General features: G+C 31.7%; 4 protein-coding genes and 1 long non-coding RNA gene across 51 annotated transcripts; 3 read left to right on the top strand and 2 right to left on the bottom strand.

Annotated features, from left to right (window-relative positions):
* The first annotated feature begins 5,354 nt into the window (after positions 1-5,354).
* LOC139503786 (uncharacterized protein KIAA2012 homolog) lies at positions 5,355-102,990 on the top strand. Of its 47 annotated transcripts, none has more exons than XM_071293669.1 (33): positions 5,362-5,734; positions 8,328-8,666; positions 9,536-9,710; positions 11,827-12,012; positions 12,562-12,743; positions 15,190-15,285; positions 37,935-38,061; positions 42,734-42,772; positions 46,473-46,691; positions 48,594-48,707; positions 53,879-53,989; positions 54,929-55,081; positions 59,403-59,555; positions 60,053-60,094; positions 61,617-61,715; positions 62,497-62,634; positions 64,420-64,566; positions 66,841-67,824; positions 69,939-70,075; positions 71,551-71,634; positions 72,628-72,724; positions 73,963-74,181; positions 77,483-77,832; positions 79,059-79,230; positions 80,040-80,123; positions 81,022-81,051; positions 84,605-84,688; positions 88,033-88,232; positions 91,480-91,644; positions 98,807-99,015; positions 100,062-100,234; positions 101,386-101,536; positions 102,596-102,990. In XM_071293669.1, the coding sequence occupies exons 1-33, from the start codon at positions 5,630-5,632 to the stop codon at positions 102,840-102,842; spliced, it is 5,811 nt and encodes a 1,936-aa protein (XP_071149770.1). In that variant the 5' UTR covers positions 5,362-5,629; the 3' UTR covers positions 102,843-102,990. The 47 variants fall into 47 exon arrangements, with proteins under 47 accessions (XP_071149815.1, XP_071149814.1, XP_071149779.1 ...); XM_071293667.1 differs by lacking the exon at positions 60,053-60,094 and adding an exon at positions 60,501-60,575; XM_071293682.1 differs by lacking the exon at positions 60,053-60,094 and adding an exon at positions 60,501-60,575 and having other exon boundaries at positions 77,720-77,832.
* Positions 50,199-51,043, bottom strand: LOC139503795 (uncharacterized). The gene is made up of 2 exons (XR_011659193.1): positions 50,921-51,043; positions 50,199-50,349 (listed from the first exon to the last, which is right to left on the bottom strand). It is a non-coding gene; the product is annotated as an uncharacterized lncRNA (long non-coding RNA).
* A 13,124-nt stretch (positions 102,991-116,114) lies between the features above and the next one.
* Positions 116,115-122,282, top strand: LOC139503913 (THAP domain-containing protein 3-like). Its single transcript, XM_071293925.1, has 2 exons — positions 116,115-116,465; positions 119,631-122,282. The coding sequence occupies exons 1-2, from the start codon at positions 116,151-116,153 to the stop codon at positions 120,180-120,182; spliced, it is 867 nt and encodes a 288-aa protein (XP_071150026.1). The 5' UTR covers positions 116,115-116,150; the 3' UTR covers positions 120,183-122,282.
* Positions 122,283-131,733: 9,451 nt separating this feature from the next.
* On the bottom strand, positions 131,734-137,206 carry LOC139503521 (uncharacterized). The gene is made up of 3 exons (XM_071293315.1): positions 137,002-137,206; positions 135,332-135,470; positions 131,734-131,917 (listed from the first exon to the last, which is right to left on the bottom strand). The coding sequence occupies exons 1-3, from the start codon at positions 137,138-137,140 to the stop codon at positions 131,776-131,778; spliced, it is 420 nt and encodes a 139-aa protein (XP_071149416.1). The 5' UTR covers positions 137,141-137,206; the 3' UTR covers positions 131,734-131,775.
* Positions 137,207-139,142: 1,936 nt separating this feature from the next.
* Positions 139,143-139,958, top strand: LOC139504424 (uncharacterized). Its single transcript, XM_071294507.1, has one exon. The coding sequence runs from the start codon at positions 139,143-139,145 to the stop codon at positions 139,956-139,958; it is 816 nt and encodes a 271-aa protein (XP_071150608.1).
* The last annotated feature ends 4,221 nt before the right edge of the window (positions 139,959-144,179 follow it).

A 144,179-nucleotide genomic window follows, 5' to 3' on the forward strand; every position in this document is an offset into this window, starting at 1 on the left:
CCTCCCTTTATTTTGGACGATCGGGGCATTTGAGTGGGGAAATATAGTTGAAACCCCCCTTTGTCCTGGGTTGGGACCCCCCTTTTTTATAAAATAGCTGGATCTGCCCCTGCGCGTTATGGCTAGTGTAAATCTATTGTACAACTGTCCAATTATTACGAGAAGTAGATACTTTGGAGAAAAGAGGGGAGGGGTAGGGGGTATAATATTCTGCTCAACATATGTGGTGTTCAAAGCTTATAATATTACCTGCCTTTTAATGTGAAGAAAGAGGAACTTAAAATCCTTATAAAATCAATTAAATAGGATGACAAAAACACTCGTTCTTTGGAACTCAAATTTTAGAAACTTAAGCATTTGTCAGTTAAAGTTCCAAAGATCTTTTAGAGTACATACAATCTAACTCTCTTTCGTCTTGCAATAGTATTAAAACTTTTTGTTTTTTCTACACTTTACACAAGTATTCCACATTCCAAACTAAAAGACAAATTGAAAGAGTTGGTATTGCTTTGTTTCATAAAAAAGAATGTCCAACGTAGATACAAGTATCTTGTGTTAGGGAGGGATAAATCCTACTCTGTAAAGGATCGTTCTGATTCAAACAAAAAAATCTCTGAAACTGACATTATCAAGATGCTTCATACAGGAACGTCTTAGGAAGAAAGATAAGAAGTTAGCAATATCCTTTAACTCTAATTTCCCCTATAAAGATGACGTTCTTTCACTAAATAATTCAAAATTTGGTGACTATGTTGAACGCATCTATTCCATCGAACTAGAGATAAAGGATACAACAGATACAGTCAAGTCGGCCTCATATCTTGACTTACAATGAGGGTCGATTGAAAACAAAACTTAATTTACGACAAAAGAGATGATTTCAGCTTTCCAATTGTGAACTTTTCATTTCTAAGTAGCAACATTCCAGCAGCACCTGCATACGGGGTATATATCTCCCAATTGATACGATATTCCCGTGCTTGTATTTCCTATCATGAATTTCTTGATAGACGGTTGCTGCTCACAAAGAGGCTATTAAACCAAGAGTTCCAAATGGTGAAGTTGAAATCATCCCTTCGTAAAATTTTACGGACGGCATCACGAGTTGGTTGACCGTTATGGAATAACCGTTTCACAAATAATATTGGATATGTTCCTTACGTCGTAACTACAATCTCCTTCCCTTTTATAAATGTGACCTACCGAATTAGACTATTTACCGGATTTGTAATAACATAAGCAACACAACGGGGGACACATGTGGAGCAGAATCTGCTTACCCTTCCGAAGCACCTGAGATCACCCCTAGTTTTTGGTGGAGTTCGTGTTGCTTATTCTTTAGTTTTCTATGTTGTGTCATGTGTGTTCTATTGTTTGTCAGTTTGTCTTCTTTCTTTTTTAGCCAGGCGTTGTCAGTTTATTTTCGATTTATGAGTTTGACTATCCCTCTGGTATCTTTCGTGACGTCCCTCTTTTAAAGCAATAGTTTAAGCTTTTAATCATTTGGATTGATTTCCTAGCTATATAATAGTATCTTTCGTCCCTCTTTTATATGATATTCTCCATAAGAAATAATTAGTATTTGTCACTTGTAAAACACGACTGAAAAATCAAATTTAATATATATTGAAAGAGAAAAAAATACATTATACGAAAAAAGGCGGAGCTCTACCGTGATGTAGCTAGCTACCATATTACAACAACAACAACAACACAAAAAATATTTTATTGCTAATCACAGTGCAGATAAAGAGCAAAACAATCAACATTAATTTCATACTAATGAATACAAGTGGTTCAATATGATTAAGACATAATGCCAGTTATAAAGTATATTTATTGATACAAGCAGAAGAATTAATACAACAGGTACTGTAGTTATAGTTTTTGTTAATAATTTAACTAGGTATAGAAGGGGGTGTCGTGGGTCACTGGGCATTCAGTACTACAACTATTTATCATTTAAGGAAACTTTCCTATGAGAGGATAAGTTTTTACAATAATTCTTCAAGTTTCTGGTGTATGAAAATATTCAGTAAATATATGAAATATATATAGAAGACAAGCCAAATAAATTGTGATTTAATATCTAAATTTTTCAAAAGTAAAATTTTAAAACCATTGTTTTATTTCATTTAAAAGTTTAAGACACATATTTGAAAGATTGTGGCACTGAAGAAGAAAAAAGAAATTCATCCTCAACCTCAGTACCACACACTTTGCAGATACGTTCTGGTACTGTCAGATTTTTGTACCTTCCACTCTCAATCTCCAAATCGTGAGCACTGATACGGGGAATTTCGTTAAGAAATTTCTATATTTAAAATTTTCTCGCAAAAGATAGTTTTCTAAGCAAAATCTGCTTGTAAAAAGTCTAAAAGCCAAAGTTCTAAGCTTGTTCCTATAATGTTTATTGCCTCTGAAATCGTTATTAAGCTCAGTTTCCTATATCAAATCATATTTTGATTGCATCTTTTTGCATAAATAGTTTATTTAACTTTTCCTTTAAATCATTGATGATCATTGATGCTCAGCTTACTCCAAGTATAAATTTACACACACATTATGGATGATTAATTTATGACCAACTTGATATAACCAGTGACAAATAAATGCTGAAAAACGAATCCATGACAAATCGCCCCACTGGCAAATCGCCCCACCCCTAATCGCCCCACTTTTTCACAAACTCGCCCCACTTTCTAAAAAAATCGCCCCACTCTTGTTAACCAACTCGCTCCACTTATGAAAAAGGATAAAAAGGTTTCCTTTTATTTTAAAGTGTTATACAAATAACTAAGCTTACAAGTATAAAGTTATTCTCCAATAATGATCCGAACACATTTTTGCGATTATATTATAAGAATGTGAAACATTTAATTTAAAAAATAATGGTTAAATAAAGAGGTAGGGCCAATATGCCGAGGATTTTTTTCACAGAAGGGCCAATTTCAAAAAGTGCCAACAGAGTAAACTTTCCTATAAAAACCAAAAATAAAAATGCTTTTTGATCAATATCTCGATTTACATATAGTATGATATGTGTGATCAATAGTTAATTTAACCCTAAAAAAGGATGAAAGTCCAATATCCGGATTTTCGGGTGTTTTTATGTGGAAAAAACAGGGAATCCCCCAAGAAGGACATTTCAAACCAAAGAAAAGTTATGCTTTTTATGACTGTTGTTATTCATACTACTTTTTACTTCAAAAATGAAATTGGTTTAGTGTGTCCTTATTACATAAAAAACAACTTTTTAAAGAAAAAATTGTAACATCGATAAATTGTACCAATATAGTTTCTAAATAAGAGTCATAATGATAAGAATCGCCGTAGCTCCACCAGTAGAGCACAGAACTACTAATAAATGACGGTTTTGAAGAAAGGGCTCGAACCTCGCTCAGAACTTTTGCATTTTTTTGTGTTGTTATATTAAATTTTAAAGTTTCTATCATATTTTTTCGGTTGTTTGCTTGATTCATAGAGTTATTTTGGTTCATTTTGACTATTCAGTTAGTGTACTAGTAAATAATTTTACGTGTATCAAAGAAAAAACAATGTATCTCTTATTGTGTGCAATCCTATGACTGTCCATACTCTTGAATTACTTTCTATTCATGTGTTTACGTTATTACATATATCCAAGGGACAACTGCCGTCAAACTGATGTAGGTGCCTGTACATAACCAATAACACGAGAATTAATTCTATAGAAATTAAGCCTACATGTTGCGGGTGTAATATACACATAACTTAAAATAAGGCCATTGTATACAATTTTCATAACAACAAAACACATTTCGTCGAAACCTTTTTTGAACATGGTATTATATGTAACAAATGCAGTCAACAACAATTTTGTCGCCAAATCACAAACTGTAAAGATACTAGTACTGAAATTTTTACCACCGTCTATACACGGGTACATAACTCATCAGAAAAATAAAACAACATAACAGAACAAATCAATTACACTACAAATCGTGATTGTAGGTAAAACATCAAGAAGCTGTTGCATCTGTATCACAACGAAGGGCCAATTTGTTAAAATTACAGAAAAGGCAATACAACATGAAGTAGTAACACAGGGTGATCTATGACCAACTGGTGTAAGATGTTCTGCGGTTAAAATATATACATGCACATGTATTTTCTTGTCTAATCTTATAGACGATAAAACCTTAAAAGACCAGGACAAATACTGTGTAACAGATATACATATTCAGAATGAGAAAATCACGATTTGAATTAGTTCGATATCATTTGGCTCCTTGAGAAGTTACATGGTATGGCACCTTGCATAAAGGATGTTAATAATAAAATAAAATCAATATTAAAAAATCAATAGTCATGGCCTTGTTTTTGTAGGAATACCTGTTCAAGGTATGAAAATAAATGATGTGACGTATTTTTATGTACTATAAATAGCATCTATCGGGCTATTTAAAACATTATTTACCTATCTTATCGAATGAAACAAATTGCCGACAAATTGTCCCTACCTCTTTCATTTTTTTTTTTTTTTTTTGGTGTTCTGTGTAGATAAGTTTCCATTTAAGCGGGGCTAATTGATCCTAGTTGGTAGACCTGAAAATTATACATTGAAGTACGTAGATTTTACCTTTTTTCAATAAGTGGGGCGAGTTCACAGGGGGGGGGGGGGGGGGCGATTTTTTAAAAAGTGGGGCGAGTTGGTTAACCTGTTTGGGGCGAATTTTTTTTAAAGTGGGGCAACTTGGTGAAAAAGTGGGGCGATTTGGTGTGGGGCGTTTTGCCAGTGGGGCGATTTGTCCTACTTCCGCTTAGAATAACAAAAAGGTTTATCGGTCAATCCCTCACGCCATATTGTGAATGCGGAGAAGAAGAAACATCAGAACACTTCCTGCTATACTGCCCAAGATACCAACAAGAAAGAGAGGACATGCGAAGACAAATGGAACTACTTAACATCGATCCAACAAATATACAGTCAATATTAGCACCACCAAAAAGAGAAACCTACGAAGCAACATCGCAAATTGTAGGGGAATATATTACAAAATCAGGGAGATTCCAAGAACTTGCAATCCCTGATTCCCGATCCTGCGCCTAAACAAGTATACCAAAGTACCGCGAGATATTACCTCGAGCAACGGTGTACCATAAGAGGAGGAAGATAGCACACAGAGAACAGTAGTGTCAATTATTGACCTTAGGATCAGGATCAGGATTTATATACCGATTACATGTGTTTTGTTTAAACAGACACATATATGACATTTCAGTCTGGTTTTAAATATATTTTTAAAAGGATGTGTCGAAAAAAAAAATCGCGGGAAATAAGCACGCATCAATTAAATTCCAAAGGAAGTGACGTAACGCGCACTAGCAACGACAAACAATATGGCGGAAAAGGTGAAAATCGCCTTCAAAAAAGTAAAAGTGTGACTATGTTTACTTTATAAAAATCAAACAGAAGCTTCAATTTGTCACACCTATCGGGTGAATACATCCATACAGTGATTACCGCAATAATAAGGTGTCACTACACGTTTTCTAATTATCTTTATATTCTCCAGGGATTTTAAATCGATCAGTAAATTGTATATTTTGTACAGATGATTGACGTCCTATTACAAAAGTAAACAAGATGGCAAGCTCCGGTGGTGCACTCAATTTATCCTTATTGAGTCGAGGAATTGGCGAAATAAGTAAAAACGGTCACGAGAAAATAGATGTTGTATTTGAACCACAGGTAAGAACACAAAGGTGTAAATTACTAATAAGTAATTATGTAAACAATATACTCAGAGGTATAACATATAATAAATTACTAATTATGTTATTAACACATATATACATACAGATCATTGGTAATTACAGAAAGGTACAAGCATATTGTTGATTTTAACATATTTATTTAACATGTTTAAAGTGGAAACAAGTAATTGCAACTTATATATTAATCCCTTTGACTTTCCACTTTGTGGGTGCTAGTGCTGCCTTGTAGCAGCATCCGCCTACTTAGTCCTATAACATATGACTTCGCATTCTTATTCAATTTTTAACGTTTATATACTGATATTTTCATTTTGGCACATTGATAGTAAAAAAAATATCAGAACAGTAAATAGAAATAGTAAATAATGCCCCCGAGGTCATATGTTATAGGACTACCGCCTACTCTTTTTTCGAAATCTACAAGGAACTTTCTTTATAGGAGTCAGCAATTTATCGTCCCCTTTGGACGGACTAATAATCTATCATCATTTCTCAAAACCATACTAGCAAATGTTGATACATGATGATGGTATCGATAAATAATTTATATTAACTGTCATGTCTGCCCTGGTCTTGCCCTCATGACATTGCTCCAGGATCATTTGATTTTAGACTGCTTGAAGAAATCTTTATCCATCTTTAAAAAAAGACAACTTATAGACTGTCAAATATGAGTTTGGACAACCACACAAATTAAATTCCTGAAGTAAAATCATACATGGTTTTTGTATTTTATTTATTAAAGTTAAAATGACATATTTGAAATGTTGTCTTCATAATTATCATTAAAAGCAGTACAACATACATCATCATGACCATATATCAGTATATCATTTATATATAAAATTGAGTTTTCGCAGTTAATATCAATCAGTTTTTAGGTTCATATTAACTTTTAGGGATCATTGTATTTAATACTGACAAGTTACAACTGAGACACACTGCTGATGATGACAATGTTATTGAATGTAGGCTTTCTATAAACATTATAAAGTAAATTCTAACGCATAAATGCTGGTTAAATTTTTTTTGGTTGAAGGCATAATGAAAATGAATATTATAATATTGACATTTTATTATAGACATGATAGAATAACCAATATTTTCCCATGTATCTGTGTGTCATTTTGACGTGATTAAAAGGAGTTTAAATGAATCATTATATTTGATAATGAATGCACAGTTTGAAGAGATTGAAGTGCATTGTGCATGGAAATTACATGCCATTTATAAATAAATTTTCTACATACATGTACGTCATGCATGAGTAACATGACATAGAACATGTACATTTAGTAAATACATTGTTCACAAACATATACATCATACAATGTATTTTTCACTTTGGGAACACAGCACTTATTGTTTTGTCAGTAATTTATAATTTAATTTTAAGATTTTATATACATGTATATGTAAAAGTTACAGTAAATAGAAGTTCCAACATGTATCTTTATTTAAACATGTTATTTTAAGGCATTAAGGTCAACTTCCTAATTTTGTTAAATCTATACTTTAAATTTAAAAGTATAGATTTAACAATAGTGTTATTGTTTTGTAGTTAAAATTGCAAAAATTACTAACCTATGTAATTAAATTTTGTGACTGAACAGCGCAATATCTGCAGGTTAAATATATTTTTGAAAAGAACAGTGAATAAGAACTTTGATATATATATAATACAAATACATGTGCATGCCCATACGTTTGAAAACAGTTTTATTTCTGTAAAATCATAGCAACTCAATGACTGCTTGAAATTAATTGATAATTGGCAGCTGCGGCCATTTTCTGCAACATCTGTAGGATAAGGGATAGCTATAGGAAACAATAGGTTTCATAAATTTGTCTAATGACTATACACCTGCCATTGTTTTTGCTTTTATGTTATATGTATTAAATATATCTTAGAATTTTACATGTACCAGTAGATAGAAAGTTCTACTTCAATTGTTTAAGATAGGAAATAGCAGTATTATGCAAGATTTAACTTTTTTTTTGAATTTCGGGCTAGAATAGGATAGGAATATAAATAAAAAAAGGATCAGCAAAAGAGATTTTATGTTATGAATTATATATTCTATTCTTTAATGTTAGACTCACTCACTCAGTGTCCCATTGCTGAAGATAACTATAGCCATACAAGTAAGAGACATATATATGTATATACCCTTAGGGCCTTTATTTTGGAACAAATTTCACATATTTTATTGTATTTAAATTAAATTCTTGCTGAGATATATATACATGTACTAAGTTATGATAAAGAATTGGCAAATTAATATGAATAATTATAATAAACCCGTGCATTTATTATCATTCGTTGGGTACAAATTTTAATGAATTCGCAAAAATTATATACATGTACCAATTTCATTATCACTGAACTAGTATACAGCTGAAGGACGCCTCCGGGTGCGGGAATTTCTTGCTACATTGAAGACCTGTTGGTGACCTTCTGCTGTTGTTTTTTTATTTGGTCGGGTTGTTGTCTCTTTGACACATTCCCCATTTCCATTCTCAATTTCACAATGTATATATGCTTCATATCATCTGATTTTTTGCAGGATTACTTTAACTTTGTTGGAAACTCAAGTAGGATATACTTGCCACCAATACCCAAGTATGACTTTGACGGATTACCAAGCTCAACAAAATCCAGTCATTTTAAATCCCAGTCATCACAGGAAATACCAAAAACTTTCACCACACGAAAAGGAGCGCTACTATTGTACTCCGAAGACCAGGCCCATAAGGTGCTTTCGTCACACCATGATTTTAAGAAAGCCAGACATCGGAGGCCTCATCCAACGGAGGAAACACTAGAACTCTCTAAAAGCGCTGATGAACTTGAACTGAAAACTGTTGATGATTTGGCAAAGTCTATTTTATCATTTGGAAAAAGGGTAAGTGCATGTGAAACCCCTAAATTCAGAAATTATCAAGATGTTTTTATAATTGGGAATAAATTAATATAAAGGGACTGGGTGAGTATAGTAGTAATAAGACCTCATATTCTGATATTTGATACTCATACATGTACAATGGACGCTGTCATGGCTGCGTGTATGCAGATTTTCTGAAATTGCAATAATTAATAAATCTCACATTTTTGTCCCTTCTTAGAAAATCACAATAGCATACATGTAGCATTAATAAGAGCTTAGTGCATTCTGATATCTGTATGCAGATTTTGTGGAAATTGTAATAATTATAGTCTCACATTTTCTTCAAAAATCAGTTCACATAAGGCCAATTAAAATTAATTGGTAGATTTTCATCCCCGCCCGCCCCTCTGAAATCGTCCTGCCCCAATTTTTGTTATTTTGAAAAATTTTCGATTTCTGGATTTGTTCATCTCCGTTTCCGGTAACCGTCAAAAATTGTGTTTCCTTCCAAACTTCCTGTTTCAAATTTGGAAATAAAAATTAAAAAATAAAATCCTCCCACCCGCCCCATTTTTTTCAAAAATTTGGATGAAAATCTACTAATTAATTTTAGTTGGCCTATATAATAGTAAATGCATCCATAATTTCTGAATTTTCTAAGATGTTTATATTACAAGCATTAACAAAATTGAATCATTGAAGATAGGTCTCTGCATCTGCATTTAAAATTTGATACTTGAAAGTTGCATGTAGTATTACCAGCCTGAATATATGCAATTTGGATGGAGAGTTGTCTCATTGGCACTGTCATACCACATCCTATATCTGTGTAGTATTTGCCACTAGACAGACATTGTTTATCAATCAATATTTTTGTTTATTTTCAGGAGCCTACTAATGATGATACAGATGTATATCTTGGATTCATACACAACACATATGGTAGAAGGAAGAAAGATTTATTTGAAAGACAAATCAGACCAGGGTTCTCTGCTAAACGTTACTTGTCACTGTGGACCAAAAGTTGGGATGATAATGTTCTTGGAAAAGTTATCAGCAAAGGTACACATAAAGACTGTTATGAATACATGTACATGTATATGTAAATAGTCTATAGATACAAGAGGATGTTATATGAGTGCCTTTAGGACAACTCTCCATCCAAGTCACAATTTGTAAAAGTAAACCATAATATACATGTACACTTGTAGGTCAAAATACAGTCTTCAACACAGAACCTTGGCTCACACTGAACAGCAAGCTATAAAGGGCCCCCAAAAATGACTAGTGTAACACCTGTTAAACAAGAAAATCAACTATCTAATTTATATAAAAAATTATAAAGAAAAACACTTAATATGAACCACATCAACAAACGACAACCACTGAACATTAGGTTTCTGACTTAGGACAAACAAATGCAACAGGTTTAAATGTTTTAATGTGTGTACCAACCTTCACCCTTACCTGAAACAATAGCGTAATGCATTGTTTAAGAATAATGAATCTAGTGCATTCTTGGTAATATCTAATAAAAGATATAGTACACCTTAACATGGGCAAATTGTCCTCTTTATATAAACAAAATTCTAAACAAAAGAAACTTGAACAAATGATTACATACATGTATCTATTCGTTTCAGGGTTGGCAAAAACCCGGGTTTTATGAGTATTGCCCAGCCCAGTGGGAAATACTGGGAAAACCCGGGTTTTACTGGGTTTTAGTGGGAAATACTGGGCAATACTGGGTAATTTAAATATTTGTCTGAATTTTAAAGAGGATTCAGTGATAAACACAAATGCAATACATTTAATAAGATATTTATACCCTATTTTGTTTGTTTAGCAATTTGTCTAGATTGGCAAACTGTAAATAGAAAGCAAATAATTTTTTTTTTCAAATGAATATAGCTCCTATTAAGAATTAACAATTACATGTATTAAAGAAACATCACATTTAAATAATATATATGTACTGTCACTAATTAATAAGTAGTTATTCAGATTAGAACACAGATTTGTTTATGTAAAAATAATCAGTCTTTTCAATTTTATAAGTGTTAATGGCATGACCGTGTAGGGTGTTTATTTAGCAATATGAATGTATAACAATTAAAATTAACAATTCACTTAAACACTGCAATAAAATGCATTTTTTAAAGTTTAGATTATTGAAACAATACTTGGTAATTAAAAGGTATCTTTAAATGTGCAAATCTTGTATTCTGCCTACATATAAAATTAATAGAAAAGAGAATGAAATTGAATTTTCTAGAAATGACTGTCAATAGTTCATTATTTATCTGTATAAAAATTATATATTTAGCTGTTATACTATGAAACTATAACAAGTCTTTACTATTTTGTGTTAAAATAAGCTTAAAAAATCATATTGCCCAGTAATGCCCACTATTACCCATTTCTGGGAGTATTGCCCAGCCTGGGAAAACCCGGGTGGGTAATACTTTGCCAACCCTGATTCGTTTTATGTCATTTGGGATAGAAACAATGAAAAACCAATAATCCTACAGATTCTGAAATGACAAATACGGTATAAATGAGACAGGGATTCCCTCAAGATAAATATATAACTGTAAACCAACTGATTTTCATGAGTTATTTATTTTTGTTGACATTTGAGAATAATTTAATTTTCGATGTAACGCGTCTTCTGATTGGCTGACATTATTTTGTTATGAGCCCATAGACATAATTTAGTCATGTGACCCTGACGTCGTCAACGTTTTTTCATGGTTTTCTACGGTTTAAAAAAGAATTTAGAATTAAATTATAAGAAATGAGTGTAATATTTTTTCTGTCTATTCGAAATAACATAAAAAATGTGTTGCACACTGTTGAATAACCCGCTACACGCGTTATTCAGTGTGCACCAAATTTTTTATGTTATTTTTTCATAGACAGAAAAAATATTACAGTCATTCCTTAAATAAAAAAATAACAAGAAGTTCATGTATATGTAAACCTTGGATTTCAAACCAATTTGAAAATCACAAATTTAAATTGCTGTGAAATGGGCTAGTAAGAGCTTTAAAAAAGCAAATTAAAGTATCTGAGATGGTTAACAGTAATCCTGACTAGACTGTTGTTACATGAGTTATGATTGATTTTGTTTGTGTATACAACTTTTATGACAAAAAAATCTTGTTTGTTTTTGCAGGATACTTGACAGAAAAGTCATTGTTTTATTACAACCCGTTAAATCCACATCTGCAGCGACGTCTGAACGATGACATGTCACATTTCCCAGCTCCCTACAAACTAATGAGGAGCATGTTGATGTCACCTGGTTCCCTGTCGGGCTACACATTCTACAGAGTACGACCGGAATCAGCTGAAACTGTGGGTAAGTTATAACCTGGTTGTCAATATGTTGGTAAAGCAATAAGCTGTATGAAAAAAAGAAGATGTGGTATGATTGCCAATGAGACAACTGTCCACAAGAGACCAAAATGACACAGACATTAACAACTATAAGTCACTGTACTGCCTTCAACAATGAGCAAAGCCCATACCACATTGTTTTTACCTGCATCACCAAAGGCAAAAGCAGGTCAAGTAACAGCTATTCTCAATCGCCATTCTGTCCATCTATATAAGTCAAAGAAAAAAATATCTAATAAAATAAGATTGAGAGATTGAGAATGTGTCAAAAAAACCAACAACCAAAACAGAGAGAAGAAGCAGCCTAAGACCACCAATGGGTCTTCATAGTGTTGGGTTTTGCCGCCAAAGTCTGCATATACAGTATATACAAGCCTAATTTTTTTTTTCACCTAGTCAACCATTTTAATTTCTCTTTTAGCTTAACCCACATTATGCAAGACATTAGTATCTAACCAAAAAAAAATATACAGTCTTTTTCATTTCATTCCGTTTTTTTTTTTTATTACAGTAACACCAGAACAACAGCCTGAGCGAACCCCTTCACAGATGGGGTCCATTAAAGTTATAAGTACTAAAGATGGTGTCCAAAAAGAGGTCTCGTACTCCACACTAGATAAAGTTGCTCAAGAGGAGGTCCTCACAGATTTGTTGGTTAAAAGTGCCGTACATTATGCCATGAAGAAGCAGCAGGTAGGAAAATAGTAAAATCACAAAAATACTGAACTCCAAGGAAAATTCATGAGGGGGGTAGGAGGGGTACTGATCCCAAAATCTCGGGCATGAAAAACATGAAAACATGAAATCCTGAGGTCCCAAATTTAAATAAATTTAAATTTATATCCTGACATCCAGAAATTCGAAAAAAAGAATTACCGGATCCCGAAAGTGTCAATCTCAAAATCCTGAGCTTCAAAACACCTGATTCCTGATACTCTGTCCTGTCTTAAAAATACAAAGAAGTAAAATCAACTTTTCAATCAGTACATTTTGGGTAGGAAAATTGACAGTTTTATATATGTTTCCTTCAAATACAAAATAATTGATAAACAGTAAACTTTACCCATCATGCCCATTAATTGCACTGATTATATGTTTGATTTTACTTATTTTTGGAATAAACATTTGAATGGCACCGTAATTCAAGTATTTTTCAGGACCAATTTATTTTTCACCAGAAGGAAGATAAAGCCAAAAGAAAATCATCTAGAAAATTTGGGTCACTTTTATATGAAAAAATCTAGGATTAAAATTGTGTGGGAGTTGACTGGAAATATTAAAGTTATATGGAATAATAAATTGGTTTTACATGATTTGGTAGTAACATAATCTTACTTTCAGTTTTTCAAGAGATTTGTTTCATCATTATCATTGTTAATACATGATGGTCTGGATGGGGGGAGGGGGGGGGGGGGTCTGTTATTCTGTAAACATTTAATTTTCACCCCTTTATTCTCTAATGTTTTAAAAAAAAAACCTTGTTTCTCTAATCTTCAAAAAATTAACCCCTTTTTTCTCTAATCTTCTTTTTTTTTTGCCTGTTATTCTCTAATCTTCATTTTTTTAAGGGCATTATTCTTTAATCATTTAACCCCATCCAAACCGTCATACATTCAGCTTACAATGCAAAATTAAATATGTTCTATTAAGATAATAATAATTTATATTCCAAGTTGCATGTTTTTCTTAATCATTCAGTTTGATGGCCTTAACTTCCATGCGTAGTTCTAATAAAAAGGAAAAGTTATTTCAAATCTGTTTATTTGTATTTAAGTTTTTATTGCTTTATTTGCAATAATATCTTTGAAGATTTGGAGTCAGTAATTGAACAGTTATTTGTGAAATAATCAAAAGTAGAAATCTTGGATTAATACTTTGCAAATTATGGCATTTCTTAATCATGTTTATATATCTCACACTTAAGAATTTCTGATGAAAGAATTAAGTTAGCTGCTTATATTTTGGATACAAAATTTTTGGGGCTTAGCTAGCATTCAGAAATTCCTGGTAAGAGTAGAATTTAAACAATTTGCGACTTCTTTGAAATAAATGTAGTCCATCATTTCTTTGGTTCTAAACGTCCTTGACTTTAAGGTTCTTGATGAAACTTTAAATTGCAGGAAAAAACACTTCTGACGAATACTAATTATAAAGTGCATGTGTTGTTAGAATTTTATGAAAGCTTTATTTTCATGAGTACAATGTTCATTATTTCACATTTATATGTTTTATTCTAATATTTTACTGTGCCTTAAATTTGTTACCTGAGATTTTTTTCTTGACAGGAAACAATTAAGTATAAAATATTCATTTTCAGGTTGTACATAAAAACTGAAATCAATTGACTTGTTTGGAAAGAACAAACTGTATTTAAAAAAAAAAAACACTAAAAAAATAGTTTACATAAACATAGTCAATACATTGATGGCTTGTTTATTTAATTTAAATGATGTTTAATCTGTATTATGTTTCATTTTTATTGAATTAAATCCAATTTTATGAACGTGATATAAGTATTTTGTTACAATTTAATTCAGGGGTCAAAACCATTTGCACAATATTGTTCATGCTATATGTTGTAAATAAATAAAAATGTCAAAGACTACATCTAAATAAAATGTTTACTATGTTTGGGTATTTAAATAATGACATAAGAATTTCATCTGAAATTCCACTCCTAGTAAAAGAGTATTTTGACAAAAAATAAAAAACTCCTTTAATTAGATTAGAAATTCAAATATTTCTTAATAGAATTTAAATATTCAAACATATGTTATCAAATTAAATTGATAAAGTATTTGCTACATATTTTGTCTAACAGCAAACTTTAACTATGTTTTATGTTGAGTAAATTAAGAAAATTTTGCAAATTATGTTTTAAATATTATTAAAAATTGCTATTGAATTGAAATAAATATCTCAATAATAAGAAGAGGCTCCTGACTGATGCTTGGGACGAATGATGTCCTTATACCAATGATAAAATGTAGTAAATGTTTGACTTAAGTTTGTGATATCGAAAACCCTGGTGTAATAATTTGACAGTAATACATAAATTTCTCTCGTTAAAATCTAAAATGTTGTTACATTCACGAGCTAATCGTACATGTTGAGATATATAATCTTTTTGTATCAACAGGAATTGATGGAAGGAAATCAGAGAGAAGAAGCCATACAGGAAGTAGATGAAAACCGATCATCCGTGCAACAATTTGATATGAGGGATGCAGTAGAGGTAAGTCAGGAGGAGGGGTGATATACAGGAAGGAGAATTAGTAGAGGTAGGTAGAAAGGAACAGATTTACAGGAAGTAGAATTAGTTGAGGTAATATGAGATATGGAGTAGAGGTACGTCAGGTGGAGGGGTGATAATAAGTAGAGGTAAGTTAAAGGAAGTCTTACAGGAAGAAGAATTAGTAGAGTTAAGTTAAAGGAATAGTCTTACAGGAAGTAGAATTTGAAGACAGTAAGGCAGATCCAGAAGAAGAAAGGTTCTAGGCTTAACAAGAAATAAGTTCAGTAGAATTGTCAGAACACATATATATTGGCTAAAAATTTAAGCGGTGAGCTACCATTGCCATCTTCTTAACTTCAATCCTTGATAACGTTACAACATCTATATATTTATTTTTTGCTTCTTTAATATGTAGGGATGCTGTCTCATTTAATATTCTCCGTAGAAAAAAATGGGGCAAATATTTTATTATGGTTTCTTTGTAAAATAAAAATGAAATATTTGCCATTATCTTTATGCTAATCTTATAGATATGCTTATAAAAAGTAGAGCATTTCTGATATGAGTTCAAAATATTGCATCTTGACTGATATCGCATTTTAAACATGTCATATGTTAAAAGTTTGGTACACCAGAGTTTTGAGTGAGACGCTATTTGCAAAATAGCTTTAACAAGCTGACATGAATTGATGTTGGGTTATGATAATTAAAGATTTTATATGATCAAGATGCATTCGTTTTACTTGCAAAAGAGGAAGGTGCTAATGAAATATTGATTAACAAAATAATAACATATTTGTCGAACTTTAATCAAAGAGTCTTAAATAATCAAGCAGAAATATTACATATCTATTAAATTTATAATTAGAATTTATTCAATTAACTAGATTAAATATAAATCATCCATAGTACTTATATGATGTGAAGGAATTTAATAGTAAAGAAATATCCGATTGATTTGTTACGGATGAGTAACCACAATGAATATCTCCCTACCTCCTACATTGTAAGGTAATTAATAGATGGTGGAAATTAATTAATTGATTATTGATCTGACAAGGGGGCGATAATTTATTATATGTTCCTTGAGAAAAGAATCCAAATTGTGTAAATTTCTGTTGAAGTTTAAAGGTAGTTTAAGATTGCTCTAGTGAAATTTTTGCCGGGGGAGAATTTGGTGGTCTAGAATCCAAGATGAACCTCTTTGTTTTTTTAGATACATGTATTTATATTGATCTGACAGATCGGTGATAAACTTAAATGATTATTTCCTTGAGAAAAAAATCGGAATTGTTTAAAATTCTTTCCTCTGTGTTCAGAAAACTGTACTTTAACCTCATAGTATAATGATTTACTTTTACAAATTATGACTTGGATGGAGAGTTGTCTTAAAAGGACACTCATACCACATCTTCTTATATCTATTTTATTGTTAATATGATAATAAATTTCATGATGATGAAATAACGAATCCACAGTTTATGAGCGTGTTTACAAAAAAAAGAAAAAATGGGCAAAAAATATAATTTCTTCAGTGTAGCGTGCGTATGGCCCCAGACATCTACGGGCATCACAGACTAGTTATTGCTCAATATTAAAAGAATAGTGAAAAATGAACCAAAAAAATGAAGAATACTGAAAAATGAATGAAACAGAAAAAGAATAGAGAATAATGACAGAATATTGAAAAATGAACCACAAAAAAAAAGAATAGAGTATTATTAAATGGCCTAAAATGTTAAAGGGAATACAACAAAAAAGGACCCCTATACACATACATGTATCCTCATATTTGTTACAGATAGTTCATAAATAGGTTTTGATTGTGAAAAATAATATCACTTTACAGGTTCTCATCCTGAAAATGCATTTAATTTGCTACTTGACATTGAGGCATCCATCCATCCATGAGTAATATGTAACTTCAAACATTTGTAATGTTAATAATTAAAAAGAAACATAAGATGGAAAATTTCAAACATTTGTAAGGTTAATAATTAATAAGAAACATAAAATGGAAAATTTAATACATGATATTAAATCAACAATGAGAAAATCAATTTTCATAATTTTAAAAATCTCACTTGGGACTTAACAGTTATTTAAACATAGACAGTTTTCAATTTCATATCAATGGAAATACATGATGTACAATTTAAAGCCTCATGAATATTAAATCTCTGTATAAAGGGAAATAACTCTTTATCACTTGAGTTTCAATAAACTTTAAGATACTTGATAATGAGTCATTTGTTAAACAAATAAACAATTGTTAAAGTCACTTATTTTGATGGTTGAATGCTTAGTTCTTATACATTTGTACTATCATACTTAAGCAATGAATTCCTATACTTAAGGAATGATTAAAAGAAAGATTTCATTTCATAATTGTTTGATCCATGTTTTTACCTTTTAGGGCTATTAATTGGCACATACTTAAGGAATGAGAAGAAAAAAAAAATCATTATTTATGCTTTTTTTGTAGTACATGTACAAAAAGAAAATTAAAAATTGTACTTGTGGCATATAATCTACATGCAGTTAAAAATATTATAACACATGAAATTACTATAATACATAGATCTAACATGCTGTAAGTAATTTAAAATTTGATGCACTGAAAAGTAACATGCTTTAAGTGTCCATGTTAATTTTGCCTTTCACTGTGCTGATTAATAATGAAATTTTCTTCACAATTGGTGTATTGAAAAAACGGAACAATAAATGCCCAAATCAATACAGTGAATTCTATGGTATAACTATTTCTTTGTAAGATTTTATCAGTTTTGATAAATTGTCATTATTAAATGTCTAAAAAGGTTTAAAGTGGTTTAAAATTTGTGACATTATCAGGTTTGATTATCTTATTCCTGATAATTAGGTTATTAGAAGGATTAGGCGAACGTGACCATAAATTTGTACAAACAGTATTTATTGTTTCACACTGAGAATGAAATATTTTCTGATATAGTTGGATTTTTTTGTTGGTTTAAGGTGCAGCTATAGCTGGTAAAATGTTAACTACCTTCCCTAAAAAAAAAAAAAGAAAAAGAAAAAAAGAAGCCTTTCCCTATTAAATGTACTTTCCTATGTTGCAAAATTTTGCATCAATTTAGGACAAAAATAGAAACCCGGTTTATAGAATGTTTACTACCCTTCTACCTTTACCCCTTCATTCCCCCTCCCAAAAAAAAAAAATAGAAAAAAGAAACCATTCCCACTTTCATGTACATGTCTAAAGATTTGGAACCGTATATGTTTATGAGAAATTACTGCAAGATTAAACTGTCAACAGGGCTTTTTTTCATGGATTTCAAATTTAATGAATTATTAGAAATCAATGATAAAATAAGTTTACTGTACTCATTTATGTTTAGTAAGGATAAAGAAAGGGATTAAGGATTGATTTATTAGTTTCAAGAATATCCCCATTAAAGATTACTTTATTTTTATGCCCCACCTACGATAGTAGAGGGGCATTATGTTTTCTGGTCTGTGCGTTTGTTCGTCCGTTCGTTCGTCCGTCCGTTCGTTCGTCCGTCCGTCCATTCGTTCGTCCGTCCGTTCGTTCGTCCGTCTGTCCCGCTTCAGGTTAAAGTTTTTGGTCAAGGTAGTTTTTGATGAAGTTGAAGTCCAATCCACTTCAAACTTAGTATACATGTTCCCTATGATATGATCTTTTTAATTTTAATGCCAAATCAGAGGGTTTACCCCAATTTCACGGTCCACTGAACATAGAAAATGATAGTGCGAATGGGGCATTCATGTACTGGGGACACATTCTTGTTTATCTCTAGGTGAATCTCAGTCTGGTGTATTAGGGTACTGGTACAATGTACCTACATTTTATTTTTATTTATTGTTCTTATAGTACATCTTTATATAGCTTATATACTTACAGATATTTGTAATTTGAATTTTTCATCCCCAATCAGACATCTTTAAACTGATGTAATTCCACTCATCTTTCTTTAAATTTTATAAATAAGGTACCAAAAGAAAGAAGAAGGATTAATCTTTCAAATTGTGATAATTTCATTAAGTCATAATTATTACATAATTAATTGTTATGTAATCAGTTGCCATATTGTGATGTCCATACTTGAATGAATTTAGCTTCTTTGTTATTCATAGCATCCCAAAATATTTTATAGATTCTTGCACAATACAGTTTGACCTCCAAAACTTTGTCTCAGATTTTTCCTATTGTATTTCATTCTCTCATAAATCTACAATGAAATTTGTAACATCAATTCATAAGAGATCACTAAATGCAATTGGGTATAAAATTTGTTCTATTGATGTTTTTGGAAATCTGAAACACAGTTTTGGAGGTCAAGCTGTGTTGTACAAGAATCTATAAAATATTTTGGGATGCCATGAAGAACAAAGACCTAAATTCATTCAAGTGTGGACATCACAGTATAGCAACTAATTACATAATAATTAATTATGTAATAATTATTTCATAATGAAATTATCCCAATTTGAAAGATTAATCTTTCTTCTTTCTTTTGGTACCTTATTTATAAAATATAAAGAAGGATGAAATGAATTACATCAGTTTAAAGTTGTCTGATTGGGAGTGAACAAATCTTTTTATTGTGCTACCTTAATTCCTGATGTTTCATTATTGACTTATTCTTTTTTCCATATTTTACTGAAAAATTTGTGAAGTTGATATTTACATACAGTTTGGGATTGGAATTTTAGACATAAAACATATAAATATTTGTTTAACCTTTGGAATGAAACAATGAAATATGGACTTGCGGTAAATCATGTGTTCTGCAATCCTACATTGTAAAAAACAAGGGAAAGCAATCTCTCTAGGTCTTGATCAATTTTAATGTTTCAATTTTGACAGAAACAATGTGTGTAGTATAAAAGATTTGCAGTCTAGACACAGACAGGGACTAGGGATGATACTGTGAAACCCTATAAACTATTCTATTTTCAAATTTAGGCCAATATATAGCAGAATTACCATACAAGGGTTGGACATTTGTGTCTTTTATATATATATAGACGAATTTGGTTGATATTTTATTTTATTTTTAAAACATAAGTCCATTTGACATGAACATCTAAAGATTACAGAATATTTGTATAAATAATCAATCTCCGTCAAAATTATGTCCATTTAAACACTTGAATGAACTTGATGTAGGGTGAGAAATCAGATTAAATCGTAAGAATGTTATCGTCTTTTTCATTCAGAAACAATCTTGTAATTCTTAAGACAATACACAATATTAAATTGGTGCTCCGTTATATATATCACCTGGGTAAACGTCTATGATACGAGAACTCAGGTGCCAAAGTAGCAAATGGATTTTTGAAAAAAAAATATCACAGTGTATTGCGAAAGACTAATAGCCAATTTATCATGTATGATATCTGTTCTAAATGTTTTAAAAACTATGGACTTGTTAATTCACAGTTGAAAGTTATATATACATATATATATTAGGTTTATCTCGATATAGTGAGAAGTGAAATGTATTAGATAATTTGTTTCGCTGTCATATCAGTAACAGTTTTTTTAAAGCTATAATAATCAAGAAAGTGAAAATCCATGTATGGTATCTTAATTTGCAATGTAGATTCAATTAGAGCCATGCATTTATTCTCTTAGATCAATTAGAAGTTCAGACTGTGTATCCTAAATGTGTTTTCGTAGAGGATTTTGTTCAACGTACAAAATTGATATTGTGTTGATGAAATGTTCGAAATATGAAAACTTTGGAGGGAAAAAAATCTGTGTATGGTATCTCAATCTGTAATGTAAATCAATTAGTGAGCCATGCATATATTCTCTTTGATTAATTATAAGTTCAGAATGTGTATCATAAATATAATTTCTTAGAGGATTTATTGTTTAACTTACAAAATTGAAATTGTGTGGATGAAATGTTCGAAATATGACAACTTTGGAGGGAAAAAAATGTAACCTTTATAAAAGTGATGAACTGTGTTGCATTTGGAAGACTAAATGTATAAGCATGCGAAATCTGATTAGACAAATTTAATAGATTTTAAAATCGACACTTTTAATAACAATTTCTTTGGAGGTTGATGTAGTCATATATATTTCCATAAATATTAAATGGTAACATCTATATTCGTTTTAACCGATAGTTGGATTTAAATATTATCGTAACGGATTACTGTATCTTTTCTTAAGGAAAATGAAACCTGATTTAACAAAGTCATAATTGAGTTTCTTTATTTGTATACTAACGAAAACATTTGTTGAATGGAAAGAAACATACAAATCTATTTAAAATTAGTGGTGAACTCTATTGAGAGTGTATGTTTAAACAAATCTTTTTTGTTATTGAGAGTTGTATGTTTTTTCAACAGTTAACAGTGTCTCGGTATTGCACATTTTCCCAGGGAATGAAGAAGCTTGGTGGAAATAAATCAATTTTGATGAACATGCATTTTGATTAGCTGTTGTCTAAGTTTTTAACATCTTTCAACTTTTATTTCCTTTGGATACATACAAAATCTGTGCCGTTCGCCTTTTATTCCTATTGGAACCATACAAAATCCGTTCCATTCCTTTTGGATTCTTACAAAATCGGTTCACATTTTATTCCCATTGGAAACTTACAAAATCTGTTCATCCTTTATTCGTATTGGACTCTTATTAATTCCGTTCATCTTTGATTCTAATTGGAAATACTAACACTGGAAGTAAATATTTTATGGAATTCTTTGAGATTTGGTGTGAACAAAAATGAATTCTGAAAATAGTGAAAAACTGTGATATTTCATTATTTCATATTTTTTCGAAAAATCCTGTTGGATTTTAGCTGGATATATTAATATAGTGTTTGGCAATGGTTACAAAATTGAATTGAAGATCGAGAATTTCAGGAAATTATATATTAGAACGTGAATCATCTACAGAACTATAAATGAATACTTAATTTAAAACCTTAACATGCTTAATAAGCTTTTCAGGTAATTTTCTATATATCTAGCAGATAACACTTATTGCAAAAAAATGGACATAATTATGTTGCAACACACATAAATGTCAAATTTGATTACAATCTGCAAAAAAAACTTACTTAATTGAATTAATAATTTACACTTAATTCAAGAAATTTGCCTGATTGAACTAAATCATTTTTTTTATGTCTTGACACCCTCAAAATCAATAATAGTTATGTAACATATTTGTAAGATAAAGAAAAAACAATAATTACAGTGAGATAAAAGGATAAAGTTAAAGAAAAAACAATAATTACAGTGAGATAAAAGGATAATTAGATAAGTATTAGAAAGGTGATTCGGTAAAAGTAATTTTTCTAAATTAATATATAGGCCGGAGGTAGAAATATTTATTTCTAATTAATACCAGTGACTAAATGTTTAAGTATAAGACTGTAGCTGATTGGTTGATAAATTTGTGAGAAATAATGTAAATTAGTTGTTCAGTGGTTGTCATTTGTTGCTGTTGTTTATACAAAATTGTTTTGTTATATATAATATCATTTAGACATTAAGTGTTTTTCCTGTTTGACTTATTTTACACTAGTCATGTTTGGGGCCCTTTATAGCTTGCTGTTTGGTGTGAGGCAAGGCTCAGTGTTGAAGGCTGTTCTCTGACCTACAATTGTTTACTTTATACACATGCATTGTGACTTGGATGGCAAGTTGTCCTATTGAAACTTATACCACATCTTCTTTTTCAGCATTCATAAAGAATGTACTGACTTCAGCCACAGTAAACTGTATAGTCACAATTGTTTTTCTTTTTATATGTTTAAGAGTTACTTCCCTTTTGGAGGTTTTAAGAGTTACTTCCCTTTTGGAGATTTTAAGAGTTACTTCCCTTTTGGAGGTTTTAAGAGTTACTTCCCCTTTTTGTTGTTTTAAGAGTTACTTCCCTTTTGGTGGATTTAAGAGTTACTTCCCCTTTTTGTGGTTTTAAGAGCTGTCTTTCTTGTAGGACAACCAGCCTCAAGCATGATAATTTGATAACAAAAAATTGGGATTGAATAAGATTATTACTAAGCAAATGTGTATACTGAAATAGAAATTAGAAAAAAATCTAGTACATGTTCAAAGGGACATTACTCTTTACAAGATGTAAATTAACAGATGTGAATCCTGTCTTGCTGTCATTCTATAGATATAAGAAGAAACCGTATGTCTGAGTCTGTCACAAGAAGACGACTCTCCATCCAAGTCACAATTTGTAAAAGTAAACCATTTTTATAAGGTCAAAGTACAGCCTTCAACAAGGAGTCTTGGCTGACACCAAACAGCAAGCTTAAATAAAGGACCCCAAAAATGACTTGTGTAATACCATTCATGAGGGTAGTAATGGGGGTACCTTTATGACAAATAACAGTAAAAATGATTGCCAAATGACGCTTAAAGTAATTTTTGATGCATGACGATAAAATGTGCACTTTCATTTAAACAATAAAAACTGATTTTGACACATCAAATTAATTTTTTTCAAAAATTGATGGTAATGATAACTATTTGAGACCTCTGACTATTCCAAATAAGGGTATTTTGATGAATCATGGTCAAATTTAAACCTATTTGACTCTAGCGGTAGCTTGAAATGACCCTTTGAAGCCTGGTGTGACTGTAAAGGTCATTCATAAACTACCCTTATTATACAGGCAAACCAACGGTCTAATCTATATATAAAAAACAAGAAACACTTATTGAACCACATCAACAATAGACAACTAGAAGCAATATCAATACCTTAATTAATTAAACATGTTAGCTGGTTAATTTAAACCTAATCAATTGGAAAAATGAGTATAATTTTGAAAGCTTATCCATTCGAAAAGAACCTCCAGTTGATGTATAGCTTGTTTCTAAACAGTAAAAAATGTAATTAGGTCATTTATCAGTTAACTAATTAGTTCAAATCAATAATTAGACAATGTACATTTCTATCAATTCATTTCATGATTTGTTTGATGTCAGCCTTAATCATGTTAATGAGAGGTAATTTTTGCCATTTTTAGAAAAAAATCTATTTCAAATAGAATTACGAGACATTTTTTGCTCTGATTCTGTAAGCTATCTGATTAGACTGGAAATATCTATTTCTTTGATTAAATGATAAGTCAGTTCGTTATTTCAATGAAAAACTCAGCTACAATTATAAAAAATTTAGAAGACTTGACAAGTAAATTTAGAAGACTTGACAAGAAAATTTAGAAGACTTGACAAGAAAATTTAGAAGACTTGACAAGAAAATTTAGAAGACTTGACAAGTAAATTTAGATAAATTGTTTGAAGGAAATATGGCATTTTTTTCAAGTGGTCTTATAACTTATAGGCTGATGAATTTAAATAAAAATAAATGGAAATGGTGAATGTGTCAAAGAGACAACAATTAAGCCACTGCTTTTAAGAAATAAAAGTCACTAAGCTATAAAGGTGCTAATTCTCTTACTCAAATGTTAACCATTTATCTTTGTGTACATTCATATAAAATTGTTTACCTTGATATGTCAAGATTTTTTGGAAGCTAATCTTTTCTCACTTAAAAATTTGCCCTGCAAATAGAAACCTAAGCACTTCAATATTTGGAGATAGATTTTTAACACAATCAGACCTAACAACGATCAGATCTTAACAAAATGAACTGAAGAGGGCTTACTTGTTTCAAGTGTCTGGTTTAACCTTGAAATGTATGAATTCTGTCAACTTTGACAAAATAAGAGACATTTTAAATCTTTTTTATCAACATTTGATTTTAATTTTGTCATTAAGGTGGTACCTAACACCTGAACTAAAATTAATTTGGCTCGTTTAATTTTCTTAAAATTTTGACAAAGTATTTACTTTGACCCTTTTACAAAAATGTAAAAATTTCAAAAAATTTGAACCAACCGTTTTATCAGAAAAATTACACTGGTTATATAGCAGTTTGACAAACACTTATTTTGATCATTGAGAAGCTTAATATTCCCATATGAACACAATGTCATTAAAACGTTCTGCTGATTTTACAGAGTTATCTCCCTGTAGTGTTAGGTACCACCTTAAGTCAGTTCAATTTGACCCCTTTCTAAATTTTGACTTAATTATTTTTTTAGGTATAAAATTAATTGGGATTTACGTTTGACTAAAAAAAAAATCTTTAATAAGTTAAAGACGACAGCTGTATAGATATAAAGACAAAATACTTGTCGAACTTTTCTAAAATGATATTATTTTAAATTTCACCTTTTGTTTTAAGAAATTTGTTAAGATCCCTTTTCCAAAAAAAAGTAAAATCACAAGAATACTGAACTCAGAGGAAATTCAAAAAGGATTTAGTCCCTAATCATGGCAAAATGAAATGACAAAACACATGAAAAACGAATGGACAACAACTTTCATATTCCTGACTTGGTACAGGCATTTTCAAATGTAGAAAATGGTGGATTGAACCTGGTTTTATAGCGCTAAACCTCTCACTTGTACAACAGTTGCATCAAATTAAATAATATTGATAATGATGCGTGAACAAAACAAACAGACACAATAGGTAAAAATGTCACAAATAAAGTAAAAAGTCTAATTCGGTAGGTCACATTCGTGAAAAGGGATAAGGATTGTAGTTAAGACATAGTTGAGAACATCCCGATATCCGATATCAAATATTTTATAACGGTCAACCAACTCGTGATGGTGTCCGTAAAATTGTGTCTTGAAAGATCTGTAATATAAATTTTTAAGTTTTTAAGTCCCATTGGAAGGTAGGAAAAAATAAGACAAAAGTTCCTTGTTGGTTGAATAGATATAGGAATATGTGGTGTGAGTGCCAATGAAACAACTCTCCATCCAAATAATAACAATTTATAAAAGTAAACCATTATAGGTCAATGTACGGCCTTCAACACGGAGCATTCACTCACCAGGCTCACACCGAACAATAAGCTATAAATGGCCCCAAAATTACTAGTGTAAAACCAATCAAAAGAGAAAACCAACGGTCTAATCTATATAAAAAATGAGAAACGAGAAACAATGAAGTATTTATATATAAGGTTCAACAATATTCTATAAAACTTTGAACATGATAAATGGCAATAAAAAAGTTTACAAAAGGAATTTTATTTCACTTTTTTCCAAACAAACGTATTTCCAATTTGTATTCAATTTTTAAAGCATTAAAATGAAACATGAAACATTTTTAATTAAATTTTTATTTCATATTAAATGTCTGCTTCATTTTGCTATCATGAAAGCATTTGTGATATAAATTATATAACAAGCAGCCATTGATTTATGATAAATTGCTACATTTTTCGTTATTTTATGATTTATTTATGAGTGATAAAAGAGTCCTTACTTACAATAAAAAAGTATATTTTGTGTATTGTATACTGTATAGATTTCATTGTAAAAAAGTACACAGACTCTAATGATCCTAAATTAAGGCTTATCATGTTTATTTAGTGAGTAAAACTTTTATTAAAACCTTTGAATTTAATTTTTATTGAACTGAGGTTAATTTTAAGACAACATATTTATCAGAGAAATAATTTGCATTAAATATAAGTTAATCATAAAATGAAAATATTAAAAACTTTTTTCCAAATATTTTTTACCGAATACATCATGGTGTCTTTGTATTTGTGTTAAGGAAAATTTGTATGCTTTCTTTTTTGGGGGATTGTTTTAAAAAAAAATTATTTCATTTTTATAACAGCTGCAGTACTGAGGTATGAAAATAAAAAAAAACCCAACATTTTGGTAATTTATTTGTGTACGGTGTATATATATATATATTTCCATGCATGTATTATAATTTTATTTAGTCACTGGAGGAGACATATGTCCAATTTGCAATCATACCTCATCTTCTTAACTTCATATTAAAGATTATTTTTACAAAATAATTGCTGTTAAATTCTAATTCACATAAAATAATGAAACAAAAGAGAGACAACTCTTACATATATTGCACTTTTAGAATTACAAAAACTTTGATTATTTTGAAATGAAGTACCATTAGGACGTATTGTAATATATTTGTATGCATAATTGTAAGTTTTACAATTGTATACTTCTTATGTAAATAAATGTAAATGAAAGGAAAATGAAGGCAAACATATCATGAATAGTATTCAATAGTAAAACTCAATTTAAAAAAGATGGAGTTTATATCATACCAAAGATTCAATACATCGACATCCTCTGTATAAATTTATTTTATTCATCAGATTTGTAAAAGAATTGGTATATTGTATATTGATACACTTTTAAAAAGGACCTTTTAGGTCCATTAAATTGGATATGTAAATAAAAAAAACAGGATTTAAGTAAATACAACAAATTGTAGATATTTAATATCTTTAATTCTTTCAAATGCTGTGTGTCTAATATATGTTTTATGTTTGTCTGTATTTAAAAAAAATTCAAGGAAAAGTGCATAAAATGCTAAAAAAGCAGAAACCATAAGAAGCAAAAGGTCTTTAAATGGAATTTTTAAATGTACATGTAGCTTTTCATGCACATGATGGTGCATGCCGTATAGAGAAATAAAAAATGGAATTGTGAGTAAAGAAATTGAATTTAGTTTGGATGATACTGTGCTTGCGGTGGAATACAACATCATGTTAATTTTATAAAAATATGACGTTAAACAAACTATTCAAAAATTCCAACTGTGTAAATCTCAGGAACCGTACAAAAAATGGTTGTGTTTTAAAATTTTTGGGATTATAAATCAAGTTTTGCTGATATATATATATGTAACATGGGAGTTACTACAAAATATTTATTCATTTGTTATAGTGTTGAAAAAAGCAGTCTATTGCATGAGTATACATCATAAAATTAACATTTGGATTTTTTATTGGTAGATAAAGTCACATGTGCAATTTCAAAGTAATCATTTAGTTGCATGATGGTGCATTTTGATTTGAATCGACCAAAGATCATGTAATTCATTACATAACACGTTTTGATTAAAAAGATGACAAGGATAGTAATTGTAATTTTTTCCCAGATTTTATTTGGTGCAAAATCATAAAAACTTTTGATATATGTGTATCAATAAACATTTGATTTTCTAACCTTGGGAATTTAAAAGGACAATTAAGTGATTAAAACTTTTGTAACATAAGAAGAACATAAGAAAAATACCAATTAGTGATTGTGGAAAAAGGAAATTGTTGTAATTTAGGAAAAGTTTGGTTACAGTATGGAGAATTATTTTGATTTTTTCAAAGAGTTGAATTATCTGTAAATTTTCATCCATTCTAAAAAAAATCACAATGATAAATTGACTGTTGATAAGGGGAAAGGAAGTTTGCTGTCACTGAGATGCATTCTATTGACAGAGGCTTAAGCTGAGGGCAGTAGTGGAGTTTGGGCATAGTCAATTATATGGTCATTTTTATAAATTGCCCGTTACAAAACTTTGAATTTTTTTCAAAAACTGAGCATTTTCTTATCCCAGGCATAGATTTACTAACTCGTATTTGGCACAACTTTTTGGAATTTTGGGTTCTCAAAATTATGCTCTTCAACTTTGTACTTGTTTGGATTTATAATTGGTGAGACGAAATGCATGTCTGGTGTATTAAATTATAATCCTCAGGTACCTTAAAACTATGTATCCAATAAAGACAAATGTTGATTTTTTTCCTTTCACATTAAATGTAAATAAGAGTTCATTGCAGTAAATAAAAAGATATTTAAGATCCAAATCAATAACGGCTTTTTAAAATAAACTTACGGATTTTTTTACATGACGTAATATTCCATTATTTTCTATGATTGACAAGGGGATTTGTTTTTCAAAAAGATTTGCAAATTAAAAGAAGTATTATTGATTTAAGCATCACAGAAAGTAAATCTATCCAGAAATCTGACAAAAAATTATACAGATTATTAAAATTACCAGGAAATTGTTAGACATTTTATGTGCCGTAAAAAGGACAAGCTCTCCTAACTCTGGGAAAAAGTATTGGTTTGTTTTGTTCAGCCTATAATATGTTTCTGGTTAATTAATTGTAAATGGTTTGTTCTTAAGGTGGTACCTAACACTACAGGGAGATAACTCTGTAAAGTCAGCTTAACGTTTTAATTATGTTGTGTTGTAAAGGGAATATTAAGCTTCTCAATGATCAAAATTGGTGTTTGTCAAATTGCTATATAACCAGTGTAATTTTTCTGACAAAACGGTTGGTTCAAAATTTTTGAAATTTTTATAGTTTTGTTAAAGGGTCAAAGTAAATACTTTGTCAAAATTTTATGAAAATTAAACGAGACAAATAAATTTTAGTTAAAGTGTTGGGTACCACTTTAAAAGACACTTTTCAATATTCTAAAGTAGAATGAAATCTTATTTTGTCGGAATTCCATTTCTGGCAAATAATTCAGTTTTAATTTGAATTTAGGTGGTAGATTGAAATCAGGTTACCGAAGAAGAAAAGCTTCCGATGGAGTATAGAGATTTGCAAATATTTTTTTGAAACAACACGTAGAAAGTTTAATGAAGAAAATTGAATTATGAAAAAATTAACATGGTGTATTATGAACGAATATTTTGTGTTAATATTATGACATAAAAATTATCAGTGAATAATTTATGCAAATTCAAGGAATTCAGTGGAAGATACATGTATATGAATAATTCGTGAGAAAAAGTATTACAAAGGACATGACAGTTTATTTTAGTGTGTTTTGTGATAAAATTGTATGAAAACACAATGATTAAGTGGATGAACACACAATATCTATTTGAAAAAAGTTTTTTCCACATTGGAATTGAGAAAAGGATTGAAGACCTTATCAACATAAGATGATGGCATTATTTAATTTTGCATTTTGCCAAGGTTTTTATGATAATTCAGGATTTAACACAAAGATAATATTTGTACTACAAGTATAACCACTATGACCTCAGGGTAGATAAATTCTTGATGCTAAAATACTATATTGCATCCTTTAACTTAATGTGTTCAAAAACTGTTCTGTAATCATTTAAAGTGCAAAAGTGTATTCATTTGAGGAGGTATTACAAAAGAGTTCAAAACATTGTGCAAGTGAATTATAGATAACTTCTATGTGTTAGAAAACCTTCTCTTGTATGAAAATGAATAGACAGAAAACATACTGTTTATAGTAAATTACAAAATAAACAAAATGGTGTCCGCATACCTTTTACCACCTCTGCCTAGCAGACCAACAAAAGTTGTAGCAGTTCCACGATATCATCCGAAACGTCTACGTCAGTCACCTACATTACCCATAATTCCAGTGATTAGACATGAACGTCAGAGAAAACGTAAACTTGGATGTGGACTCCTGCCACCAATTGTCGTGGACAGTAGATTGTTAGCTTTCAGAAGTAGGACACGGACGAGATTGAATCTGGTAAATACAATCCTACCCCAAAAATAGAAATGCAATTGTCTAATGTTGCCTTACCTACTCACGATCACCTAAAAAGCATCCTACCCCCCAAAATATTATAGTACAAATAGGTTCAAATTGTTTTAGAAGGTTTTTTCCGCTTTTAACATTGTTTTCTATCTACCCTCCCAAACCACAAGGCATGGGTTAAAGGCAACATCAAACAAATAATTTTTTAAGGGTGGCCCTAAGAATATTCTTTTATTTATTATACCTACGAGGAGGGAGAGTTATTGTTTAAAGGTTATTTTCCATCCATTTCATAATGTTTTGGTTGCATTTTTTTCCCGCAAACATAATGCAAAGTATTGTCTATCAGTTCATAGACATAATTTTCTCATGTGATGTAATTTACATTTATTTTTATGATTAAAACTGCTAAAAATTGAAATTTAGAATTAAATTATAAGGAATAACCTATATAACCACTCTCTTAAGGGGGTAGACCTTGGTTCAGGGAGATAACTCTGTAAATCAGTTATGTGTTTGTAAAAGTCAAGTTCATCAATGTATTTTAAGCATTTACCTGAAACAGATTGAAAATAATCTATGTAACCTAGAAGCTTAGAATATATTTTTGAAAATGGTTGACACAAACGTACTGATGATTTTAAGAGTTATTTCCCTTAACCTAGGTCTACCTCCTTAAATATCCCGCTATGTGGGTTGAATTCAGGTAAAATTTTTCATGGATTTTCTTCATAGACAGAAAATATACAGTCATTCCTTAAATAGAGATTTTTTTTTGCTTTTTGATCTATGAACATTAAAGTTATAAATTTCAATAATTATCTCGTTTTTTAAGAGCATTATGTATTTCTTTTCTTAAACTGTTTGGAAAATTGTAAAACATTTAAACAATAATCATAAAATGTTTACCTTACAATTGACATATTTGGTGCAATAAACGCTGCACAATTGACATATTGGTGTAATAAACGCTGCACAATTGACATATTTTTTTAATAAAAGCTGCACAATTGATCATAATGATATATCGCTGAGATCAAACATGCAGAAATATGCTACATTGATTTTTCTCATAATTAACAAATGGTTACATAAAAAATTAACAAACCGTTTGAAATTGATCAAACAGCCAACTATGTTATATAGTTTAGTCTGGCGTAGAATACGATAAATGTTTATTAATGGAATTACAAAAGATTTTTAAAAATGATTGTTTGTTTGGGGGAGAAGGATCAATATTTGTCAGATCGTCAGGATAAACTTTGTACTTTTATGTTCAGGGTTTATTTATGACTACAGAAACAGATTTAGCAGGGTGTTTTTTTGGTTTCTAATTATTGTGAGATTGTCAGGATAAACTTTGTACTTTTATGTTGGAATTTATTTATTACTTCTATAGCAGAGACAGTTTCAGCTGGTTTTTGTTTTTATGCCCCCCACCTACTATAGTAGAGGGGCATTATGTTTTCTGGTCTGTGGCTCCATATGTTCGTTCGTTCGTTAGTTTGTTTGTCCGTCCTTCCATTCAGGTTAAAGTTTTTCAAGGTCAAGGTAGTTTTTGATGAAGCTGAAGTCCAATCAACTTGAAACTTAATACACTTGTTGCTTATGATATGATCTTTCTAATTTTATAGCCAAATTAGGCTTTTGACCCCAATTTCACGGTTCACTAAACATAGAAAATGAAAGTAGGAGTTTCAGGTTAAAGTTTTTGGTCAAGGTAGTTTTTCATGAAATTGAAGTCCAATCAACTTGAAACTTAGTACATATGTTCCCTATTATATAATCTTTCTAATTTAATGCCAAATTAGATAATTACCCAATTTCACGGTCCATGGAACATGGAAAAGGATAGTGCAAGTGGGGCATCCGTGTACTTTGGACATATTCTTGTTTTTTTGTCATCCAGTCTTTTTTCTTTCCATCTTTTTTTTGGAGGGGAACTTGTGAATTATCATTATTTGTAGGCTAGATCCATGAAATGATGAATTATATCAAGTTTTTCATTTGTGTTCCAATGCAGACATTATTTGTTATAATGTTGCAATGGGAAGCATGCATAGTCAAGAATGTTGGTTTTTAACCCTTTCCTCCATAATGACGACTTTTGACGCCACCCCCTTTACTCTATAATGACGCCTGTGTAGTACCTCAGTTGAAACGCTTTGACTACAAAATTTCTGCATCAGACTTAAAAAAAATTGTTTCCAATATGAAAAGGAGATTCATAAGAATATCTGACTTGAATTTCATTGAGGAAATATTTGTTTTCCCAATGCAATAATACTTTAAACCTGAAGATTTTTTTTTTATTGAAAAAATCCTATGCAAATCAAGTATGTGAGAAAAAAAAAATCCATGGAGGAAAGGGACATGAAATATGATATTGTTGTCTTATGCCAATCAAAACATCGTATAAATTCTACATGATGAGTTCATCAATTGAAGAAATTAAGTTCATTTTTATTTCATCATTTACACAATTTCAGCTCTGGATATAAGTTTTCATGAAAATATCACCAAATAAAATCCCCCTCCCCCCAAAAAAATCAACTGAAAAACACTAATAAATATCTACTTTCAGCTGGAATATATATAAGATTAAGGTCCATTACGCCATTATTGTTAAAGGTGTTGAAATTTCTGTAGGTGAATATTTTGTTTAAAATTGATTAAATTCTTGGAAAAAAGTTCACATAAAAAGGCAGTTGTCCCCTCTTGGTTTGCATAACTGGCTCTAATGTTATATTCTCTGGTTTACAAATTTTGTCCAGTATTTTAATCTACCGCCTTGCTATGATGTAAGATTTTAAAATCAGTATTAATAATGAGACACTCGGATGAGTAAAGTTCCGGTCAATTACATTTTATTTATGTCTTAAATTGGTGAAAATGACCATTGGGGGACATGATGACTGGATAAGCCATAATAACTCAGTTACGACAATTTTATCGAACCTTTCTCCTTAGGTAATAAAAGATGTATAAGCATGTTTTAATTACAATTTAATTTTAAAATTAAAAGTCTTAAATCATTTATTTTATTTTGAAAATAGAAATAAAATGGTTTAATTGTCACTTTTAACACTGAAAGTTTAATATGAAAAGATCAAAGAGATTTTTGATTGGGTTTTACCAGGTAGGGGTGAGACAGGTGACAAAATTTCTTTTCATGAGAGACGAAGTTGAAAATATAACTTTTCTCAAATTTGGATAAATATTTCACAGATATAGTTATACATTATGTATTGTTCATTTTCATGTTTTTTGCTGAAATCCCATTTTTCAATTTGAGGACCAGGAGTGACAATAAAATACTTATGTAAAATATTTCGGCTGGAATTTGACTAAGGAAATGATTTGGATTCATCTGGATGTATGAATTTCTTCTGTATATAAAAGAAAACTTGGAAAAATCTGTGAACTGTCCAAAATTCATTAATTTAGAAACCAAAAAAAAATGATGAAAGTGATGCAGTTTTAAACAAAAGAAATTATCATGTGACTTGTAAATTTCGTTTGAGCAGAAATTGTAAAAAAGTGATACTTGTTGTAAAAAGTTGAAATTTGTAATAATTGCACATGTTGGAATATAAAGGAGAAAAGTGAATATTAGCATGCAATGGTGAAATTTAGTGTTAAAATAAAGTATTAAGGTGAAAAGTGAATAAAGTGGTAATATAAATAAACTTGTGTTTGGAAATCAGGAAATCCTAACTGTAAACACTTGACTTTTAAAAGCCATAGTCTCAGAAGCAACTTCTGTTGGGATTAAGTCTAATAATTGATGTCCAAATTTTAATTAATATATATAATTATAGTGATAAAAACTTTGGAAGATGTTGTTTTAATTCAGGATAGAGTAAAAATAATGTGATCGGTGGCATTAGAGAGGAGTTATTAGTGGTATTTTTCTTGACCTTTGACCCTGAAATTTGTAAAAGGGATGTGTCCAGTAGCAGTAAATTAAGGCAATTACATTTTGAAAGAAAGTAGGACCAATTTGTCAGTGAAGTATATTTATTCACCTTTGTCCTGAAAATGGCTGAAAGTGTTCCTAATTCATTTTAACAAGTTGCAAAAGTTATGTGATTTGTAATTCATTTTAACAAGTTGCAAAGTTATGTGATCCGTAGAAGTTAATTAGGCACAAAAAGCAGGAAAATCATGAAATAGTTGCTAGTGGAATATTTATTGACCTTTGACCTGAATTTTATGGGGAAAAAAAATAATTATGTATATCACATTTTGGGAGTACCATTTTGGAGACAGAAAATTGATACATGGAGCAACACAACTAATACAGCATGCTAGATATTATAAAGCAGTCAAACCAAGATGTCCATTGAAAGTAGGTAGTATATTGTAATACCATAAAGAGCACAGTATTATATGTTTGTTAGAAATACAAACTAATTATTTACCTCCTATAGTAGATATATAGTAGAGGGGCTTTTTATGCCCCACCTACGATAGTAGAGGGGCATTATGTTTTCTGGTCTGTGCCTCCGTTCGTTCGTTCGTTCGTCTGTGCTTCCGTCTGTGCGTCCGTTCGCCTCAGGTTAAAGTTTTTGGTCAAGGTAGTTTTTGAAGAAGTTGAAGTTCAATCAACTTGAAACTTAGTACACATGTTCCCTATGATATGATCTTTCTAATTTTAATTCTAAATTTAAGTTTTGACCCCAATTTCACAGTCCACTGAACATAGAAAATGATTGTGCGAGTGGGGCATCTGTGTACTATGGACACATTCTTGTTATTTAATGGTATGTACGTCAGTTAGTTTGTTTCGTTTGTCCCTCCATTCGTCTGTCCCACTTCAGGTTAAGGTTTCTGGTCTAGGTTGTTATTGATGAAGTTGAAGTCTAATCAACTGGAAACCTAGAACACATGTTCTCTATGATATGATCTTTCTAATTTAAATGCCAATTAGATTTTTGACCCTAATTCCAAGGTCCACTGAACATAGAAAAGGAAATTGCAAGTGGTGCATCCATGTACTATAGACACATTCATGTTGTTTTCTGACTGGGTAAAAAACATTGATCACATATTGAAAGCTTCATGTAATATTGGTGTTGAAATTTCAAATGTAAGTTTACATTATAGAAATGAAACATTGGAAAAAATTCAGCATTTTGAAAGCGAAAACAGTATTTCTTTAAAAAAAAGAGTATTTAATTGACGTGTAACATCAGAAGGTTCTCTTGAATCAAAATTCTTTTTCCACGATTAAAAGGAGCTGCTTAAGAGGGAATCATGGATGTGTAACAGGTGCATGCCTCCTTGTTAGGATTTGGTGCCCCCTCCCCTGTTTATGAAAATCGTTAGGATTCGGTGCCCCCCCCGTTTATGAAAATCTCTGGATCTGCCGCTGATTCGGGTAGGTAAAGTAACATTTAGTTTTACTCTTAGGATATAGATTTAGAGATATAGAAAGGGGCAGACTGGAAATTTGGTAGGTATATGCATACTTAATATGAAAAATAAGAAACAATTCAATTGAGAAAACTTTAACAGCCTATTTATTCATAACAAAACAATTTTACGAAAAATGATGTCTAGCTCTAAATTTAACATTCGTAATTAAATTTGTGATGAACAGAATATAAAACTTAGGTCAATACAAAGGATTCTGAGAAGTGCATGAGACATTAATCTTGTATGTGAACACTAAACTTAGCTCCAAGTCATTTAGAAATAAAATTCTAAAGTCTCAAAGGGAGACAATTCAAGTATAGTTATTTTGTTCTATGGGCTTATTTATGGAGTCTTCCTCTATATACAATCATTTTTGTCGAGCCTGCAACTTTTGTTGCAGAAAGCTCGACATAGGGATAGTGATCCGGCGGCGGCGGCGGTGTTAGCTCACTTTTTAAAAGCTTTATATTTCAGAAGGTGGAAGACCTGGATGCTTCATACTTTGTATATAGATGCTTCATGTTACGAAGTTTCCGTCCGTCACATGTCCAATGTCCTTGACCTCATTTTCATGGTTCAGTGACCACTTGAAAAAAAAGTTCAATTTTTTTGTAATGTTGAATTCTCTCTTATTATAAGTAATAGGATAACTATATTTGGTATGTGCGTACCTTGCAAGGTCCTCATATCTGTCAGACAGTTTTCACTTGACCTCGACCTCATTTCATGGATCAGTGATCAAGGTTAAGTTTTGGTGGTCAAGTCCATATCTCAGATACTATAAGCAATAGGGCTAGTATATTCGGTGTATGGAAGGACTGTAAGGTGTACATGTCCAACTGGCAGGTGTCATCTGACCTTGACCTCATTTTCATGGTTCAGTGGTTATAGTTAAATTTTTGTGTTTTGGTCTGTTTTTCTCATACTATATGCAATAGGTCTACTATATTTGGTGTATGGAATGATGGTAAGGTGTACATGTCTAGCGGGCAGATGTCATGTGACCTTGACCTCATTTTCATGGTTCAGTGGTCAAAGTTAAGTTTTTGAGTTTTGGTCTTTTTATCTAATACTGTATGCCATAGGTCAACTATATTTGGTGTATGGAAATATTTTATGATCTTTATGTCAGTCGCGCAGGTTTTATTTGACGGTGACCTCATTTTCACGGTTCATTGCACAGTGTTAAGTTTTTGTGTTTTGGTCTATTTTTCTTAAACTATAAGTAATGGGTCAACTATATATGTTGCATAGAAGCATTGTTAGCTGTACAAGTCTGCCTTGCATGGTTCATCTGACCTTGACCTCATTTTCAAGGTTCATTGGTCTTTGTTTAGTTATCTTGGTTAATGTTAAGTTTATGAGACAGTTGTAATAAAACTAAGCTTTATACTTAGGACTATCAATATAATATCAATGATTAGTATAGAAGGCGAGACATTTCAGTGTGTGCACTCTTGTTTTCATAAGAAGAAAAAACAAAAAATTGCCTGTTCACCATGTTATTTAGAAATGTTTATGTTGAATTACCTCCCCTTTATCCTCAATAGAATCAAAGGGAGACATTTAAATGTAATAGCTTATCTAGTATTTAATTATTTCCATAGTCCTTAGAATTGAAGGAAAACAATTTATTATCTTCTGTAATTATGAATTACCTCCCCTAGTCTTTAGAATCAAAAGGTAGCCTGGGATCCGGCCCAATCTAGCTGCGCGTCTGACAAGATTAGCCAGGACCCCAGGCTAATCAAAAGGAGACTAATGAATTATCTCCCCTATATATAGCTCTGATATTTTGTTATGACTCGTGTTTTTAGACAAATCTATTTTAATATTTTTATATTTTTCAGTCTCTGCTAGATTCACAGAAATCAAAGGGAGTTTTAAATACAGATTTCCCAGAAGACAAATCTGAAGCATCTAGTCGATCCGGATCGATCAAAGGAAAAACACTCAAACGAAGGAGTAAAGATAAAGGTAGGATTGTGCAATTAATGGAAGCTTTTTCGAGGGGTATCTATTACCCTCTCAGCTATTTGTTATTTAATCTAATATACTGAATGTCCTATCATAAAATTATCATATTAGCCAATCAAAATATGGCATTTTAATGAAGTATAATAAATTTAATTACACCATTATATTTTTCTAAAAGACCATACATCTTTAAAACACAGAGGACTTTACAGAGTAACTAGAGTTATCTCTCTTGGTACATTAATTTAAAGGTGAACAATAACAAAGGGTTTTTGAAACAGCTAGATAAGTAAAGGAAGTTAGCTCAGATAATTTGATATTATAAAGGATTAACATTCTTTGTATTGTAGCATTTTACCTAAATGAAGGAAACGCAAACATAAAAGAATTTGCATATGGTTAAAAAAAAAAAAAAAAGGATATCTTCCTAACTGAAATAGTCATAAAGAATTGTTTTTAAAATAAAAAGGTTAAAGTTAAACACTCTAAAAATTTTAATAGGGTTGGTGGGTGGGGGATTTTTCCAAATGGTTGAAAAGAGAAGGATAAAAAAACACACACTCTTGCTATAAATAGTTTAAAAGATATTTTGATAGGGTTGGTGGGTGGGGGATTTTTCCAAATGGTTGAAAAGAGAAGGATAAAAACACACACACTCTTGCTATAAATAGTTTAAAAGATATTTTAATAGGGTTGGTGGGTGGGGGATTTTTCCAAATGGTTGAAAAGAGAAGGATAAAAACACACACACTCTTGCTATAAATAGTTTAAAAGATATTTTAATAGGGTTGGTGGGTGGGGGATTTTTCTAAATGGTTGAAAAGAGAAGGATAAAAACACACACACTCTTGCTATAAATAGTTTAAAAGATATTTTAATAGGGTTGGTGGGTGGGGGATTTTCCAAATGGTTGAAAAGAGAAGGATAAAAACACACACACTCTTGCTATAAATAGTTTAAAAGATATTTTAATAGGGTTGGTGGGTGGGGGATTTTCCAAATGGTTGAAAAGAGAAGGATAAAAACACACACACTCTTGCTATAAATAGTTTAAAAGATATTTTAATAGGGTTGGTGGGTGGGGGATTTTTCCAAATGGTTGAAAAGAGAAGGATAAAAACACACACACTCTTGCTATAAATAGTTTAAAAGATATTTTAATAGGGTTGGTGGGTGGGGGATTTTCCAAATGGTTGAAAAGAGAAGGATAAAAACACACACACTCTTGCTATAAATAGTTTAAAAGATATTTTAATAGGGTTGGTGGGTGGGGGATTTTTCCAAATGGTTGAAAAGAGAAGGATAAAACACACACACTCTTGCTATAAATAGTTTAAAAGATATTTTAATAGGGTTGGTGGGTGGGGGATTTTTCCAAATGGTTGAAAAGAGAAGGATAAAAACACACACACTCTTGCTATAAATAGTTTAAAAGATATTTTAATAGGGTTGGTGGGTGGGGGATTTTCCAAATGGTTGAAAAGAGAAGGATAAAAACACACACACTCTTGCTATAAATAGTTTAAAAGATATTTTAATAGGGTTGGTGGGTGGGGGATTTTTCCAAATGGTTGAAAAGAGAAGGATAAAACACACACACTCTTGCTATAAATAGTTTAAAAGATATTTTAATAGGGTTGGTGGGTGGGGGATTTTTCCAAATGGTTGAAAAGAGAAGGATAAAAACACACACACTCTTGCTATAAATAGTTTAAAAGATATTTTAATAGGGTTGGTGGGTGGGGGATTTTCCAAATGGTTGAAAAGAGAAGGATAAAAACACACACACTCTTGCTATAAATAGTTTAAAAGATATTTTAATAGGGTTGGTGGGTGGGGGATTTTCCAAATGGTTGAAAAGAGAAGGATAAAAACACACACACTCTTGCTATAAATAGTTTAAAAGATATTTTAATAGGGTTGGTGGGTGGGGGATTTTTCCAAATGGTTGAAAAGAGAAGGATAAAACACACACACTCTTGCTATAAATAGTTTAAAAGATATTTTAATAGGGTTGGTGGGTGGGGGATTTTTCCAAATGGTTGAAAAGAGAAGGATAAAAACACACACACTCTTGCTATAAATAGTTTAAAAGATATTTTAATAGGGTTGGTGGGTGGGGGATTTTCCAAATGGTTGAAAAGAGAAGGATAAAAACACACACACTCTTGTTATAAATAGTTTAAAAGATATTTTAATAGGGTTGGTGGGTGGGGGATTTTCCAAATGGTTGAAAAGAGAAGGATAAAAACACACACACTCTTGCTATAAATAGTTTAAAAGATATTTTAATAGGGTTGGTGGGTGGGGGATTTTTCCAAATGGTTGAAAAGAGAAGGAAAAAACACACACACTCTTGCTATAAATAGTTTAAAAGATATTTTAATAGGGTTGGTGGGTGGGGGATTTTCCAAATGGTTGAAAAGAGAAGGATAAAAACACACACACTCTTGCTATAAATAGTTTAAAAGATATTTTAATAGGGTTGGTGGGTGGGGGATTTTCCAAATGGTTGAAAAGAGAAGGATAAAAACACACACACTCTTGCTATAAATAGTTTAAAAGATATTTTAATAGGGTTGGTGGGTGGGGGATTTTCCAAATGGTTGAAAAGAGAAGGATAAAACACACACACTCTTGCTATAAATAGTTTAAAAGATATTTTAATAGGGTTGGTGGGTGGGGGATTTTTCCAAATGGTTGAAAAGAGAAGGATAAAAACACACACACTCTTGCTATAAATAGTTTAAAAGATATTTTAATAGGGTTGGTGGGTGGGGGATTTTCCAAATGGTTGAAAAGAGAAGGATAAAAACACACACACTCTTGCTATAAATAGTTTAAAAGATATTTTAATAGGGTTGGTGGGTGGGGGATTTTCCAAATGGTTGAAAAGAGAAGGATAAAAACACACACACTCTTGCTATAAATAGTTTAAAAGATATTTTAATAGGGTTGGTGGGTGGGGGATTTTTCCAAATGGTTGAAAAGAGAAGGAAAAAACACACACACTCTTGCTATAAATAGTTTAAAAGATATTTTAATAGGGTTGGTGGGTGGGGGATTTTCCGAATGGTTGAAAAGAGAAGGATAAAAACACACACACTCTTGCTATAAATAGTTTAAAAGATATTTTAATAGGGTTGGTGGGTGGGGGATTTTCCAAATGGTTGAAAAGAGAAGGATAAAAACACACACACTCTTGCTATAAATAGTTTAAAAGATATTTTAATAGGGTTGGTGGGTGGGGGATTTTCCAAATGGTTGAAAAGAGAAGGATAAAAACACACACACTCTTGCTATAAATAGTTTAAAAGATATTTTAATAGGGTTGGTGGGTGGGGGATTTTTCCAAATGGTTGAAAAGAGAAGGATAAAAACACACACACTCTTGCTATAAATAGTTTAAAAGATATTTTAATAGGGTTGGTGGGTGGGGGATTTTCCAAATGGTTGAAAAGAGGAGGATAAAAACACACACACTCTTGCTATAAATAGTTTAAAAGATATTTTAATAGGGTTACTGGGTGGGGGATTTTCCAAATGGTTGAAAAGAGAAGGATAAAAACACACACACTCTTGCTATAAATAGTTTAAAAGATATTTTAATAGGGTTGGTGGGTGGGGGATTTTTCCAAATGGTTGAAAAGAGAAGGAAAAAACACACACACTCTTGCTATAAATAGTTTAAAAGATATTTTAATAGGGTTGGTGGGTGGGGGATTTTCCAAATGGTTGAAAAGAGAAGGATAAAAACACACACACTCTTGCTATAAATAGTTTAAAAGATATTTTAATAGGGTTGGTGGGTGGGGGATTTTCCAAATGGTTGAAAAGAGAAGGATAAAAACACACACACTCTTGCTATAAATAGTTTAAAAGATATTTTAATAGGGTTGGTGGGTGGGGGATTTTCCAAATGGTTGAAAAGAGAAGGATAAAAACACACACACTCTTGCTATAAATAGTTTAAAAGATATTTTAATAGGGTTGGTTGGTTGGGGATTTTTCCAAATGGTTGAAAAGAGAAGGATAAAACACACACACTCTTGCTATAAATAGTTTAAAAGATATTTTAATAGGGTTGGTGGGTGGGGGATTTTTCCAAATGGTTGAAAAGAGAAGGATAAAAACACACACACTCTTGCTATAAATAGTTTAAAAGATATTTTAATAGGGTTGGTGGGTGGGGGATTTTCCAAATGGTTGAAAAGAGAAGGATAAAAACACACACACTCTTGCTATAAATAGTTTAAAAGATATTTTAATAGGGTTGGTGGGTGGGGGATTTTCCAAATGGTTGAAAAGAGAAGGATAAAAACACACACACTCTTGCTATAAATAGTTTAAAAGATATTTTAATAGGGTTGGTGGGTGGGGGATTTTTCCAAATGGTTGAAAAGAGAAGGAAAAAACACACACACTCTTGCTATAAATAGTTTAAAAGATATTTTAATAGGGTTGGTGGGTGGGGGATTTTTCCAAATGGTTGAAAAGAGAAGGATAAAAACACACACACTCTTGCTATAAATAGTTTAAAAGATATTTTAATAGGGTTGGTGGGTGGGGGATTTTTCCAAATGGTTGAAAAGAGAAGGATAAAAACACACACACTCTTGCTATATATAGTTTAAAAGATCATAAATGATACAATTTTTATTTCCATATACAGATGTGACCTTCAGTGCTGTGGTATCAATATTAAAATTTGGTAATTTAGTAACATCGTTGTGTTTTATTCTGCTATACGCTTTTTAAAGAGTTGCCAATTTCATCAGTATTGTCAATTTCGTATTGTTTTCATAGAACTGTATAAGGCACAAAAAGTATTGCATTACAGTTATACCAAAGTAGATTATTTGTAACCATTCAGTTGTTTTTTTTAGCATGAGGAAAAGTTACAAAATGCATGTAGAATCATATTCACAATATCTAAATTTTTAAAAATTTAATTATATGAAAAAAAAGGTTCAAGTTTTAATCCCATTAAATAAAAGTCATATACATGTATTTGAAAGATATAACTGTGGATTGACTATATTTCAACAGATGCCATTGTATTCAGGATTTCATTTTTATAAAGCACAAATTTTGGCAAAACCTAAAAATGAAGAATCCAACAAATTACAATTTATGTCCATTCTAAAAAAAGTTGTACTCATGAATATATCGTATAGCAGGTTATTTTTCAAGGGTGTAAAATTTCGCGACTTTTATTTAATATGGTTAACAGCTTTACATGTATACTCTAAAAATTGACAGAATTTATTTTGGCGATTTTCTTCTATCTGCAAAAATAAGCAAAAATTTACATCCTGCGAAAATAACCCGTTATACAGTATTTGAAGGTTATTTTTTACCTGTACTTTATCCAAACCATTGATTAAATTAAAGTTCATTAAAACCATGTAATAGTTAGACATTGTAATTTTTATAGAGCATTATTGCAGACAAATCCATATTGTTTTTTTTATTCTTTTAATTGTCTAGTTATTTTGCTAGATTAGGAAGTTTTTATGTGTATTAGAATATTCCAGAAGAACAGTATTCAATTTTTATTAAATTTATACAGTGTCAAAACTTATCATGGCTTATAGGATTAATTTCGTTGAGACAGCAAAAATTATAAAACTTTATTTTAACTTGTGTGTCTTCGTTAGATTCAGAGTCATCAAGAGGTAATGCTAGAATTCCATATTTTCAATTTACACAGTTACTTCCCTTTCGTTGAAATTATCTCCCCTTTTTAGCAGCATATTTGAATATACAGTTTTGGGTATAAACAACTATAGATAATGATTTTATTGAGTCAAAAGCTGAAATGTCAATGTATTAAAAAAACAAAGGCTAATTAGTAGCAATATTTTGCTACAAGGGGAAGTAAATCTTCATACTTTGGAAGTCATTGTGCAAATTGATGCAGGAATTGTTAAAAAAACATGTATATGAAGCTTGAACTGTCTTACACATTTTTCTATTTCTTAAATATTATAATTGCATGTCACATTTGAATTCTCCAATTAACACAAACTGTCTGATCTTCTTGATCTCTCTCGATCTTGATATATATCTGCAAATATTTCTGTTTGAAAAAATATCAATTGTTTCATACATATATACTATATTTCAAATATGTTCTTTTTTTTTACAGAATGACTCAATGTCATGATACATTTTTGCTTGGCTTTGTTACTAAAAACAAACCTTTCCCTTTTTTTAACACATATTTGAAGTCTATACAAACTATACATAATTTCGTGTTTGCATCACAGCTGAAGATTGACCAATCAGATAATTAGATTGTGTTTATCTATTTGAATATTGGAGTTGAAGCAGTTACAAATCCTTGGGTTTTACCATATATAGGTACACAAACTTAAAACTCAATTTATTTTTTGTTGAATCATTAAAATTAAATTTGAGATCGTTTTTTCAAATCTCCTTATCATATTAGACATGTGTTTTAAAAATCTTTGTGATATCTTTTACCGTTTGCTTTTAAATTGGAATTAAAAATTGTATTTTCCCATAGAGTTTGAGGTAAAATCCCGAGAATTTCACCTCCTAGAAATTTAAAGTGCCAGGATGTTCGAAAATATGTATTGAAACTATTGTCTTCTCTATTTTCAAAATATTCTGCTGGACTTTGTTACCTTCAAATATATAATCAGAACAATAATATAGTGCTTTATTAATATATAAAGATAAGATGTGGTATGATTCCCAATGAGACAACTATCAACAACAGACCAAAATGGCACAGAAATTAACAACTATAGGTCACCGTACAGCCTTCAACAATGAGCAAAGCCCAAACATCAATTTATACAGTCTGATTATGATACAGATCATGTGACCATCAGGTGACCCTGCTTTGCTTACAAGGATCTGACAACACTCCATTTAGGAGATTATAAACTGCATTGTATTTTAAGCTCCAACGGCATCAATTGGTGTTTAATCGCAAATTAGGGACACTGGCATTTTAAGCATTAGCTCAAAATACAATATTGTTATCTTCATTCTAATGAAACTGACAGAAAACAACGTTAAATCATACATTTTAAATCTGTCATTTGTCATCTACGCTTGCGCACATATTTTTCATGACATATCAATTGTGAATTGATGCCATAAAAATTGTTGACTTTATCCAATCTAAATCAACATTACAAACGATGTTGCTTTAGAATTTACTTTCTGTTTAAAAGACCTTTCAGAATCCTTGGATTTTGTCAGTATGATATATACACACCATTAAAAATTTAAAGGCTGAAATTTCTCTACAAGTACAGAAAGTAGACAGCAGGTTTCAGTATTGTGAAATCTCTCTAAACTGGATTTTTATCATCAGCTCAGTAAATATAAAAAAAGAAGATGCGGTATGATTGTTTAAATGAGACAACTCTCCACAAGAGACCAAAATGACACAGAAATTAACAACTAACAGGCTATTATTTGAACTTGGAATTATTTTTAATTATGGAATTTGCTTGATTTCTTGTTATTGAAATTTTCAATAAATTCCACGTTTATTCTGTACTGAAATGTTCTGTGCTGCGCACAACACTTTCTATTACAAAGAAAATAGTATTTTTCAATAGAATGTACTGTGCCGCGCACAACACTATCTAACCAAAATACATTGTATGGAAAGTGTTATTTACCGCTCAAAAGATCATAATACCACATATTACATGGAATTTATCAAAAATTTTAAACACAAGAAATTATGCAAATTCCATAATTAAAAATAATTCCAAGTTCATTATAGCCTGTTCACTATAGGTCACTGCGGCCTTCAACAATGAGCAAAGCCCATACCGCACAGTCAGCACAGTAAGTCAGTACTTCGGTACTGACATAATTTGCATGTAATATATAATTTTCTAAAATTGTCTGTTTATGAATTTATAGATTATTAAAAAACTATGGTTTCATCTCCCTCCAGCAAAGTAAAGTTTAGGTTGATTTGACTATTTCTAGGTCCTTTTTGGTCATTATAGCTCTTTAAATGTTTTGATGTTTTTTCATACTTGGCTGTCAAATATTTGACTTTGAGCATTCCTGTGATAGGTTAATATCCTGATATGCACTTCAGACACAGATTTTTTTCTCAACAGTCTTACAGTAAAATACAGAGGCAGATTTAGGGGGGACCCGGGCTCCCTCTTTTTGGGAAAAAATTTGGTTGCTTATATAGGGAATCACTGAAGCGTGACTAAAGTGGGGCCCCACTTATGAAAATTTCTAGATCCGCCACTGAAATACTGAAACAATACAATTATTTAGACACTCATGCAGCACATCAAGATATTTGTTACTTAATAAATGAACAGGAATTTATTAAATAATGTGTGATTTTTGTCAGATTCCTGTAAACTTAAACTCACTTGCCATTGTCTTTTTAGCTACTTCTCCCTTGCCATTCGATAATGCTGAAAGTGAAAAAGAATATGTCGGCAGTGTTCCAGTGGCCAGTGTCCGTGGTGACCAGTCAAGTGTGCCACAATTGCCTCATATTAGTGGTGCGATGCCACTCACTCCTATTGGAGAGGCCAGTCGTGAGGGGACAAGAATGACTATTCCTGTTTCTCTGCCACCTATTGGACAAGATCAGGGTATTGATGGTGAGAAAAGTCAATTATCATGTGTTTTCATATATGTTTCAATTAATTGTATTTTTTTATCATTTGTTTTTACAGGTTTTATAAAAGTGTCACATGTAATCACATGTTTTATTAAATTTTCACACATATTTGACTGAATGGTCATGTGTTTTCACATTTGTTTTTGCTTAATTGTCATGTGTTTTAACATGTGTTTCAATTCATTGTCATGTGTTTCACTGATGTTTCACTGAATTGTTTTATGTTTTCACATGTGTCAATTAATTGTCATGACTGTTTTCACCTATGTTTGACTGAACTGCCATATGTTTTTACATGTTTCACTGAATTGCTGTGTGTTTTCACCTTTTTTCATATAATTGACATGTGTTTTCACATTTGTTACACGACCTGTCGCATGTTTCAACATTTATTACACTATATTCTCGTATGAATTTACAGTTACTTCAGTGAGCTGTCATGTGTTTACATTTGTTTCACACTTCATGTATATTAAGGTGGTACCCAACACTTTCACTAAAATTAATTTGGCTTGTTTAATTTTCATAAAATTTTGTCAAAGTATTTACTTTGAGACTTTAATAAAAATATGAAAATTAATTTTTTTTTTAACCTACCGTTTTGTCAAAAAAATTACACTGGTTATATAGCAATTTGACAAACACCAATTTTGATCATTGAGAAGCTTAATATTCCCTTAATAATACAGTTTATTTAAAACGTTCTGCCGACTTTACAGAGTTATCTCCCTGTAGTGTTAGGTACCACCTTAATTTGGCCTTATGCTACTTGTTCTCATGAATTGGTGAAAGTATGATTTCTTGTTTAATATTTAATAATTCTGTCATATTTTTTGCCTGATTAAAAGCTTCATTTTCAATTTTAAATTTCTGCTTAATATATAGATAAGTGGATGTGGTAATTGATTGCCAAAGAGATAACTATCCCTTAATGTTCAAATGAAGTGGATCTAAGGTATTAAGGGCAACTGTATGGTATGGCCTTCAACAATGAAGAATTCCCATACTGTATAGTTGGCTATAAAGGATCCTGACATGAAAAATATAAATTGATCTTGATTTTAAAAGAATGAAAAATATAAATTGATCTTGATTTTAAAAGAATGAAAAATATAAATTGATCTTGATTTTAAAAGAATGAAAAATATAAATTGATCTTGATTTAAAAAAATGAAAAATATGACAGAATATAACTATGAGAGCTTTGAATGTTTTTATTTGCAAATGTTTATGTAAATTGTTATAATATATGCCAATATATGCTATGTTTGATGGACTAAATATTGTAGAGAGATAATTCACTTATATTGTTAGATGAAATCCTTTTTGACAATTTCTTGTAAAACAATTAGTAACATTACTATGACATTGAAAAAATTGTCAACTTTTTGAAAACAAATATCGACCTACATACACTTAGGAGATATTTAGTGTATTGTATTGTATTTTAAGCTCTGACGGCATCAATTAGTGAATTGATGGTCACAAATTAAGTAAACGGGTATGTGCCACCATCAAATTACCAATTGATGCCATCAGAGCTTATAATCCATATCATTATCTCAGTTCAAATGAAAGTAACAAGAACAACGTCAGATCATATATTAAAAATCTTTCACAGTCATTTGCGCTTACATGTATATTTTCATAGTATCAAATGTGAATTGATGTCATGAAAATTGGTGACGTTAACCAATCAAAATGAATATTACAAACGTTGTTGCATTAGAATGAGGAATTTATAGAAGTTCTTTTGAATTAGGAATTATAAGATTTATGCTCAATTTTGCTGTCCATCAAACATCGTGTACATGTTGTAATCATTACCTGTAGTTTGCACTTTGTTTTACCTGTCTGTGCTTTACCTGTGTTTTACCTACAGGTGTTCCCATGTTAACTGTAATACCTCCAACCCCTCAACATTCTAGCTTAACTGCTTCTCCTACTAAGATGGTGAAAGATTCCCAGCTCCTTCCTCAAGATGAAGGCAATGAAGGTTGGTTGGTGATCACATGACTTGACACATGACTTGTCACATGACTTGTCACATGACTTGTCACATTATTGAGTTACTTCTCTTGTTTGATAGAAAAGTTTGAAATACATTTACTGTAAGTTCTGAAATTATTTTGTGCATTTTTGATTATTCACAAAAAATTAGAAAAACAGGATATCAGAATGCAAGTTCTTTCTATTTTGAAGCTCACCTGTTCATATTATTTACAATAGTTAAAACCTCCAATATTTAATTAAATTACAGTATATCAGTTTTAAGCAGGATACTCTTTTTAAAGTAAAAACTTTTTTTACCAAAGATTTTTTAAATAGTCGTTGCTTTTTCCCACATCATAATGTTTATGACTGGCCTGAATAATTCAATCCCTCCCTAAAACCAATCTCTCCTTCTTGCGAGCCCCTGGATTCCTTTCCCAGCGGGCACAAAACGTTGTATCAACGTTGATCCAAAGTCAGTCTTAAACGTTGTTACAACGTTGAAATTTGGGTTAGTTTTGAAAGTTGTAATGACGTTGAAATTCTGACGTTGAATCAACGTTGCAGTTTCAACGTTGTATTGACGTTGATAACATGTTGAAATCGGGTCCAGTGACGTTGAAATCAGGTTGGGTTTAGGTTGAAATCAGGTCGAGTTTGGTTGAAATCAAGTCTGGTTTAGGTTGAAATCAGGTCGAGTTAGGTTGTAGTTGGGTCATTTGTAGGTTGGTTGAAGTGATGGTTTTGGGGTGTACATTAATCCTAATTGGCACGTGTTCAAATACAATAACAAAATACCTGAATTATGAAATGAAAAAGCCACTTTCAAGTTTTTTTTCAATTTAGTGTCCATCAACAGTTCCTTTCTCATTAAGGGACTCCAGAAGAGAATAGTAGACAATAACAATCAGAAACAAAGAAAGAGACCGTTACAATATCAAAATTTTATTTGAAACCAAATTTATCAATATTAACAAAGCTTACTTTTCTAGCACATCAAATTTCTCAAAGCAAAGGAAAAAAGAAAAACTTACTACAGCACACTGGTTTGATTCTGGTTGATCAAGTTTTCCAACTTATAAAAAAAATAGGTAAATGCAGCAAGTTTGACACAGTGACACAAAATGCCTCCTTTGTTTTATGTGAATACATAGCAGGACCATTAAAAAAAAATGTTCTCATTTTAAGTTTTTGTAATCCGATATTTCATGTATTTACTTCTTTTTTATTGTCTTTTTTTTCATTTTTATTGATACTTGTTGATCTGAAATTTGACTTTTTGAGGGTATACCGTATGTTTTTTTTTATAATTTATCTTGAAGGCATTTGGAACAAACCATACCATCACCAAGCTGTTTACTCATTCAATCATTTTCTATACACCCGATACAACTGAGTAAACCGGAGAAAAAAAGATGCACCAAATAACGTATTTCTAAATGTCACTGCCTTTTTTTCCTGGCACTAAATTAACTATAGAAATTAAAAAAAGAGGTTTTTAAAATGAAAAATTTCTTTTCTTTTAATGATTTATTCTTTTTGCCTAGAAACTCCTTCTGCTCTCTGTGGGGCACTCTTCAAATGTCCTGATCACTGCTCGGATATTTTGGATTCTGGTGTCTCTCTGTGGCAAACTAGAACAGCATCTGAAAGCATGGAAAAGAAATAACATAAATTTGAATTACATAAATAAAGTTGTGTACTTTTACAAGCTGGAAATGTTATCAAATTCTACCAATTTTAAAACAATTATTTCAAATCATAGAAAACAACATGTTCATTTGAAACAATTGTACCAGCTTGCATAATAACAAGACAAAGCATGAATCCTTTAAACCAGATCTGTGTTTTGCAATAACCATAATGTTCATATACAGATCAAACTATCAAAGATGAGAGATATTTAACGAAAAAATATAAAAGACCAAAACAGTGTTTAAGAGCAGACCATTTCTATATGTGTCAAACACACCATATCGAGTTGTATTGGAACGAATGGCTAGTGTTCAATGACACCCCTCCCCCTTTTTCTGATATTACTGACTCTGTGCATGGATATATGCAATTATGTTTCGACATGAAACTGAATTAGATTCAGTAAGATAAGATCTTCTCATAATTTCTGTGAAGGTAAACATGCAGATAATCTGATAAATAATTTGAATGTGTTTGTTTATATTATGATTCTTCGTTAATTTAACTGTAAAATAGACTTACGCTAATATCAAGAGGTTTATACAGAAAAGTCTTCTATCTTCTTTGTATTCCTTAGACGCAGTTGTTCACTATTTGTTCATCAGTCTGGTGCGATAATTTCTCGAGGATGTTTTTCAAAATTTTCTAAACGGATGTTAGAAAGAGGTGCGCGTGCTTGTGTGCGCATCCAAATATAAATATTCGGAACTCCAGTTGAAAAACCGCGAAAATTTAAAAACTTCTCAATTATTATGATTACATTGTACATCGATGATATTTTAAGTCAAGGATTTGTACTAAACAAATCCTTGTTTAAGTTTATATTTTAAATATCAATCGGTAAAAATAATTAATTAAATATACCGAATAATTTCACCTATTTATTTAATTGAATAAAAGCAATTAAAAAAATCGATTTGATTAAAAAAAAAATATAAACTAAGAATATATCATATTTATACAGATATACCTATAATTAAAATAGCATGAACAGGTTTTGAGATCTCCCAAAATATAGATAATTAATAAACCAAAATTAGATTGGTTAGAATTGATTTTTTTAAAGACACTTAAAAAATAAACACAAAACAAAATTAATTTGAAAAAGCCGATTTGTTATTGGTGATGTCTCCAGAGTCCTGACCACTTGTTCTTGTCCAAAACTCCTTTCCATGCATAAACAATGCAATTCGTTCTACCCCCTTTTTTATGGGAAAATGATTGATTATATAGGGATCATGGAAGCATGACAGGAGGAAACCCCCTCACACTTATGGCAGTCAGTGGACCCCCTTATAAGTATTATAAATTCTAGATTAGAGACTTATTATCCAATCGTTTATAATACATGCTGCACTGCTCCTTGTTCGATCTGCTCATCCAATATATCTGTACCCTTCAATTTTGACAATAAGATTTTTCTGTCGCGATTGACTGACGTTAACCCAACGTTGAATTAACGTTGTTGTTTATACGTTGATTTTAACGACGTAAATTCAACATTGAAACAACGTTGTGTAGTCAACGTTGAATACCATGACGTTAGATCAACGTTGAATTTAGGTCGATCAACGTCACGACCACATTTCAACCAAATTTCAACGTTGTCGCAACGTTGAGTGCCCACTGGGTTTACATCAGAAACTCCTTAAGAATCCTGGTTTTTGATTGGTGCCCAGTAGGAGAGGTGACCTATATGTAGCCTTCATAGAGCAGCTAAATAAACTCATCATAGATACCAGCACTAAATTTTGTATATACGCCAGACGCACATTTCGTCTACAAAAGACTCATCAGTGATGCTCAAATCCAAAAGAAGTTAAAAATTACAAATAAAGTACGAAGTTGAAGAGCATTGAGGACCAAAATAATATAACAGCTCAATTATTTGGATCAATTTATAGCAAAGCATTGCAAATAGAAAAGTAATTTTACAAGGGAAGTAACTCAGGTTTGCAGCTCTTAAACCTTATCAACCCCTTTGACATATGTATATATATAATCTACAATGATACTTCAAGGCATATATATGACTTCAATTTGAAACTTTTGTTTGTATTTTTTGTTCATATTGAATGAATCTTTAATTTTCTATAATTATAATCCATTAGTTATATAAATTCTAATTTATTTTTTTATTCAATATTAATCTATAAGTAAAAATGTGATTGCTCATCATTTCATGTTGACATGGATTATATATTTATTTGCATAAATGGGCTTCTTTATAACAAAATTCACAATTCAAAGAGATTTCGATGTAAAAAAGAAAAGCCTGATGAATTCTACATCGATCATGTTCACCTAATCAAATATTTCTGTCTTCATTTTTAGAAAACAGCAGTATGACTATTGGATAAGAACGAAAAGGCCCTTAGACCACGTTTTTTTAATTTGTTGGTTTACGGATCCGCCGACCCGATTTTGCCGATTTTCAGAATAAAAATAAAATTGACTTTTCATGCTTTTTTATTCCCTCTGGGGCGCCGACCCTAACAAATGCATTATCCCTGAAAAATTAAAATTTTCTTTTTTTATGAAATGAAATGCATTTATCACTAACAAAATTGATAAGACTTTCTGTTGTGAAAAAATAAAACTTTCAGTTTACGTTTCTAAAAATAGACAACTCAATTATAACTGACCTTGAAATGTAGTTTGTGCAAATAATTTTGCGGAACAAAACCTGTGTTTAAAACCAATTACACAATAAGTTTGTTTCCCTTATTTGTCATCAGTCAGTAAGATGCATCATCTCATAGAAATAGACTTGTCCAAATGTGGACAGGGTGAAGGCATCAAGTTGAAGTACTGAATATTATCAAATTATTTGGAATTTTCTTGTTTCATAGATAATAAAAAAAATATCGCCCATTTGGATAAAAAACGGGAATGCATGACAACAGATTAACCCGATATTTTCGTTTTTCCAGTGGACGAGTCTATTACGTTTTTTGACACGTGTGTTGAAACTTATTTTTGTACGATTTTTTTCACATATTTTCTTTATCAGTTTTCGTGTTTGAAGATCATTATTCACCAAGTTTTCTGGAATTGATTAAGAGCTACGCGAATCTGTTTCTCTTGTTTGTGAAATGACGATTTAATTTCGTCTTTGTCCGTGCACCTCCTTTTTTTTACGGGAAATTATTATAGACAATGTCATGCGATGTTTATGACAGCTAAGCAATCATATTTCATCGAACTAAAATTTAAGAAATGATGACAAAATAGCATATTTTAAACAAACATATTGTTAGAAAGGTGAAATATATATTTATTTTACATATTTTTCTGTCTTAGAAGATTTTTTTTTCACGACCGACCGACCCAATTTTTTCATGGGGAAATCCGTAAACCAACAAATGAAAAACCGTGGCCTTACTAAAACAAACTTATTCATCACAAAAAAAATATAAAAGATTTGCATGTTAAGACGTAATTCTATTTGAAAATTTGAAATAATTGATTTTTTTATAGAGTTTTCTGATGAGAGTGGTGTTGGTGTGAAGACGGAGAGAACAGAGAGACATTACGGAGAGGAAACAGAAAGAAAGAGGAGAGTACGGAAAATAAAGGCTGAAAATACAGGTATGTTGCAATCTAATTAATAAAAGTACAAGCATTCATAGATATAAGAAGATGTGGTCACATAATGAGTGCCAATGAGACTGTTGAACTATCCATCCAATAGATTTAGGAAGATGTGGTATGAGTGCCAATGAGACAACTCGATCTCCATCCAAATAACAATTTATAAATGTAAACCATTATAGGGCAAGGTACGGCCTTCAACACAGAGCCTTGGCTCACACCGAACAGCAAGCCCCAAAAATGCCTAGTGTAAAACCATTCATATTGGAAAATATACAAAAAAAAAATCAGACTAGTTCAAACATTATTTATCGGCTAAATAACACCATAGTTTAAAATCATAGACTAGTTCAAACATATTTTATCGGCTAAATAACACCATAGGTTATATACTTCATGTCAAATTTAGCAGAGCAACACCAACAAAAATGTTAATTTTGATATACTGCTTATTCAAAATACAATTTACATTGCAATTTTGATTGTAACGTTACCACCACACACCCCATTTTCTTTTGGAATTATAACATGGCTTTGTTTATAAAGCAAAAAAAGAGTCTCACATTAGAATATTTCTTTACAAACTTTTTTTATTGTATTTATTTCACCGCTTCCTTACAGTATGAAAGTGTATCTACGTCCCATGTTTATAATGTGAATTGATATAAAAAAGAAGATGTGGTATGATTGCCAATGAGACAACTCTTCACAAGAGACCAAAATGACACAGAAATTAACAACTTGAGGTCACCGTAACGCCTTCAACAATGAGCAAAGCCCATACCGCATAGTCAGCTATAAAAGGCCCTGAAATGACAATGTAAAACAATTAAAATGGGAAAACTAACGGCTTTATTTATTTTAAAAAATGAACGAAAATCTATGTCTCATGTTGTTTATTTATTTACATTGTTACAATTCAATTCATTTAACCAGGCCCTACTGTATCTGGAGGTTACCACCTACACAGCAGTACAGAGAGTCTTGGAGGACCAAGCAGCGCCCACTCTTTGCCAACAGCCAAGCCACTCAGAACTCATTGGAAGGGCAGCACTCAGAGTCTCAAGAGTGATCGATCTAAGAAAGGATGTATGTACTGAATGCTGTTATGAGGGGTCATTTCAAGATATGTACTGAAATTTTATTATGAGATGTCATTTCAAGATATCAATTAGAATGCTGTTTTGAAGGGTCTTTTAAGATATGTATTAAAATGATGTTTTGAGGGATCTTTTTAAGATATGTACTGAAATTTTATTATGAAAGGTCATTTCAAGATATTAACTGAAATGCTGTTTGAGGGGTCATTTCAAGATATCAATTGAAATGCTGTTTTGAGGGGTCATTTGAAAATATCAATTGAAATGCTGTTTTAAGAGGTCATTTAAAGATATATCGTGAAATGCTGATATAAGGGATCATTCAAGATATCTTTTGAAATGCTGTTATGAGGGGTCATTTCAAGACATGTACTAAAATCCTTTTATGTAGGGTCAATAATTCTTCTCTTGAAGATAGTATACTATGGATTCATTATTATTTGTTGGTACCAATTTTCGTGGTTTTCGTGGGTACAGGTGAACCATGAATTTAAATGTTCAACTAATTACACATTTTCTATAGGATGTGTATGCAGGGATTAGTAAAACCACGAAATAAAATACCCTCAACTTTTCCTCAATCCACGAAAATTTATACCCACGAAAATAAATGAATCCACAGTATAAGCCAAAAAAAAAGAGGGGTGGGGTGCACTAACTATGTAAAGTGTGTTAGAGATGAGCTACTTGAATAGGTAACTCTTTCGTAACTCTAACTTTTTGATGCGTTTTGTTATTTGATTTTGCCATGTGATTATGGACTTTCAGAATTGATTTTCCTCTAAGTTCAGTCAGTATTTTTGTGATTTAACTTTTTTTTTTCAAGTTTTGTGATAAATGATAAGTTTGAGAAATTATTATGACATGGTTGCTGATGTAATCATAAGTATTGGAGACTAATCAGATGTTGATATTACTCATGATATATGAAAAGGGCTGGGTTCTCAATCGCTCAGCTGCTCACCACTACAACAAAGTGCAGTGTTGATTTATGAAGGACTATGTGCACGAATTGTCATGGCAGCAAATAGAAATCACACCTAAATCAAACAACATCAATTGAAGTCTATCTATTTTTCTTTATAATTGGTGTTGGGATTCAAATTGTGCTTTGTTGACTCTCACTGTATTAGATTTTTATTGACACAATGTTGCAGATGAAATCACTGAAAAGAAGAAACAAAAATCGTCTAAAAATGGGGAAAAAGTGGTAGGTAAGAAAACTGAAACAACAGTTATTAAAACACCTAAAGAACTTCCTGTAAAAAATATATCTGAATCCAATGACCTGACCAAATGTCTTGTTACCTTGGCAATTATGCAATCGTTTAAAGATGTTGAGGAAGAGGATTCCATGACAAAGAAGGAAATATCAGCAAAAGATGAAGTTCAAGATTATAAAGTTAAACTAAAGTATGAAGTTCAGGATTTTGGTAAAACTGAAAAACTGACCAAAAATAATAGGGCAAAAGAAAATGACAATAATCAGAGGGGCAAATACATTGATTCTACCATAGAGGGCATTGAAAGGTCAAGAAGTTTTGTAGAAATGTCAGCTGAGAAAAACGAGTTTATGCGTATTCTTCCTCCTCAACCAAATTATGTTCTTGATAGAAAAAGGCGAGCTTCAAGTTTTAGGTTGGATTTAATAGATAGGAAAAGGCGCTTATCTGTTTTGATAGAAGAACCAATTGAAAATTTAGATAGACTTAAAACTGATGGGCATGAAACTGATGAAAGGCAAAAAGTGCTCCAAACCTTAAATAAGGGTTTATTTGGGATAGAGGATCCGTACAAGGATTTTGAAAGGAACAGTATAAAAAAGTCTAAAGGCTCTGATCCTGACAAAAAGATGAAATCTGTACGCTTCAGGCTAGATTCAGATGAAGGAAGAAAAATAAATACAAAGGGAAATTTCTCTGAGAGTCCTAGTACTTCAACAAATGAAAGATTAAAGAATTCAAAGGAAACTTCAAAATCATTATCGTCAGTGAAACAAAGAAGTACAGACCTGAGTAAAGACCGTCTGCTGTCGTTGAGTCTGAGTTCATTTAGTATAAAAGAATGGACGACCTTGAACTCAGAGTCATTAAAAAGGCGAGATTATACAGTCAGAGTTGGGGAAGACAGTAATATTAATACTGAACCGTTAAAAAGAACTGAAAATGTTAAAATGAACCCATTTTCAAAAACAAAAACTGAAAATGAGGAATATGACATGATGAGGAAGGGGGGTGTTGTGAAAGATGGATTTATGAAAACAACATCGGAAGAGCTGGAATTCGAAGACATCTTTCCTGAAGAACGTGTTGAGTTTGATGAAGAAATAGAGCTGTTAAATTTTCTTCATGATACCTCTAGACCGAAATTAGATGCTGAACATTATTTCAACAGCTCAGCAGAAGAAAGCGATGATTTGAGTTATGTTGACAGGAGAGAGGATGTAAATAAACATTGGCTCGCTTTATCAACTGACCATAAGGACGATGATGATTATAATGATAAAGATGATGACGATGATGATGATGATGATGATGATGAGGTTATAGACAAGGTCGCTGAATATCAGAAACTTGATGCTAAATCATTGAAAGAAATAGAGAGAAGGATGATTTTACAAAACAGAATGAAACAAAGAAAAGAAAAAGAAAGAAATGAGAAAGAAGAAAAACAGGATGAGAATTCTACGGAAGATGGCAGTACAGAGAAGAGTGATAATATGTCTGAAGGTTCAAGCCAAGATACTGTGGGAAAAAAATCAGGAATACTCAAGAAAAGTTCAACGAGTTCAGGAAACAGTAAAAGATTTATAATTATATGTAGAACGGTGGATGGATTGGTTTTGGTACTGGACATCAGATGGAATTAAACTTTTGAAATTTATTTAGACTGATGGAAGGATTTATTTTTGGATATATGTAGAATGGTGGAAGATTAAGGGATAACTTTGAAATTTTATGTAGACTTATGAATGGATTTATTTTGGAATTTATATAGAATTGTGGAAGATTAAGGGATAATGGATTTATTTTAGTACTGGAAGAGGAGGGGATAGATTTGGAATTTATGTAAAATGGTTGATGGATTTATTTTAGTACTGGAAGAGGAGGGGATAGATTTGGAATTTATGTAGACCGATGGAAGGATTTATTTTGGTAATGGATAGAAAACGGGATAACTTTTGGATAGTTGTTTTTTCTGTTTCTTATATGTAGATGACTTTTGTGTTTTTTCATATAGTTGGGTTATATCTCATAAGTGTATACCCAACAACTCCTTTTATCTAAAACGATATGAATAGAAAAGGGATTTTGGTAATACTTTTTTTATATATTTTCTTTTTTGTAGGTTTTAAATCATTCATATATATTCACAATTTTATTATTATTATTTTAGTTTCAGTATGTCACAGTTTGCTTAAATATATACACTTATAAAATCAGTGAAAAAAAGTTAGAATATCAGTTAATAAAATCAAAATTGATTATAAGTGAAAGTTTAATGGAAGAATTCAGAGTGTTGAAATATAAAGTATTATTTATAGGGCAGAGGAAAAAAAAAGGTTTGTTTTGGGTTTTATTGACTCCAATGTGACTCAAAATTAAATTGACTTGAAAAAATATTCTAAAACATTGCAAAAAGGAGACATTCTTGGAAGTCAGTATGAACAATAAACAGAACTAGACTCTTTGAAAACAGGACATATTCTGGATTGTGACTAAAAATAATCGTGACTTATAGATGTACCGAAAGGGAACCCAAAACACACTTTTTTTGTCAATTGTTTGATTTTGTTGAAAGAGATGAAATTCTGATGATGTTAAGGTTGTATTTACTAGAATTCTAAAATAAATTATTAGAATTCTGAAAAAAAATATTAGAACTCTAATTCAAGATTATTAAGGTGGTATCCAACACTTTAACTAAAATTTGGCTCGTTTAATTTTCATAAAATTTTGTCAAAGTATTTACTTTGACCCTTTAACAAAAATATAAAAATTTCAAAAACTTTGAACCAACCGTTTTGTCAGAAAAATTACACTGGTTATATAGCAGTTTGACAAACACCAATTTTGATCATTGAGAAGCTTAATATTCCATTTACAACACAACGTAATTAAAACGTTTAGCTGATTTTACAGAGTTATCTCCCTGCAGTGTTAGGTACCACCTTAAGTATATATTTTTTCACTGATTTTCACCCTTTGCTTATACATGTACTTTTATTTTGCTTACGTAGACACACCAATAGTTTTATATGCACTGGTTAGTTTTTTTTATGTTTAGTTTATTTTTTCCATTTTGTTTAGCCGGTAGTTTACCTGAAGACAGTAATAAAGGTAGCATTGTGATTGGTCCTGATGGGGAACCCATTAGTGTGGGCGGGCACATTGAAGCCCACACACGCCCAGAACAACAACATATAGAAAATGTTGGCGATGCTAATCGTTACTTTGGCAGAGGTAAGAAAAGGAAAAAATATTTACAAAGTGTTTAAAAATATCATTGAAAATTTATTATCTAATAATTGAGAAAAGGAAATATTTTTACACAGCGTTTAAAAATATCACTGAAAATTTAATATCTAGTAAGTGTTTCTCAACGATTGAGAAAAGGAAATATTTTTACACAGCATTTAAAAATATCATTGAAAATTTAATTTCTAATAAATGTTTCTCAACTATTTAGAAAAGGAAATATTTTTACACAGTGTTGAAAAAGATCATTGAAAATTTAATATCTAATAAGTGTTTCAAACGTTGGATGGCCAGGAACCACGATTCAAATTTTGAAAAAGAATTTTTTTAAAACCACGAAACCAATTATCAACTAAAATGCAAGAGTTCGTCAATCCACGAAAATTGGTATTCACTAAAAAATAAATTAATCCACAACCAGTAGATATTTTTATTTAATGTTCAGTGTTGGTTTTAAAAAAAAAATATCTGGGTTATTTTAGGTTCTAGCTTGTCAGACATATTAATTGATAAATACAAATCAGGTAAAAAAAATCAAAAAATATAATGGGTCAGGATTTATGCCAGATTTTACATGGTAGTGAACACCCACACACACTGTTATACAACCAAATGTGCTTGATAGAACTGAATTACACATCTACGGTTTAAAGCTAAGTTGAAAAAATAAAAATATGAATAGATAATACGGAAGAAAGTTATTAACAAATTGAAATAAGGACTTTGGGGTAGCTGAATATTTGAATTTATTTGTTTAGAAAAATTAAATTAAATTTTATTTCTGAATGGCAAATTTAAACCATAATGAACCCCCCTCTACTGATATAGAATTGACTTTACTTAAACAATTATCTCAAAACAATAAAATTAATTAAAAACCCTTTATTATATTAAATTTTGATCAATTATAAGTAACAAAATCTACTCTAGAAACAGAAAGTAAAATCAAAGAAGAAGAAACAGAAGGTCAGATAAGTGTCCACGAGACCTCTCTCTCAGAACAAGGTATTGGAAAACAAATCCCCATGTCTCTCTCCCTGTCTCTACTGGACTTTCACCTTTTATGTATCAGAAAGAGACTTCTTTTGTTTTTCACCTTTTCCATTTGGTGCATGGAGTCTGGAAACTTGACAATTGTACTTTCCTCAAATAATTTTTTGCTGATTCCAATATTTTACCTGTTTTGCATATATATTTATGATATATGTTTTCTTCCTTTTTAAATCCTCATTATTTTTTTTATTTTATCCTAATTTATATTCATGTTTTTTCCTTATCACACCTTATCCCTACCTGACCTTATTTGTTGTTTCAGGGTGGTATACATTTGAATGGCATGTGCATGCATTTTCCACAGAACATAGATTTTTCTCATCCCTACCTGACCTTATTTGTTGTTTCAGGGTGGTACATTTGAATGGCATGTGCATGCATTTTCCACACGACATAGATTTTTCTCACATACTTTGTAGTGTATTGATTTTGTTTGAGAATATATATTTTTGGTGGTGGATTATATTTTGGAGTCTACGTATTATCTGTTTTTAATTGTCTCTATTTTGACTTTTGTACAAAATGTATTCTCTTAAGGAAGACAACTTTGCAGGATATGCACAAACCTTTAAAAAGGGAGATAACCACAGGATTTACCAAACCTTTAAAAAGGGAGACAATTTCACAGGATTTACCAAACCTTTAAAAAGTGAGATAACTTCACAGGATTTACCAAACCTTTATAAAGGGAGACAACTTCACAGGATTTACCAAACCTTTAAAAGGGGAGATAACTTCCCAGGATTTACCAAACCTCTAAAAGGGAGACAACTTCACAGGAATTACCAAACCTCTAAAAAGGGAGATAACTTCACCCTCTTAATTTAATTTACCAAATATCTGTTTTAAACTTCAGTTCTCTCCCTTTAATATGTTGGGAAAACAAAAGAATTTATTTGTTACTTCAATGTAATCTGTAAAATATTAATTGTAAATTCTCTGATTTAATATAAAGTTCATTGATAAAATGATAAATAAAAAAACATTTTACAGATTTGATAAGTGATCAGGAATCTGATGATGAACCAGATGTTTGGAAGAGAAGACGAGGCGTCCAAAGGGAGGACATGAGAAATTATGCACATAAACGAGGTATGCACAAATATTATAATAATAATTGTATTAATAATTTCAGCTCCGTTCATGAAGTTCATATGCATGTACTGATAAGTAAAATAAAAGAGGAATATTTTAGGTAAAAAAAAATAAAGAAAATATTGCCCCTATTATAAAAAAAAGTAATATACATCATGTTGAAAAGAGTGTCTTTTTATTATACTGATTTTTTTCCTTCATTAATCTGGGTTTCAATTTAAGTGAGAGTAAAAGGTTAAGAGCCTGTATTTTCTTGTACGGAAATTTTGATTAATCTACAAAAAAGAAAAAGGTCCAAAAATTCCCATCTTTTAAATTGAGGCTATTTTTAAGGGACCCATAAATGACCTTATGGATGAATTTTTATTTGAAAATTCACAAATATTCCTGGATTTTTTTTTCTTTTCTAATTTTACAAGATCAATAGATATATTGGTTCAGTGTGAAGTACTTACCAGTAAAAAGAAATTTTGCTGGAAATTCCAGATAGGGTCATTATTTTCAGTGGAATTTGGGAATTAATGGTTAATGTAAGGGATCAGTGAAAGAATACTTAATTTTTTTAGGAATTCAGGATGACATCTTCTTCTACTGCTCGTCAAATTTACTTGATAGACATTTTTATAATTATATCATTCTGCAGTATTCTTTTTTTTTCATTGACAGAAGAGCAAGGTTTGGATACATTATACAAATTCATATATATTATATTTTTGCTGTTGAAATATATGTGTACTTTCTATATCTTTACTCTGACTGGGTATTTATTTTTATGAAGAAAAAAGACCTATTCCGCCTAGAAGACCAATAGTCCAGCGACAGCCTAGTCTCAAATCAAAATCAAATTCTTTATCGTCCTTTAATAAAACTGTACGATTTTCTGCCTCATCTAAGGACAAAGATGAGGGTTTTGAAGGTTTGTTACTGGCTGGGTTTTGGGTGTGTTCAGTATTTATTTGTAAATTGCTCGTATTTGTTTTGTCCAGTTATTAATTTTGTAGGGCTTGTCTTGTTTTATGTACCAAAAAGCTAATTATTAATGTATGTATTGTGTGAAAGTTGCTCGGTGTAAGGCATGTCAAGAAATTATTTGTTAACTGCTCATAATTGTGTCCTGTGATATGGTATTGGGCTTGTCTTTGTTGCTTACTATGTAAATGTGTTTTATTTATTATGCGTGACAAATATTATCTCTGTGTTGCAATTGAGATGCAGTTGAACAAATTTGTATTTGCTTGGTTTTTGAACTTTTATTTGTTTGAACTTTAGCTTTTAATTGGCCTTTTCAGAAACTAGAGGACTATGGGTAATCTCATTGTTTGACACCAAAATAAAAATAACGTTACCCCATTGGATGGATTTCCATTGTTTAGAACATTCTTAACCTATCACAACATTTTGGTGTACGTTTTTGAAATATTACCCAGAATGCATTAGATTCTGAAAAGGCGAATTGCAAATGACTAGACATCGCTACTGTTTAAAATATCAGCTTGCCCATTTTGCCTAATCAAGGTAAATTTGCTACTTTGTTTACCATTTTTTTTATTGAAAATTCCTCGATAAAGGCAGGTTACACTACTTTTATTTTTAGAGTTATCTTCCCTTTCAAATCATTCTAAATAAATGCTGATTGCTTTATATTTGCTGCTGTGGATGATAATGTAGCCATTACCTGCTTGCAGATTTTTGATTTTCAATTGAGTTTTTTTTATATCATTTTGATTTAGGACTTAAAACTTGTGCATCCTAGATATTTTTATGTGAGTTCTATTTTGACTGTTTCTTTTCATGTAATTTTAAAAATCAGTTTTTAAATATTGGAAAACTGAAACAAAGCAAAATGAAATCAAGGACAGTAGGTGTGTAACGACTCATCAAGAGATCACATTTTCTGACCGATTTCTGGGTCATTCACTATTGCTGTTGTTAATCTCAAGATTAGTTAATATAATAAGAAATACACTATACAGATAGGCACAATGAGAATATCAATCAATAAATTTCCAAAGACAAATTCATGTTGTAAATTTATGTATGTTAAATTAACTCATTTGTTTTAATATTTTATTTATGTGAATATAATATAATATTGAATATTAAGAAATAGACTATGTACAATGTACAGGTATTGGTAATCTGTAGTTGTTTAAATTTTTGTAAAAATGATACCCTTTTTGAATATATAGACTATACAGATGATGAACATATTCAAGTGGCTTATTATTAAACGATTCCCTTTCTGAATATTTATAAATAGACTATTCTAATGATGAATATAATCAAGCCACCGATAATTATTAAATGATTCCCTTTCAAAGTTTTTGAATTTTTAGAAATAGACTATACTAATGATGATTATTTTCAAGGGATTAAATGATTCCCCTCTCTGAATCAAGTGATTTATTATTAAATTATTCCCCTTTCTAAACATTTCGAAATAGACTATACATATGTATTCAAGTGGCTTATTATTTAATGATTCCCTTTTAAAGTTTTTGAATTTTTAGAAATAAAATACTAATGATGATAATATTTAAGTGGCTTATTATTAAATGATTCCCTTTCTAAATATGTAGAAACAGACTATGTATATTGAAGTGGCTTATTATTAAATGAATCCCCTTTCAGAATATTTAGAAATAGACTGTACTTATTGAAGTGGCTTATATTTAAATGATTCCCCTTTCTGAATATTTAGAAATAGACTATACAGGTGGGGATATTGATGCCACTCTGTCTATAAACTCGTGGAGTTACATACCCAAAGACACAGATCCAGAATTTGCTGGTATTGTAAACCAAATGAACAGAGCTAGCAGTTTACCAGGATTGCCTTTTCGTTCAGGTAGCCAAGACTGAATCTGGCAGTGTTACCTCCCTTGGTTTGACTTCACTGAGTTATCTTCTCTTTCACTGTTTGATGGAGTATGAGTGCCACCTATATATCAGAAAACTAATGGAATCAGGCTTCACCATGTGTTACCTCCCTTTGATTGAATTCACTGAGTTATCCCCTCTTTCACTGTTTGATGGAGTATGAGTGCCACCTATATATCATACAACTAATGAAATCAGGCTTAACAGAGTGTTATCTCCCTTTGATTGACTTCACTGAGTTATCCCCTTTTCCACTATTTTACACAGTATATGATTGGCCAGAATATTAACCAATTGAATGAGGTTAAATAGATTGGAATATTCCTTTCACTCTGTGCCAGTATATGATTGGCAGAATTTCTAACCTCTGAAGGTTTTACAATATTTTTTTTCTTCCCATGTAACAGTGTGGTTTGCGTGATTCCCCTTGGAAAATGGGTTTTATTATGTTTCCTTATTTTTAATAAACATATATACAGTAGTTTCTTCCTCAATTTTATATGTTATACCTTTTGATTAATTAAATGAATCAAATTCTACTGGAAACACACTTCCAAATTGTTTGAAAAATATTTTTCAATCAATGGTTGTCTTTTTCATAAAATCTTAATTCTGGCAAAAAATGTAATGGAAATTGAACAAATCAAAAGCAAATTTACAGCAAATTCTACCTTACAACAATTTTATTTTTAGAGCTAATTTCCTACTGCGTGTAGAGCAAGACTTTGGTTAGCTTGCTTGCTTTGTTTGTATATTGTACAATTGTATTTGGGATGACCTCCAATCAAATTCAAATGCATGTATCATATATACAGGTCCCAGTTTTCAGTATGCCTATTTATATTGTTTGCTGATGTCAATCTTAGTTACAATAATTTAGCAAACGTTTATACTAACAAAGCAAGCAAGCTAACCAAAGTCTTCCCCTTCAGGCATTAGGAAATTAGTTCTAAATGTTGCCTATACATGTTTGGTTATCTATCAAAGGAGACTATCAGACAGTTGCATTAACATCTGAAATGTCAGTTAGAAGGTTGTTTAAAAACATTTCTTTTAACATGTTTAAGGTGGTACCTAACACTACAGGGAGATAACTCTGTAAAATCAGTAGAATGTTTTAATGAGGTTGTGTTCTAAAGAGAATATTAAGCTTCTCAATGATCAAACTAAGTGTTTGTCAAACTGCTATATAACCAGTGTAATATTTCTGATTAAACGGTTTTTGATTTTTTTATATTTTTGTCAAACGGTCAAAGTAAATATTTTGTCAAAATTTTAAGAAAATTAAAAGAGCCAAATTAATTTTAGTTAAGATGTTAGGTACCACCTTAAAGAGTAAAATTGATTAATAACCTCTGAATGACAAACCTTTATCATAGATTAACTACTGTATATATATTTGTAAGTAATCATTGTGTGCTTTTATTTCAGCAAATTGGGGATGTTCGCTACTCAGATTCAAAATAACAAGCTTTTCATAGCACTAGTATATATTAATAGGGGATTAATAAAGGAACCAAAAGAGCAAAAAAAATATATAGGTCCGGATGCGTGTTTTGAGATATTAGCCATTGAAATTGTGGTGGGAAAATGTTCTCTCTTGGCTTTTCATAGCTTTATCATTGACATGTTTAAGTTCTCAAAAACTATTTAAAAATAACAAGGATTTTATAAGACTTTTACAGATGGCTTATAATTATACACGTAAAAGATTTATAAAAAGAAAAATTGGGGTTAGTGGGCAAAATTTTTCAAGGCATTGACAAATGGATAAAACCAGAGGATTCCGAAAATCTGACAATTATATTTGTTTACTTTCCAAATGATAAAAATGAATCCATATATAGTATTTGCCATTTTTATCAGTGATGTCATACAATGTATGTTCTAATTTGCATAGCAATTAAATGATGAAGATCAGAAACATTTTGCAGTTCTAACAAGTTATTTTTCAGAAACAGGGACCATTTCTACTTTAATTTTAACCAGTTGCCCAAAGCCTCTTTAAAAAAAAAATCTGCAATCTATCAAACTAATATTTTGCATGGGCAAACAAAATTTTGAATTCTAGTAATGTCTCTTGAATATGGTGAAATTAGTTTTTCCAAATTTGTATTAAGAATCTATCTTTCGTTAAAGTGATGCGTCTGAATTGTAAATGCTAAAAATCAATTAAGTGTTGATTAAAAACAGAATGTTTGATATATCTGATTACCATTGGTTATATTTAATGACATTTTAGATGAAAACTCAAAAGAATTTACAATGCTGCTAAGCAGAGCAACAGAAAAAACAGAAGAAGGCATTGATTATCCAGGGGACCTAAGTCCTGATAAATCTGTGGCTATTTCTCACGTCTCTGTACCAGTAGCCAAACCAGGGACAGCACCCACTGATGGGCACGTAACTCCTGGAACACCAATAAACACGGAAGACAATCATGGTTTAGTTTCCAGATTATCCCGTCATGAAGAAGAAGTTTTTGATGATGGTTCATCAGAACGGCAAATGTCTCGAGAAAGTGGCGGAAGAAAAAGTATTAGTCGTAGTAAACTTTCTGATAAGAGAAGAAGTTTTTCACAGTTAGAAATGAGGTCTGGAAGTAAGACGGCCATTAATGATCAAGGGAGACGATCCAGTATGTCTGATGCTGAACGTAAAGCCAATACGTTGTCCAAACGAGAAGGAAGACTTTCTAAAGTCTCTATTCAGAGCTATTCAAGAACATCCAGTCGCCATGATCCAGAGACCCCAATAATAGACCCTTTGCTGGAGGCTGAACAAGAACATGAACTAGATACTCCAAGAGAAGATCAAGAAGGGGAAAGGGAGACCAATTCACTTGAAAAATCCAATAGTCATAAGTCTTCGGATGAAGGGGCAGTAACTCCACCTCTGAATGAGGAAAAGGAACGTGAAACTGATGGAAAAGAATCTGATAAAGAGAGCAGGAAAAAATCTCAATCATCATTGGGAACTGTAGCTCCTTCAAGGCCAGGTAGTGAAAAACATATAGTTATCCCATCTGGATCTGATTCAACTCCTTCCCCAACCAATGAAAAACCTTCCTCTCCTGCACTTCCTTCAGATTCTAAGGTAGGCTCAGCCTCCTCCAAGATTGAAGCTGAATCAGGGCCTACTGAGAAAGCTGATCATGCTGAATTGGGGCCTGGTGAAGATGTAGCTCATGCAGAATCAGGGCCTTCAGAGAAACTTCATAGAGAAGGTAGTAAATGTGTGGATCACACTCACAGCTCACTGAATGGTACACAATGATACACATTCACAATTTGTGGCACAAATAGTTCAAAATTTAGGTCAATTAGTTTAGACAATGTATACTATATATTTTACATTAAACAAATCAGTATGATAATTATACTATTAAGAAATATTAAAAGTAGATAGTCTTTATTTAAGCGAATAGTCTTTATTTAAACGAATATTAAAATAACATCATAGAACTATTTACTCAATGATAAATAGAGCAAAAAAATAAATGGAAGGTATAAGAAGCTGTAAAAGAACTAAATTTTGTGAATACTTTAATATCTTTCTAGATGATATCAAAGCAATTTTTTTGTCGTTTCCTTATTTTCCTGATGGTATTTATATCAGGGAAGGCCCAAGTTTATTAAAACAATTATAATCACATCGTTTTCAATTGCTCGTGATAATTAATTGGTTTACACTATTGTTATTTCCATATTCAAAAAGGATAAAAAGGAGATTTGTTTGATTTAAATGATGCAGGAACCCAACACTACAAGAAAACCAGACTTAGTTCTATCATTCAAGAATGAATACACCATTCACAAGTGCTATGTAGTGTGCAATACCATTCTACCAATACATATTTTCTTCACCAAGTTTCTGTTCTTTTTTTGAATGAATCCACTCATTTTCACATGGTTATAATAACTGACATTTCAATGATTGATAATCTAGTTTTATCTCCCTTGGAATGGCTTCACTGAGTTATTACCCTTTTTTCACATAGTTAATTGATTGACTACCTTGTTTTCACCCTTGGAATGTCTACACTGAGATTTCACAGATAGACAACTTTTGAGTTCTTTACATTTTTGTCAAAAACTTTAATTTTTATAAGTTAACATCAATCGTGCATTTAGGGGGATCGTCAATAAATCTTTCCCATTTTGAGCAAGTGGTAGAAAAAATATGATGCTTTATTGCACAAATCATTCTGATAACTTTAATATTAGTTTTATAGTTGAAAATCAGCACTGCTGTCAATAGGGAATTGTAATTTAGTACTTATAAAACAAATATTATTTCAAGTTTATCCCGCATAATGACGATCACAAAAAACATTTGGCCAACTTTAATTGAGCAGGATTATTATACAGGCGATAGCCTTTATCTGCAGGTAATTGAAGTAATGAATGTGCACACGATTGGTGAACTTTTCTAGTGAAGGACATAACTTAAAAGTGATCTATTGATAAATGACCTTGTTATCCGCCTTGGAATGGATTCAGTTATCTCCCTTGGAAAGGATTAACTTGAGTTACTTACCCTTCACAATATTTGTTTCAGGATAGTACCACAATTGTGATTTGACTAACTGAGCACTGCCATACAATGTTTACTGCTGTGTTTTTTTTCTCTTTGATTGTTATATTGTTTTTTATTCACACAATGTTTTCACCATGTATGTGTGTAGTATTTATTCACATTATATTCTAAACAATTATGTATTTGTGAACAAATTTTGTTGCAGATTAAATTGTCTTTTGCTTTTGTTTTATATGAATTTTCCAGTGTTTTAATTTCATTTTCATAACGCAAGTAGTATCAGTATGTTCAGCTAGCAGCAATAAAAAATGAATTTCAATTTCAGATATCTATTTTATTACTATTGTTTTGCACTTGGAATTTGCATGCATTTCACACTGTTTCAGAATCTTGTAATTTTCCTAATGATGATTTATTTATAGCTCAAAGTGCATCCTGGATAATATGCATGTTTTATTTAAAAACATTTTTTTACTTTCTTCATTTGCTTTCTTTATCTGCAATATTTAAAAAGATTAAACCAATTGGTTAAGTTGTCTTGCAATTGGTCAATTACATATGAGTAGTTACTTGTACACAAAGAAGTTATAGAATAAAATAAATACAAAAATCAGGAAAAATCTGTCTCAAGCTGTTACAAATTAACTTTATAATTCCCTTTTTTTTTTTCTTTATGTATATCCTCTTGCAAGAAACAGGTTTCCAGATGAATTATTTTAGTTTTTTACAAAGGCTTTTTGAAGTAGATGTCCTAATTGTTTTTCAAACTTGAAAAAATATACAATTTTGTACTACTTTTAGGATCCGGCCAATCTATACAATCACAGCAGATTTCAGAGAAAGATATTATTAATGTGTTGGAGGACACAGCCAGAAATATCGCTGCATCCACACTGAGTAGAAGTGACAGTGGCCAGGACCTGGAGAAAGATGCTAGAGTGAGTTATCTCCCATATGAATTGTCTCCCCTTCATGGATGTCAGAAGTGTATGCTAATTATATCCCCCATGAGTTGTCTCCCTTCATTAATGGTTTTATTGCAGGAAGAAGTGTTTGTGAATTATCTCCCTCTCATTTATGTTTTCATTGCAAGTGTTTGTGAATTATCTCTCCTATGAGTTGACTCCCCTCATTTATGTTTTTATTGCAGGCAGAGATGTTTATGAGTTATCTCCCCTATGAGTTGTCTCCTCTCATTAATGTGTTCATTGCAGGCAGTGGTGTTTATGAGTTGTCTCCCCTCATTTATTTTTTTATTGCAGGCAGAAATGTTTGTGAGCTATCTCCCCTATAAATTGTCCCCCATTTCAGACAGAAATGTTTGTGAGCTATGTCCCCTATAAATTGTCCCTCCATTGCAGACAGAAATGTTTGTGAGCTATCTCCCCTATAAATTGTCCCCCCATTGCAGACAGAAATGTTTGTGAGCTATCTCCCTTATAAGTTGTGTTTTGTGTCAATTATGATTTGATTGCAGATAAAACTGTTTTCCAATATATGACATGGAAAAAATAAAATCTGATGGTTTTGGAAATTGACATCTAATGATTTTGCTTAAAATAATTTAACAACTTATAGTGTTACTTTGAAAGGTTGATTGTTATTAACTATTGAAATAATGTAAATTAATCTGATTAAAATGCAGGTCCTGTGTTTTGCTTTGCTTACAAGGATTTACTGACAATACTCCATTCTGCTTCCTATACATCAGCCAATGAAATTTCAGCTTTCAGATTTTTGAAAATGTATATCACTAATCTGACAAAACCAGAAAAGTCTTTAAAACTGAACGTAAAACAGAGGGTTTTCAGATCCTTAGACCTAAACGAAGCTTAGATAATTGATCTGTATTTTAATAATTTATAAATATCTCAAGCTTTGCAAGAATTTGTAACTATAAAATTTCCTAACAAACAAGTGCAATATCTCAGCGGCTTTAGATAATATTATAAATGCTATTTGATTAAACTAATAATAAATGTGACTTTTAATGCTGATCTTTTGATTATTTTTTAATGTTTCAAACTACTGTAAATTCAGAAATTACTGCGATGTTTTTATTATTGCGAAAAATGCGGCAGGGTTATAATCGCAATAATTTAAACTCGCGTTTTGAAATTTTTTATATGAATTAAACATGATTTTTCTTAATAGTGCAAAAATTAAAATTGCATTTTAGTCTAAATTTACAAAATTGCAGTAATAGATGGGCTCAATAATTTCTGAATTTACAGTATATGGTAGATTTATTTTGTTTATAATTTCATGTGTAAACTGTACATGTTCTACATTTTTTTTAAGTGTGTGTGTGCGTGTTTTATATAATGATGGCTGTGTCATTTAAAATTCAATGAAATTTGTTTTTTGCTTTTGTGTTGATTAATTTTGCTTATGTTACTAATACATTTTATAGCAAGCAGCCGAGTTATGGTTAGAAAAGAACGCCCCTCGTATCATATCCAGAAGTCAGTCAGTTCAAGACACACAAGGAGATCAAGTAAGGAACTTTAACCCCAAGCAACCTTGACCTTTTGAACTTTCACACAATATTAATCTCCCCTAACTAAATTCCTAGTCAATAAAAAATTGTCAATCTTATTCTGAAGAAGCCTTACCTTTATGAATATAATCAAGCTGTTACTGTTGGCTGAATGTTCAGGCCTTTTTGTTATAGAAGGAGAGATTGATTATTGTAGGGTCTGAATTATTATAAGAAACACAAAATATTTATCCTATATACTGTAAACCAACTATATTTCGTGAGAGATTTATTTTTCGCGGGTAGAAAAATAACGTGACTTTAAATCATCGCGAATATGTAAAACTTGCATCTTTCCTTATTTAACTACATCAAGTTAGTTAGAAAATCGCGAAATTAAATTACCGCGAAATGGAATCGAAAGGGCTAAACGCGAAATAAAGTATCCGCGAAAATAAGTTGGTTTACAGTAATTAAAAGAATTGTATCAGAAAGACAACTGTAACCTTGGTAGTAATGCTGCAAATAATTCTTATCAAAGGTACCGGGATTATAATCTTATACGCCAGGCGCGCAGTTCATCTACATAAGACTCATCAGTGACGCTCAGATCAAAATTGTTTGATAGCCAAACAAGTACAAAGTTGAAAAACATTGATGACCCAACATTCCAAAAAGTTGTGCCAATTACGGCTAAGGTAATCTATGCCTGGGATAAGAACATCCTAATTAGTATTTCGAATAATATATAATTTTGCAAATATGTACACAGGTAAATAAAATAATTTACATTATGTATAATTGGTTTTGTGTATATATGCTGCTGTTTTTTTGTTTTTTTTTTATTTAATTGTTTGTAATTAATGCTTACTTACATAACTTTTGTGCAATCCTAATGAAATATTGATAGATTGAATGGCAATTAATTTTCTGGAATTAAATAATAAATTCAAATCATCAGCCTACTGGGGCTTGAAAGAATTAGTAATTACAATTTATTTTTTTATACAGGCTGCAATTAGGTCAGCGGTGGAGAATGGTCGTAAGAGTGCCGGCCCTACAGCTGGTGAATACAAGGATCTGATCAAAGAAAAACTACAGACTGCCTGTAAGTGAAAAGAGTAAAATAACAAAAATACAGTACACCAAGGAAAATCCAATACGAAAATGAAAAGCTCTAACACAACAAAGGAATGGATAACAACTGTCATATTCTTGACTTGGTACAGGCATTTTCTTACATGCAGAAAATTGGGGATCAAACCTGGTTTTGTAGCTAGTTAAACCTCTCACTTGTATGACAGACACATGTTACATCCCCTTTTATTGACAACGATGTGTGAACAAAACAAACCGACACAATAGGTAAACATGTCAAAAATAGGTGTACAGTTGTCAATTTTTCTCCAACAATGGCAAGGTTGGAAGAGAAGCCTTGCGAAGTACTAGGAACCATGGGAAGTTCGTCTAATAAGATATCAAGCCTTTAGAACAATTTCATGTATCATTATGTATTGCAGGCGAAACATGTAGACCATAGCAAATAAAATTGCAGACCATTTGGAGTATTATTTGTCAATTTTGTGTTATAATCTTCATCACTGTAAAGACATTGAGTAATGTAAACCTCAGAATGCTCAAGAGTGTTACATTTATGTGACAAGAACTCAGGGGAAGACAAATGGTGCAAATACACCTTATCACTATTTGCTTGCCATTACTGGACATCAAAAAGGATTCTGTAAAATGTTGACGTAAAAAAATAGTAAACAATTGATGGAAAATTGATTGCTATTTGAGGTCAAAAGATTAAGTGTCACAAATCCCAAAATAGCATTAAGGTCTACATTGTAGATAGTATCTTCTGAATATGACAAACTTGAATCTGTTTTATGAATACATCAAAATAGATTGTTATAAATAGGAAATTAATCTCAGAAATTGTGATAGAAAAGTTTGAATGAGAAATTTGTGATGATAAAATTGTTTACATCATTACAAGTATAGAGTGAATTATCAGTGTGTCTAATAAGGCCAGAGGTTATTCAAAACTTGTAGTGTCAAATTAGGTCATAGATAGATAGATGGAGACACTATGATTATCATTCCAAGAGCTAGTTTAGGCCATGCAAAAATTATTGTTGGTTTCTCCTAACCCTGCCAGGTCTGTTTTTACCCTCCAGATCAACCAACATTCTTTTTTGAATGGCCTTAAGAGTGACGAGTTTGAATATAAAATTCCATAGACTATTTTACATAAACAAACTGCCCATAATTGGCATGAAACTATTTTGTCAGCATTTTCCCATAATTCAAAGCAATTGAATCATTTCCTGTTCTTTTCAGTATCAAATACAGATGGGGAGTCTATACCACAAATTCCAGATGATGCTGAATTAAGTCCTGAATTACTGGAGGCGCTGAAGAATAACTCGATCACGCCAGAGGACATAGAAATTGTTAAAGATGAAGAGACAGGCAAAAGTATTGTCAGGTCAAGAAGTCAAATGTCTGCTGCCATGGGTGGGGTCAAGGAAGGTCATATTTATGTTCCTGTTGCTAAAAGTATGTACAATTTATTGTGTGTTTTTTTATTGAGGTTATATATTCCATATAATAGTTGATAGAATTTTATTTAGTTATACAGTGTAGCCTGTGATATCTGACAAACTCGGTGACCAGAAAAAAATGTTGGATTAAGTAGGGTGTCAGAATACTCAGTTTTTTTCTGAGTGGGTTAAAGCTGGATGTTTGAATATTCAGGTGTGGGATTAATCAGGTTACACTGTACATTTATGATTAACAAATCTTGTAATTTTCTATCTGTTCTTGTAATATACAGTGCAAACATAACATTTTAATGCTAATGGTGTGATTTCAGAGAGCAAACTTTCTAAAAAATAAGATTAAAAAACAATTTTATTGGATTTAATAATTCATATTCATATTCAAATATTCTGATAATAACAAAGTTGATTTCAATTACCGTACTATTATGTGTTCATTAGATGATTGTTTACTTAAAAGATTAGATGATTGAAGAAGTTTTGCACTGTAATTATAATTTCTCTGTTTTCTTTAATTAGTTTTGTACTTCCAATATGATTTACTACACAAACGTTACCTCCTTGTATAGAAATATATGCCTACATCTATTGCACTTAATTACTGTAACTCTAAACCAACTTATTTTCACAGATACTTTTTTCCCTTTTTAAGTGACATTTCTCGTCCACTTTTGACTATTGAATTTCGTGATTTTCTAATTTACTGAATGTAGTTTAATAAGGAAAGATACAAGTTTAACATATTTGTGTTATTTTTGAACTAGCGAAAGAAGTGAAAATGAATTGCTCCTGAAAATAAGTTGATTTACAATATCATGAATGTACTATAATTTTAACCTTTTAACCTTTTTTTCCAGTAGTTGTGTATTCAGTCTATCTCACTGTATTTCTTCTGACATGAAACTGATGGTGCTTTGTTTATCTCCGTGTACACTACAGCTTGTCAGGATAATGTCATTTTTACCTGTCCACATTACAATGCATTAGTAGTGGGCAGAAAGCTAGCAAAACTTCTAGAAAATTCCTTATAAGAAAATCCTTTAGATTGGACATGATATTTCTTTACTGTTATCAAAGGAATCATACCTTTTTAGGAAAAACAATTTAAGATTTGAATACTACTGTAAATTCAGAAATTATTGTTATATATTTTGCAATGCAAAAACTCAGACTATTAAATCATTCATCAATATTTTCACAGGCCTGTAGCCATAAATTTCCAGAGGGGGTTATTTGGCCTCAAAAACTCTACTTTAACAGTCACAATTCAAACAGAACATTGACTTTAACAGTCATTATTTGTTTTCAAGAGGGGTCGTCTGAACCCCCCAAACCCCCTGGCTACGGGTATGTTTCAGTTTTGATTGTTCTTTGGATTTTCTGTCTTTAAAGGAATACACAATATGAAAATGTCAACCTTAATTTCTAAATTTACCGTACAATAATTGAGAAAAAATAAATTGGTAAATTTAAAGGTGACAGAAGTGGCTTTTCACAGGGGCGTAAAAGGGGGGTATCTGCACGGAAGAACGTGAAATAAGATTTCCATTTCACGATGAACAAACAATTAAAAATTTCCTGCATGTTGATCTTTTTATAAATTTCACAAAACACAGAGAATAACGAACCTTTTTCACGGCTACACGTGAAATAAAAATAGCAAAACATGTTGCATGAAAATAACCCTTTACCACCCTCTTCTCACTGTGGACAGGTATAATTGACAAAATCCCCATTAGGTGTAGTGTAGTTCAGTTTTTCTTCACCTCTTTTTCAAACACCTTCGATCATCTGAACCTTGCATGTACTATCTGGTATATTAGAAGAAATTAAAAATCTCTAGTTGGGCTTATTATGACTATAAGACAGGACTAAATTATACCAGACTGCGAGACTAGTGGCTTTTATTACTAGCTTTACTAATACTCTTTTTATTGGCCTTACTAGTTAGCTTAAAGAGGCTTTACAAATGATTTTCTACTGCTTTTACTACTGCTGTTCTATGTAGCTTTACAAATGATTTTCTACTGCTTTTACTACTGCTGTTCTATGTAGCTTTACAAATGATTTTCTACTGCTTTTACTACTGCTTTTCTATGTAGCTTTACAAATGCTTTTCTACTGCTTTTACTACTGCTTTTCTATGTAGCTTTACAAATGCTTTTCTACTGCTTTTACTACTGCTGTTCTATGTAGCTTTACAAATGATTTTCTACTGCTTTTACTACTGCTGTTCTATGTAGCTTTACAAATGATTTTCTACTGCTTTTACTACTGCTTTTCTATGTAGCTTTACAAATGCTTTTCTACTGCTTTTATTACTGCTTATCTATTTAGCTTTACAAATTTTTTATTTCAGCTAGCTTCTTTGCTTTGATATGCTTTTGTTTTCTTGTTTTGTCGTAAGTTATAACTACATTTGATTGTTTATTTAAAATAATGTTTACTGCAGTGAGGGATTATTTTGAATTGTAACAATAAATTATAAAGTAGCAAGAGAACAATTTTAAATCATTTTCAAATAACAAATTTTTACACTGAGTTTTTGTTTTGTTTAATAATATTGATTTTAAATGGTGATTGTGTGTAATAAATGTAAATGTATGTTGAAAGTAATAAATTCTCAGAATTTCAATTTAGTTTTGGATTTTGATTTGATAAAAAAAAATGAGAAAAAGAAGAAACAATGCAATCTTTTTTTTTTATGTTATAGAAAATTAAATATTTAATAATCTGAGAATTTATCTCTTTTGAAATAAAAAATGAAATACAAGACAGACCATACATCTTAAACTATTGAAAATCTATATTATAAGTCACATATTTTCTAAAGATTGAAATGTGGCAAAGCCATTTTACAGAATATTTTATTTATTCTTAACAGGAAGTGAAATATACTTTTATTTCACAGTTTGGTCTATTCCGGGAAAAAAATTGAAATATTTGAAGCAATTTGTTCAAATAAATTTCTATGGGTAGTCGGGGCTTCCAAAAAAGTGCATACAATGACCCCACACTCATTTGCTTCTCCCTGGAACAGTTCTTTTTAAATTTAAAACTTTTGATAGCTTATAACTATATATATGATTTTTCGTAGCATTGCAAACAGCATGTTATAAATAAGAATTGTTTCGGTTTCGAATTTTCAAATATAAAAACAAATTGAATTACTTTTTACATCAGATAATTTAACTAATATGTGTCGGTCTGCCTTGTATTACTATGTAATGGTTATGGGCTAGATTGAATGTTTGTGTGTGTTTATAATGCTGCTATTTGTAACTACTAATGCTTTGCAGACGGCAACAAACAGCACGGCACGATACCTACTGACCGCCAGTCAAACGCTGACGTAGGAGAAATTGAAGTTATAAATTATGGTGCAAGGTCATCAGATGCTGGGTCAAAGGTCGGATCAGCCAGAACCCACTCAAGTAAAAAATCAGAGAAATTGTCAGATAAAGCACCGTCAGAGAAATCGTCAGAAAAGGGAGGTAAATCTCAACCTCCGTCAGTTTTGGGTGAATCTATTGTAGAAGAAGACGAACAGGAGGATATGAAATCACAAAGGTCAGGAGGTCAAATGTCACAAGAAGAGGTCGAAGAGCCAGAGGATGAATTTAAAAAAGCTTTAGTAGAAGTTGAAAAGGTAAACTACATAGGCATTCTCTTGTGGAGAGTTGTCTCATGCCAGTGTGGCAAAAATCATACTTTATCTTCTTTTTTATACAAAATTTTCGCTAAAGTTTTAGTAAAAGTATATTTTGTTAATTACATTGGTTGCAATAAATTACATTGATTTCCCAGTTAAATAAAAACCGATAATTTCACATGTGAAATAAACGTGGTTATTTCACTCTCTGATGTCATACAACAATAGGCGTTGTCAAGACGTCGATAACGTCGGATCAAAACAAATTGTGAATGCGTAGGAAAAACATATAGTTCCTCACATTTTCTACATTAATTTCATAAAAAAAGCCATTAGCCAATGTAATAAAAAGTATAACTAATACCATTTTTAAATTGAAGCAATAAGAGATTACAAATATTTCTAATTTTAATAGCGCTACATGGATAAATCCAGAGGATTCCAAAAAAATTGCAACAATTCAGTGTTCTAGGATTTTTTTGGCACCTTGACTTACCACGGGTAAGATCAATAAAAAAATTACTTACCCACATCTAAAAGTTAAATCCGCCAACCAATGCGGACGGCGCAAAAAAAACGATTTCTTACTAAATTTGACAAATATGTTATAGTTATTACTATGTCATTTATTAAGAGCTATAATAAATGCATCTGTAAGTTTATTTTCCTCCGATGACAAGAAAAAAAAATCGTTTATGTCCCGATTTAAGCACCAGTTATCAATCCGGATTTTCCGATTTTACCGACACCGTGACCGACTTTTAGAATGATAGGAGAAGAATGTGGTCTCTTTTGCGCTTGATTACACCTAGTAAACGAGTGCTTGAATAAAAGCGCCGATAGACATCGACAAAATCTTCGATATTTTATCAAAGTTTTTTCTCGTGATTTAATAAAAATAAAAAGCAGATATGGGAAAATTGAAGAGGACCGGGAAATTTCAAGAGTTTTTCGGCTTCCCCGAACTTGAAAATTGACTTACCACCGGGTGACAAAGGCTAAAAAATGACTTACCCGTTGTCCTAATCCACTTACCCCGGGTAACGGGTAATGGGAATCCTAGAACACTGCAATTCAAAAACCAGAGAAGCGAACATCCTTAAGTGAGATTTTGTAACAGTGGATATTTCTATTTTCTCATGATGAACTTTTCTTTTCTTAAAATATATCAGAACATACATTATACTGTTGGTTAGAGACAATTTATTTTTCATAATTTATAGGTCAATGAAGCGGAACAGAAAGATCTTGGCCGACAGAGTGTTGTGAGTAAAAAGAGCGAGAAGAGTGCAGTATCAGATAAAAAGAGTGCCTTGTCAGATGACAAAAAGAGCGTACAAACGGAGAAATCTGATGCCAAGAAAGCTGTAGCTAAAAAAGAAGAGTTTGTAGTAGGTGGGTACAAATTATTATTTTTGTATATTTGTGAAGTTTGCTATGAATTTAGACTTGCTAGGATAAGCTTTTTTTTTATAAATCATGTTTGTTTTGAAACTTTAATTGTTTCTGTAATTTCAGAAATTATTGCAAAATATGCCACAAGGTTATAATCGCAATAATTTAAACTCGAATTTTGAAATTTTACATATGAATTAAACAGGATTTTTCTTAATATAGCAAAAATTAACATGACATTTTAGTCTTGAATGACATAATCACAATAATAAATGAACAAAATATATATCTGAATTTACAGTACTTTGACCCTTTTATGATACGACTCATTTGATGAAAAAAATAGCAATTATTGGATGAATTGCTTAAGAAGTTTTCAATGAATATGGACCAGTGATTCATAGTCTAGGTTAAGTGTGTGTTTATGAATTTAAAAAATCTCATTCATGAATTGTTAATATATGTCATTTGTATAATAATATTATTTTTTGTATTTATGAATTTATTGAATTTTGAAACATGGTAAATTCTGTACTATTATAGTAGAAGAAAAGGAAATACATTCTAGTAGCTTCTAACGAAGGTTTTAAAACTATATTGTAAATTGTTTGGCAATTGTAATATATTAGGGTTTTGTTTCAGTTTAAGCAGATTTTTGTGATAACATTTCAGCAAATCAAATTTATCAATGTAAAGTAATACAAAAGCAGCAACTTGTTTTTTTGGAACAAAAAAGTTTTATTTTCAACAAGACTTGTTCGAATAATTAGATTTCAATAATGTATTTTTATGGTTTTAAAATAATTTAGGAATGGTAAAAAATAAAAATGAAAATGAGGCTTTATACGGAGGTATCTCTCCGCCACCAAAAGGCGCAACACCACCTAATGAAGGTAAAGAGTTATCTCCCTTAACACTGTGTTTGGCATGGAGATCTTGTTTTATATTTTATATTTACCTGGTTGCCATGGATACACTATTCATGTTGATTTTTGCTGTGCACTCTACACTAACAATGTTGGCATGGATGTCTTGTGGTTTTTTTTATGTTTATATTTGTTGTCACAGAAACATGAATGATTCTGAACCCTTATCTAATAGTCATAATTGGTGCATTATGAAAGTCTCGCATACCGTTGTCATGGAAGCACAATACTGTTTATTTATAACTCATGTACTTTACACTTACCCAATTTGTGTATGTTTTACTGACCTTGACAATATGTCATGTGTTTAAGAGGTCAAAGGTCACATTTCTACTGTCATTGGCATGGCAACAAAGGTGTTTACCCTCCACCTATATATTTCACCTCTGACCTTCCTTCATGTTTACCTTATGGATTGAATGAATCTTGTGATACTTGGCTCAAACTGCACATTTGAATTGTTCATGAGTATATTATTCATCACTCAGCAATAATGAAGCAGACATTTCACATTTGGTTATGGTTAAAGATGAAGAAAGAAAAAAATGTTGTTTATTTTTATGATTGAAATTTTTTTTTATTATAGAAAAATGCAATAAATTATAAAGATCCAAAGAAATTTCTTTTTTTTTTAACACAAAGTATGATGTTCAAACACAAAATTACAAAATTATTAATTTGAATAAATATTCACAATTTGAAAGAATCTTTATTATTCTTCTTGAACTGAAGTGCAAAGAAAATTTTATAATATTGGATTTCAAATGCTAAAAAAGTGATCAATTTATTTTTTATATAAAATTTTAAATATGATATATTTATCAATCATTTAATTTCCTAAATACATAAAATCATAATTTTACAGAAGACAAAGGGTCGCAAGCAAAATCAGACGGTGAGATTTCACGGTTGATGATGAATGTTTGGAGCCAAATTTCACCTGAGTTACTTCCCCTTACACAGACTCATTGAGTTACTTCCCCTTACACTGATTTATTGTTGACACTAAACTGTGAACACAATTAATATTAATCCACCAGAATTGTTTTCACTTGTGAATTTTTAAGATTATCTTTCATTCAAATTAATGATACCAACTTGATTTAACACATTATACTTTAAATAATGATTGAATTATCTCCCTTTGTTTATTTGTTATCTCCCATTGTTATTTGTTATCTCCCTTTGTTATTTGTTAATTTCCATTGTTATTTGTTATCTCCCTTTAATAATTTTTAATTCATGGTTATTTCATTAACTGGATGTTAAATGCACAACAATCAATTAATGTATATGTCATGTTTTTTTATTGATATATTCTTGATTTTATAATCAAAAATTGTAATTGAGGCATTATAAGGGACAACATCAAAAGTTCAAGGGAGGATAAAAAACTTAATTCATATAGTTTTTTCACTGACCCCACTACCCAGCCCTCTTAACTTAATTAGGGAAAAATAATTGACCAATAAGGATGTATGTCAAGTTAAACAAAACTTGCAGCAATTTTGACCCCCCACCCCCAAACTATTTGAATTAAGGTTTTTTTTATTCTTCATTGATTTTTTGATGTTGTCCATAAGAGTGACAACACCTTTTGTTCAAGCACAATGTAAAAAAATGTCATATTTGTTATTTATTAATTTATTTATTTCTAATCGCTTTCAACTTCTACTGGTAACAAACTGGTAGCAAATATTCTGTTCTATTTAAGCATAGTACTTGTTGACTTTTGTTTGTTATTTATTTTTGTACAATAAAATAATTCCAATGTTTTAAATAGTTTGATGAAACTTGCACCTTTAGTGGAATTACACTTGGTCAGACATACAAAAGCCTAGTAAAAGTTTATTTATATTGGGGGTCTCATTGGGGGGTTCCGATCCCGGATCCCGCTTACTGTTTTGTCAGATTTCCGTATCCCGCTTACACTATGTACGTAAGCAATTCTCATTTTTTTGTCATTTCCCGGGTCCCGCTAGATCTCATTTCCCATTTTCCCGACACAATAATTTGACTTTCACGTGTCAAGCTTACAAAAAATCGGCAATCCCGCGTCACGCTTAGACCCCAATGAGACCCACTATATTGTTCTAAATTGATAAAAAGTTATAAATATGGCTTGTTTTTCGATGGAAACTTTAAAATTTACAAGTTATTTGAATGCAGTTTTAAAATCATAAAACCTGCTAGAATGCTCCTGCCGCAATTGCTGGATTTGAAATCACAATTTCAGTGTTGACAGGCTATATTGATACAGTAGTTCAACTTCTCAGACCACTTAGCTACCTAAGCCCCCGCTAAGAACTAGAGAAATGTATTATAAAGCACAAGCTGATAAAATTTACTTGTGTACTTTTTGTCATCTAGAAGTTTAAAATGGAAAACAGGAAAATTGTTACAGTGAAACAAGATATAAACCAAACCCTGAATAAACCGGAAACCTGTCTAATCCAAACTTGTTCTGTAGACCAATCATATGACATTTTATGCATTGTGAACCTGATGAAACCGAATACCTACCAAAATCGAACAAAATCTCAAGTCCCGAAAGGGTTTGGTTTAGTCAGGTTTTACTGTATATGAACTTTTTTATCAGATCCATTGGAAGAGTATTTGAAAAATCTTGCAGAAGGTAAAACAAAAAAATTACAATTTTTATATTACCATAGAAAATTTACAATAACTATAGAAAATTTACCATTTTACTATAGAAAATTAGTACATGGGTGTGGTATACATTTTTTCCCTACTATTTAGGTATATAATAAGCAAATATGACTTGCATAGAAACAGAGTAGAAATATTGATTAATTTGATTACAGCTGGATAGGTGAAAAATATTGCGTATCTTCTCCAAAAAATGATTAAGAAAAAGGAAAATTCTTAAAGTAATTAAGCTGTTTTCTAACCACACAAGATTTTAAAATATTATACAAAAAACTGTTCTTGCAAAGTTGTTTTTAATTTGATTTCAAATTGATGACTATATATATACACAGAATGAATTAACAAGATTTTTTAAGTACAATGATGATGCTAAAAGTTTTTATTCTTTTTAAATATTTAACCTAAGCATTCAATAAACCTTTTACCATTTTACCATTTTAGTATGTAAATAAACTCATCATGGACACCAGGATTGAAATTTTATATTAATGCCAGACGAGCACCTCATCCACATAAGACCCACCAGCAACGCTCAAATCAAATAGTTCTTGCGATTTTCATAAGAGGTTATGGTTTTTATAGTTTTTCCGATGGGTTTTAATGACAGGCTGAGGTTTTAGTAAATAAATTTTTGGTTTTCATGGACACTAAATTTCATAATTTAAAATGTTGCAATATTTTAAACATTTCTATAGATGAGATATATGGTGGAAGAATAATATAAATTTAGTTTGAATTAAAAAAAATAATTGAAGATTTGAGAAAACTGTCAATGATATAAAATCAATGAAATAAAAGCAATTTTAGGCCTCTGAAAAGTTTTCTATATTTGCCTATATACCATCAGAAAAGCTCGAGGCGAATATTTGAAAGTTAAGGATGTATAATTAAAGCACTAAAACATAGTGAAGATCTATTAATTATATGACCAAAATGGTAATGGTAATGGTAATAATAGTTAAATCAGCCTGAGGCCAACTGTGCCAGAGCGAGTTCATTTTCATAATTAATTATATATAAATTCAATTACTGTCAATTTAAGAAATGTATACTATTTATAGCTTTCAATAATATTATTTACAACAACAGTTTGAATATTAGAATTATTCATAATTTATGTAACAGAGAAAGAAGCCATACCTCCAGCAAAACCATCTTCAGCCAAACGAATCTCCGTACAGCCACCTATCCAGGATTCAAACTTACCTCCCCTGCCACCAGAAATTCCTAAAGTTATAGATCATGGCCAAAAATCTAAGAAATTTGAAGGAGCTACCAATGAACCATTGCCTAAACCACCAGTAAAGGAACCAGTTGGTGAGAGACTGCTGTCAGCAGACGACAGTTATAGTCACATGACCTTTGCAGAACACATTTTAATATCACATGACTTTTGGAGACAACACTTTAACTTGTATGGTTTTTCTTTCAGAATGTAATTCTTTCAGGACGAGATGTAAAGAGTTTATATGTTTTAACATGAATTGATAATATGATATGAGTGTTTTCTTCATGTACATGTATTTTATACTTGGCACACTGTGTTGGTGTGTACTATCACATTCTGGTTGAGGCACATTTTGTGTAGTTTTACATTTGACATTATAACTTGTTTTGGTGTGTTTTTTTGGTTGATTTAAAATCCTAACTCTAATGGGCAGTTTTTAACTTTCAGCTTTCAGTTTTTTAGCATGACCAGAGGTCTGAGTAGCATTTTGGATTGTCCAAAATCAGTATATAATTTTATACTTATATATCTTAATGTTTCAATTCAACAGGAAAAGTAAATACAAAAGGAGAACTAGAGAAATTGTTTGGAGAATTAGGTCTCCCTCCCAATAAACCGACTACCAAGAAGAAGGGTGAGACAAGATCTCAAATCTTAGATTCTTATACTCTCCACTAACACTCCTTCCTGCTTTTACTGTTATCGATCTCCTTTGAAAAATTTCTTTGTAGAGAAACTGGTATGAACTTTATAGTTTCACTTTAGAAATTAATTAACAAGTAAGGATTCTGATAAAAGTGGTTATATATATAATGATTGCAAATTTGATAATTATCAAACAGAGTTCAGATGACATGGTTATAGATAAATATAGGTCACCATACAGCCTTCAACAATGAGTAACATCTATACAGTTTCGTCAGCTATAAAAAGTTGCGACATGACAAATTTTAAACAATTCAGATGAGAAAAATAACTGCTTCTAAGTTTTCGATAACAAAACAATTTACGATAAACAAATATGACAGACATGAACCAAAGACCACCACTGAACTACAGGATCTTGACTTGGGACAGGCACTTAAAGAATGTGGCAGGGTTAAACATGTTTCCAATTTCTCTATCCTTTCCCTTACCTGGAATAGAAGTGGAACAACACAACATTAGAACAATCTGTTAAAATCATATACCAGTTTCTCTATTTTTACCTCCATGATCTATTTTTAGAAAGGATACTGTTTTACTGGTCTATATCTTTTGCATGAGTTCACTTAAATCTTTTATTTTAGGAGCTTTCAATCTCTTTTTTATAGTCTTACTTTGCATGTACAGTATAAAACACAGGTTATAACCCTGAGGCATGGTAATTTATTTTATTCATTATTCTGCACATATATTGTGGTTTCATTTGTTTTCGTGGGAGCTCATGTACTATAGGATATAGAAAATTTATTCTTCTTTGAATATTTAAATTTGTGTTTCATGATATATCAATGAAATCTGCAAAAAAAAATAAGTACACCACGAACAATAATGAATCCACTGTAACTGTTTCTGTATCTATACACCTTATCGCTATTTGTCCGCCATTACTGGATATCACACAGGTTCCCGTAAAAATTTGACGTCATAAAACAAAATATCTGACGCCACAATGGAAAAGTGATTGTTGTATGCGTCAAAAGTTCAATCGGCCGGGTCAGCTGGGATAAGCGATAAGGTGTATTGTATAGTTTAGTCACCACCTTTCTTATCGTTAAGCTTCAATGTGCATTTGATGAAATTTAAGGTGTTTTGAAATTCAGTATGTGTTGCATGGTGCACTTTTCTGGCCATTGATTGTTTTTTTTTTCATATTAAAACAAATCTACCACAAATGGACAACATATACTTGAATAGTTTAGATTCCTTCTCAAAACATCTTTATATTGATATGTTAATGCAGTGATTAAAAATTTCCTATATCTTTGGTTTCTCACATAAATTTGTAAATTTTAAAATTATGAGTCAGGCACTTTTCTTTAAATTATTATTATCAGTGATACATAAAACTGACTTTTAAGTTCCTTTTTTATGATTTTTTTGTCGAGCCTGCAACTTTTGTTGCAGAAAGCTCGACATAGGGATAGTGATCCGGCGGCGGCTACGGCGGCGGCGGCGGTGTTAGCTCACTTCTTAAAAGCTTTATATTTCAGAAGGTGGAAGACCTGGATGCTTCATACTTTGTATAAAGATGCTTCATGTTATGAAGTTTCCGTCAGTCACATGTCCAATGTCCTTGACCTCATTTTCATGGTTCAGTGACCACTTGAAAAAAAAGTTCAAATTTTTTGTAATGTTGAATTCTCTCTTATTATAAGTAATAGGATAACTATATTTGGTATGTGCGTACCTTGCAAGGTCCTCATGTCTGTCAGACAGTTTTCACTTGACCTCGACCTCATTTCATGGATCAGTGATCAAGGTTAAGTTTTGGTGGTCAAGTCCATATCTCAGATACTATAAGCAATAGGGCTAGTATATTCGGTGTATGGAAGGACTGTAAGGTGTACATGTCTAACTGGCAGGTGTCATCTGACCTTGACCTCATTTTCATGGTTCAGTGGTTATAGTTAAATTTTTGTGTTTTGGTCTGTTTTTCTCATACTATATGCAATAGGTCTACTATATTTGTTGTATGAAATGATGGTAAGGTGTTCATGTCTAGAGGGCAGATGTCATCTGACCTTGACCTCATTTTCATGGTTCAGTGGTCAAAGTTAAGTTTTTGAGTTTTGGTCTTTTTATCTAATACTGTATGCCATAGGTCAACTATATTTGGTGTATGGAAATATTTTATGATCTTTATGTCAGTCGCCCAGGTTCAATTTGACGGTGACCTCATTTTCATGGTTCATTGCACAGTGTTAAGTTTTTGTGTTTTGGTCCATTTTTCTTAAACTATAAGTAATGGGTCAACTATATATGTTGTATAGAAGCATTGTTAGCTGTACATGTCTGCCTTGCATGGTTCATCTGACCTTGACCTCATTTTCAAGGTTCATTGGTCTTTGTTTAGTTATCTTGGTTAATGTTAAGTTTATGAGACAGTTGAAATAAAACTAAGCTTTATACTTAGGACTATCAACATAATATCAATGATTAGTATAGAAGGCGAGACATGTCAGCGTGTGCACTCTTGTTTAAAAATAATAATACAATACTTAAACCAGAATTCAACATGTAAGGGCAGGTAAAAGATTTGAAAAAAATGTTCAGTTGTTTTTCCCCTATGCACATATAAATTGGTTGATTTGCACATTTTCTGTGGAATCCTGTTTGTGTAGGGGAATATTGTATGTGATAATTGCCTTTAAATGGTCTAAAAAAAAAAGCCCCCAAAAAAGTATTGTACACACAATTATTTGATTCTCACCAAATCTGAAGACAATTGCATTATTTTATATTTCAAATTCAACATCTGGGGAAAAATGTTTATTATTATAATATTTTAAACACCAACTTTTGCATGAGCACCACTTTATTATTATGTAAATGTACAGTAAATTATTTTTTGCAGTTTCTGTGCACATATATTTTTACAGGTATACACAATCAAATAACTGGTTTGTGTGCATGTGGGAATTTTAGATTTATTATTATACATATAATTAAATGAGACAAAGCTACTTATATCACTGAAAAAATATTGTTGCTTCTTATTTCATTGTAATTGTTAAATGTGTTTTAAATATTTTAGTTTTAAACTTTTGTTGAATTGAATTTTAAAATAAAATATACTAATTTTATAATAGATGTAGTTACAAAATGACAAAGTCTCTTATATTCTTTCTTTGAAAATAAATTTGAACATTCTTGTTTTTTACCAGTACTTACAATATCTTCTCTCATGTCTATGTGTAATTATTTATATCATGCATATTAATCAGTTTAGTTTACGATCATCTCTTTTATATTTGTTGATGGATATCATTATAGGTAAGCCAAAAGACAAAGGCAAGAAAGCACCTGCCAAGAAACCAGGCAAGGCAACTAAAGGCAAAAAGGCAAAGGATGAAGAGCCTAAACCTACTCCCGTTGAGCCTCCTACAGAAGAAGCACCTCCTAAGGAGCCTACACCTCCTCCCTCACTACCCCCATTGGAAGATAAAGGAGCTTCTGATAATGAATCGGATAAGGTATAATTATGTTCCTTCTAGATAGAAATTAAACCTACTCCTTCTGAGGAGCCTCTTACCGAAAAACCACCTCTGCCCTCACTACCTCCATTGGAGGATAAAGGAGCTTCTGATAATTAATCGGATACGGTATAATTATGTTCCTTCTAGCTAGAAATTAAACCTACTCTTTCTGAGGAGCCTCTTACAGAAAAAAAACAACTCCCTCACTACCCCCATTGGAGGATAAAGGAGCTTCTGATAATGAATCGGATAAGGTATAAATATGTTCCTTCTAGCTAGAAATTAAACCTACTCCTTCTGAGGAGCCTCTTACAGAAAAACCACCTCCTCCCTCACTACCCCCATTGGAGGATAAAGGAGCTTCGGATAATAAATCGGATAAGGTATAATTAATTATGTTCCTTCTAGATAGAAATTAAACCTACTCCTTCTGAGGAGCCTCTTACAGAAAAACCACCTCCTCCCTCACTACCTCCATTGGAGGATAAAGGAGGTTCTGATAATGAATCGGATAAGGTATGATTATGTTCCTCCTAGCTAGAAATTAAACCTACTCTTTCTGAGGAGCCTCTTACAGAAAAACCACCTCCTCCCTCACTAACCCCATTGGAGGATAAAGGAGCTTCTGATAATGAATCGGATAAGGTATAACAATGTTCCTTCTAGCTAGAAATAAAAACTACTCCTTTTGAGGAGCCTCTTACAGAAAAACCACCTCCTCCCTCACTACCCCCATTGGAGGATAAAGGAGCTTCTGATAATGAATCAGATAAGGTATGATTATGTTCCTTTCAAATTCTTAATGAAATACCAAACTTGTTAAGTTTAGAAGGATCTTGTATGAAGGGCTGCTTCCTAAAGAGCTCATACCATTTCCTGAAGAGGAGTGCATACAGAACCCATATCATTTTATTAACTGGATCTTCCTAAAGAACACACACAATATTTTTAAGACGAACTAAAATAAACTCACACAAATCCCAAAGACGAAATTCCTTAGGAACCCACAAAATTCTATAAAAGAAGCTTCCTAAAGAACCCAAACAATTTCCAAGAGATGCGCTCTCTTAAGAGATCTATCAATTCCCTAAAGAGTAAGGATAAGCTTTCTGAAGAATTTACAGAAATTCCCTAAGTAAGATCTTCATAACGAACTCACACCATTCCCTGAAGAGCAACTTCCTTAAGAACGTACACAATCCCATGAGGAGGAACTTCCAAAAGAAATAACACCACTCCCTGAGGAGAAAGTTCTTCCAAAACCCACATCATTCCCTAAACAAGAACTTTCTATGAACCCACACAATTCTTTGAAAACAAAATTCCTAAAGAATCAATACAATTCTTTAAAGACGAATTTTATAAAGAAACTGAAAATTCTTATCAGAGGACCTTCTAAAACTACCACACCATTTGCTAAAGAAGAACTTCCTAAAGAACTGATACAATTCTAAATAGTAGAGTTAAAAGAACCACACAATTAGCTCCAGACAACTTAACTTGCAGACAAAAAGTTTGATAAAAATTAAATTTACCATAATATAAAACTTTTTGAGTGAAAAATATGATTTAAAAAAATGTGGTAAATAATTCATTTTTTTGCAACAGGTCAAAATAAAGGTAGATTGAACTTGAATGAAAAGCTGTTTCGATTGGCTGCTATGATTGATGAACTTTGTTGTTTCTTGCTAGTATTGTAGAAACAGGCTTATTATTGACAGTTTCAGTAGAATAATAGGAGATTCGGGTATATGTCAATGGAGACAAAATTAAGATCCCTAGATTTTAAAATCAAAGTAATCTTGACAGCTTGACAGATGTGGTCCCTGATGTTCACATTTTAGTATTTTTGTGCTCTTACCTTCATATTGTAGTAACACATAGTTAGACTATAAATTCAAATACAAAAAGTTTTCAAATGTGTATTGAAATTTATTTTTTCGACATTCAAAATAAAAAACCCTAATAGATATAAGAAGATATGGTATGATTGCCAATGGGACACTAACTCTCCATCCATCAGTCACAATTTGTGAAAGAACAACCATTATAGGTTGAAGGGTCTTCAACATGAATCCTTGGCTCACACCCAACAGTTAGCTATAAACTGCCCCAAAATGACTAGTGTAAAACCATTTAAAAGGGAAAACAAATTTATAACAAATGAGAAACATTTATGAATCACATCAACAAACGACAACTACTGAACATCGGGTTCCAGATTTAAGACAGGTGCAAGCAAAAAAGATTATGCAGCGGGAATAAATGTTTTTGAAATAGGTACCAACCTTCAACCTTACCAGAAACAATAGTGTAACATCACAACATAGAAAGAGGCTGGCAATATGAAATAGAAATGAAATGCCTAACAATGAGTAGGGCATTTTTATTGTCATTCATCTGAGTATACATTGTTAAATACTATTTATTTGATGTGTAACAAATTTTCAGAGATCGAAAGTTTCTACAAGGTCAAAAGCTAGTACGACAAATCTAAGGAAATTTCAGTCAAAGGTAGTGGTGGCAACAACACAGAATGATTTGTTTTCACATTCAAGGGAGATAACTTGTCACATTCAAGGGAGATAACTTGTCACATTCAAAGGAGATAACTTGTCACATTTAAGGGAGATAACTTGTCACATTCAAGGGAGATAACTTGTCACATTTGGCACAGAAAGTTTTTAAAAGGGAGATAACACATCCCTGATGTAGCACATTCAATTTTGTTCACATATTTGAAAATTCACATGATACACATAATCAGATTAGTTTTTTTTTCTAAAAAGGGAGATAATTTTGAGCTGTAACTGTATGGAATGATCTCAACACAACTTTTAAGAAAGTGAAAAAGATCCATTGTATTTTTCATAACTTGATATGTGTTATAATAATTTCAGACATTTTCACTTTTTGTTCACAATCTCACAAAATTCACCAGTGGTAAAATCAAGATATATATAATTCTTTTTTTTAATTTTTTCTCTTTTTATTTTCTTTTATATAATATTATTAACAGTTTCATTATATGATTAGTTCAACAATATAGATTATAAATATAATTTAAACAAATCACTATGGATAAAAAAAAACTGAGATAAAAAATTTTGAGGTCGATTGAAACAAAAATTCCAGCAATTTTATTTCCAATATTAGATGCATACCAATTTTAAATAATTTTGCTCTGAGAAGTGAAATAATTTAACAATTAAATCATTTAAAATTTTTATTTTGTATTTTATAGGAGTCAATTGCTGAGACTGCTAAATCGTCTGAGAGTGACTTTGAGTTCCACTTTGTACGTGAAACACCATCGCCATCACCCCCACCACCCCCAAAAGCACCGTCCACAATACCGTCGGTTGACGATGAACCAACAGACGATGAAGAGAAACAGGAAGGAGAGGATGTAAGACTTTTTACCGCCATTTTAAATATTTATGTCAGATTGGGTTCATGGACTTGCTGTCATGGTGATATGTTCTTTGTTGCTATGGTGATAAGTTCTTTGTTGCTATGGTGATGTGTGTTTACCAGTTTTGGGATTTGGAGGAAATTTGAAGTTGCTATTCCTCTTATTACTAATTTTATGAATTTTGATAATTTAAAGTTTCTTTAAACCTTTCATTATTTCCCCTATTTTTCCAGTTTTGTATCTTTATTTAGTGATCCTGAAAAAAAAAAATTTAAATAAGATTCCTTACTTCATAGTCAAAACTTTTTAAGGGTTTAGGAATTCTTCATTGATATAAGTTTCATTAAACTTAACCAGTTCCAGCTAAAATGTGAAAATAAATATATCTTTTCTGAATAATTTATTTAAAGCAAAAGTAATTTGTTGCATAAAAAGTAAAATCACAAAAATACTGAACTCCAAGGAAAATTCAAAAAGGAAAGTCCCCAATCAAATGGCAAAATCAAAAGTTCAAACACATCAAGCGAATGGATAACAACTGTCATATTCCTGACTTGGTACAGACATCTTCTAATGTAGAAAATGGTGGATTGAACCTGGTTTTAAAGCTAGCTAAACCTCTCACTTCTATGACTTTCGCATCAAATTCCATTCTATTGACAAAGAGTCATATTTCGTTTGTTATTTCTGAGGAAGCCAATAGTAAACATCTAATATTATTAGATTGCAGGTCAAGTGAACTTACTCTCTTTTTTTTAATAGACAGACCATGGCTTTATGATAGTTGTTAAACCTGGTTTAACTTATGTGTAGATATACACTTCTTTTTTACTACAAATATTTTAAATGCAGTTTCAAAAGTATCTGTCAAAGAGCTGTTTTTTGTCTAGTGACTGAGTGATATAACTTGGTGTTACAGCTATTATTTTTGTGTGTGACTGAGCTATTCTTTTTTCGTGTGTGAACAAACAATTTGAATTTACCAATAAGATTCAATAATTTCCAGGCCAAGAGAAAAATGAAGGTAAAGCTATAGATGACCCATATTTGTTTTGTAGAGCATATGAAATATACATGCTTTATTTATTATTTTATTTTAGGGTGGACAAAAGGTAATTTGGAATGACCTCAACGAGACCCTCACAAAGTGTGAAACAATACACATAATCTTACTAATTCATATTCACATATTTTCCCCATTGTAAATCTCCCATTTCAGAACTTGAATTTCTAATGTTTAAATGTGTATCCGAAAGATTATGATACTATGAGAATTTAATCATTTTTGTAGGGTTTAATTCTCATTTGTTTGAGTGAACCATAAAATTGAGTGTTCAAAAATGTTTAAACTTTTTATACTTTATACACAATTTGTGGTTTGGGCTATTCCATTAAAATGTATGTGGGAGGGTATGATTTTTAGGGACTTTCAAAATATCCCTACAACCAAGAACCATATTTAGATAATTTTGTATATTGTAATAGGTGCATACTAAAAAATAGACCCATGACCCAAATTCAATAATGTAACTTCACTTCCTACCCTCCCACATACATTTTAATGGAATAGCCCAAAACACAAATACGAAGTATCACAAAATAACAATTTTTTCCCTCAAATCATGATAATTTGTATCCATGAAAATGAATACTGTGTTTTAAAAACCGTGTTAATCTGTATTCAATTAAAGAACATTCATTGCATTTTTCTATTCTCTTCAAGTTCTGAAACATTAAACTTATAAAGTTATATATTGGTTCAAGGGAAATAACTCTGAAATATTGTGTCAATTACCTCCCTTTAATGAAAAATAACTGATTCTTGTTGCATGCTCTAAAAATTGAACCATTGGAGAAAAATATATATAGACATAAACTGAAAATGTCTGTGAAATTGTCATATCGGGCAATTCAAAAAACAAAAGAACAGTTCTTTTATTGCTGTTCTTTATCTTAAAGGCATATCTATTTGAATTAGAAAAAAACAATTTGTGAGCTTCTGAATGTTTTAAAATAGCTGATTCAGATCAAGTTCTATATTATAATTTTTTTAATTTTTTTTAATTTTTAGTTTACAGCATTACAAAATCTTATCTATGTTTTAGTGTTCCAAGTTCAGCACCAGTTCCAATTCACAAAATTGTTTTTCTGCAATAAAATTATTTGAAATTCAAAGATTATAGGAAGAAGTTGAGGTCACTGCAAATACTGGATATAATGAGAGTGAAAACATATAATTTGACTTTCCCTTTTGTATTATTTATTTATTTGTTTACAAAAATTTTTTGGTGTGTTTAGATAATTTTTCCCTAGTAGGTATCTATATATAGATTGTTATATATATACCCAGTATACCTGATAGAATGTTGAATGAAGATATTATATAAATTGACTCTTTGACAAAAACCACCATGCTGACTATGCAGTATGGGCTTTGCTAATTGTTGAAGGCCCTACGGTGACCTATAGCTGTTAATGTCTGTGTCATTTTTGTCTCATTGGCAATCATACCACATCTTCTTCTTTATATGCAGGCCTTGCTAATGACTAGTAAACAATTTGTCTAAAAAATATTGTAAGATGTTTGACAATATTTTCTAAGAAATGAGATTTGGAGTAGAAGGGGTTTTTGGTGGAGACCCCCCAGAGTATCTGACGGGTTCAATATAACTGAGAGGCAAAGTCCAACCCCCTACATCTGGGGACTTGTATTTGATGAATTAATGTCCAGTGGCAAATATTTCATGCATGTTCAGGACAGGAATTAATTAAAAAAAAGAGAGGCTTAAGATACATGTACCGCAAGAAGTAACAAGATTTAGCCTTTTATAGCTGACTATGGGGTATGGGCTTTGCTCATTGTTGAAGGCCGTATGGTGACCTATCGTTGTTAATGTCATTTTGGTCTTTTGTGGATAGTTGTCTCATTGGCAATCATACCACATCTTCTTTTTTATATTAGAAATCAGAGAGAGACAAGACAAAATCATGGCAAAATAAGATGGAATGATAAACTGTGACCAGTCTCTAAAATACTACATTTGTACATATAAACTTGTACTAAGCAATAATACAAAGCATGACAAAAAGATCATGTATGTTCAAGAAGGGTAAGCAGATCCTGCTACACATGGTGAACATGTTGTAAGTCTCATTCAGGCAGTGTAGGAAAAGGAAGAATAAAAGGAAATTTATGTTCTGAATTAGGCTGTCTTGTGTGTTGTGGCATAGAAAGAGCCCTCCCCCTATTCATTCATTTAAGAGTAGGTACATTTTTGGACAATTATCTACGGCTAAATATGATTTTCTGACAATTTTACACACCTATCTCCATATATGTCTTTTTACTGTCAAAATTTGATCAGTGTCACATCCAGTCCCAGTTTTAATTTCAGGTTCATGTTATATCATTTAAGTTTCCAGTTTTTTGTCTAGCTATGGCTAGGCCTTTCTGTCTGTTGTGATGCAAATCACCAAATTATCAGTCAATCAAACGCACCTAACATTTATAACCCCTTTTAACACAAACCACAATATGAAACTGTTTTTAACTTCAAGTGATCATTATAAACTCTTATAACATCATAAAACAAGTATGTTTAGATAACAATTAACTTTATTATTATTCATAATTTTATAATACACTGAATATTTATTACACCTTGGTATTATGATATTTATTGAGGCCTTATATTAAATAAAAAGGTGTTTTTTTCGCAGTTGGTAAATTCCTTTTCAAAAGGAATGATTATATATGAGCTTAGTCAGATAGGATTGATCTTATGCATAAATAAATTAATTTTGGATGAAAAACATCTTCTGATTGACTAACGTTGTTTTGTTTATCAGCTCATAGACATAATTTGGTCATTATATATAGACTGTGACATCATCAACGTTTTTTCATGGTTTACTCCGTTAAAAAATGGAATTTAAATCAGAATTAAATTATAAGAAATGACTAATAATACTTTTTTTCTGTCTATTTGAAATAACATCAAAAATGTGGTGCACACTTTACGTGGGTTATTCAGTGTGCACCACATTTTTGATGTTATTTTGAATAGACAGAAAAAATATTATAGTCATTCATTAAATAAATAAATATCAATCCATCTGAGTTAACCAATTGCAGGTGGAACAAATCTCCAGTGTAACTGTTTGAAAATGGAGTTGATATAAAAAAAAACTACAAACCAGTCAAAAAATCATCTTTTATTTGGTATTTGTATGTTCCAGAATGAATTATCAGTCTTGGACATAAATCAGTCATGCATTGGGTTGATTCATATCCAAGGTAGCTCATATAATACAAATCTTTTTAGTGCTTTGAAGAAAAAAATACAATCATACATTTAATGTATATAGGAACAAAATTAAATGTTTTATGTGTGGCCTTAATTTTATCATATAAATTTTGAGTGTCAGTTCAAGTAGTGATCATAAAAATTTCGTAGTTTAAAAAAAGAAACTTGTGTAGAACTAAGAAGATATCAAATTGGTTCAAAATGGCGTACACATTTGTTTCCCTCAAAATAGAGGTATGATTATCTTCAATATTTTTACTTAATTACCACAGAAAAAGAAGTAAGCTTTCAATTATTATCATCATAATACATGTAGTTGTATGCCCACAGTAGTGAAGGAAAAAAATATTATCATGAGTAGCAGTTGTTACTGATAAAATCTTCATTTTCACACTAGTTAAAATTTTGACATTTATTGAAAGAAAATTTACTGTGTCAATAATTGACTTGATTTGAATATAGAGTTAATTCATGAATACAAATACATATACTATGCATAAATTTAACCTTAAAAATTAATTGTTTTATCTTAAAAAGCCAAGGACAAAGGTAAAAAGCATGGTTTTTGAATGAAAGTTTTTTTTTACATATTTTCACACATCATGACTTTTCTCCCTTATGTTATCTCCCCTTAGAACAATTATTGCATTACAATTTAAAATTAGAAAAAAATAAGATATGGCATAAAACTATTGTCAATCAATCAATGTCACAATGATTGTTGCAGTTTTTTTACAAGAAAAATAGCACCAATATTTTTTAAGTTTGAATTTTTGAAAACAAACTTTTTTTCTTTATTTTGTAATTTCTGAGTTATTTTTTAATTTGATTTTGTTTTTCAAACTAATAAATTATAGAATTTATTATTATCATTATTAATATTATTATATACTTGTGAAATGAATCAAAAGTTGTAAAAAAATATTGCTTCATGAAATTATCCTGTGCATTAGGGGAGATAACTCAGATAAGGAAGGTTAAACTGGCTTAATGTAAACACAGATGTAAGGTTTTACTTTTATTATGAATGTCACATGACATTTTTATTGATTTAAGGGGCATTAGGGCTCAATTTGCTTGTGCTTGACACAATTTTAATGATTTATTAAATTGCATTACATTTTATTATGCTTTTGTGAGGCTTGAAATGATTAAATCACAACTTTGATAATGATTATACTTTAGCTAAAAATGTCTGCCTCAAATGCATGAACTTAATATGGTATGATACATTTCTTGATGGAAAAAAATCTTGGTGTTTTCTGTTTTGCTGCTTTGCAATTAAAACAAATGAATGTCAGCTCTAAGTCTGACAAATGCATCATCTTAAATATGCATGTAATATTTACTGCTTGATATTCAACAATCAACATAATCCAATAAATTAGTCAGAAATATGGCGGACCCAGCTGTGTTTGTCTTCATTTAAAAAGATCTTTTGCAGCACGAAAAGATTTTTCACTTTAAATTAGAGGTGTTATAAGTATGCATGGATTGAATGCTTTTCTAAAAGTGCATTTTAATTTTCAGTTATTTAATTCTTTACAACAATAAAGCAATATTTAGTGTTACAATGATAAAGAAATTAAAGTATTTATAATAATATTTTTTTAACAATTTGATATAATTATTTAATTTCTATTGATAACATTAATTAATTTACACAGAGAAAATGTGATGGGTTAAGAAAAATGACTCTTTAAAAATTTGTAATTGAAAACTGAAAATTTGAAATTAGATACTTAAAAGTCATATTTATGTTAAGATTTAAAATATTAAGATATAATTGAAAATGATCTGCCATGTCCGAAGTTAAATGATTTAAAAATCATTATAATTTTATTGAACTAAAGTCAATATTTTAATTAAAAATCATATTTTAATTGACTACACCATTTCAAATAATAACTTGTAATATTTTATTACTGTGTGGCATGCAAGTTGTGAGAGAATATTTAATTATTTAATAAAATTGTAACTTTCTGCACAAACTTGAACTATTTTTGGTGTGTGTGTTTTTTTGTTTTTTTTTAATTTTAAACATAAAGCAGAAGGAGTTAGTGTGTAAATAGAGATTTACGTATTTATATTATTTTTACACATAATTTTACTGGATAAATATTTCATTTGGTAAGTTTCACGTTTGCTTATACATCCTTCTCTCTAACTTAAACTTATATTTATTCCTCAGTAAAAAACATTGGCTAATTCTTAGCATACTTTGAATTGTCTTCCGATCGTAAGATGTTGAAAGGGAGATTAAGTCTGATAGGACTTTAACTTATAATTCATTATGGCTTAGGTTACTGTAAATTCAGAAATTATTTCGTGCATTTATTATTATTTTGTTATTTTAGACTTAAATGCAAGTTTAATTTTACAATTTCGAGGGAAAATCCTGTTTAAATCATATAAAATATTTCAAAATGGGAGTTTAAATTATTAATTGCGTTTACAACTCGGTTGTATTTTTCGCAATAATAAAAACCTTGCAATAATTTCTGAATTTACAGTACTGTGGATTCTTTTTTATTCGTTGGATATCAATTTTCGTGGTATTCGTGGGAACAGGTAAACCAAGAAATTGAATGTTCAACGAATATCACATTTTATATAGGCTAGTAAGCAGATTTCTGCAAAACCACGAAATCAAATATCCACGAACATGCAAATTTTCCTTAATCCACGAAAATTGGTACCCACGATAATAAATGACTTAACAGTATATGGATGATTTTTTATGACAACTGAACCAAAGACTGTTTATGAATACTACAGTTGTAAAATAAACTTACCACATCTTCTATTTTATATTACTACTGATTCTTAAACTTGCAAATCATTTTTAGGATGAAGCGGCCAGATTACGAATGATTTCCAATCGTGAAGCCAGGGCGGCCAAGCGAGCAGCACAAGCTGCCAAGCGTAAAGAGGATGTGGAAAGGAAAAGACGAGAGAAAGAAGAACAAGCAAGAAGGGAAAGAGATGAACATGAAAGGGCTGAACAACTTAAGAGGGAAATGGAGGCTGAAAGACGCAAAACTTTAGATGCAAAACGGTATGTTTAAGAAAAGGATTGCAGGATTTTCTCACTTTGTTGATGATCTATATGTAGTGATGTTTTAATACAAACAAACTTCTGTAAATTCAGAAAATAAACTCATCATAGATACCAGGACTAAATTTTGTATATACGCCAGACGTTTCGTCTTCAAAAGACTCATCAGTGACGCTCGAATCCAAAAGAGTTGAAAAGGCCAAATAAAGAAATTATTGCGAAATATTCTATATAAATTGAATAGGATTTTTCTCAAAAACGTAAAAATTAAAATCGCATTGAAGTCTAAAATGACAAAATCACAATAATAAATGCAGGCAATAGTTTCTGAATTTACAGTATAAAATTAAGAATGGAAATGGGGGAATATGTCAAAGAGACAACAACCCGACCAAAGAGCATACAACAGCCGAAGGCCACCAATGGGTCTTCAAATCAGCAAGAAAATCCTGCATCCCTGTAAATTGTCATGAGAAAGCTCAGTTGGCAATGGTTGGAATAAGAACTTTATACTGTGTAGCCCAGCAAGGTTTGGGAACCATATCTCATCCTCATAAAGCTGTACTATGAATATAGAGACCAGTATCATCACTCAGTGGATTCATTTGTTTTGGTGGATTGAGGAAAAGTTTCACTTTCTTGGATATTTCATTTCATGACCTGCTAATGTCCACATACAAGTCTATGGAAAATTTGTAATTCAGTGAACATTTAAATTTGTGGTTCACCTGTACCCACAAAGTCCACGAAAATTGGTATCCAATGAAACAATAATGAATCCACAGTAAACCTTATTTTTTCACTGACCCATCTACACCCCCCCCTTCTTAATTTAAGTTGGGGAAAATTGATTGACCAATAAGGATATATATAAAATCGATGTCTATTAAACAAAACTTGCAGCAATTATGACCCCAACCCCAAACTATTTGAAGTTTTTATCCTTCATTGATTTTTTTTATGTTGTCACTTAAGAATGCTTGCAGTTAGGCTTTTGAACAAGTTTAAAACAATATCTTTCACATCTAATTTAAACACTTTTGTAGACAAAGAAAAATGGAAGAAGATGAAGAGAGAGAAAGAGAGGCACAGTTAGAAGAGGAGAAAATGGCCAAACAAAAAGCTGAGGCAGAGAAGGAGAGAAGAAGGAAGGAGGAATATCAACGTAAACTGGAAGAAATGAAGAGAAAACAAGCTGAGGAGGAACAGAAACGCTATGGTAAGACAATTTGACTGAGTGTTATTTCACATAGATCGATCTGTCAATGGTTTGATGCTTGGGGTCCAGTGGCAAATATTTCATGCATGTTTTGGATGAGAACATTATCTAGTTTGGATTCACAGATCAATCTGTCGATGGTTGGTTGCTTGGGGTCCAGTGGCAAATATTTCATGCATGTTTTGGATGAGAACATTATCTAGTTTGGATTCACAGATCAATCTGTCGATGGTTGGTTGCTAGGGATCCAGTGGCAAATATTTCATTCATGTTTTGGATGAGAACATTATCTAGTTTGGATTCACAGATCAATCTGTCGATGGTTGGTTGCTTAAGGTCCAGTGGCAAATGTTTCATGCATGCTTTGGATGAGAACAAATTATCTAGTTTGGATTCACATAGATCAATCTGTCAATTGTTGGTTGCTCAACATCCAGAGGCAAATGTTGCATGCATGTTTTTCATGAGAGCAAATTATCTAGTGTGGATTCACACAGATCGATCTGTCAATTGTTGGTTGCTTAAGGTCCAGTGGCAAATGTTTCATGCATGTTTTGCATGAGAACAAATTATCTAGTGTGTATTCACATAGATCAATCTGTCGATTGTTTGTTGGTGGTAAATGTTTAATTCATGCATGTTCTGAAATGTTAACAGTCCTATAATGTTATAGTGTTGATATTGTTGAGAAGCTAATGCTGTCGTTTTCTACTCAAAATATTTCATTACCAACGATTTTTAGAGTTCTCGTATGAAAAGAACAACTATACATTGTCTTAAGTTTATGTGGATTGAGCTTGAAACAGGAAAGAAATATTTGCCAAAACCTTGATTTCTATATGAGGGTCTGGATGGGGGGGGGGGGGGGTCTGTTATTCTGTAAACATTTAATTTTCACCCCTTTTTTCTCTAATCTTCTTTTTTTTTGCCCGTTATTCTCTAATCTTCATTTTTTAAGGGTATTATTCTTTAATCATTTAACCCCATCCAAACCCTCCAGCATGTTCTAAGCCTCATACATGACTTTTGTATAATTAAATTTCATTTTTGGAACATGGTTTATAGTTTTGTTTTTTTCGTTGGTATGTCCATGAAAAATATTTAAGTGAAATAAGGAAAAAACTAAAAAATATTTGACATTGTTTTTGTAGAGGAGATGTTAGAGAAACAGAGAGAGGAAGAAGAAAGAAGGAAAGAAGAAGAAGAAATGATGGCAAAGATGGCGGAGGAAGAGAGGTTGGAGTATGAGAGAAAGAAGAAATTAGAGGAAGAGGAAAGGAAAAGAAAAGAGGAGGAAGACAGGTAAGATTAAGGATGTACTTTTATTATTTTTTATGCCTCATTTGTTGGCATTATGTTTTCTGGTCTGTGCGTCCATTCGTCCATCTGTCTATTTGTTCCTTCGTCCGTTTTTTACGCTTTAGGTTCAAGTTTTTGGTCGAGGTAGTTTTGATGAAGTTGAAGTCCAATCAACTTGATACTTAGTACACATGTTCTCAATGGTATAATCTTTCTAATTTTAATGCCAAATTAGAGATTTTACCCCATTTTCACAGTCCATTAAGCATAGAAAATAATGGGCATCCGTGTACTATGGACACATTCTTGTTATGAAACTAGTATCATAGGTAGTTAACTGCAATGTCTTGAACGATTTTGAAAATCAGTAATCAATTATTTTTAAAAAGTTATGCCCTTTGATTATATTGGCAAAAAAAATTGAGATTATGTGATTAAATAGAACCCCCATAAAAGGGCTTTCTGTATGGAATTAATATAATTAAAGTCAAATGAAACCTCAAATTAAAAAAAAATATGCATATGTTTTTTTTATAACAAGATGGATAGTTTTCATTATTAAACTTATGTACATATACTTTTTTCTGAAGACAATTCTTTAATTTGTCCACATTTAGAAGAAGTTTACTTACTAAATTGCTTGCTTCCAGCAAGCAATTCACCAACATATTTTCCGTATGCAAAGTGACCTTAACGTGGCACTTCACTGAAATAAACTATTATCGGATGATACATGTTAAACACGTGCTCAATATCCATGTTTCTTTGTTGATTGTTTACTATAAGGTGACAATCGGTAACATTCAGATTCAAAACACAGCATTTAATGTGCTGCCATACTTGTTTAAAAATCATAACAGACCGAGAGAAAAAAAAATGACGATTATACGATATATTTGAGTAAAAAATGATTAAATCATGCGCAGAAGACTAAGAAAAGTTTTAAACTAAGTTTATGATATATAAATGCATTGGTTCAAGAATTGGATAAACATTATTTTTCACCAGTCACTCATTTCATATGACTTTAAAGAAGGTTAATTGTATTTTGATATATTTTAGAATAAGGCGAGAAGAAGAAGCCAAGCGAGCAATGGAAGAAGCTAGAAGACTTGCAGAAGAAATGGCGAGGAAACAAGCAGAGATGGAAGCGAGACTTAAATTTAATCGAACATTACAAGTAGAGGCTCGAGGACTTGATCATTCACATAACATTACAGAAGCCTTTGTGTTCTCATATTTTGAATTATTAAATTGGTTCGGGTTGGACGTCCCAGAATTTGAACTCTTGAAATTAAACCAGTATTAGTGTTATACTTTAAATTATTGAATTGGTTTGGCATAAAAATATAGTATATATGCCAATACACATAATTAACAGCGCCTGGTGATGTTTCATAGCCTGTTTTTAATTGGTTTGTGTTGGACGATCCAGAATTTGAACTCGTGAAATAAAGCCATTATTTATGGCATAATTTCTATTATTTAACTGGTTTTGGTTGAATTCAACAGATTTTAAAAGTTTTTTAATTGAACTCTTGAAATTAGATAGGTTTTAGTGTCGCTAGTTGAAAATTGGTTTGGATTTTTATACTAAATTGAAATAGCTATGTCATTCTGAGATTTGTCAAAAAATCATTAATTTCTATATATTTGAAAACTAAACCATCAACTGCTCTATTTTTCATTTGAAATTGAGCTCATATTTCAGAATGATATGAAAAGTTTTGAAAACTGTGTTTAGGAGGAAATAATATATTTTGAGATGGTCCCTATTTTTGTTACCATAAAGATGATCGAGTGCAAAGAAAGCTTTTCTGTGATATTTTGTTGATTGTTTAAAAGAGTTATGGTTCTTGATAGCCGATATATATAGTAGGTGAAAGAATTTTTAAAATAAACTTGAAAAAAAATATTTTTATACTTTTAAAAGTACAAAAATATGACACCACAGTAATCTAACCTGATGTGACCTTGCGAGGTTAAACACAGTAGTATTGTCTCAAATGGAAAGTTATTTTTTTATCTTTTTTTTTTTATTTATGAAAAATACACTTTATTTTGCATTTATATGATATTTCGCATTTTATATGTATATTTTGCATTTATAATGCTTATTTATATTGATGATTCACATGCTTTTATTTATACTGTAGTTTTTAAACTTGCACACATTCACATGTTAAAAGTTCGGCCAATGGATAATTGTTGATGCATTTAGATGTATGATGAACAAGAAACTTTAATTGATTTTAAAATGTCAGTATTTATAAAACATGTATTTTATATGTTATATATTAAAGGATTTAATATTTAGCTCTAAGATCATGATAAAAACAATTTAAAAAACTATTTAGGGAAATTAAAAGTTTAAATAAAAAGCCAATAGAATTTCAGTGCCAAGTAACAAAAAAAAATTGATGTTCATAGTGCCAATTTAGTTAGCTTACATTTCATTGGTCAGATTTTTACTGATATTGTCCAATCATATTGCTGCTACTTGATATTAACTTTGTTGTTTATGAATCAATGTAATTGTTTATTTATCTACAGTTGGGAGCAGATGAAACATTCGAATGTGTTTAGAATAATTACCAGTAATTTCCAAGTGATTATTTTGAAAGTCCAAATCAGCATCCTTCTTATTTTCAATTACATGTACTAGTAAATTTATTTAGGTTTGTAAATACAAATTACTTTCCGTGTTTGGGTAATTATTTCTTGAGTAGAAAATTTCATAAAAAAATCGAGAAGGTACTTTTCTGCCATTTTGGGTACAGTACTTATCACCTAGCTCTTAATGCCTGTCACAAACCAGGGGCGGATGCAGGAATTTTCAAAAGGGGGGGTGCTAACCCAGGGCAAAGGGGGGGTTCAGGGGGTGCAAAACATATGTCCCGATACAAATGCATTGATCGGCAAAAATAAAGGGGGGGTGCGCACCCCCGGAACCCCCCCCCCCCCTGGATCCGCCACTGCAAACCTTACATTCCAGTAAAATAGATTCTGAAACAAAAACATTTTAACACATGTTGGAAGTTGGTTAAACCGTATATATATAATTAAGTATGTATCATCTGAACCTAACTGTATTGTTGAAAATGTGGATGCAATCATCATTGTTAAGTAGTTTTTATAGATTTTATATGTCTTATTGTTGATTTTATTGTGTAAAATGTTTTCTTTTATATGTAATCCGTCCAAAATGGAGTCTTTCAATACAATCTTTGCTTTAAGCTTCAGCACATTTTTCTGTAAAATAGGTCGACCACTATCAAAATAATGGAAATCTTATTTTTAGATTTTTATAAATTTGTTATCTGTTATGATCTCTTACTGATCTGAAAGGGTACTTATCATTTTCATCCAAGAATGAATAAGTGTGATGTCAGTATATTCTAAATTTCTGATGAAAAGTTTTTTAAACTGAATTGGAAGATTTTTTTTATATATGCATGGCTTTAAAAAAATTCTACCTTAATTTATTTTTAAATCAAAAACAAAATAGTGGGTTTTTTTTCATTATTAAATTTTTTTTTTTATTCAGAAAATTCTATACTATATACATTAGGAAAATCACCGTCCTTTTAATCGAGATCACTTAAGAATGGTGTACTTATTTATTTTCAGACATTCCAAAACATTAAGTTATAAATAGTTTTATATTTATAAAAATCCTCATTGCTGTTTATATTTAGAGTCTTGCCATTGTTAAGTGAAGCTGATTAAATGTAAGGGGAGATAATTAGTAAAGATTAATTTGCATAATATCAAATGTAAAATGCTGTTTACTTCGAAAAAAAATGTGCTTAAGCTATTTTGGATGAAGTTGTGTTACTGTTAATAAAGTAAATATATTTAAGCTATATTTTTTATTTATTAATTTAAAATTTCATGAATTTATTTTCTGACAATTTTTCTAAGATTTTTAAATTAATTTGTACAAGTGTGATTTTAAAAATCACCTTAATTATTTTTCAATACCAGTTGTACTTTTATTTCTATTTTTTTAATATTATGTTAACCAATTAATAGTTTTATTATATTTTTCGTCAACCTTAAATTTTAAGTTGAAAAACCCTTTTTTATATTTGAAAATTTAATTTTAAAAAATAAAATTTTACATGTCAGTTTGGGAGGTGTCAATATAAATTATTTTACATAACTTTCATGTTTAAATCATTGATACACCTCTTAAAGATGTTTATGGTTCATAATAAACTGTTTATGAATAATTTTGTTTTCTCTTTTTATCTCTAGGCTGATTGACAGGCGTATTTGTGCATTTTTTAGGTACTCCTAAATCCTCCTAATTCTATTTTATGCCCCATCTAGGGGCATTATTTTTTTTTTCTGTGCATCCTGGATGTTACATGGAGTATTGGAACCTGTTTTAATAATATTTCCATCTGAAACATTTTCCATGGAATTCCATGGAAAATATTTTCCATGAAGTTTTTCCATGGAATTCCATGGAAATATATTACATAGAATTTCCTTTTCCATGGAATTCCATGGAAATATTTCCATCATTTCCTTTTAAAATGAATTGCTCAAATTAACCTTTTGACAATATACCCTGTTTAACAATATCTGTAATAATGAAGATAAAAAAAACTAGGTGCCATGCTTTTTTCGGTTTGGTAAGGTCTTTTGAGTCTTACAATGGTCAGTAATAAGCAATAGACTCAAACATCATTTTAACCTTTAATTCAAACTCATTTAATGTATTATAATAAATACAACAAACAAGAAAAACTTTCAATACTGGTATATGTTTGCACTGCCTTTATATCAAGAAATTAAGGTTATAAATGTCACTTATGTCAGCACCAGGCTTCAGTAGATCCATCTTGTAGAACAGCATTAACCATTTTATTGGAGTTTCATTTCTTCCTCGTGATACCTAAAAATAATTTTACTGTTATAAATAAAGAGATATTCTTTAAATAATGACATTATTAATAATGGTTAACAACTTTAGTCTTTGTCCTAAATATTTTTTTCCATAATTATTGTATATAAATGTCTTCATTGGTATTTTCCATCTATTTAGAACTTAGTGTTGATCTGCAGTTTGCTGTAAAGATACATTTTTTTTTCCTTTTATGGATCTATTTCTCATTGGCAACCAATTTCAACGGATCTTAAATTTTATAACCAAATTACTTCATTAGTGGATTAATAGTTATTATAATACACCATATACAGTTTGTCTTGTCTTAATACCCAATCATTATAATTATAAGTGAAAAATCTACTATAGGTGTTTTCATGATGTTTTTATGTTGAACTAAAGGAGCTTGCACACACTTAAATTGGTAGAATCTAATTCAGTGTACTTACCAAAAAATATGCTCTAAATCCAACAGTCAATGCAAGTCATCAGAGAATAAATCTGCACTATTCGATGTCAAGAACTATTTGGAACTATTTAATCTAAGTCCAATATAAATTTTGCATTTTGTTCAGGAGAGAAGACATCTTTATTTGTTGCCTGCATATCCATTGCAAGTTCAAATTTTCAATGTGTTGGGGGATGTATAAGGAGTTATCTTATTTCTTTTAAAAGAGTCACAATTGAATACTGTTATTTACCAAAATCTTGGATATTTTATATATATTTTAATAAAAGATTGTCCATTTATTGTTTATTTACCATTTTTATGTTTTAAGTAATAATAATTGCACAAAAATGTATAAATCCATGTTCTACCCTACATTTGGCCTCACACTGTATGGTCATATCATTTCCTGTCTTCTACACAAAGACCAATGAAAACCAGATGGCACTTTACATTTCTTTCACTGTCTAATTGATGATAAAGAATTAATGTATGTAATTTGTGTACATTTTTTCCATGACTTTCCATCTCAAAAATATTCTAAGTTAAGATTCTATAATTTTTCCATGTTAAAAATATTCTAAGTCAAGATTCCATCCTCTTTTCCATCTCAAAAATATTCTAAGTCCACTTTCCATCCTCTTTTCCATCTACAAAGTTTTATTAGTCTACTTTCCATCCCACTTTCCATCCAAAAAGTATTTTTTCCATGGAATTCCATGGAAAGTTTTCCATCTTATCATGGAAAATGATGGAATAAGTAACACATATAAGTTTTCCATCTGACATGAATTATTTTTCCATGAAATTCCATGGAAACTCATGGAAAAAAACAAAATTTCCATCATTTTCCATCATTTTATCATGGAAAAAATTGAACTGCATGGAAAATCTAGGGATGGGCGGTGACCTTGCAAACTAACCAAGATGGTCGCCATGGCTAAAAAAAAGAATATAGGGGTAAAAAATTAATGTAGATTTTGGGTTAAAACTCTGAAATCAAAGCATTTAGAGCAAATCTGACAGGGTAATATTGTTTATCAGGACAAGATCTATCTGCCCTGAAATTTTTAGACCAATCAGGCAACCAGTTGTTGGGTTGCTGTCCATGAATTAGTAATTTTAAGGAAATTTTGAAGCTTTTGGTTATTATCTTGAATATTATTGAGGCCCCTCATGGGGGGGTCCTAGTAATCACATAATCACCATTTTTTTGCCAATATAATCACATAATCATTAAATATTTGCTTATCTTTAGTAATCAAATAATCATAAACTAAAAATACAGTCCTAGGTAATCAAATAATCATGAAATATTTGGCTTAATAATCAAATAATCATTAAAAAAAACGGCCAAGTAATCACATAATCAAAAACCCCATGAGGGCCCTCATTATTAAAGATAGAGATAAACTAAAGGCACTGGCTACGGTTACATGGAAATGTAACAATAATAAAAATATTATTGTTACATTGGAGACTAAATGCCGGAATGCATGGTTGGACGAGGACCTGATTAATTACGAATGTAACAATAACTATTGAGGCTACGGTTACATAGCGTTATTGTTACATGAAAAACAGCAATGTACGATGGAGACTTGTAATATGTACTAAATAATAAAAGTTTAAGACATTTATTTTATATTTACAATACATACAATGTCTTTATTTTTTTTTTTTACAATGACAGTTTATAAATATCCAGTAAGTGGTTTTTGGAGCATGTTTAAGTCCGACACATCATTTTGACGAATCCACTCCAAGCAGCCATCACACACCAGTAATAAGGGGGCAGGACCTTTTTCGGGATGCGGGATCGGGTGTTTTTTTAAGCTCGGGATATCGAGATTGATCTTTCGGGATGTCGGGATTTTTTTTTTTTAATTCGGGACCTCGGGACTTCATGTTTTTAAGCCCGGGATTTTGGGATCCTGACCCCTCCTACCCTCCGCTGTGAACGTCTGTATCGCATACCGTGCCATTCAATTCTGCGATATTCCTTTTAGAAGATCAGGAAATCTTTAATGTTACAAATGGAAGTTTTTAACGACCTTGACTGGCTATACAGCCCTTGCACGGTCGGTCTTTAATGTTTGCCATGCTTTCGGTGAGAAATACTATTTTACTCTCGCAATGTTGATATTCTCATCCGATCTTTTGGTTGAAAGCATGTGGTGTAGTTTCATGTTTTCTTTCAATATGATTGCATTGCCGTCCATTACGGATGTTAGGTTTACCTCAGATTTCAGTATCCAACTTAGCAATTAACAAACTTTGCTTCAGTTGATGTATCAATTTTTTAGAGTTGCTTTTGTATAGAGCTATAGCTATAGAGCTGTATGAAATTTGTGTCTTGATATTGTTGTTTCATTTTCGTTTCAAACGCATCCCAAGTTTTTCATCCAAAACTAAATTGGTAAAATAAATCTCTGCATCCATTGTTCAAAGTATATAATGACAGTAATAAGAGAAGGTGTGCAGTTAAATACTTCAAAAAGTGAACACTTTATCAGCCCCAGTTCTCAACAACAAACTATATTTTTCGCATTCATTTTGACACTGCTAATCTGAGGTATTTTTATTAAGTCTCCCAAACAAAGTTTGGAGACTTATTGTTTTTGGTCAGTTCTTATTATTATGTCACCCGATCGACAATGTCGGGTGACATATTGCTTTTCCTCTGTTTCTTTTTCTGTATTATTATTATTATACTTCCACCTAATTTTGTCCGCCCGCTTTCTCAGAGCCAAAAGTACCAATCCGAATGATGGTGCACTATAACAAGGAACCCTGACTCCCCAGAGTCTGTGCAAAATTGGAACTAAAAAATGGCTGTCATCACCATGGAAACGGAAAAATGGTGAAAAAATAAAATTTTGGAGTTCCTTGAACTATTTGTGAATGCTTTAGCTTAAAATCTTTAGATTTTAATACAATGTAGGTGCCCACTATATACAGGTTTTGGATGATTTTGGCACATTTTGGAACTGCTATGTTGCCATGGAAACTACACCAAAAATTTCAAAAATATGGAAATGCTCAAATTTTTTTGAAACTTTAGCATAACGATGAGCAACTTTGGTAGATGTGGAATTTGGCGTTGGAATTTCCAAAATGTCTGCCGTTTCCATGGAAACAATGCAAAAAGGTCAAAATGCTCCAAAAACTTCCGGGTTTGGTGAATAACTTTGGTATGCTTGAACCTAAAATCATCAAATTTTTATGCAATATAGTTGTCCACTATGTACAGGTTTTGAATGATTTTGATAATCATTGGAACTACTATGTTACCATGGATACAGGAGCAAAAATTTCAGAATGCTTCAAAATTGATGAAACTTGATATGATTGTTAACTGTCAAGTCTAGATATGACTTTTGAAGTTGGAATTTCCAAAATGGCCACGGTTGCCATGGAAACTGCAAAAATGTCAAAAATTCTCAAAATGGTTTTAACTTAATGAAATTTTATATTATTGGTAACTGACAAGTTAAGATGAGACTTTTGACTTTGAAATTTTCAAAATGGCTGCCGTTGCCATGGAAACGGTATAAATGTGAAATACTTTAAAATGCTCTGAATATACTGAACATTTACAAAAAGATGAATAGCCATGCATATTTGTGCATTTACTGTTAAACAAGTTTGAAATGGCTGCCGCTTAGTGGCAATAGGGGGAAGGGTGACATCCGCTATTGCTTGCAATGGCAATTCTAGTTTTTATTATTCTTCCTCTTCCTCTTCTTCTTCCGCCACTTTAAAAATGAACTTGTCCGCAGCGGTTCTCCTAAGCGGCTTGTCAGATTAACTTAGGATTTTACAATATGTTAGACTAACATGTCTAGGTGAGCCATCAATGTTTCGTTTGTGCATTGGGGTCTATTAAGGGGTATTTTGGGGGGTAAAAAGGAGGGAGGGGTTTACTATAGAACCCTATGGGATTTTATTTTCTAAAATTTTCCAATGAATATAACTTAAAAACTGTAAGTGATAGATACATGCAGTCTTCAGAAATGATTATAGGACAATAAAACAAAATACATGAAATATAGGGGGAGTCCCTGGGGGGTCATCCCCACCCCCTTCAATTTGAGAATATGCTTTTATCTTGTAAACGGTCCAGATCCCCACCCCTAAACCATATATATTCTTGAATGGGACGATAAAACAAATCAAATGAAATTAAAGGGAAGTCCCGGGGGGTCATCCCCTCCCCGTTCAATTTGAGAATGTACTATTATCTTGTAAACGGTCCAGATCCCCACCCCTAAACCATATATATTCTTGTAGGGGACAATAAAACAAATGAAATGAAATAAAAGGGAAGTCCTGAGGGAGTCACCCCACCCCCTCTTGTTTGAAAACTTGTAAACGGTCAACATCCCCACCCCTAAACCATATATATTCTTGAATGGGATGATAAAACAAATCAAATGAAATTAAAGGGAAGTTCCTGGGGGTTGCCCCCACCCTGTTCAATTTGAGAATACCAGGATTGAAATTTTGTATTTGCGCCAGACATTCGTTTTTTTCTACAGAAGACTCATCAGTGACGCTCGAATACAAAAAGGCAAAATAAAGTACGAGTGCAACCTTTTAAGGAATTGAAAAACGGTAACGAAATCCAAAATTTTATATCCAAATACAGCCAAATATAGATAAAGTATAACGAAATCAGATTCCTACATTTTAATTAGATTTTATTGGAAAAAGACGAGCACAAATGGTGTCCTATAAATACCTAAAAGCATTATTGCCTAAACCGTACATGGATGTTGTCCAGGAGAAAATGTATTGATTTAATCATATCATCACACCCCCAGTAAGTATATCTAGCATACTTACAGAGTGTGACCATAAGTATTCGTCACTTGAGATTTTTCACTACATATTGTATATAAAACTACATTTAAAAAAAAAAATTTGGGGGGTCATTTTTTTTTAATTTAAGCAACTTGGTACTAATAGAAGCAGAATTGTCACAGGTTTATTTGGTTATATTTTTTTTGTGGATCATTTTCATTTTTTTTCACAAGATAAACACAAATATTATTTTCTGTTCAGAAATTCGCTATATATTCAACCAAATTTATTATATGTGTTCACATCAAGAGAAAACAAAAACACCTGAAGACAAAACTATTACCAAATAAACAAACATACTTTAGACAATTCTACGTCTTTTAAGGCCTTGTTGATAAAAATCCAACCATAAATGCCCTCAAAATATTTTTTTGGAAAAAATGTGATTTTATATGAAATATATAGGAAAAAATGCAGGTCACGAGTACGTTTGGCCAGGTACCTTAACCTTTCTCATTTGAAAAAGGCTTACTATGAGTTATACAATACAATACAATACAATACAATACAATATTTTTATTTTCCAAATTAAAGGGTCCATTAAGAGCATAACATTAATTACAACATGACATAAACATTACAGAGTTATAGAACATAGTAATTTGCAATCAAATTTAACAGTTTTTTTTAGTATATGTCATTCACGGATCGAATTAAACAATGTACAAAAAGGTAAGCAGCTGCTTAATCTATGAAAGAGAAATTTCCTTTTAATATTTTAATAGAGGTACGTGTTTCAAATAGACGTAAAGTTATGGTACCAAGCGCCGATCTTCCAACTAATACGGCAACCATCACGGAGAAAATGTATGAACTCCCGGAAATGAATTTAAAGGGGCACTTGCTACGAGATGTACAACAAATATAAAATATGGCCATGTGAGCTTTTCTCATCACTTGGCGTCCGTCGTCGTCGTCGTCGTCGTTAACAATTTTTCAAACATCTTCTCCTCTGAAACTACTGAATGGATTTGAATGAAACTTAAAAGGATTGTTCCTTAGATTATCCTGCACAAAGTGTGTGCTTCGATTTCTTATCCGTCAAAAAACATGGCCGCCGTTACTTAAAATAGAACATAGGGGTCAAATGCAGTTTTTGGCTTATATCTCAAAAACGGAAGCATTTAGAGCAAATCTGACATGGGGTAAAAATGTTCATTAGGTCAAGATCTATCAGCCCAGAAATTTTCAGATGAATCAAACAAACCATTGTTGGGTTGCTGCCACTTAATTGGTAATTTTAAGGAAATTTTGCAGTTTTTGGTCATTATCTTGAATATTATTATAGATGCAGATAAACTGTACACAGCAAAAATGATCAGCAAAGTAAGATCTACAAATAGGTTAATATGACCAAAATTGTCAATTGACCCCTTAAGGGGTAAATGTCCTTTAATGACAATTTTTCACAATTTGTTCATCATATTTGCTAACTTTAAAAAATCTTCTCCTCTGAAACTACTGAATGGATTTGGATGAAACTTAGCATGATAGTTCCTTAGATTATCCTGCACAAAGTGTGTGCTTCGGTTTTTGATCCGTCAAAAAACATGGCCGCCCTTACTTTAAATAGAACATAGGGGTCAAATGCAGTTTTTGGCTTATATCTCAAAAACGAAAGCATTTAGAGCAATCTGACATGGGGTAAAAATGTTCATTAGGTCAAGATCTATCAGCCCTGAAATTTTCAGACGAATCAAACAAACCATTGTTGGGTTGCTGCCACTTAATTGGTAATTTTAAGGAAATTTTGCAGTTTTTGGTCATTATCTTCAATATCATTATAGATAAAGATAAACTGTAAACAGCAAAAATGATCAGCAAAGTAAGATCTACAAATAAGTTAAATATGACCAAAATTGTCAATTGACCCCTTAAGGGGTTATTGTCCTTTAATGACAATTTTTTCACAATTTGTTCATCATATTTGCTAACTTTAAAAAATCTTCTCCTCTAAAACTACTCAACCAAATTCAACCAAACTTCAACTGAATGGTCAGTAGGGTGTATAAAATAAAGTTTGTGTTTTATTTTCTATTTTGTCTAAAAACATGGCCGTCATGGCTAAAAATAGAACACAGGATAACGTTAAATTTTCGTGGTCAAGTCCATATCTCAGATACTATAAGCAATAAGTCTAGTAGATTTGGTGTATAGAAGAACTGTAAAGTGTACATGTCCAACTGGCAGGTGTCATCTCACCTTGACCTCATTTTCATGGTTCAGTGGTTATAGTTAAGTTTTTGTGTTTTGGTCTGTTTTTCTTATACTATATGCAATAGGTCTACTAAAATTGGTGTATAGAATGATTGTAAGGTGTACATGTCTAGCTGACAGGTGTCATCTAACCTTGACTTCATTTTCATTATTCAGTGGTCAAAGTTAACTTTTTTAGTTTTGGTCTATTTTTTTAATACTTTATGCATTAGGTCAACTATATTTGGTGTATGAAAATATTTTATGATCTATATGTCGGTTACGCAGGTTTTATTTGAACTTGACCTCATTTTTACAGTCCATTGCTAAGTTTTAAGTGTTTGTGTTTTGGTCTCATTTTCTTTATTTATAAACAGTAAGTCATATATATTTGTAATATTGAAGAATTGTTAGCTGTACATGTTTGCCCGGCATGGTTCAATATGTTCAATAAGGCATTGTTTACCAGGTGAGCGATTCAGGCTCTTGAGAGCCTCTTGTTTTGTTTGTCCTGTATTTTAATGTAGATCAATATGTGACACTGTAATAAACTATGATTTATCTTTATCATATCTTATCTATATGTGTAGTCTGCTGAGATAAAGATCTAGGTGAATATGAGTACAACATCATATTGAACAGGTACACATCATCCATGGCAGTTGTCGGCATTGATGCACTATAAAAATAAGGAGAGGCGGTATGATTGCCAATGAAAGTTCAAACAACTATCTCAGGGGCGGATGCAGGAATTTTCGAAAGGGGGGGTGCTAACCCAGGGCAAAGGGGGGTGCAGGGGGTGCAAAACATATGTCCCGATACAAATGCATTGATCGGCAAAAATAAAGGGGGGTGCGCACCCCCGGAACCCCCCCCCCCCTGGATCCGCCACTGTATCTACCCAAGTTCAAACAACTATCTACCCAAGTTCAAACAACTATCTACCCAAGTTCAAACAACTATCTACCCAAGTTCAAACAACTATCTACCCAAGTTCAAACAACTGAGGGCCCTCATGGGGTTTTTGATTATGTGATTACTTGGCCGTTTTTTTAATGATTATTTGATTATTAAGCCAAATATTTCATGATTATTTGATTACCTAGGACTGTATTTTTAGTTTATGATTATTTGATTACTAAAGATAAGCAAATATTTAATGATTATGTGATTATATTGGCAAAAAAATGGTGATTATGTGATTACTAGGACCCCCCCATGAGGGGCCTCACAACTATCTACCCAAGTTCAAACAACTATCTACCCAAGTTCAAACAACTAACTACCCAAGTTCAAACAACTATCTACCCAAGTTCAAACAACTAACTACCCAAGTTCAAACAACTAACTACCCAAGTTCAAACAACTATCTACCGAAGTTCAAATGAAATAATTGTTATTTACAAGTATAGGCAAACATACCCATCCATATAGGACTGTATAGTCTACTGTAAAAGGCCCCGAAATGAAAAATAAGAATTTAAACAGCCTGGTTCATTTATGAAAACCATTTTCTCTGTCCTGCCTTTTAGTTCAAGTTTCACTCTATTGAGGGGGAGGGTTCCTGCTGATCCCGAAATCCCGGGTTTAAAAACATAAAATCCCGAGGTCCCAAATTTAAAGAAATTAAAATCTCGACATCTTGAAATTCAAATAAAGAATTCCCGGATCCCGAAATCCCGGCGAGCTTAAAAGCACCAGATCCCGGAGTCCCGATAAAGGTTCACCCCCTCTCTCTATCTATATTCGGTCCTGCCTTTAGTTTTTTTTTTAAAGATAATTTGTCATCCTGACTTTTTTCAGTTAGACGAGTAGATCGGATGAAAATAATGGGGGAGGGGGGGGGGGCAATAATCAAGTGGTCCATCCTTAAAAATCCTCTTCCCACAACTTGACCCCTTAATTGTCCTAAATTGATCTTAATTGACTCCAAAATAACAAATGGTCGTCTTATTTATCATTTATATATTTGATATTTGATAACAAATTTCATCTACTTTTGTAACTTTGAAAGGAATTGTTTATCTCACGGACAAAATTGAATCAGTGTTTTTTAAAAATAGCTCAGTTTATACAAAGTGATCAAAAGTCTACGGTTCATTTCCCGCCATCGTCTGCGTTTCAATTTCGCGCCCTTTCAAACTTTTATTCATATGCACATGCGCAAGGCAAACTTCCGGATGGAAACACCGTAAACAAAAACAACTGAAATGGTGAAAACTTGTTGTGTTTACAAGTGTCGAAATCGGGCAAATTCTGTGGCAAAAGTAAACAATATTAGTTTCTTTCGATTTCCAGCAAATAAGAAGAAACTTCAAGCATGGATAAAAGCCGTGAACAGAGAGGATTGGGAACCGAATGGACACACAAACATATGCTCTGACCATTTTGTGTTCGGATGGCATAGCGACGATCCGAATGATGACAATTATGCCCCAACTCTGTTCATACAGAAAGAAAACAAGAAGCTTAAGAAATTAGGGAAAAAGAATGACAAGATCGCTAGTTATAAAAGCCCAGAAAAGGTATTGATATTTAAAAACACAAAAAAGGGGGAGGGGAACATTTCAACACATTCCTGAAGTAATGCTTCAATTCATCAATCGAAGTTGCATGCATTCCAAAGCCCAGCAAACTGGGGTGTACTCTGAAAACAGATATAACCCCACTTTTTCTATTATCAATGATTATGAGCCCAACCTGTTATAGGGACAGAAGAATTTGGTCTAACATAAACCTTAATCCTTGAGGCATTTGATATTTTTTTGGGCCAATATTCAACGTGGAATTTAACTTCTGTTCAACATGTTCATTATTTCTTGTTGACAATGGTTGATAAGAAATTGTTTACTCACAATCACATTCCTCCTATTCATGGTGGTGCTTTACTGTTCTCAGACAGTTTATAGAGATCTCCATGGATGAAAATTTAATGATGGAGAAAAGTTCAGCATGACCAAATTCCACGTCTAGTCCTTGTCAGAGTGATCTAGATCATTTGATCTCTGTTTTTCCTTGTAAGGAATGGTGAACAGGCTGATATATATTGCTTATTTTATTTATTTCTACATAGAATGACAATTATGATGCCCCACCTACGATAGTAGAGGGGCATTATGTTTTTTGGTCTTTGCGTCCTTCTGTTCATCGGTTTGTTCGTCTGTCTGTTCGTTCTTCCGTCCGTTTGTTCGTTTGTCTGTATCGCTTCAGGTTAAAGTTTTTGGTCAAGGTAGTTTTTGATGAAGTTGAAGTCCAATCAACTTAAAACTTAGTACACATGTTCCCTATAATATGATCTTTCTAAATTTAATGCCAAACTAGAGTTTTTACCCCAATTTCACGGTCCACTGAACATAGAAAATGAAAGTGCGAGTGGGGCATCCGTGTACTATGGACACATTCTTGTTTTTATTAATTGTTATTTGTACCACTGTTTATAATGTATTGAAAGGAGGATGCAACATTTTATATAAGTCCCGAGTGTTTCAGTCATCATTAGGCCAAAATTAAAAATATGTTTGTTTCCCCTCCCCCCACCCGGGTCAAAAATAAGCCCCCGGGTCAAAAAATTATTTTTTTCCTGAAAATAATTTGTTTCCATTTTTGGAAAGTGCTTGAAAGCAGAAGGATTGATAATCTACATGTAAATAAATACACTCAAATTGAGCACAAACAACTGATAAGTGGCCTGGACTGGACAAGTCAAACCATTCATGTGACCATGCTATGACAATCACATCCAGTTAAAAAAAAAAAAAAAAGAACCTGCCTTCCTGGTCTGTTTACAAAGGGCAGACCCGGGGGAGGGGAAACAGACATTCTTTTAAATGTTGCCTTATTAACAAACAAATAAACCATATTAAAAGAAGCCAAATAAATGACAAGACTCAAAACTCATAAGTCAAAGTGAACTGACGAGGACACTTTCGGGTCGATCCGGCCCCATGTCGATCCAGCCCAAGTTGATCCGTCCCACGTCGACTGGGCCGGATCGACTTGGGCCGGATCGACTTTGGGCGGGAATGACTTGGGGCCGGATCGGTTTGAGGCCCGAACGACCGGATACCATGAGGACAAGGTAAATCCAAAAGATGCGGTGGCAAATTAAGACAAACAAGTCCAACCAGTCAGAATACACAGCATAACAAACTAAAAATTGAGCATAATATAGCCTTAGAACCCTGAAGAAGGCATTTGATAAGAACTTTTCATTTCATGTTGTAAAGATACAACAAATGTTCTAGTTAACAGTTGAAATCCATCGCTTTATCATGTTTATAGCATTGTATAACAGCTTTTGAGAAGTTCTTATAAGAGGATCGTAATGGGGAATAATAGTTAAAAAATCGTGCCAAATGACGTTAACTGTAATTTTTTGCGCATGACAATAAAACGTTCATTTTCTTTAGGTTGATAAAATTATCGACTGATTCCATTTCACGTTAAATTTTTCCAAAAATAATAGTTGATGGGTAATAAATTGAGATCTCTGACAAACATGACAAATATTATGCAAAGTTTAACCAATTATATATATGATGCCAGTGGTAGCAGATTATGTATGTTTCAGGCTGGATTTAGAGGGGGTTCCCCCTTTTTACATGTATGGGAAAAATTGGTTGAAATTATAGGAAATTGCTGAAGCTTGACTGGAGTAGGCCCCACTAATGAAAAACTCTGGATCAGCCACTGCTTTTGACACCTGAGAGTAAAGGGCATTCCTAGGTACCCTTTTAGGGACGACATAAAAAAATCTATGAAGGATAAAAAACTTAATTCAAATAGCATAAATAGTTTGTTGATGGGTATGGTGGTGGGGCCTTGGTCGAAATTGCTGCAAGTTTTGTTTAATTGACATCGATTTTATATATACATTGTATCCTTATTCATGTTATTGGTCAATCAATTTTTCCAAAATTAAGTTAAGAGGGGGTAGGGGGGTCATTAAAAAAACTATACGAATTAAGTTTTTATGCTCCACCTACGATAGTACTTAGTACTCATGTTCCCTATGGTATGATCTTTCTAATTTTAATGCTAAATTAGGTTTTTTATCCAATTTCACGGTCCATTGAACATGAAAAATAATAGTGCGAGTGGGGCATGCATGTACTTTGGACATATTCTTGTTTATCCTACATCATGTACATTGAACTTTTGATGTGGTCCCTTACAAATATAATGCCAATTTGGTGTACAAAAGAGAAAGAATAAATAAATGGAAGAGTGCGCATGAACATTGACTGAGAAGAGAACAAAACTCATACATTGTACACCATGTACACAGGCCTTATAGAATATCTAAAAAAATAACCAAAGAAAATGATCTCAGCTGGTTTACATAATAATATCAATTCTTAATGATACATGTATGTCTATTTTAAAATAAAATGTGGTATGATTGCCAATGAGACAACTCTTCACCCGAGACCAAATGACAGAAATTGATACAACTATAGGTTACTATAATGTACTGAGCCTTCAAAAATAAGAAAAATCCATTCCACATTTTAGCTATAAAACCGGATTTAGTGTCTACAGTACTGTCATCTATATATGCAGTCATCACCTAACTTTGTTAACAGAAAACAACATTTATATTTAATACCCTTTTCTTTAAAAAAAACCCCCAAAAATATGTAAACATAGATATATAATTAATTTAATTATAAATTGCATTTTTTTTAAAGAGTACAGCTTCAGTAGAAGAGATAACCAATTTCTCCGATGCTTTTAGCATGTTAACCAGGGGAGATAATCCATCATCAAGCACAGACTCTGCAACAGACCCGCCATGTGACTACCTCAACACAGAACTTGTATATCCAGATCACCTCAAGGACCACTTGTATTGTAAAGCTGTACCGTGGCCTGGACCTAAACGAAAACAGAAACATAAAAAGTCTCAAACTCTTAGCCGGGAATCTGCAGCGGAAACCCTTTTATCTCTATGTCAGGTTCAAATACCAAATAAAGATGACTCTAGATCTCTGAATGGAGATATGCATTATTCAAGTGAAAGTTTTAATCCTGATCTTCATACATTTAGTAACATTAATCTTGAACATCATCAATGGACAGAGTGTATTTCAAATGAATTTAAAATTCATAATGACAATGCACAACATCACTTGACTCATATTTCTTCACTTGATAGTGAAACCGAACATTCAAGTACTCATGAAAGTATAGAAAATCCTGAACTTCATACAGTTATAAATGAACTTAATCATCATATATGAAGTAGAGTTATAAAACTGTTTATAAGCCATGTTATTTACAATAATTCATTTTAGTTGTTAAATCATAATTATCATATTATTGTTTCTGTTTCAAGTTCAAAAGTCTTTTTTTTACTCACATTATTTTTTTTTGTCAAACAATATTATAAATATATATACATGTACTTCAATGGAATCACTCTGAGATATAACAATCATTATAACCATGTTACCATACTATTTTGAAGTTTCCATATGGCATAAATCACTTTTTTACTCATTTTCATTGTTCAATGGGTAATACTATTTAAGGAGATACCCAATGCTTACATGTAGAGTTGACTCTTTTAGTTATCATAAAAACTTTTACCTGTTGACAAAATTTATATAAAAAAATTTAAACCTAACAACTTACAAGAATAATTTCTTTGCATATATATATATATATATAACAGTTTGACAAACCCTAATTTTGATTTTTCTGTATTAAGAGTGTGTGATTAAAAAAAATGATTGTCTGAATTTTGAAGAACTATATCCTTTAGGTATTCTTTACCCATTAAGTCACAAAGAATATTTTATGATTACATTGTAATAGCAATGGCTGATCCAGGGGGGAGGGGTGTTAAGGGTTGAACCCCCCCTTTTTTTTTGGACAATCAATGCATTTGAATGGGGACATGTGGTTGGAACACCCCCTTTATCCTGGGTTGGGAACCCCCCTTTTTCAAATGGCTGGATCTGCCCCTGAATAATGTAGTGTAATAAGTAAACAATTTATATTTTTTTGTAGTTTAGCATATTTAATGATTAACTTATAATTTAAGTAGCATTGTATCAATGTCTATTTATTAATAAGTAATAATTTTAACCTTTACATGTGTATTTCAAACCCCTTGTATTTTCCTTAAATTATTTGCGCAGAACTATTTTAAATTTACTAGGTAACCATGGTTACTTATCCTTCTATTTGAGCAATACCTTCCCCTAAGGGCCTTTAACTTAAATATTCATTCCTTTACCTGTAGTGGGTCTCATTAGGTCTAAGCTTGTCACGAGAATTGCCTATTTTTTTGTAATTGTGACATATGAAAGTCAAATTATTCTGCCATAAAAAGGGGAAATGAAGTCTAGCGGGACACGGGAAACTACAAAAAAATGTGAATTGTTTATGTACATCGACTAAGCGGGATACGGGAATCTGACAAAACAGTAAGCGGGATCCAGGATCAAAACCCCCTAATGAGACATGTCAGTTTTATATTTTTTTTAACATTTCAGGCATGCAATGGGCCATTCCAGTTAATATCTGCTAAAGGAGGATGGATGGTCCTTTCTGAGGGGTGTAAAATTTATACATCTTAGGGGTGAAATTTTAGCTTTTTTCATCTGACACATACACTTATACGCAAAAATTTCTGAGGGTCTTGCAGCAGTAAATAATTAAAAATAATTACATCTTAGGGGTTACAAAAAATACCTATTTCAGATCTTAGGGGTGCTTTGGAATGTAGACAGTTTCATATCATGCATTATCTGGTATTGTATTTATAATTCTGATGGGTACAATCCTTGCAGTAAAAAATTCTGATAGGTCATTTTTCCCATGAAAGCCCATCCAACCAATATGAACAGAAACACTACATCTGATAGGTCTTAATTTATAGATCTGATAGGTATTTTTTCATGATGTTTTTTTCTGATAGGTATGAAATATAATCTCCCTATCCATCCCCACCTGTTAGAAATTAAATGGAATGGCCCAATATCAATTGGAAAGTAAAAAGAAAGCTTTCTAAATAAGATTGAAATGAAGAAAGTAAGAAAGTCATGGGGTGACCAATGAAATTTATCTTTTGGTCAATTAAAAATGAACTTATACTTGAAAAATTAATTTAAAATTTCAGGTCTTGATGCATATGGAATGGCTTTTTTTTTTAAATTATTCTATATAAATGTTATATTTAATTTTGCATGAATAGAGTTATATATGTAATATAGTGAGAGCTATTTGATTTTGTTGGAAGAGTTGATAGTATTAAAGGATAGTGTATATGTACAGTCAGAGGTCAATTTTGAAATTCAGCCATTTATTTGATATTAAACACATTTTTAATAAAAGTTCTATTATTGTTATTTACAATGTATGGTCCCTTATGAATTTCATTTTATGCACCCTTTATGGGCATTATGTTTTCTGGTCTGTGCGTTTGAGCGTTCGTCCGTCTGTCCCGCTTCAGGTTACATTTTTTTGTTCGAGATAGTTTTTGATGAAGTTGAAGTCCAATCAACTTGAAAATTAGTACACATGTTGCCTATGATATGATCTTTCTAATTTTAATGCCAAATTAGATTTTTACCTCATTTTCATGGTCCAATGAACATAGAAAATGATAGTACGGATGGGGCATCCATGCACTAGGGAAACATTCTTGTTTCCATTCAATATGGAAATGTCTTCAAATTATAAATGAATAATTATAAACTTGAAAGAAAGTTGTTTGTATAAAGAAATAATGATATTCTACAATTTAAAATCATTTAGCCTTATACAGTGAAACCTGACTAAACCGAACCCTTTCGGGACTTGAGATTTTGTTCGGTTTTGGCAGGTATTCGGTTTGATCAGGTTCACAATGCATAAAATGTGATATGATTGGTCTTCAGAACAAGTTTGGATTAGACAGGTTTCCGGTTTATTCAGGGTTCGGTTTTATCAGGTTTCACTGTATATTAAAAAAGTATCTGTATATCAATATTTTTATATTTATAACAGTTTCTCTGTAATGGGGCATATTGCAATTCTGCTAATTTTTCAAAATTCCAATACTACGTTTCTGCAAAATTAAAGTTAAGGTTTCCAGAAATTGTATTTATTACTTTTCCAGAAATTTACCTAGCAGTAAATTATTAATATTGTAATATATGTTAGAAAAATTATTTATTTCATATTTTTTTACAAAAAAGGTTCCGATCTTATATCTGCCAATTTGCGGAAACGTAAAACGCCTCACAACAAAAAACAACAAAAAACTGCACACTTTCATAATGATTCTCACTTTTCAAATATTGTAATCAAAAGTGGAACTAGAATAAAATGTTTACAAAGTTTTAATAAAATGTTTTTCTGTTTGTATTATACATGTATAGAGGAATTATTGATATGCGAAACTATTTTGATCTAAGGCTGTAGGCCTCAGAGTCTCAGACCACAATTAATTCCCTTTGTTCGTGGTCTCCTCAGACCACAATTACTTCCCTTTGTTCTTGGTCTAGGAATATAGTTCCCAATTATTATATGGGGTATTTCTTCCTAAGTATACTGTCTACTGTTTTCTTTGAAATGTTTACTATTTAAGTGGTCCTATCAATGTATCAGTTGCATTTATATTGAAATAAGTAAAACATGTGGAAAAAGATTGTTGTTGAAAGAAAAAGTAGTGATTTGGCCAAAATGAAAGTAGGGTCCTCATTTATTCAAGATTCCAATCCTAGATTGTCCTGGGACAAGCATATTTTATTAGAAGAATAATGGTCTATAAGCAATTAAATTTATTTTGTGTTTGACATGGTGCAAATTTTTTAATTCAACTTGACCTTAACCAAAAAATGCATAGTAGCCAAGGGAAAGAATAATTGTGTTCTGAGGCCTGTAATCCATCAATGTTTCATTGTATGTATAATGTAAGAAAGAAAATCTATATATTTCTCATGGATGTAGTTATATTGTTAACTGTCAATTTGTTTGTGACATTATTTAATTTAGCGTATATTTAAAAGTGGTGGAAGATATTTAAATTGAGGAGCAACATGTTATTTTTTTTATTTCATCTATTAAAACAAGTTTTAAATTTATTTCTTTTCCATTAATAATTTTTGAAAAACAAAGAAAATCCAATATATGAAAAGTAACTTTTTTTGTTTTCGCCCGTTTTCTTTACAAAAATCAAAGTTTATAAAAGGAAAGGGTGCTATTGGTCCCTATTCTGATGAATGTTTATTTCACAATTTATTTGCTACAAGATAAAACAAAATCTTATTGCAAAGTAATAAAGATCAAACCAAAATCTTCTTTATCATATTTAAAAAAAAAAAAATCTATGAAAGTTATTTGACGAGAAAAAAAGACCAATATATACTCAAAGTAACTTTTCTTGGAAGTTTTATTTAATAATAAAAAAATAAATAATAAAAGATATAAAAAGATGTGCTATTGGATCATGTTCTGCATCATTCAAATTTTAAAATATATTTGCTACAAGATTCTTAAACTGAGTGATTAATAATTTAGACAACTTTTTATTTTTAATTTTCTAAGAAAATATTTCGAAGAGGAAAAGAAAAGTTGGATAGATAGTTTGTTTTCATTGTTAAATTTGCTCTCAATTCATTTCAACTTTTTTTTAACTCACATTTTCATTATTATTAACCTTGTTTTATTTTCAGCAGTTTTCTCTAAAAGACTTAAGTTCATAAAAATTAAGGAAGGTTTCTATTGGTCCATTCTAAAATCATACAGATTACACGTTACAAAGTCTGAGTGCATAGTAATAGCTCTTATTAGTCATATGGATGACCACCAAATGTTATGATATTATTTTTTTGTTATCATGGTTGCTATATATTATATTAAAATGTTTTAATTCAGTTGATATGTGTAGTTTGTTGTTTTTAGTCCCCTACTGATGAAGTCAAAGGGGACTTTAGGTTTGCACTCCTTCCATCTGTCTGTCTGTCCATCAGTCAGTCCGCAAATCAACTTTCCACATTTTTTTTAGCTCACCTGGCCCGATGCGCCAAGTGAGCTTTTGTCATCACTTGGTGTCCGTCGTCCGTCTCCGTTGTCGGCGTAAACTTTTACATTTGAACTTCTTCTAGAGAACCACTGAATGGAATGAAACCAAACATAGCATGAATGTTCCTTATGAGGTGCTGACCAAGTGTTGTTACTTTGTAGCCGATCCATCATCCAAGATGGCCGCCAGCGGGGGACTTAGTTTAACATAGGACCCTATTGGAAATACATACAAATGTCTTATTTTAGAGAACCACTGAATGGAATGAAACCAAACATGACATGAATGTTCCTTATGAGGTGCTGACCAAGTGTTATTACTTTGTAGCCGATGCATCATCCAAGATGGCCGCCAGCGGGGGACTTTGTTTAACACAGTAACCTATGGTAAATATATACACATGTCTTCTTTTAGAGAACCACTGAATGGAATGAAACCAAACATAGCATGAATGCTCCTTATGAGATGCTGACCAAGTGTTGTCACTTTGTAGCCGATCCATCATCCAAGATGGCCGCCAGCGTGGGACTTAGTTCAACATAGTACCCTATGGGCAATACATACAAATGTCTTCTTTTATAGAACCACTGAATGGAATGAAACCAAACATGGCATGAATGTTCCTTATGAGATGCTGACCAAGTGTTATCACTTTGTAGCCGATCCATTATCTTAGATGGCCACCTGCGGGGGACTTGGTTTAACATAGGACCCTATGGGAAATACATACAAATGCCTTCTTGTAGAGAAGCACTGAATGGAATGAAATCAAGCATGGCACGAATGTTCCTTATGAGGTGCTGAACAAGTGTTGTTACTTTGTAACCCTTCCATTATCCAAGATGACCGCCGGCGGGGAACTTAGTTTAACATAGGACCCCATTGGAAATACATACAAATGTCTTCTTTTAGAGAACCACTGAATGGAATGAAATCAAGCATGGCACGAATGTTCCTTATGAGGTGCTGACCAAGTGTTGTTACTTTGTAGCCTTTCCATTATCCAAGATGGCCGCCAGCGGGGGACTTAGTTTAACATAGGATCCTATGGGAAATACATACAAATATCTTCTTTTGAAGATCCACTGAATGGAATGAAACCAAATGTATCATGAATGTTCCTTCTGGTCCGAGTACACAGTTATCGTCCTTTGATTTTCGTTGTCCACGAATATAGTCCTTAGTGTGGACAGTGTGTTACTTGCCAATTTTTGTTATACCCCTTCCAAATTTATTTCTCCATGTTTTATGCCTCATATAGCAAGTTAGGGGGTGAAATGACACTGTAAAAAAATTTGGGTCATAAATATTAATGTAAAGTAGTGATTAGGTCCTGCTGAAAAAGGTAAAAAATTAGCACTTCGGAAGCTGTCAAAAGATTTCAAGACCCCCTTAAAATAAAATTGTCCATATTTTGAGTTAGAGCTGATGAAGTTTTCTATAATTTTGATATAATTTGTCCCAAAAGTAGTCCAACACACTGTAAAAATATTATTGAGAAAGCGCAGGCGGGATTTTTTAAATTTTCATTTATCGTCTAAAAGAAATGCACTACGAAATAACTGTGTACTCGGACCTTCTGAGTTGCTGACCAAGTGTTGTTTCTTTGTAGCCGATCCATCATCCAAGATGACCGCCAGCCGGGGACTTAGTTTAACATGGGACCCCATGGGAAATACATATAAATGTCTTCTTTAAGAGAACTACTGAATGAAATGTAACCAAATATAACAATATTAAACCAAATTTGGCCTAAAACATCTGTTACAATTTTTGTCGAGCCTGCAACTTTTGTTGCAGAAAGCTCGACATAGGGATAGTGATCCGGCGGCGGCGGTGTTAGCTCACTTCTTAAAAGCTTTATATTTTAGAAGGTGGAAGACCTGGATGCTTCATACTTTGTATATAGATGCCTCATGTTACGAAGTTTCCATCAGTCACATGTCCAATGTCCTTGACCTCATTTTCATGGTTCAGTGACCACTTGAAAAAAAAGTTCAGATTTTTTGTAATGTTGAAGTCTCTCTTATTATAAGTAATAGGATAACTATATTTGGTATGTGCGTACCTTGTAAGGTCCTCATGCCCGTCAGACAGTTTTCACTTGACCTCGACCTCATTTCAGGGCTCAGTGAACAAGGTTAAGTTTTGGTGGTCAAGTCCATATCTCAGATACTATAAGCAATAGGGCTAGTATATTCGGTGATTGGAAGGACTGTAAGGTGTACATGTCCAACTGGCAGGTGTCATCTGACCTTGACCTCATTTTCATGGTTCAGTGGTTATAGTTAAGTTTTTGTGTTTTGGTCTGTTTTTCTCATACTTTATGCAATAGGTCTACTATATTTGTTGTATTGAATGATTGTAAGGTGAACATGTCTAGCGGACAGATGTTATCTGACCATGACCTCATTTTCATGGTTCAGTGGTCAAAGTTAAGTTTTTCAGTTTTGGTCTTTTTATCTGATACTATACGCCATAGGTCAACTATATTTAGTGTATGGAAATATTTTATGATTTATATATTAGTCGCGCAGGTTTTATTTGACCTTGACCTCATTTTCACGTTTCATTGCTCAGTGTTAAGTTTTTGTGTTTTGGTCTATTTTTCTTAAACTATAAGTATTAGGTCAACTATATTTGTTTTATGGAAGCATTGTTAGCTGTACATGTCAGCCTGGCATGGTTCATCTGACCTTGACCTCATTTTCATGGTTCATTGGTCTTTGTTTAGTTATCTTGGTTAATGTAACGTTTATGTATTCAACTTTGTATTTATTTGGCTTTTTAACTGTTTTGATCTGAGCGTCACTGATGAGTCTTATGTAGACGAAACGCGCGTCTGGCGTATAAAATTATAATCCTGGTACTTTTGATAACTATTATGTGACAGTTGTAATAAAGCTTTATACTTAGGACTATCAACATAATATCAATGATTAGTAAAGAAGGCGAGACATTTCAGTGTGTGCACTCTTGTTTACATTTTTAAATATTATTTCAAAATCCCAAGTAGAATCAGGTGAGCGACACAGGCTCTTGAGAGCCTCTAGTTTTATTCTTGAAGATATTGATTTAATATTTGGTGTATTGATTTATCATGACAAATTACAGATCAAGTTCTAATGTTGTTCCGGTCTGAAGATTTTGTGCAGAGTTATGGTCATTTGTCTTTTTCGTAAAAACAGGCTCCAGTATTGATTTTTGACAATCAACACGTAACATGCATTTGAAGACTACTTCCAACAAGCATTCTGAGAGTATTGCATGGCAATACAAAGTTCACTACCGGGTAGAAATTACATTATACTGGTACATGGGGACTTTAGGTTTGCACTCAGTCCATCTGTCTGTCAGTCCGGCAAATCAGTTTAACACACTTTTTTCTTCATGTTTGAAGTTATTGATTTAATATTTGGTGCAATGATTAATCATTACAAGTTACAGATCAAGTTCAAATGTCATTCCGGTCTGATGATTTTGTGCAGAGTTATGGTTCTTTGACTTAGAAAATTCACTCAAATAATCAGTTTTCTGCACTTTTTTTTGTCATTCTTGAAGATATTGATATGATAATTGGTATATACTATTATGACAAGTTGCAGTTCAAATTTAAATTTTGTTCCGGTCTGATGATTTTGTGCAGAGTTATGATTCTTGGACTTAGAAAATTCACTTTTGTCATAATGGCCAATCAGCTCATAATGGCGACCGCAAAATTCCTTGAGTGATGACCCTAATTTGATTGTTTCATAGCCTTGTTTTAGCAACTTTTGAGAAAGCAGTATTCCTCGTTCAACAAAATCAACGTACTTTGAGCTAGCTATAGAGTAACGTATCAATTGAGACACATATATACTCCATATGCTGGTGCCGCTTGGATGTTGCTACACAGAAATGGAAAGGTAACTATAGGAAAATTACAATCATCGCGTTTGTCATAAAGTTTGGTATCGGTAGTATCTTTAATTTCAAGTTCACTTAGATATATTAAATGTAAGTGATCACTGAATCTCTTATTATTTAGAGACAGTACATCATCAATATACCTTTCTGCACAAGCCCTTGGATAAATTTTGCTTCATAGGAATACAAAAACAAATCAGCAAATAGAGGAGCGCAATTGGTACCCACTGGGATTCCAATAGTCTGTTGGAAGACCAAACCTCCAAATTCAACAAATATGTTGTCAATCAAAAAGTCCAGAATGGTAGTGATATCCTCTTCGGTGCATTTTTTCCTTGACTCCATGATTTTTCACAAAGTAAGCTGAATTTCTGCCCAAAACTAGATATTTAAAACGTCTAGGGCCCTTTTTGTTAAAGAAACATAAGCTGACGAGTTCTTTCAGTCGAGCTTTAAGTTTGGTATGTGGAATAGTGGTATAAAGATTTGAAAAATCAATGGTTTTAAAGTTAATGATTGAAATTGTAAATTCACCAATAACTCTTTTGAATTTTTCAGTATCCACATCTGATTAACACCACTTCTTGAATACTAGTATGCCGTTTCGGAATATTTCTGAAGTCCTTCTTTGACTGCAGTAAGTATGGCAGTAAGAACTTTAGAAAGGGGTTTAGTGGAACACCTGGAAGAATCTTCTTTCCTTATAAGGATTCTTGTGAAGCTAAGGAATCCAATATAAGGATTGAAGATCCTGGTCTTCATCCTTTGGATTAACACCAAAGGAGATTAGAACCGATTTGTGGTTTTCCAGGATCTCCTGCTTCGTAAGTGTACTTAGTGTATATGTAGGATTTCCTAATGTGTTATTTATCCCGAGTTTCTTAATCAGGCAGTCAATGTAGTGTTTCTTGCAAACAAAAACAATATTGTTTGAGGCTTTGTCAGCTGGAACGACAACAAATTTGTCATGGAGGCAAGACAACTCCTCTATGACCTGAGGGTCTTTAAAGATGAAAGGACCTTCCATCCTTAGTTTAAACATATTTTATTGTTCAAAACAAATGGATTAAACTTGTGTCTAATCCATTTGTTTTGAGCAATAAAATATGTTTAAACTAAAGATGGAAGGGGCTTTGGTGCTCATTGACCCACTTACCCTTATCTGAATCAATGACCTCACTGATTTTACCCACTCCGAAAGAGTGTCATCCTCAACCTTTTCTTTTTTTGCCCAGTCTTTTGCATAACCCTCAACAGAATCCATTAGTGGTTTGAAGTTAGAGATTATGCAATTAAAAAGGGATGCATGATTACATTTTCTCCAATATGCAGACCTGTAACTAATTTGTGACGGAGCTCTTTCCCGACTTTTAAATTAATAAGACCAAAACCATTACATGATGAAAATATGAGATTTCTTGCATTTCGATTTTCGAATGAAGGAATCGATGCTATCAACATAAGCAACGTTTTTCTTAACACATTATCTAAAATCCCACGTTATCTTCAAAATCAGTCTGTTCCTGTTGTATCGTACATTTACACTACAACCATTGCATCTAAAGTATCTAACTATAAGCAAGCATTACACGACCTTGATTTAGAAACAACATCGCCTTATATTAAAAGAGGGTGGTAAAGGGTTATTTTAGTTAGAAATTTTTAATTGTTCGTTCATCGTGAAACGGCGATTTTATTTCGCGTTCATCCGTGCAAAAACACCCCTTTACGCCCCTCTTAAAATCCACTCTGGTCGTGTTATTACTGAGGATCTAAACATAATTCAACCTGAACGACTGTTAAAGGTGAAATATCATGGTATATAAGTTCAGAGAACCCCAACACACCAATTGGAACCATCAATTCAAAAAGATAATGCATTATCTTGAGGACTTCACCTGCGGACCATTGACTAAATGAGAAGTTGAACTGGACAGTATTACCAGAATTGGTTACTTCTAATACGTCTCTGATAAAACATGAAATGTAAAAGTTTTTAAAGAACTGTGTAAGTGATCGAACAAAGTCCATATACAGAAACATCCGTCACGACTCGGCCGATTCCGTAAGAAGGAGAGTAGCGGAGTTATCCGAAGATCGCCGATTGATACAGAAAGAAAGACTCTGTGAAATGTCTTCACGATAAATATGTTGCTGTTCCTGCTGCGGACAAAGCTTCAAACAATACTGATTTTGTTGTTTGTAAATCGTACTACTACAAGTGTCTTGCAAAAATAAATGAGCATTCGGATAATCCCAGAAACAAAACATATACCATTTGACAAGGATGATGTGTAGTCGAATCATAAGTGCTTTATGGCTTTTTAATAAACATTACATTGAACAGCAAATCGAATGAATCACATCATAACACGTTGATAAAGAATATATTCAACAGGTCAGAAAAAAGGATAAATCGAGTGAGAATTACAGAAATTGTTTTCTGTTTATTTCGTTTCATAATTTCTTTTTTGTGAAGCCCTTGATCTTATGATAAATAAAGGTAACAGTAGTATACCGCTGTTCGAAATTCATAAATCGATAGAGAAAAAACAAATCCGGGTTACAAACTAAAACTGAGGGAAACGCATCAAATATAAGAGAACTACGACACAACAGAAACACAACATTAAAATGTAGCACACATAGAAACGAACTATAATATAACAATGGCCATTTCCCTGACTTGGTATGCAAATGGTATGGTTATGTATCTTATTAATTCAATTGAAGTGTAGTTAATGTACATACTGAAACAGGTAAAAACCCAGTATTTTCTAAATATTTGAAATATAACATTTAGCATAATACATTTTATATGTTATTTCATTTTTACTTGATGGAAGTTGTAAAATGATAAAATAAATCAATTGCATATTTTCTATTTAGTTGTATTTCTAAGGCATTCTTTTCTACTTTTTCTTCAAAAGTAAATCCAAAACACTCTGGTCCTCGCGTTTGGTGTATACCATAGTCTCATTAACAGAAAATGCTGGCTGACCATCAAGTCGGACTGCATATTTGAGTGGACAACCAACAGTGCAAGGATCCATACTGAAAATTAAAAGACATATTATTGATAGGAACAACGCCTATTTCTTTTTTTATTATATTGATCATTTAATTATCTGCAACATTATCAACTGACCGTTTCAGAATCTAAAGAATCATGGGTAATTTCATTGTTCGTACCCGAAAATGAAAATAAAGCCACGTCATTGGTTAAATTTCCATTGTTTATGACATTTTTAACCAATCAGGACGTTTTGGTGTAAACTTTTGAAAATGTTTCCCAGGATGCATTAGATTCTGAAACGGCGATTTGATTTATTTACCTTCAAACAAACGACTGTATAAATGTGTTTGTCTTTGATAATGACAATCAGAGCTGCTTATTCAAAAGCTAAGCATTCTCGCTACATTGAAGACCTGTTGGTGACCCTCTGCTGTTGTTTTTTATTTGGTCGGGTTGTTGTCTCTTTGACACATTCCCCATTTCCATTCTCATTTTTATGTATTAAATCAGAAACAGTCGAAGAGCTTAATAACCTAAACGACCGCAACATAAAAGACAAATTTATCTGAGTTCAATTTTTCCCGAGGCAGTGATATACCTTGTTTATAGGTAATTTATAAATCCATCCACTAATCCCTTATCTTGTTTTACAGGATATGGCCATTGTTTAAAAAAATATATAAAAAACCCCACATATTTCTTCTCACTTTACGAAAATTGAGACAAAACTTATTGATAAGCTATGAGAGAAAAAAAAAGATCATTATAATATGACGTGCTCCTTTCGCTTTGAGAACAAACCCGTGCTCTAAATCCAGTAAAACTTGTTTGCACATGCGTATATTGACTTCTTCAGAATAATGAATTTGATCACATTATCATTATCAGAATTGAAATAATTGATGTAAGCTATACTTTATTGTAGTTTTAACATGGGTAGGCATTATATTCGTGTTATTTTCGCCCTCACTATTGCTCGGGAAAACATAATCACGAATATAATACCTACCCATCTTAAAACTACAATAAAGTATAGCTTGCATCAATTATTTTTTAATCAAGGCATGGGTGCTGTATGTATATCAGGATTCGTGTAACACGTAGCATTAGTCAAACCCCAAGGAGTACATGCATGAACGAGGAAAAGGTTACGTGGAACACCAATGCCAACTAAATTATCACACACAGATATAGGTTGCATTTCTGTAAATATCTACAAAGCAATATCCAAAAGGAACTTCGTTTACGGCTAAAACTGTACCATTTTTACTATGAAGTTTTGAAAAAAATCATATCCTAGAATGAAAAATGTTTATATGCACTTCTTCCAAGGTCAAAATATAGGGATGTGCAGCATATTTTCAATATTTATATGCCCCGAACTTCTAAGAGTTTAAACTTACAAAAAAAATCTTTACTACGGTACCGCAACCTTGACTTGAGGATTCCCATAGATTTTAATTAGAACAAAATGCATATGTTTATTTACTGGTATCATTCCGAAGTTATGTTTCTACGATATCAAACATAGAGATCATATCTGGGAACCAGTACGTAAACATAATCAATTATCTATATTACATATCTCCCCAACAGGGGCGTGGTTTGAGAAACAGCTGTATTCACCAAGTGCAACCTATAAGAAATGTGGTATGAATGCGAATGAGACAACTCTCCATCCAAGTCACAATTTGTAAACCATTATAGGTAAAAGTACGGTCTTCAACACGGAGCCTTGGCTCACACCGAACAACAAGCTATAAAAGGCCTAAAAATGACTAGTGTAAAACCATTCAAACGGGAAAACTAACGGTCTTATCTATATAAAAACGAGAACCACTTATGGACCACATCAACAAACGACAAACACTTAACATCAGATTCCTGACTAAGGAAAGTGCAAACAAATGCAGCGGGTTTAAACGTTTTAAAAGGTACCAACCTTAATTTATCCTTATCTGAAACAATAATGTAACATCACAACATAGAAAGACAGATCGCTGTTAAGTATTATTGGTTATCTTAAACGCAGAGTTGTCTAAATGTTGGTCTTGTCACTATAACAAAATCATATATGCTAAAACAATCCTTAATCAGGTGTATGAATATCACATGATTATTCATTGCGGATATAAAATGTGAATGTAAAATTAAAAAGTCTCATTTGACCGCTGTGATGATAAAACCTAGGCATAGAAATGAATTCAGTAGTCCATGTGATTGCATATAATTTGTGTATGTTTCTTGTTATATCATATATATTATACAAATATAGCCTTTGTATGAGGTCGATACAAGGATATATTGACCTGAAAGAAGTATATTGACTGAGGACGAAGTCCGAGGTCGATATACTTCTTTGGGTCGATATATCCTGTTAGATGACAACTGACTTGGTACTGGACATTTTAGGTAAACGAAAATTGGGTGGGGGACCTAAATTGTGGCTAGCCAAACCTCGCGCTTTATGGTAATATTTAAAATATAAAAAAATAACTAAAATCACAAAAATACTGAACTCCGAGGAAAATTCAAAACCAATCAAATGGCAAAATCAAATGATAAAACTCATCTAACGAATGGACAACAACTGTCATATTCCTGACTTGGTAAAGGCATTTTCAAATGTAGAAAATGGTGGATTAAATCTGGTTTTATAGCCCTAAACCTCTCACTTGTATGAAAGTCGCAGAGACAATAGTTTTTAAACTACATTTTTTTGCTGGGATTGTAAGTTCTTGCTATTGATCCAATGGTATATATTGCTTGCATATTTAAGAAAAAAATAATTAACTTAACACGTCGATTCTACAATTCTTCAACAGTTACCTTGATGGTTTAGCTGAAATGCTAAACCTATATATACACCTTTATCGCTATTTGGTAATCTGCCCCAGTTTATCCTATAAGTCATTCAACAATCACTTTTCCATTGTGGCGTCAGATATTTTGTATTATGACGTAAATATTTAAGTAATTGCGAACAGATAGCGATTAGGTGTATTATTTCCATTTATTACATTGGTTGCAATGAATTACGTTGATTTCCCATTTAAATAAAAACCGATAATTTCACATATGAAATAAACGTGGTTATTTCACTCTCTGACGTCATACAACAATAGGCGTTGTCAAGACGTCGATAACGGCGGATGAAAACAAATTGTGAATGCATAGAAAAAAGATATAGTTCCTTACATGTTTTACATTAAGAAAGCCATTTGGCAATGTAATAAAAAGAATAACCAATTAAAGAATTCAAACATTCGAAAAATATTCAACTCGTGACCGAATAATACTGATAATTAACCCATGCGCTACGCGCATTCGTGAATTAATGTGTTGTTCGGTCACTCGTTGAATATTTTACTCTATTTGAATTCTTCGATTAGTTATTCTATAAATAATGCTAAACTTTTAGAATTAAATTTATATTTGAAAGGCATACATACCAGCATGGTGTCATGAGGTCTTTTTTCTCTTTGTAATATTGGGTTGCTTTGAAATCACACATGTTGAGCGCGCAATCAAATCTATCACTTTTCGGGCATTTAGAATCAGGACATACATCTCCTTCTCTTACCACTAAAGCTAAAACAGAGGAGTGTTTCATCAAAAGATCTGTGATGTCAGTTTTCTTACCAAAAGATTTATAAAATATGTCATCAAAATTAATTCACAAAACACGTCAGGAAACTCCTAAAACAATTCAGAAATTTCAATAACGACATAGTATGTAGTCAAGAAAGAATTGTGAACAATAAATTCTATAAAGAATGCAAGCTTTTTGGAAAACAGCCTCTACTTTGTTGCTGCTGGTGTGTTGTTGACTGCAAAAAAGCAAAAGCCATTTATGAGTTTACTTAAACAAATGACATAAAGAATCGAACAATTTTCATCGGATGCTATTTTTGGTCACTGAGAAGTATCTGTCAAAGTTTTATAATAATCAATGTCTGAACTATTCTCTTTAATTGAATCAGACTGCGATTTAAAAGCATCCTTACTGCACTAGATACAACCGTCTTTTTTGTTTATTCCTCCCTGGCCTTACTTTGTAATGAAAGTTTATATGTAGAAGGAACTGGATAACTATTAAGGTACTAACTATGCAATAAGTTTTAGGAATAAGCCGCTATATCAATTATGTAAAAAGCTGATTATATTTCACAAATGCAACGGCATCATTATTGTTTGGTGGTATTGAATAATTGTTATTTCACAGCTGTAACATGTCAGAACTTCCTCAATACTTGATCCACTTCAACAGCGTCTTCATTGTTTGGTGGTTTTACATTATAGTTATTACACATTGGTAACTTGTCAGACCTTAAACATGACTTACACGGGTCCACTTCAAAAGCGCCTTCAATATTTGGTGGTATTACAATATAGTTATTACACATTGGTAACTTGTCATACCTTCAACATGACTTACACGGTTCCACTTCAACAGCGCCTTCATTATTTGGTGGTATTACATTATAGTTATTACACATTGGTAACTTGTCAAACCTTAAACATGACTTACCGAATAGAAAAACACGATGTGGTAGGTTGCCAATGAAACAACTGTCTGCAACAGACCAAAATGACACAGAAAAAAATTCACAACTATAGGTCACCGTCCGACCTTCCACAATGAGCAAAGCCCATACCGCATAGTCCAAATCCACTTCAACAGCGTTTTCGTTTTTTCGATGGTATTACATTTCTTGATATTTCACAGCGGTAACTTGTCAGACCTTAAACATGACTTCAACAGCGTCTTCATTGTTTGGTGGTATTACATTATTGATATTACACATCAATTGGTTACTTGTCACATCTTTTTCAAAACTTAACGGAATCCACTTCAATGGAGTCTTCATTGTTTGGTGGTTTTACATAATGTTATTTCACAGCGGTAACATGTCAGACCTTAAACACGACTTACCAGAATTCACGTCAACAGCATCTTCATTGTTTTGTGGTTTTACATTATAGTTATTATACATTGGTAACTTGTTATACCTTCAACATGACTAAACCGAATCCACTTCAACAGCATCTTCATTGTTTGGTGGTTATACATTATTGTTATAACACATTGGTAACTTGTCAGAATTTAAACAAAACTTACCAGAATCCACTTCAACAGCGTCTTCATTGTTTGGTGGTATAACATTGTTATCCTCGTTTCCCGCGTCGTCTACATCAGCTGATTTGACTAAATCATTGACCAGGAGAAAGCACAAAACAAATACAAATATGTATTTCATGATTAAGAAAACAATAGTTAAGACTCTACAAGTATTGTATTAAACCCACGTTTTAACACGTGTTACATAAACTTAAGATTGTCATCAACATATGTTTATCTTCACTTGTAGCAAACATGACAAGATGTTGCGTTTAATCATTTACTAATAATCGAATGTTTTGTTAGATATTAATGCTACTTCATCATTTTTTGAAAAAGAGAGATAAAAGAGAAAAAGAACAACAGAAAAATGTAAACACAAAACACAACATAGAAAACTTAAGACTTAGCAATACGAACCATTAAAAACTGGGGATGATCTCTGGTGCTTCGGAAAGTTTTACAGATTCTGCTATGCATGTGACAGCCATCGTGTTTCATGAAAATAAAACCCAGTAATGAGTCTCGTTCGGTAAATCACACTTGAGGAAAAGGGGAACGGAATTGTTGTAACGACATTTGGAACATGTCAGCTATCATCTGTGGAATATATATTCTATAACGGTCAACTAACTCGTGATGGCGTCTGTAAAACTTACGAAGGGATGATATCAACTATACCACTCGGATCCTTGTCAGAAAAGTTATAATTGTTATTTAACATCAATCCGACGTCAACCTCACAACAACTTCAACATATGGAGACCACAGAAATCAAACCATATTGTTGGCTAGAGAGTTAATTTTCTTTCATTTCTTCCAGGAATGTCATCTTTGACAGCAGTGCGAAAACCAGGAAAACTCTGCATATTGCATTGTGGGTAAAACATGTAAAAATATTAGAAAATCGTTTACATTGTGTCCTAACGGAGTATACTTGCAACCTTAGGCGTTACTATTTCAGCGATCAGTCAGCGGTCATCGATCAGTCACCGATCAGTCAAGTTCGCGTCAAACTCACGTCAGCAATCCGTCAGACTTATAGTAAAAGTAATTGACTGATCGGACTGATCGGACGGATAGTACCGATCGACCTTGATGACGGATTGAACTTTAATACGTCACATGAGAAACTAATACAAATTACGGAATCTTAGTTTCGTTTAATCTAATTAAAATGGCGACTCTTGAAAATCGAACGTTCAATGATACATTTTGTTTATTAATTATTAAGCAAAGTTTTATGAATTGAAATGAAAAGAAATGTACAGATAAAACCTAAATTAAAATATCTTCATTAAAGAATGGTCTTTTTCGTTTTATTTAGGTTATATATTTTCAAAACCGGCGAGTTCTAAAACGGTGTCTACATCGCGATTGTTATTTCATTATTTTCCAAACATTCTCGGGAAAAACAAAATGAAAGAATCAGTTATTGAAAATTGTAGTCTATTTTTTTTCAATATTTTAAATTTTTGTATCCTTATCATCATAAAATTCTTTAAAAAAACACTTATCATAATCACGGACTTTCTATATTCTCGTCACAATCGAAGCATTTAAAATAACAAATTACAAAAATAACTGCTGTACTTTTTAACAAGAAATATAAATAATTTTAAACAATGCAAAAAACATTACATTATATTTTTCTGATAGTCTTTTTTTAATAAAAAAAAGATAACTACTCCTAAACAATAGAAAGTACAAAAATCCAATGTTGGTAAACATAAATATATTCCTTAAAAAGAAAGAAATAAGCAGATTTATTCTTGAATAATTCACATGTTCTACAAAAAAAACATATGAAAATCATTTATAACAACTGATTGCAATTGAAATTACAATATTTTCCAATATGAGAAGAAATATTTGCATTTTTGCCAACACGTAAAAACAATAATATCTCTTTCCTTAAAGTAAACATAATTTATGAAGAGCAACCAATCCTGATGGACAAAAAGTAATGCAATCATTTATTTTAAGTATTTTAAGTCTCATTACATCTCAATTCTAATTAGCAAAAATTTGCAAAGTGCCTTTTAGGTTCTGTAAAATCTGAACTGATACACATGGTTAATGACAATTATTGGGGTACTGGTAAGAATGGTGGCGGTAGGGGCATGTTTTGCAAACACCTCATGGCTCATCGGAGTCTGCAGTACAAGGGGTTAATTTCGAAGGCTACTCCTTTTTTCCATTACCTTAGTTCATACCTGAGAGATGAACCTATTCCATCAGTACCTCTTTCTAGTATTCAGTCTAGTCCATCAGTACCCGTTTCTAGTGTTCATTCTATTCCATCAGTCCCTATTTCTAGTATTCAGTCTAGTCCATCAGTCCCTATTTCTAGTGTTCAGTCTATTTCATCAGTCCCTATTTCTAGTGTTCAGTCTATTCCATTAGTCCCTATTTCTAGTGTTCAGTCTAGTCCATCAGTCCCTATTTCTAGTATTCAGTCTAGTCCATCAGTACCTATTTCTAGTGTTCAGTCTATTCCATCAGTCCCTATTTCGAGTGTTCAGTCTAGTCCATCCGTACCCGTTTCTAGTGTTCAGTCTATTCCATCAGTCCCTATTTCTAGTGTTCAGTCAAGTCCATCAGTCCCTATTTCTAGTATTCAGTCTAGTCCATCAGTACCTATTTCTAGTGTTCAGTCTATTCCATCAGTCCCTATTTCGTGTGTTCAGTCTAGTCCATCCGTACCCGTTTCTAGTGTTCAGTCTATTTCATCAGTCCCTATTTCGAGTATTCAGTCTAGTCCATCAGTACCTATTGCTAGTATTCAGTCTATTTCATCAGTCCCTATTTCTAGTATTCAGTCTATTTCATCAGTCCCTATTTCTAGTATTCAGTCTAGTCCATCAGTCCCTATTTCTAGTGTTCAGTCTATTTCTATTTCTATGGACACATCGGTCTTGTGCAAAAAATATGAAAGGAAACAGCTGGTTCTGTGAAGTACATAGATAGTTTAACTGAAATTTTATAGAAATTTACAGGCCCCGATTTACAGTTTTGATAAATTTGAAATAAATTTTAAAAATGTTAACAATACCTATTCCTGAAATTAATTTGAACATTATTTTTCTTACATAAAATAGATAATAAATAGATAAATTAATGCCAATGAGTGTAGTGTATCAATAAATAATAAAGCAAAATAAGAAAAAAAAAAAAAAAAAAAAAAAAAAATAACTCCGCCAACGTCCCAAGCCCGGGTGAAAAAGGAGGAGGGTTGTTAATATCTAAATGGAACACATGAAATATCAGAAATGATAAGTATGTTGATACTGTTGAAATTTTATTAAATGAAATAAAAATAGCAAGTATTTTATATCTAGTTTTAGTCATTTTTTTTTTTCCATAAGAGGGGGGTCAAGAATAAACTGGCACAAGCTAGGCCACAGGTCAAGTTTTTGCAGTTTTAGTTTGATATATTTTTATTGTTATTTATATCAAATCATTTGTTATTAAATTGTCTTTACGAATCTTGTTCTCGATTTTGACGGGGCTTTTCATATTTTTGTGAATTTTAATTCAAGTTGAAAATTTCACTTCAATATTTGTATACAAGGGTGACTTCCGGTCAAATTTTTGCCCTTTTAATGTAATATATTTATTTTTTTCTTTATATCATATTATTTGTCATTTAAATGTCTTTAAGAATCAATTTACAGACTTTGACCGGGATTTTTATTTTTTTGTGAACTTTAGTTCAAAGTTGAAAATTGCACTTCATTATTTGTATACAAGGGTGACTTCCGGTCAACTTTTTGCCCTTTTATAGTAATATATTTATTTTTTTCTTTATATCATATTATTTGTCATTTAAATGTCTTTAAGAATCAATTTACAGACTTTGACCGGGATTTTTATTTTTTTGGGAATTTTAGTTCAAAGTTGAAAATTTGACTTCATCATTTATATACAAGGGTGACTTCCGGTCAACTTTTTGCCCTTTTATAGTAATATATTTATTTTTTTCTTTATATCATATTAATTGTCATTTAAATATCTTTAAGAATCAATTTACAGACTTTGACCGGGTTATATGCTTTTTCGTGAATTTAAGTTTTAATGTTCAAAAATGTGTTGCCAGAGTCGCACTAAGAAAGACTTCCGGTCAACTTTTCGGTAAAAAAGCATATTCAAATAAATATCTTTTTAATTTAATCTTATAGACTATTATAATAGCTTTCAAAATCACTTTTATTTATCGATTTAGCTTAAGCGGTTCCAGAGATATTAGTTATAATACACCTATTTTTCACTTCCGCGTTTTCCACTTCCGCGTTTTAGACCCTCCCACAAATTATAACGTGTAAATTAAGGTGTCTTCGTAGAGGTCCGCGTTCATCGTTTGTAAACACTGTGGAGTTCGGTTTACATAAGAATTTTAAATATATACGTATCCGTCCGATCCGTGCATAAATTTAATTTACTGATCGATCGGTGACAGTTGTCAGGGTAACTCTCACATAGGTTATTTGACTTATCTGACGGATCCCATGGGTCACCGATCACCGATCACTCATCGATCAGTCAAACATCCGTCATCGATCATTCACCGATCAGTCAAGTTCACGTCAAACAGTAACGCCTAAGGTTGCAAGTACTGTAAATAATAACTTTAGCGCTATAAAACCAGGTTCAATCCACCATTTTCTACATTTGAAAATGCTAGTACCAAGTCAGGAATATGACAGTGGTTGTCCATTCGTTTGATGCGTTTTGTCATTTGATTTTGCCATTTGATTAGCATGATTAGGGACTTTCCGATTGAATTTACTCGGAGTTCAGTATTTTTGTGATTTTACTTTTTACTAGTATCCTTAATTATTTTGTTTGTTCCCAATCACAAAGCAGATAAAACTCGTTTCAGTATTGCAAGTGACTAATTTGATAAATAGTATAGTAGGTTGAATTTTATAAAGACAATACCAACAGCTGCATGCAATAAAACAGAAAAAAAACAAAAGATACCACAGTGACATTCGAAATTTACCACAACAAATTCGAGTGGGTGACATGTTAAAATTGCCAAAACTAAATTAAATTAGCGAGTAATGCCAGTGGCGTAGCCAGGGTTCAAATGATGTGGATACCAAACTCTCTTAACTCTTTATCCTATTTTAATTTTTTTAATTTCAATCAACGAGGTCTTCATTAAAATGAATTAAATAGTGCCTCTAGTGTTGGTTGTTATCATTCCCTACAATTAATTCATAATTTATTTGTAGTATCCAAGAATTGACCCGTACACCTAACTAAAACAATGATTAAAGAAATGAGGCTGAGGTCAGGTGACCCCAGTCCGAGAGAGTATAGGCCTAGCAAGGATCCCATTTACAAAATATCTTATCACTCACAAGTGAGAGCTTCCCATGACGTGACAATTTTGTAAGTAGTCCATCAACCATGAATCTGAGCCAAAGATAAAAGGACATAAGACATACATAAATATTGCAATATAAAGCATCCATATACAAGGCATGATGCAACTTTTAACTTTAAACAGATTTATACAAAAAAATTAGGCTGGGGCTGCCGCTGTCGTATTCAAATTCTTCAAGTTCATTCTAAGATTTTCATGACCAGCGACACATAACATTTTTAATATAAAATATATATGCAAACATGTACGTATGTATTTCAAAATTGTTTGTTCAGTCTAACATTCTTTTATATATAAGCACAATATTTATATATATGAACATTTGATGATGGATGATTTTATTATACTTCACGTTAAAATGCCATATTTTGAATGGCTAATACGAGGGTGTTAATTTACTCTATCACATTGCTGAGCGGGTGACAATTTTTTTGAATTTCACCCTCCGCTCGGCTAGACCAATCAAAAATCGGTAATTTAAACGACAATGAATTGAATTCACATCAAGTTATTAAAGACAATGCTTAAAGTTCTAATTTACTATACAACGAAGCGTGGAACGACGCAAACTTATTTCTTTTACAATTGTTGGAAAAACATATTTCTCTTGTTAATATTGTTTCTTTAAAACCTTTTTCATTATGCGTTATACTTATTGTTGATATTTTATTCCATACATTACTTAAACGCATTCGTTCACCATCGATTGGTTTCAACAGATGATATACATTTCATCATGTTCATTGTGATGTACATGTCTCCGCCAAATATTAGGCCTTTGAAAAGGGGGATTTCACCCCAAAATTTAAATCAAATAAATAACAATAACACAATAACAACAATTGAAATTTTTGTTTTCGGGACGAATCCTTATATCGTTTATAAATGTCAAGTCAATGCGCTATCATTGTCTATTTACCTCATTTATGTTGATTTTTTTCTGATACATTTGTAAAATTGAGAATGGAAATGGGGAATGTGTCAAAGAGACAACAACCCGACCAAATAAAAAACAACAGCAGAGGGTCACCAACAGGTCTTCAATGTAGCGAGAAATTCCCGCACCCGGAGGCGTCCTTCAGCTGGCCCCTAAACAAATATATACTAGTCAAGTGATAATGAACGCCATACTAATTTCCAAATAGTACACAAGAAACTAAAATTGAAATAATACAAGACTAACAAAGGTCAGAGGCTTCTGACTTGGGACAGGCGCAAAAATACGGCGGGGTTAAACATGTTTGTGAGATCTCAACCCTCCCCCTATACCTCTAACCAATGTAGAAAAGTAAACGCATAACAATACGCACATTAAAATTCAGTTCAAGAGAAGTCCGAGTCTGATGTCAGAAGATGTAACCAAAGAAAATAAACAAAATGACAATAATACATAAATAACAACAGACTACTAGCAGTTAACTGACATGCCAACTCCAGACTTCAATTAAACTGACTGAAAGATTATGATTTCATCATATGAACATCAGGCACAATCCTTCCCGTTAGGGGTTTAGTATCATACCATCATAACATATATGAGAAGAACATAACCCGTGTCATGCCAACAACTGTTTTTAGAATAAATGTGTTTAGTTCCGATGCAAAGACCTTATCAGTGACTCAATATTAACGCCAAAATATGCAATCTTTAATGACTTGACAACAGTATCGTAATTATATCCCTTCTTAATAAGTCTATTCAAAGGTTTCGTAAGTTTCTGAGGTGAATACTGACACCTTTGTGCTTTATAAAGAATATTTCCATAAAAAATTGGATGTGAAA

This window comes from Mytilus edulis, chromosome 14 (assembly GCF_963676685.1).
Source record: "Mytilus edulis chromosome 14, xbMytEdul2.2, whole genome shotgun sequence".
NCBI lineage: Eukaryota > Metazoa > Mollusca > Bivalvia > Mytilida > Mytilidae > Mytilus > Mytilus edulis.

Excerpts from the sequence above, each read along its gene's own strand:
- LOC139503913 (XM_071293925.1), top strand. The coding sequence starts at position 116,151 with ATGGTGAAAACTTGTTGTGTTTACAAGTGTCGAAATCGGGCAAATTCT. Across the intron at positions 116,466-119,630 it reads GTTATAAAAGCCCAGAAAAG|AGTACAGCTTCAGTAGAAGA; the intron begins GTATTGATATTT and ends TTTTTTTTAAAG.
- LOC139504424 (XM_071294507.1), top strand. The coding sequence starts at position 139,143 with ATGGCTCATCGGAGTCTGCAGTACAAGGGGTTAATTTCGAAGGCTACT.
- LOC139503521 (XM_071293315.1), bottom strand. The coding sequence starts at position 137,140 with ATGAAATACATATTTGTATTTGTTTTGTGCTTTCTCCTGGTCAATGAT. Across the intron at positions 135,471-137,001 it reads CGCTGTTGAAGTGGATTCTG|CTTTAGTGGTAAGAGAAGGA; the intron begins GTAAGTTTTGTT and ends CCTCTGTTTTAG. Across the intron at positions 131,918-135,331 it reads GACCTCATGACACCATGCTG|TATGGATCCTTGCACTGTTG; the intron begins GTATGTATGCCT and ends TTTAATTTTCAG.
- LOC139503786 (XM_071293667.1), top strand. The coding sequence starts at position 5,630 with ATGGCAAGCTCCGGTGGTGCACTCAATTTATCCTTATTGAGTCGAGGA. Across the intron at positions 12,013-12,561 it reads GGAATCAGCTGAAACTGTGG|TAACACCAGAACAACAGCCT; the intron begins GTAAGTTATAAC and ends TTTTTATTACAG. Across the intron at positions 48,708-53,878 it reads TCAAGATGAAGGCAATGAAG|AGTTTTCTGATGAGAGTGGT; the intron begins GTTGGTTGGTGA and ends ATTTTTTTATAG.